The 144,179-nt window shown below is 42.9% G+C and overlaps 4 protein-coding genes, 1 non-coding gene and 2 pseudogenes across 8 annotated transcripts; 3 read left to right on the top strand and 4 right to left on the bottom strand.

Moving 5' to 3' along the window:
* Nucleotides 1-42,150: 42,150 nt before the first annotated feature.
* Nucleotides 42,151-42,222, bottom strand: LOC126030035 (uncharacterized; annotated as a pseudogene).
* Nucleotides 42,223-54,671: 12,449 nt separating this feature from the next.
* On the top strand, nt 54,672-94,744 carry GNE (glucosamine (UDP-N-acetyl)-2-epimerase/N-acetylmannosamine kinase). 2 transcript variants are annotated; one of them, XM_049773279.1, is made up of 12 exons: nt 54,672-54,761; nt 59,736-59,941; nt 63,582-64,042; nt 73,426-73,578; nt 75,659-75,871; nt 76,289-76,376; nt 78,286-78,496; nt 86,550-86,679; nt 87,014-87,235; nt 89,093-89,275; nt 93,032-93,148; nt 93,859-94,744. In XM_049773279.1, exons 2-12 carry the CDS (start codon nt 59,778-59,780, stop codon nt 94,092-94,094), a joined length of 2,178 nt encoding a protein of 725 aa, XP_049629236.1. In that variant the 5' UTR covers nt 54,672-54,761; nt 59,736-59,777; the 3' UTR covers nt 94,095-94,744. The 2 variants fall into 2 exon arrangements, with proteins under 2 accessions (XP_049629236.1, XP_049629228.1); XM_049773271.1 differs by having other exon boundaries at nt 54,703-54,771.
* LOC126012545 (ras-related protein R-Ras2-like) lies at nt 67,948-68,430 on the top strand (annotated as a pseudogene).
* On the top strand, nt 68,644-68,750 carry LOC125996137 (U6 spliceosomal RNA). Its single transcript, XR_007491219.1, has one exon. It is a non-coding gene; the product is annotated as a U6 spliceosomal RNA (small nuclear RNA).
* LOC126009936 (pre-mRNA-splicing factor SPF27-like) lies at nt 91,089-91,470 on the bottom strand. Its single transcript, XM_049774258.1, has one exon. The coding sequence runs from the start codon at nt 91,374-91,376 to the stop codon at nt 91,149-91,151; it is 228 nt and encodes a 75-aa protein (XP_049630215.1). The 5' UTR covers nt 91,377-91,470; the 3' UTR covers nt 91,089-91,148.
* Nucleotides 94,745-97,985: 3,241 nt separating the features above from the next.
* CLTA (clathrin light chain A) lies at nt 97,986-118,111 on the bottom strand. Of its 3 annotated transcripts, XM_049773962.1 has the most exons (7): nt 117,818-118,111; nt 110,722-110,759; nt 108,476-108,593; nt 104,680-104,791; nt 100,479-100,532; nt 99,329-99,364; nt 97,986-98,432 (listed from the first exon to the last, which is right to left on the bottom strand). In XM_049773962.1, the coding sequence occupies exons 1-7, from the start codon at nt 118,023-118,025 to the stop codon at nt 98,261-98,263; spliced, it is 738 nt and encodes a 245-aa protein (XP_049629919.1). In that variant the 5' UTR covers nt 118,026-118,111; the 3' UTR covers nt 97,986-98,260. The 3 variants fall into 3 exon arrangements, with proteins under 3 accessions (XP_049629919.1, XP_049629925.1, XP_049629934.1); XM_049773968.1 differs by lacking the exon at nt 99,329-99,364; XM_049773977.1 differs by lacking the exons at nt 99,329-99,364; nt 100,479-100,532.
* A 20,251-nt stretch (nt 118,112-138,362) lies between these two features.
* On the bottom strand, nt 138,363-140,129 carry CCIN (calicin). Its single transcript, XM_049773336.1, has one exon. It carries the CDS (start codon nt 140,127-140,129, stop codon nt 138,363-138,365), a length of 1,767 nt encoding a protein of 588 aa, XP_049629293.1.
* Nucleotides 140,130-144,179: the final 4,050 nt, after the last annotated feature.

Below are 144,179 nucleotides of genomic sequence, written 5' to 3'. Positions count from 1 at the left end.
TCTTAGCTTTGCTCAAAATTAGTCTCTCCTAAGCTGTCCACATATCTAGCTTTAGGCATCTTGTCCGTGTAGTGGCTTTAAGTCCAAACAATGTTTGGGGAAGGATAGAGGCCCCTGAAGAAAAGGAAGTAATTAATGGGCCTGAGCCCTTTGAAGAGGACTGAACCGGGGAGAGAAGCCACTCCCCTAGCACACTCATGTGCTTTGATCACAGCTCAGGCTCGAGTGACATAGAAAGTAGGCAGCTGGAGAGATAGTACAGTAGTCCACTGGGATTCAACCCCTGACATCCCAGATGGTCGCCCAAGCTCTGCCAGGAGTAGTCCTGAACACAATTGGGTATAATCCCCCCAAACAGAGGAACAATACAATAGCTCCCCCACTTTTTTACTTCCCTTCTTGTCATTGTGAAAGAACAAAGAGCAAAGAAAATTCTCTATCCCAGGGTCCTGGCTCTGGTACCCAGATCAGGGTCAGATCAGGGTCCTTACTCACCCATGAAAAGAGCTTTCTTTTTTTTCTTTCTTTCTTTTTTTTTTTTGGTTTTTGGGCCACACCCGGTGTTGCTCAGAGGTTACCCCTGGCTGTCTGCTCAGAAATAGCTCCTGGCAGGCACGGGGGACCATATGGGACACCGGGATTTGAACCAACCACCTTTGGTCCTGGATTGGCTGCTTGCAAGGCAAACGCCGCTGTGTTATCTCTCCGGGCCCAAAAAGAGCTTTCTTAACCAGGGTGGCAATTACCCTAAGTCTCAGTCCTGGGCTCCTGGGCCTCAGCATGGGTGCTCCAGGGCCTACAAGTGTGCCAGGATGCTCTGACATGAAAACTACGCTGAATATGCTTATCACAATGTGCATAACATAGAAGAATCTTGCTGACCCTCACTTGAATCCTGCTGAGATAAATAAAGAACTTTTCTCTGAGTGACTAACTGAAAAAAAGACCTTGATATCGAACCTGAAACTATGAGATAAACAGAAGAAAATGTAGGCATATTGAAGCTAAAGGCCTATCCTCAAGGATGAAACATCACTGGCTAAACAAGTAGATGCAAAGGTAAACAAACTCAACTACTTTTTTTTTGGAGGGGGTCACACCTGGCAGTGGCCACGCTCAGGAGTTACTCCTGGCTCTGCGCTCAAAAATCACTCCTGGGGGCTGGAGTGGTGACTCAGGCAGTAGGGCATTTGCTTTGCATGCAGTGACCTAGGACAGACCACGGTTCCATCCCTCGGCATCTCATATAGTCTCCCAAGCCAGGAATGATTTCTGAACGCATAGCCAGGAGTAACTCCTGAGTGTCACAGGGTATGGCCCCAAAAACAAACAAAAAGAAAGAGGAGGAGGAGGAAAAGAAGGAGGAGTAGGAGGAGGAGGAAAGAAAGAAAGAAAGAAAGAAAGAAAGAAAGAAAGAAAGAAAGAAAGAAAGAAAGAAAGAAAGAAAGAAGGAAGGAAGGAAGGAAGGAAGGAAGGAAGGAAGGAAGGAAGGAAGGAAGGAAGGAAGGAAGGAAGGAAGGAAGGAAGGAAGGAAGGAAAGAAAGAAAGAAAGAAAGAAAGAAAGAAAGAAAGAAAGAAAGAAAGAAAGAAAGAAAAAGAAAGAAAGAAAAAGAGAGAGATAGAGAAAGGAAGGAAGGAAGGAAGGAAGAAGGAAGGAAGGAAGGAAGGAAGGAAGGAAGGAAGGAAGGAAGGAAGGAAGGAAGGAAGGAAGGAAGGAAGGAAGGAAGAAGTGGCAGGCTCAGGGGACTATATGGGATGCCAGGAAGCAAACCATCATCATTCATCCTGGGTCAGCTGAGTGCAAGGCAAACTCCCCAATACTGTGCTATCTCTCTAGCCACACAATTACTTCTTAGTTTTATTTGTGAAGCCTGTTTTAGTTGTTTCTGTCTCTTCTTTTTTATTTCTTTTTTGTTTGTTTGTTTTGTTTTGTTTTGTTTTTGGGTCACACCCAGCAGTGCTCATGGGTTACTCCTGGCTCTACACTCAGAAATCACTCCTGGCAGACTCGGGGGACCATATAGGATGCCAGGATTCCAACCACCGTCCTTCTGCATGCAAGGCAAACGCCTTATTTCCATGCTATCTCTTCCGGCCCTTTCTTTTTTTATTTTTATTTAAATGTTTTATTTAAACACAATTTTAAATCAGTTACAAGGTTGTTCATAATATAGTTTTTTTCCCCACAGCTATAGATAAAGTTGTTCATGATTGAGTTATGGTCATCCAATGTATAACAACCTTCACCCAGTGCGCCTGCCACCTATATCCCTTTCACCCTGCCTGAGGTCCTCTTCCTTCCCACCCACTCAACTTAGCCTGTCCCTCCACTCTATATCTCTCCTTTTTTGACACTCTGGTTTGCACCATTGCTAATGAAGGGGTGCCATGTATGTCTCTATCTCCTTTTAGCAACTAGAGTTCTTGTCCAGAGTGATCAGTTCCAACTAACATTTTCATAGTAGACTCTTTACTCTAACTTCACTCTTGGCTGTTTGTGGCAAGCTTCCTATCATGAACTGGTCCTACTAATCCTCATCTCTATTTTTTCTGGATATATCATCCTTACACTTATTTTCCTTATATCCCACAGATGAGTGAGATAGAATAATATAATAGGATAATATTTATCCCTCTTCCTCAGACTCATTTCACTCAACATAATACTCTCCATGTCCATCCATATATAAGCAAATTTCATGACTTCATTTTTTCTAACTGCTGCATAAATTCATAGTGTAGATATACTATATTTTCTTTAGTTACTCATCTGTTGTCAGGCATCTGGGTAGCTTTCAGATTCTGGCTATTATAAATAGTGCTGTGATGAATGTCAGAGTACAGAGGGCATTTTTTGTATTGTGCTTTTGTGTTCCTAGGATATATCCCTAGGAGTGGTATTGCTGGATCATAAGGAAGCTCAATTTCCAGGTTTTTTTTTAAGGAATATCCATATTCTTTTCAATAAAGGCTGAACTAAACGTCATCCGCACCAGCAGTGAATCAGAGTCCCTTTCTCTTCGCATCTAGCCAGCACTAGTTCTTGTTCATTGTGTTGTGCATCAGTCTCTGTAGTGTGAGAGGATACCTCATCATTGTTTTGATTTGTATTTCTCTGATGATTAGTGACATGGAGCATTTTTTCATATGCTTTTGGCCATTTGTATTTCTTCTTTGAGGAAATGTCTGTTCATTTCTTCTCCCCATTTTTGGATGAGGTTAGATTTTTTTTTTTTAATGTTAAGTTCTGTCAGTACCTTATATGTCTTAGACATTAGCCCTTATTCAGATGGGTATTGCGTGAATAGTTTCTCCCATTCTGTGGGTAGCCTTTGTATTTCTGTGGGTAATCTAGTCACTGTTTCCTTTGAAGTGCAGAAGCTTCTCAGTTTAATGTAGTCCCATTTGTTTATCTCTGCTTCCACTTTCTTGGACAGTAATGTTTCCTCCTTGGAGATGCCTTTAGACTCAATGTCATGGAGTGTTTTGCCTATGTTTTCCTCTATGTACCTTATGGTTTCAGGTCTGATATCAAGATTTTTAATCCATTTTGATTTGACCTTTGTGCACAGCATTAAAGAGAGGTTTGAGTTCACTCTTTTGCATAGTGTTGACAAGATTTCCCAACTCCACTTGTTAAAGAGGTTTTCCTTGCTCCACTTTTCTTTCTTTCTTTCTTTCTTTTTCTTTCTCCTTCCTTCCTTCCTTCCTTCCTTCCTTCCTTCCTTCCTTCCTTCCTTCCTTCCTTCCTTCCTTCCTTCCTTCCTTCCTTCCTTCCTTCCTTCCTTCCTTCCTTCCTTCCTTCCTTTCTTTCTTTCTTTCTTTCTTTCTTTCTTTCTTTCTTTCTTCTTTTTTTCTTTTTTTGGTTTTTGGGCCACACCTGGCGATGCTCAGGGGTTACTCCTGGCTTTCTGCTCAGAAATAGCTCCTGGCAGGAATGGGGGACCATATGGGACACCGGGGATTCGAACCAACCACCTTAGGTCCTGGGTCAGCTGCTTGCAAGGCAAACACCACTGTGCTATCTCTCCGGCCCCCCACTTTGATTTCTTGCCCTTTATCAAATATTAACTTGTTGCATACCTGGGGGCCAGTTTCAGAATACTCAAATATATTCCATTGATCTGAGGGTCTGTCTTTGTTCCAATAGCATGCACTTATCTTCTTTTTTCCCAAGGATTTATCATTCCAAATGAATTTCCAGAGTATTTGATCCACTTCTTTGTAAAATGTCATGTGTATTCTTAGAAGTATTGCATTAAATCTGCACAATGCTTTGGGAAGTATCGCCATCTTAATTAGGTTAATCCTCCCAATCCATGAACAAGAATTGATTTCATTCCTCGTGTTTCCATTTCCTTGTGTCCTCTTTTATGTCTTAAAGTAGTGTTTTGTGGTTTTCTTTGTAAAAGTCTTTCACCTGTTTAGTTAAATTGATTTGAGGTACTTGATTTTCTGAGTCATAATTGTGAGTGGTATTTTTTAATTCTCTTTTTTCTTTTATTATTTGTATATAAAACCACCATGGATTCTCGTGTGTTAATTTTGTAGCCTGCCACTTTATTACACAAATCTATTTTTTCTAGAAGCTTTTTGGTAGACTTCTTTGGATTTTATAAATATAATATCATGTCATCTGCAAACAGTGAGAGCTTGACTTTTACCTTTCCTATCTGGATGAGTTCACATATCTCAGCTGGATTCAATCTGGCACTTTATTTTGGCTCAAACTCTGTCCACAAAATGGGACTACATTAAACTAAGAGGCTTCTGCACTTCAAGGGAAACAGTGACTAGGATATAAAGATGACCCATAGAATGGGAAAACTATTCACCCAATACCCATCTGATAAGAGGTTAATATCTAAGATATATATTGTGTTGTGTATGTAAATATTTTTGGGATTATTATGTTACTAACCCCACCCTGATCCGGTGATTGTCACCTGGCATTCTGCCCCCATCCTAGGGTGGTACCTGATTCTGCTTCCACCATTGGGTGGTATCTGATCCCACCATTGGGTGGTACCTGATTCTGGGGGATAAAAACAAGGGTCTGTGGAAGGCGAGGGGTGGTTGGCTGGAACTGAGGCTGAGACCTTGGACTTCAGTCTTGTCCACTGAATAAAGCTAATATTTCCACAAGCCTGACTGTCTGCGAGCTGTTTACCCGCCATTTCACCTCAGGACCGTCGGCTGGACAGGGTGGCAGACACGTGCTCCAAGCTGGAGGGGAAAGACCTCATCCTCCATCCCTCCATCAGTCAACCTCTTCAAGGGCTGACTTGCAATATAATGGCGCCCGAACAGGCTGAACCTGTACCCTCAATAACTGTAAGTGAAATACTTCATTGGAAATTTCCTCTGCTGACCATTAAATGGTTTTTGTGGTTAGTCATGTGGATTCTGCCACCTTTTTGCTTACGCATTGGTTCTCTAGTATACAAGTGGATTATTCCATTTTGTTTAAAACTAATTGGTTTTGATCTAAGGACAATCACTGCAGTTGGATGGTTGTGGTCTATATTTCAAATGAAAATTGCATTGTCTCCAGCCATCATAGTTTATGGAATTTCTGTGTTGGCTCATGTTATTACTGTGAGCATAGTTATTGGCTGGTACTTAGGAAATAGAAAGTGTAGAAATGGTGAGGCTAAAACCAGTATGGATAATAAGGAAATATTTCTGACAAAAATTCAGATCAAGGTGCGGGCTGACGAATCCAGCCCCACCATCAACAATATAGAAATTTTTGCTGGAAGAAAAACAACTCAGAAAGTTAAGCCTGATTCTAGTGAATCGCATGACAGTAGTGACTCAGACAATGATCAACCTCCAGTGCTAACTCCAGAAGGGAGGCCTCGTTCTATTCACAAAATTGAATCACACAACAGTGCAGATTCAGATGATGAACCACACGCACGGCCTCAGAGCTCTATTCAGAGTAATTTTGCTTAATCTGGCCTCATCCCCTTTACACGGAGTAAATGTTTCTAACTATGTACCCTATCAGATGGAAGAATTAGATCGGTTTAAAAAAGCAGGTAAAGAGTATGGCCCAAAAGCGCCATACAGTATGAAGTTACTAAGACTTTGGAGTCATAACTCATCTTGGACTTTGTATGATTTTAAAAGAATCACTGAAATATGCCTGTTGTCTAAACAGCAAACTGAATGGGAAACGTACTACTCAGAAGGTGTAAAAGCAAATTATATAGCCCGATGGTACAAAAAAGCAAGTGGCAGGTGTTAATCTATCGTATGAATTATTGATGACATAAAATAAATTTGCAAATATTCAGACACAAGCAGCTTTACCTAAATAAATCTTAAATTTAATTAGGGATATTGCATTGTCATCATGGGAAAAAATTGATTCTAACAGCACTGGTAGAGGAAACTTTTTAAAAATTACCCAAGGCCCTTATGAGTCATATGCAGGGTTTGTAGGTAAGATTAAAGATGCTCTGAAGTTACAAGTCGAAGATGAGGAGATGAGAAACTTTCTAGTAAAATCTTTGGCTTATTATAATGCAAATTCAGCCTGTAGATTAGTATTGAATACCTTAAATGAAAAGGCAGATGTGAAAGATTTCCTTTATGCCTGTCGGAATGTCTATGGGGAAACCCAACCCCCACCCCACTTAGACTCCCAGTTACCAAGGGAATGATGCCTTACTCCCCTCAAGGACAGGACACTTTCCGTAAACCAGGTCTTTGCTCCAAATTCAAAAGGGGTCGTCACAGGGCAAAAGATTGCAGATCCAGAAACCTCATTGATAATAACCTAAGTAGTGGTTTCAACACAATCCCCAGGAGGCAAATCACCTTCTACCATTGTGGAAAACGGGCATATCAAAAGAAATTGCCGTTTCCTTATAAATTCAACTCCTCAAGGACACACATACAAGATGAAGGGAAACGCCCACAGGGCCTCCCCCCAGGCCTTTCCATATCAGGGGCAAAGCTCACAGACAATAATCCTTCCAAGCCCAGCCCAAGAAAATTTATCACAATTAGGGAATTAATTCACTCCACATCAGGGAATGCCAGATTAGACATATTATGCCCAGAGGACATTACAATTTACCCAGGAGCATGCCCTTACATGTTAGAAACTGGCATTGTGGGCCCGCCACCCCCAGCTACTATGGGTTTGATTCTTGGCAGAAGTTCCCTCAACATAAAGGGTATATCAGTAATCACTGGTGTCATTGACTCAGATTCTATGGGAGAAATCATTGTAGTTATTACTGTACCAGTTACATGGACCTTTAAAAAAGGAGAAGCGATTGCCCAGATAGTAATAGTGCTTTATGTCAAATTTGGGACTTTAGATAAGACTAGAATTGGAGGTTTTGGAAGCACAGATCTGGGTGCTGCTCAAAACCCAATCGTGGCTCTGGTTATTAAATTTAAAGATGAACACCCAATGATCAAACTTCACTTGGAAGGGCAACCCTTTGACGGAATGATAGATACAGGTGCTCAGGTTACCATTATTTCTGATAAAGAATAGCCAGAAAAATTGGCCTCTTCAGGAAATCCCGTATTCGCTAGAAGGAATAGGAGGCCTGAGCTCCTGTCTATTGAGTACGAGGACTATGATATTTTACAGCCCAGAAAATCAAAAGGCAATAATCAGACCTCACGTGGGCCCATTTTCACCATCTCTGTGGGGCTGTGACCTACACAAACAGTGGAAAGCAGAATTCCACATCCCATTAGCTCCAGAAGAGCCCAAACCTTCTTTTGATTTAAAAACCCAAAATTTTTAGTAGGGGCCACTACCATAAAAACAGCAGCACCAATAAAAATAAAATGGAAATCTGACGAACCAATTTGGACAGATCAGTGGCCCCTTAAAATTGATAAATTAAAGGTGCTTACAGAATTAGTGGAGGAACAGCTAAGTTTAGGACATATTGAACCATCTTTTTCTCAATGGAATTCACCTATATTCACTATAAAAAAGAAATCCGGTAAATGGAGACTTTTGATGGATCTTAGAGCTGTAAATTTATCCATGATATCTATGGGCAAATTGCAGACTGGTTTACCATCACCTGTAGTTATTCCAAAGGAATGGCCACTAATTATAATTGATCTGAAAGACTGCTTTTACCATATTCCTATCCACCCAGATGATAAAAAAGTTTTGCATTCTCAGTTCCTTCTCTCAATAATACCCATCCCTGCAGACGTTTTCAATGGACTGTTCTCCCCAAAGGCATGCTGAATTCCCCAACAATGTGTCAGTTTTTTGTAGATAAGTTTTTGAGCCCTGCTCGTGAAAAATTTCCTCAAGCCATGATATTTCATTATACAGATGCTATCTTGCTCACAATGAACAATGAAACAGATTTACAGGACTTATACTCTTAAGTTATTGACGATTTACAAACATCAGGACTGAAAATACCTTTAGAAAAAATACAGATAATGCCACCGTATCAATATTTGGGTTTTATTTTGGACTGGACGTCAATACGTCCACAAAAAATTTCTTATCAAAAAAGAAAACATCAGAACACTTAATGATTTTCAGAGACTTTTAGGTGACGTAAATTGGCTCCGCCCTGTACTAGGAATCCCGAATGCAGAGTTACCTAATCTGTTTAAAACGTTGGAGGGTGACCCTGCTTTAGATAGACCGAGAAACTTAACAACAGCTGCCAAAAATGAATTGGACATCTTCTTGAGCAGATTACAAAAATCGTTTCTCTTAAGATTCATTCCAGAAGAAAAGGTATTTCTGTTAATTTTCCCTACTATAGAAACCCCCACAGAAGCCTTGATGCAACAGTCAGGACCTTTGGAATGGGTGTATTTACATAACAAACAGCCTTGCTCAGTTGTTCCCTACTTGCAACTGATTTCAGAGATTATTATCAAGGCAAGACTCAGATCTATATCTTTACTAGGTTTTGACACGGATATAATAGTTTTGCCAATACCCAAAAAGGAAATTGAGTCAATATTGCCTCTTAATGAATCTCTACAAAGGGCCCTCTCATATTTCACAGGAGAAATATCCTCCCATTATCCAGCAGGAAAAACTTGGGACTTTTTTTTTTAATTTTTTAATTTTTAATTATGAGAACACAGATGCAAAGAAAGAGGACAAGGTAAAGTTACAGTGGAAGGACAATCACCCATAACATAATTCTCAGAAGAAGTCCCCTTGCTGATACCTCAACTTTGAACTTTCAGCCAAAGAACATTAAGATAAGTAAAACAGAATCCATGTACAATTACTTTGTCCCTCAAGTCCCCAGATTGTAACACATTATAATATTTCTTAACAGCACACAAGGCAATCTAAAGCCATAAAACTTACATAACTCCTTAAACATTAGAGGCATAGTATTTTTTACATTTCCATGTACATGCATATTAGCTTAAGTTAACCTCAAATTTTAAGTGGTTTTTTTTTTAAGGATTAGAGTCAAAGGAGCACAGTAAAAACGGTATTAGAGTAGCAATTGTTGTTTGCATAGGCCCACCAAAATATGAGGGGCATGGAAAGGAATAACCTTGGCCTAAATACAAAGAGACCCGACCTCTGAAGTTTCCTGGCATAAGACCAACTCTAGGTTCCAGGCAAGTTAGATTGTCCAATCCAAGACATTGTCCGTAGTGCCAACACACTTTTCACACAGACTCTGTTGTTGGTATCATGTTTCTGTATTAAAGATCCTGGAATCTGCATATCCTACATTGAAGTCAGGATGTGGAGCGTCCTCTCATTTCAACTCACCATTAAAGGGCAATGCAGAAAGCCCTGTCCTGTAAGCTGGTCGTTGTTGTTAAGTCTTCTCAGTGTTAAGGAAAGTCTCTTTTGAGCAGGTCAATGCCTGAGCAGTGGTAGGGTCTTCCATGGTAGAAGATTGCTTCCAGGTGATGTTATAAAGAAACCTGGATGTTTCGTGGATGGCTTCCCTGGTTCAGGGGTGAATGAAAAATGCCCTTTCTTCTGAGGCCTGTGCAGGTCATTATGACAATGTTCAGGGTGTAAGGTCCCTTTGCACTACAAGATTTGTGTATTCCAATCTCTATTAGATAGGATCTTATTTGTATGTATAGTATTTTCCCATTTTAATGTGCCTGTGCAAAAAAGGAGCAATGCCACATGGCGTTACTGGTGCATATGGGGGCCATAAGAACAAGTCCAACAATCCCCATGACATGGTTCAATCATAAGGATTAAACTGGGGGACTCTTTCACCAAAATTCCTTGCTGACAGCTCATAAAGAGAAGATAAAAAGTGGTTAGAATCGTCATTGTATAAGAGAATATTTAGTCAGACTTATAGTTGTCAGAGAAAAAGCACAAAATATTCTAAAGAAATACGTGTCCATTTTATGTCTTTTGAAACAGTTTGGGGTTGTTACACACAATGCACGGCTTTGGTCTGTGACTAGGATTGTGCAATACTGAAGTTAAAAAGAGTAATGTGGGTTAGTGATGTTTGGGGGGGTGAGAGAGTTAAGGAGTAAAAATGAGCTTTGTAGGGGTGTGGGAAAGGGCAGAATACAAAATGGACATTTTGGGCCCGGAGAGATAGCACAGCAGCGTTTGCCTTGCAAGCAGCAGATCCAGAACCAAAGGTGGTTGGTTCGAATCCCAGTGTCCCATATGGTCCCCCGTGCCTGCCAGGAGCTATTTCTGAGCAGACAGCCAGGAGTAACCCCTGAGTATCACCGGGTGTGGCCCAAAAACAAAAACAAAACAAAACAAAAAAAAAACAAAACAAAAAAAAAAAGGATATTCTCTATACGCAAATCATAACAAAAAGGTAAGGAATACTCTTAATACATGCAGTGCACGGGGGGCTAGACGGTTTTCCATATGCAGAGTGGTCAGAAATTGCCAGTGACAAACAGCGCAACCGAGCAAATCTCAGCACACCTCAAGTTAGGACCAACCATTTCTGGCCACCTGGGCTGCCACCCCAGAAGGCCTGGAGGCTGGGGGCAGAAGAGGGGAAGGCTGGGAGCCTATCAAGGCTCCCAGCGCACCCAAGTTAGAGAGAAGGCCTTCCACAGGGGTCTCCCCCAACCCCATGCCGGCTAGAGCTAGCCTCCAGCTCAAGAGAGGATTGAGAGAGAGCCGGAAGCCAGGATCTGCCCGCCCTATACCCTGTGCCCTTCCCACCCTAGAGCTGAGGGAAAGGCTGGGAAAGCCTGGGACCCCATCCAGGAGGGACCCCTGACACCTACCTTGTCTGGCTGCCTGGGCTGCCACCCCAAAAGGCCTGGAGGCCGGGGGCAGAAGAGGGGAAGGCTGGGAGCCTATCAAGGCTCCTAGCGCACCCAAAAAACTTGGGACGTTTTTTAAGAAAACTCAGTTTGTTATTTCTTCAATTGTTCAGGATTCCCCTATTTCCAATGCCAAGGTTTTTTACATCGATAGATCCCAAAATGGAAAAGGAGGAATAACCAGAGACAACATTAATATGACCATAGATACCAAATATAAATCTGCACAAAAAGTTGAACTAGCAATGTTAATTTACCTATTACAAAATGTATCTGAAGCCATGAATAGTGTTTCTGATTCTTTGTATGTGGTAAATTTATGTCATATGATAGCCATTGCTTCCCTTAATGCTAATAACCTGATCATACAGAACTTACTTAAACGATTACAGCAGCTTCTTCAAAAACAAACTGAGCCCATCTTCATCACGCATATTACAGCCCACTCAGGTCTTCCAGGACCGATGGTTCAAGGAAATAAAACTGCTGACTTGCTAGCAATGCCTATATTTAAATCACCTGTAGAGGAACATTCAGCCCTACACACAAATGCTTGCCGTTTACATGTGAATTACCAAATTCCATGAAGGCAAGCTAGAGAAATTGTAGAAAACTGCAACATATGTGCACCGTTAACAAAAAAGACTCACATAGCAGGAGTAAACCCAAGAGGCTTACAGTCTAACGAACTTTGGCAAATGGATATAACTCGGGCTCCCTGTGTGTGACACCAGGCGGGGAAAATCCGCGAAAGTACACCGGCCCAGTGGGGCTCAGCTGTGAAAGACTGTGAGTGTGACCTGTCTATGTCTGTCTACTGTCCTCTTGCGTGAAACTCTTGCGAGTGGGGCAAAAAGAGCCTCCAGAAACCTCGCTCGCCCAGACGCCATTTTCAGGGAGGGACTTCAGAGCATAAAAGCCGGCTATCCTTTGCAAAAGCTGGCTCCCTGTGTGTGACACCAGGCGGGGAAAATCCGCGAAAGTACACCGGCCCAGTGGGGCTCAGCTGTGAAAGACTGTGAGTGTGACCTGTCTATGTCTGTCTACTGTCCTCTTGCGTGAAACTCTTGCGAGTGGGGCAAAAAGAGCCTCCAGAAACCTCGCTCGCCCAGACGCCATTTTCAGGGAGGGACTTCAGAGCATAAAAACCGGCTATCCTTTGCAAAAGCTGGCTCCCTGTGTGTGACACCAGGCGGGGAAAACCCGCGAAAGTACACCGGCCCAGTGGGGCTCAGCTGTGAAAGACTGTGAGTGTGACCTGTCTATGTCTGTCTACTGTCCTCTTGCGTGAAACTCTTGCGAGTGGGGCAAAAAGAGGCTCAGAGGAGCACGGCCGCTCCGCTTCGCTACGCGGCCGTGCACTCTTTCTAAGGAAAGAACTCCATTGCAACAAGAAGGAAAAATCACACTAAGAACGGCGCTATATCACAGAAGCAAACATTTCTCTCTGGACTGTCTTCTCTGTTACATGCTCGGGCCTAAGATTTGACCCAGTGTGAGGCTTCATCCACGGAGGACTCCCCTCCCTTAGAGGCAAGTCAGCCCATCCAGAAAGGGAGGAGCCAGAGGAGTGTGCTGCCTACATCATATAGACAATGAATACCACTACAACACGTAGAAAAACCCACAATACAAATGTGACAATGGGGAAACAGCGCAGGCCAGCATCAGACATAGAGAATGAAGATGACAATTCTGAGGACCAGATAATGACTGAACAACTAATCAACCTCTCAGATAAGGACTTTAGACTAGCAATATGGAAGGTGCTCAACAGACTCCAAGAAACCATGGATCGAGTTGAACAGAACACTAATAAGAACCAAGAAAATATGAAGGCAGAAATGACAAAACTCCAAACTGAAATAACATGTCAACTAACAGGCCTGAAAAACTCAGTAAACGAAGTGAATGACAAAATGGATAAGCTCTGGGACAGGGTATCAGAAGCTGAGAATAGACTTGGTGCTGTGGAAGATGAGATACATAACAATTCCATACAGCAGGAGAGATTGGACAAAAAACTTAAAGCAAATGAGCAGACAATGGAAAAATTAGTCAAAGAATGGGAACAGACGAAAATAGAAGTCTATGATAAGATCAACAGAAACAACTTAAGAATCATTGGAGTCCCAGAGACCCAGGAAGAAAATTTCCAGGAAGAATCAATGGTCAAGAACATCATTAAAGAGAAACTCCCAGAGCTAAAGAATATATGTGATCAAATCCTGCATGCCCGAAGAGTACCAACCAAAAGAGACCCCAGAAAAACCACCCCAAGACACATCCTAGTCACAATGACAAATCCCACAGATAGAGACAGAATTCTGAAAACAGCAAGATCAAAAGGGGAAATCATGTTCAAGCAAGCTTCCCTGAGATTTACAGCAGACCTGTCACCAGAAACGCTCAATGCCAGAAAGCAGTGGTGGGATATTGTGACAAGACTGAATGAAATGAATGCTTCACCCAGAATACTATACCCAGCAAAACTCACTTTCCGGTTTGATGGAAGAATACATGGTTTCACAGACAAAAAACAGCTCAGAAACTTCACAGACACAAAACCAGTCTTAAGAGAAAAACTGAAAGACCTAATCTAAGACAAGACTACCCAAAAGACACACCAAATTTTGAAATAAAGATGGCGTTAAATCCCAGGACAATTCTTTCTCTCAACGTCAATGGACTAAATGCACCAGTTAAGAGACACAGAGTGGCTAAATGGATCAAAAAACTCAATCCAACCTTCTGCTGCCTACAAGAAACGCACCTGAATAGTCAGAACAAACATAGACTCAAAATAAAAGGCTGGAGAAAAGTTATCCAAGCAAACAACACCCATAAAAAAGCTGGAGTGGCCATACTAATATCAGATAATGCAAACTTTATACTCAGGAAGGTTGTAAGGGACAAAGACGGACATTTTATATTAATCAAGGGGTACGTAGAGCAGGAAGAATTCACTCTCCTAAACATATATGCACCGAATGAGGGGCCAGCAAAATATTTAATACAACTGCTGACAAATCTGAAAAATAATATCAACAACAACACAATAATTGTGGGGGACCTAAACACGGCTTTGTCAACACTGGACAGGTCAACCAGACTGAAACCCAACAAGAATATACTAGACCTGAGGAGAGAAATGGAAGAAAGAGGCCTAGTGGATATATATAGGACACTCCATCCCCAGAAACCTGGATACACATTCTTCTCCAATGTACATGGGACATTCTCCAGGATAGACTACATGCTGGCACATAAAACATACCTCCATAAGATCAAGAGGATAGAAATTTTGCAGACTACCTTCGCTGACCACAAGGCTCTGAAATTATTTGTGAACTCCAAAGGGACTCAGAAGAAACACTTTAACACCTGGAAGTTAAACAGCCTCATGCTCAATAACCAGTGGGTCCGAGATGAAATCAAGGAGGAAATAAAAAGGTTCCTGGAAACAAATGACAATAAAGACACAAACTCTCAGAACTTATGGGACACAGCAAAAGCAGTACTGAGAGGAAAATTTATAGCTTTGCAAGCACACATCAGGAAGGAAGAAGGAGCTTACCTGAGTAGCTTAATGACACAGCTAATAGAACTAGAAAATGCTCAACAAAAGGACCCAAGAACAGGAAGACAGAAGGAAATAACAAAGCTGAGAGCAGAAATCAACGAAGTGGAAACTCAAAAAACAATCCGAAAGATCAACGAAAGCAGAAGTTGGTTCTTTGAAAAAATAAACAAGATTGATAGACCACTGGCAAACCTAACAAAGAAAGAGAGAGAGAGAAACTTGATAACTCGTATCAGGAATGAAAAAGGAGAGATCACTACTGATATGACAGAGATTCAAAGGGTAATCAGAAACTACTTTGAAAAACTCTACGCCACTAAAAATGAGAACCTGGAAGAAATGGATAAATTCTTGGACTCTTATAATCTTCCACGGTTGAAGGAAGAGGATGTAGCATATCTAAACACCCCCATCACCATTGATGAAATTAAAACAGTAATCAAATGTCTGCCGAAAAACAAAAGCCCAGGTCCAGATGGATTCACTAATGAATTCTATCAAACTTTCCAAGAGGAACTACTGCCAATCTTGGCAAGACTCTTTCATGAAATTGAACAAACAGAAACACTTCCAAATAGCTTTTATGAAGCCAACATCACCTTGATACCTAAACCAGACAGAGACGCTACCAAAAAAGAAAATTACAGACCAATATCACTGATGAATGCAGATGCAAAGATCCTCAACAAAATCCTGGCAAATAGGATTCAATGCCTCATTAAGAAGATCATCCACTACGATCAAGTAGGTTTCATCCCAGGAATGCAAGGCTGGTTTAACATCCGTAAATCTATCAACATAATACACAACATCAATAACAAGAAAAATAAAAACCACATGATCATATCAATAGATGCAGAGAAAGCATTTGATAAGGTCCAACACCCATTCTTGATCAAAACTCTCAGCAAGATGGGAATGGAGGGAACCTTTCTCAATATAGTGAAGGCCATCTACCACAAGCCAGTGGCAAATATTATCCTCAATGGAGAAAAACTGAAAGCCTTCCCTCTAAATTCTGGCACAAGACAAGGCTGTCCTCTCTCACCACTCCTATTCAACATAGCACTGGAAGTACTTGCTATAGCGATTAGGCAAGAAAAGGATATCAAGGGAATCCAGATAGGAAAGGAAGAAGTCAAGCTCTCACTGTTTGCAGATGACATGATACTCTACTTAGAAAACCCTAAAGACTCTATCAAAAAGCTTCTAGAAACAATAGACTCATATAGCAAGGTGGCAGGCTACAAAATTAACACACAAAAATCAATGGCCTTTCTATACACCAACAGTAATAAAGAAGAAATGGACATTAAGAAAACAACCCCATTCACAATAGTACCACACAAACTCAAATATCTTGGAATCAACTTGACTAAATATGTGAAGGACCTATACAAAGAAAACTATAAAACTCTGCTCCAAGAAATAAGAGAGGACACACGGAAATGGAAACACATACCCTGCTCATGGATTGGCAGGATTAACATCATCAAAATGTCAATACTCCCCAAGGCATTATACAGATTTAATGCCATCCCTCTAAAGATACCCATGACATTCTTCAAAGAAGTGGATCAGACACTTTTGAAATTCATTTGGAACAATAAACACCCTCGAATAGCTAAAGCAATCATTGGGAAAAAGAATATGGGAGGAATTACTTTTCCCAACTTTAAACTGTACTACAAAGCAACAGTTATCAAAACAGCATGGTATTGGAATAAAGATAGGTCCTCAGATCAGTGGAATAGGCTTGAATACTCAGAAAATGTTCCCCAGAGATACAACCATCTAATTTTTGATAAAGGAGCAGGAAATCCTAAATGGAGCAGGGAAAGCCTCTTCAACAAGTGGTGTTGGCACAATTGGATAGCCACTTGCAAAAAATTAAACTTAGACCCCCAGCTAACATCATGTACAAAGGTAAAATCCAAATGGATTAAAGACCTCGATATCAGCCCCAAAACCATAAGATATATAGAACAGCACATAGGCAAAACACTACAGGACATTACAGGCATCTTCAAGGAGGAAACTGCACTCTCCAAGCAAGTGAAAGCAGAGATTAACAGATGGGAATATATTAAGCTGAGAAGCTTCTGCACCTCAAAGGAAATAGTGCCCAGGATACAAGAGCCACCCACTGAGTGGGAGAAACTATTCACCCAATACCCATCAGATAAGGGGCTAATCTCCAAAATATACAAGGCACTGACAGAACTTTACAAGAAAAAAACATCTAACCCCATCAAAAAATGGGGAGAAGAAATGAACAGACACTTTGACAAAGAAGAAATACGCATGGCCAAAAGACACATGAAAAAATGTTCCACATCACTAATCATCAGGGAGATGCAAATCAAAACAACGATGAGATACCACCTCACACCCCAGAGAATGGCACACATCACAAAGAATGAGAATAAACAGTGTTGGCGGGGATGTGGAGAGAAAGGAACTCTTATCCACTGCTGGTGGGAATGCTGTCTAGTTCAACCTTTATGGAAAGCGATATGGAGATTCCTCCAAAAACTGGAAATCGAGCTCCCATACGATCCAGCTATACCACTCCTAGGAATATACCCTAGGAACACAAAAATACAATACAAAAACCCCTTCCTTACACCTATATTCATTGCAGCTCTATTTACCATAGCAAGACTCTGGAAACAACCAAGATGCCCTTCAACAGATGAATGGCTAAAGAAACTGTGGTACATATACACAATGGAATATTATGCAGCTGTCAGGAGAGATGAAGTCATGAAATTTTCCTATACATGGATGTACATGGAATCTATTATGCTGAGTGAAATAAGTCAGAGAGAGAGAGAAAAACGCAGAATGGTCTCACTCATCTATGGGTTTTAAGAAAAATGAAAGACACCCTTGTAATAATAATTTTCAGACACAAAAGAGAAAAGAGCTGGAAGTTCCAGCTCACCTCAGGAAGCTCACCACAAAGAGTGATGAGTTTAGTTAGAGAAATAACTACATTTTGAACTGTCCTAATATTGAGAATGTATGAGGGAAATGTAGAGCCTGTTTAGGGTACAGGCGGGGGTTGGGTGGGGAGGAGGGTGATTTGGGACTTGGGTGATGGGAATGTTGCACTGGTGATGGGTGGTGTTCCTTTTATGACTGAAACCCAAACACAATCATGTATGTAATCAAGGTGTTTAAATAAAAAAAAAATTAAAAAAAAAAATATAAAAAAAAAAAAAATAAAATTTAAAAAAAAAAAAATGGATATAACTCAAACAGATTTATTTCCAAGGAAACCTTATCTTCATGTTGTGGTGGACACTTATTCTTGTTTTATGTGGGCAATTCCCATGTCTTCTCAAAAATCTAAGGCTGTTTGTAGTTTTCTTTTACAATGTTTTTCTGTGATGGGTATTCCATATTCTATAAAAACTGATAATGGGCCAGCCTATGTTAGCAAAACTTATCAATTTTTTGGTAAAGAATGGCAGATAAGACATCTCAAAGGAATTTCTTACAATTGTAGGGGACAGGTCATTGTAGAAAGGACTCACAGAACCTTAAAAACTCAATTACAAAAAAGTAGAAAAAGAGGTTTACCACCAACGGATTTGCTATCTTTGACTCTTATCACACTAAGTTACTTAAACTTACCCCAAGGGGAAAGTTACACTGCAGCTGAAAGACATTTTAAAGAAGATATTCAGAGACAAGAAACAACCCATAAACCTATTTGGATCAAGGAGGATGAAAAATGGATAGCTGGATATCTTCTTCTAAGAGGAAAGGGTTATGCCCATGTTTCTACAAATGACAACCCTCCCAAGAAATTTTGGGTTCCATTACGCCTTGTTAGAAATCGGGCTAGCACAAATGATCAGGTTCAGAATATAAACTCCCCTTCAGAGCAAAAACAGAATACTCCAGACACTAACAGCAGTAATATTGCTGAGGTCTCTGGGGCAGGGAACAAGGATTTAGCTGTCACACACATTGAGTAAGACTGATGGTAGTGTTAAAACCTTACACTCCGAGATGCAAAAGGAAAGACAGGAACCTGTCTTAACTGGACTCCAAAATATAGGAAACTCTTGCTACATGAACTCAATATTGCAATGCTTGTATAATATTTCAGACTTGACTCAGTATTTTTATCAAGATCATTATAAAAAGGATATTAACAAAAATCCGATGGGGCCTGAAGGTAAATTAGCCAAAGAATTTGGTCGGCTCATCAAAACCATGGGAAATGGATTTCAAAGATATATTAACCCTGAAAGCATCAAAGTAACAATTGGTTTACTTAATGACCAGTTTCCTGGACACAATCAGCAGGATCCACACGAACTACTGATGTTTCTAATAGAGGGACTACATCAGGACTTGCTTACTGTAAATCTAATGACAGACAAAACTACACATCTTATGGAAAATGAAAATTATGAACAATTTAGTCCAGAACACCAAAAGGCTCACAAATCTATTATTTATGATATCTTTCAAGGACAATTCAAATCTATACTACAGTGTCTCACATGCCACCAAAAGTCTGAGGTTTATGAGACATTTGTTCATTTGTCTCCGGCTGTTACATCTGCAGATAAATGTACATTACAGGAATGCTTCTCTGAATTTTTTAAAGAAGAAGAGTTAAGGGATGACAACAAAGTTCTGTGCAACAGCTGCAAAACTAGAAGGGATTTTTCAAAGAAAACGTACTTATGGAAATTGCCACAAGTACTTATAATACACTTAAAACGTTTTGCTTTTGATGGCAAACAAATAAAAAAAATTGCACACTTATGTAGATTTTCCTTTAGAAGACCTCAATTTAGTAGAATTCACTTCAGAGAATAAAGCAAGATTAAGAAATACAACTTGTCAAATCATTATGGTAAAGTTCACTATGGACACTGTTCTTCATACTGTAAAATTGCTGCAAAACAACACTGGATCAATTTTGATGACAAGAAGATCAAAAAAGTCCCTAATACATTGGTGAAATCCACAGCAGCATACATCTTGTTTTATACTTCTTAAAGATCTACAATGAACACCAGATAATCATTTCACTTCCTTATCGGTTGCTATTAATGCTCTAGGATTCTTTCCACAGGCATGATCAATGAATATGGATTGAAAATCATGGACCCCCAATGTGTTTCCTTGTATGATGGATTTATGTCTTAATTTCATTATTGCTCTAGGTCTCAGTTAATCATGAAATCTTAAAATTTAATTTAGTCAAGTTTCACCTGAAAGAAAAATTTCTCATCATATTAATGTTGTTTTTCATTATATTGCAAGTCAGCCCCTGAAGAGGTTGACTGATGGAGGAATGGAGGATGAGGTCTTTCCCCTCCAGCTCGGAGCATGCGTCTGCCACCCTGTCTAGCTGACGGTTCTGAGGTGAAACGGCAGGTAAACAGCTCGCAGACAGTCAGGCTTGTGGAAATATTAGCTTTATTCGGTGGACAAGACTGAAGTCCAAGGTCTCAGCCTCAGTTCCAGCCAACCACCCCTCGCCTTCCACAGACCCTTGTTTTTATCCCCTAGAATCAGGTACCACCCAATGGTGGGATCAGATACCACCCAATGGTGGAAGCAGAATCTGGTATCACCCTAGGGTGGGAGCAGAATGCCAGGTCACACCCTAGGGTAGGGCACAATCACCAGATCAAGGTAGGGTCAGTAACATAATAATCCCCAAAATATTTACATATGCAACATATGGTACTGGTAGAACTTAACAAGAAAATACAAAACTAAACAAAAAAACATCTAACCCCATTCAAAAATGGGAAGAAGGAATGAACAGACATTTCTCAAAGAAGAAATACAGATGACCAAAAGTCATGTGAAAAAATGCTCCATATCATTAGTTATCAGGGAGAAGGGAGATGCAAGTCAAAACAACAATAAGGTACCATCTTACGCCACAAAGATTGGCACACATCACAAAGAACAAGAACAACCATTGCTGGCCTGGATGTGAGGAGAAAGGAACTCTTATTTACTGCTGGTGGGTATTTCAATTGGTCCAGCCTTTTTTCTTTTTTCTTTTCTTTTTTTTTTTTTTTTTTTTTTTTTTTTGGTTTTTGGTTTTTGGGCCATACCCGGCAACGTTCAGGGGTTACTCCTGACTCTCTGCCCAGAAATCACTCCTGGTAGGGTTGGGGACCATATGGGATGTCGGGAATCCAACCTGGGTCCATCTTGGCTTGGCCATATGCAAGGCAAATGCTCTAACACTGTGCTATTTCTCCGGACCCTGGCCTAGCCTTTTTGGAAAACAATATGAATATTTCTCAAAAACCCAAGAAATTAAATTTTCATGTAATCTGGCAATACTTCTCCCAGGGATATATCTTAGGGGCCCAGAAACACTATGCAGAAAAGACTTCTGCACTCCTATGTTTATTGTAGCTCTACTCACAATAACCAGAATTTGGAAGAAGAAAAAAAAAACACAAATGCCTAAGGACAGATGAGTGGATAAAGAATTCATGATACAGCTACACTGCTGAGTGTCTTAAAACAAATATAAAAACAGGAAAGATCAGCCATTTGGTCTTTTCATGCTTTCAATTGTTTTGGTAAGGTCCACCATTAACTTTATGGAGAACAATATGTTGTAGCCAAAGGCCACCTATTTAGCTCAAATTGTTTTGAGCTAAATCAAATATTACCTCAAATACCCTCATAACCCAGAAATGTGGCTCAGGGGGTAAAGTATATGCTTTACCTGGTACCACAAGACAAACAAAACTGAAACAAAGAGAAAAGTCTAAATGTTTGCACACCTATCAAGGAACTGTTGCCTAGACAGTTGCCACACAAAATGAGACATTATTCTTCCCTAAATATATATGCAGATCATATTCTTAGATTCTGTGTCTTTATCTGGAAAATGAGTCTCAGCAGATGCCACTAAGTATTTTGAGATGAGTAGATTATCCTGGATCATGTAAGTTAGACCTTTATCCAATATCAGACATCCTTAGTAGAGGCACAGAGATGGCCACATGACCAGAGAAAAGATACTGGAATGATATAAACATTAGTCAATTAAACCAAGGAATGCCCACAGCCACCAGAAGCTAGGAGAGCAAAACATTTTTTTCAGGATTCCAGAGTGAAAGTACAACATGTAGGGCGCTTGCCTTTTATGCTGCTGACCCCAGTTTAATTTCTTGCACCCTAGATGCTCCCCTGAGCTCCACCAGGAATGATTCCTGAGCAGAAAACCAGGAGTAAGCCCTGAGCACTGCTGGGTGTGGCCAAACAGCCAAAAAAGAAGAGTCTTTTTGAACGTTTCTGGTTGGAGTAGAAACCTGCCAATACCTCATTGGGTCTTTGGACCTCAAGAAATGTGAGAGTATACCCTGGTATATTCACCTGAAGCAGAACAGGTGGTGTTTTTTTCTGAGTTGGTGTCACATCTCTTTGTTCCTGGCTTCAGCTTTCTGCCTGCTTTGGCTCCAGGTCCTTCACATCCTATTGGGATCCTTTGCCTGGAATCTCCTCAGATTACAGTTTAGGCCCTGTGCTGTCAATGCCCCTAAATCTGATGACTGCTATCTCCTGCCCTCAAATATCAAAAGGAAAAGTAAAAAATTGGATCTTAAGTGTGAAACACATCGTTCTCTTTCAACATTCTCATCCTTTTCAAATATCTTACCTGTTCAAATATGACTCACAATTCTTTATGTGTCTACTATGTGCCTGATACTAGGTGCAAAAAAACAAAACAGCATGGCCAATTCTCAAAGAGTTTACAGATCACTTGAAGTGCCATTCAGGCCACGTACCAGACTGTGGTTCTCCAAGTGTGATCTGAGGATAATGGAGATGTCCCTGAAACAGTTTTGGGGCTATGTATGAAGCCCCAATTCTCTTCAGCTGGTGATAATCAGATGGCCTTGCCCTATTCCCAGAAGTAGCTAATTTATTCAATTTAGCAAATATCGAACTATTTCTCTATAAGGGAAGATACATAAATATTTCAATTTAGCAAATACTGAACTATTTCTCTGTAGGCGAAGATATATAAATATCTCATCCACCACCCACTTCCATTCAGGCCCCTATCTCAGCATTTTTGTAAAAATGATCAAGTCAAGATGCTGCCTTGATGGGGCTGGAGAGATAATGAAGCAGTAGGGCATTTGCCTTGCATGTGGCTAACCCAAGACGGACCTCGGTTTGATCCCCAGCGTACCATATGGCACCCCCAAGCCAGGAGCGATTTCTGAGCGCATAGCCAGGAGTAACCCCTGAGTGTCACTGGGCGTGGCCCCCAAATAAAACCAAAAGAAAAGATGCTGCCTTGCTGGACATGGATTCGGCAGAAGAGACCCAGCAGAGAAGGCCACAGAGATGGCCAGAGTGGCAGAATGGAGAGTGGGCAGCAAGCCTTTGTCTGTTGGGCTTTCCAGACACTGTTGTCCTTGCCCGGACACCTCATCCAGATGGCATTTCCTCAACTCAGGCGGTCATAGTGGCAGATGCCCACCATGCTGCCTACCAGCTCAAGGGAGGATGACATGGCCATCACCTGGGACTCAACTTATATAGCTGCTCCTGTTTCTGCTGTGGGGGAATACTGCTTTTCCTACTGCTGTTGGAGATGAAATGGTACAAGGTCTCTTCCACCGGCATGATGTTCCTGGGGGAGCCTGTGCTCTTCTGTGAAAGACACCTGAGGTGAGGGCTGGGGAGATGCACAATGGGTGAAGCTCTTGCCTTGCATGTGGCTGACCAGGGTTTGGTCCCTGACACTCCAGATGGGACCCCTAAGCATCAATAGGAGCCATCACCGAGTAGAGCCAGAAGTTAGTCATGAGCACCTCCAGGTGAGGGCTACCCCCAAAGCAAGACACCTGAGCAGGAGGATTGGAGGTCTGTCGGCCTGTGTAATCTGACCCGATTTCATGCAGCGTGCCATATTTGGCCCCAGGGCCACTTAGCTGCAACTTGGTGATCCACCACAACTCAAGTGATAGTCAACTGGCCCTTTCGGCTCTGTCTGTTCGTTTTAGTGTATAAGACAAGAAACTAGAGGAGTTGAGTAACTCAAGAGTGGCCTCTTTCTGTCCCCCTCTTCCCTCCTTTTGTTGCCAAGCCCAGGGCCTACCAGTGGGATGTGCTTGCTGTAGCGCTCACCTGAAATTGTAAATCTTTTTTTTTTGTTTGTTTTTTGTTTTTTGGGCCATACCCGGCGGTGCTCAGGGATTACTCCTGGCTGTCTGCTCAGAAATAGCTCCTGGCAGGCACGGGGGACCATATGGGACATCGGGATTCGAACCAGCCACCTTTGGTCCTGGATTGGCTGCTTGCAAACGCCACTGTGCTCTCTCTCCGGGCCCGAAATTGTAAATCTTGATCACACCCACAAGAGCTCTGTGTACCCAGGAACACACACCTTGGGGTGAGGCTGCTGGAGGACAATGCAGGGGTGTGTGCTAGGAATGCTCCTCACCCTTTTATGCCACCTGTCACTGCTCTGCCCCTTGCTGTGACTTTGCTCTTCAAACAGGCATATAGGCCTCCTCCAGGAACTTATGTGTGATCCTGGCTGGACATTCGAAGTTGTCAGAACATAAACAAGTTTTAGCCCTGAGAAGTGAGTTTAACAATATACTAAAGAGGGAGAGAAGAAGAGGCCTACTTCCCATTTGTATTGTTTATTATTTTTGTTTTATGGTCAAGGGCCGACACTCAGCTGTGTTCAGGACTTACTCCTGACTCTGTGCTCTTCCTGGCAGGGCTGAGTGCTGGGGACAAACTGGCTCCATTGTAGTTTCTCCCATGATCCTCAGGGTGTGTGTGTGTGTGTGTGTGTGTGTGTGTGTGTGTGTGTGTGTGTGGTTTATGCATATTTTAGGGACATAATTTCACTCCTTTTAAATATGTGTATTACCATATTTACCACTAAAGCACCAATATACTCATGTTGCTCTCCCTCCTCATCTATCCCCCACCCTGCATCACCTCAGTTCTGTAGTCAAAATTGATCTGAACCACCATCTGTCTTGGATCAGCTGCATGCAAGGCAAATGCCCTACCACTGTGCTATCTCTCTGGCCCCATCTGTTCTATTCTTTTTGTTGTTCTATCTTAATATCTCATATGTAAGTGAGATAATCTGGAATTGATCTGTTTTACTTAAATCGCTTAACATGATCCCCTCCAAATTCACAATTATTGCAAATGACAATATTTACCAGTAATTTTTTTATAGCTGCACAGTATATGAGGGAGATAGAGGGAAGAGGAAAGGGAGTATGCATTACATCTCTATTAAACAGTTACTGGGCATTTGAGTTGCTTCTAGTTCTTGCTACTGTAAACAGAGCTGCAATGAATATAGGTGTGTACACATCTTTTAAAATGAATGTTTGGTTTTCTCCCATAAAAAGCTAGGAGTGGGATTGCCACATAATATATGAAATCTATTTTTAACATTTTGAGGAAGTCTCTATATTGTTTTCTGCAAGGGATAGGCACATTTGCATTCCCACCAATGTGTATAAGGGTTTGAGTGAGGAAACAACAGTGATTCAACCAAAACCAAAATTAAAAATCCAAATTGGAATCAGGGTTTTGTCTAACCATATTTGAGAAATTTAAGCAACTACTTGTATTATCTTAAAGTGAGTTTTCAGTGGCCCAAGTCTTTTCTAATTGCAACACCTCTCAAACTTAGCTGCTGGTCACTTCCTGATCTATACATAAATAATTATTAACTGGAGTCTTTGTGCCTGGGAGGAGAACCATCCATGCATAACATCCTTGAACCACCCAAATGAATCCTAGAGACTATGTTGTTTTTGGAGTGCAGACAAGTTTCTTGAGCTTTCTGCGTGTAAAAAAGGGGAGGGCAGAGTCTTTGCAGCGAAGTTTCTATGAAGCAATGATCTTGCCATTGGGGCAGGAGAATATTTTGTTGTGCTTCAGTTTCTGGTATTGGATTTTTGTCTTGTTTTGTTTTGGGGCCATAACCAGCGGTGCTCAGGAGTTACTCCTGGATCTGCACTCAGGAGTTGCTCATGGTGGGCTTGGGAGACTGTAAGGGATTCTGGGGATCACACCCCCCCCCATAGTCAGTCATGTGCAAGGCAAGCACCCTACCAGCGGCACTATCTCTTTGCCTTCAGTTTCTAGGATTGTAAAAAGCCATCTTTAATCATGAGAACCAACATCTCTAGCTCCTCAATGTGATCCCTCCTCAACCCTTCTCCTGACCCCACATATTTAGTAATATACCCCCTAAGAACAATTGCCTCAGGAGTAGGTGGAAATATCCAGAAATTCAACTCAATGGGACCAGGGAGATAGCTCAGTAGTCAAGACCATGTGACTAACATGTACCAGAATACAGCATGGCCACCCAACACAGCTGTTTTCACATGGGCTATCGCCAGGTTGACTGAGAATCTCTAGGAATGTTCCCAGGAACCCTGAGCACTACATGGAAATATCCCACAAAAAAAAAAAAAAAAAAAAAAAAAAAAAAAGTTCTCCTGGAGCAGAGGCACAGCGGTAGGGCATTTTTCTCCCATAAATACTTAGGTGTGGAATTGTTACATATTTCTAGCATTTTGAGGGAGTCTCTATATTGTTTTCTGCAGGGGATAGGCACATTTGCATTCCCACCAATGTGTATGAGGGTTTGAGTGAGGAAACAACAGTGATTCAATCAAAATCAAAACCAAAATAAAAAATCCAGATTGGATTCAGGGTTATGTCTAACCATCATATTTGAAAAATTTAAGCAACTACTTGAATTATCAGCTACTGACCCAGGAGGAACCGCAGTTCTATCCCTCGGCGTCCCATATGGTTCCCCAAGCCAGGAGCGATTTCTGAGCACATAGCCAGGAGTAACCCCTGAGCATCACCAGGTGTGGCCCAAAAGAAACAAACAAAAAAGAGGTTTACCTCAAGCACCCCCTACAGCGCCATGTCTAAGGCCAACACACCATTTATTTGACTCATTAAAGACATCACACATTAATGGGGCAAGTGTGAAATTGTCCACCTTGTAAGACTTATTAAGAACTGAACACTTATGTTTCTCCACAAATTCTTATGCTGAAACCCTCTCCACCCTGCCTCCTGGGTGCTGGCTTGGCTGCGTGAGTTTTTTGAGGTGCAGAGGATTAGGTAAGGTGGAGCCCTCTTGGGAATAATTAACAACCCGATGGGTACAGACTGTGATCCACTAGCCATCTGATTGCAGGATACAGGAAGGGGAAAAGTTGGGCAAGAAAAATGGTTCAGGGCATCCCAGTTGTACCCCTAGCACCACATAACACCCAGCATCTCTGGGTGCATACCTGGAGGCCCCTAGCATGTCCAGGTGTGGCCCTGGTAAGGGGTTCTGGGCTGTTTCTGCAGGCCTAATCCTCAGGCCCTAGCACTAAACTGCTTAGGAGGCCCTTCCTCAGCTTGACAAAACACTGCAACAACTAACAATCTGCCACTGGGACAAGAGAGCCCTTAGAAACCTAATAGGTGGGCCTGGCAACCAGAATATAGCCTCCGGAATGGTAAGAAGCTAGTTTCTCTCTTTCATATTCATGCCACCAAATGCCATGGCAGATCCTTATACAGAACAAATCCTGGCACTCATCCAGGTGTCAAGTGGCAAGGTGGTGGTTCCACATTGAATCTCGAATTGAACCCCATGGCCGCTTCAGCTTGGAGAGGGAGGCAGACAGTTCCCTTCCTGAAACCAGTTTCTCATCACTCCTTCCACTCCCACCGTGCTCCCCACATCTCAGGGCCAAGAGGAAGTGGGTGGATCTATTTGGCAAGCATATTTATGCCTACTCCTGGCATTCAAGCTCTCTCTTTTTCTGAACTTACAATGGCCAATACTGTGGGAAAGCCAATAAATCCAGAGTTTTTATATTATTTTTGGGGGAGGGGTGTGGTTTTTGTTTTGCTTTGGTTTTTAGCCACACCTGGCTGGCTCTGGTTAGCATGTACTCCTGGCTCTAACTAAGTTCAGGGATCACTCCTGGTGGGGCTTGGATCAAACACTGGTCAAGGGCATATTCCAGCTATACCTCTATTGTTTTAGAATGGATTTAGCAAACAAAAATATCGATTTTTTTCTCAGGGTGGAGGGGAGGGCATTCCCAGAAGTGTCAGAGATGGAACCAAGGTCAGCTGCATGCAAAGCAAACACCTAAACCTCTTTAATGTCTCTCATCTTGCAATTGGGTTTTTCATAGAAATTGACAACATGTGGTCTTCAGACATGTAAGGAAAACAAAGGATAAAGGAAAAAATAGAGCAGTTTTCCAGAAGAGGCTGCCATAGGGTGCTGGGCTGATGCGGGAGTGGCAATAGCCTTGGGTGCTCTTCCTGTTTTCTTTATTTAAAGAACAAGGCAAGTAACCTATCTACTGTATTATCATTCTAGCCCTGATAGTTATAGGATATTTCATAGTATAGACAGTCTATATTCACTTAACCAATATTTGTGTATCTCCTTTTAAAACATAGGAATATCTGTAGAATAGATGACTTGAAGTAGAAATGATAAATTAGAGGGGCCATCACAATAGAATAGCGAGTTTGTCTTGCACGTGCCTGACTTGGATTCAATCCCACAATTCTATATGGTCCTCAAGTAATGCCAAGAGTGAATCCCTGAGTGTAGAGCCAGGAGTAAGTCCTGAGCACCACTGGATGTGACTCCCAAAACATCAACAACAACAAAAACAAACAAACAAAAGGCAAAGTATATACATTAAAAATTCCTTTTTTGGAGGGCTGAGAGATAGCACAGAGATAGGGCTTTTGCCTCACATGAAGCCAATCCAAGACTGACGGTGGTTCGATTCCTGGCATCCCATATGGTCCCCGTGCCTGCCAGGAGTGATTTCTGAGCTCAGAGCCAGGCGTGAACCCTGTCAGGAATTGAACTGGGGTCCATCCGGGAATAGATGTATGCAAGGCAAATGCCCTACCACTGTTCCATTGCTTTGGCCCCATTAAAAGTTTTTATAGATATTGGCAGACCAGACTGTTCTCAAAATATCAACAGAACAAAATACTGGGAGTTTTTCTTCTTGTTCTACCAATATTATCACCAGGAATTTTTTTATACTTTTACTTTAAAAAAATTTAATAGTTAATGGAATCAGAATGGTAGCATTTTGAACTGGACTCTTTTTTTTTTCTTTTTTTTTTTTTTTGGGTCACACCTGGCAGTGCTCAGGAGTTACTCCTGGCTCTTTGTTCAGAAATCACCCCTGGCAGGCACAGGGGACCATATGGGATGCCGGGATTCGAACCAACGACCTCTACAAGCAAGGCAAAGGCCTTACCTCCATGCTATCTCTCTGGCCCCTAGACTGGACTCTTGCCTTGCCATTGATGACCCAGATTAGATTCTCTGCACCTATATGGTCTTCTAAATCCTACCACAAGTGATCCATGAGCACCTTGGGTGTGGCTCAAAACCCAAAAATAATCTTAAAAAATTTAATACTAAAAAATAATTTCTTCTCCAGCCAGCTCCATAGAGCTGTTCTCAAGCAAGATGTTCTCAAGCAAATCATAAAGAAAACACACTCTCCTTGAAGCTGAAAACTGGCAATCCTGAAGGGAGAGGGTGGGCCAACTCTCTACACTGCTGAAGTCATGCCTGTTGCACCCATCACCCACAATTGCCATTTCACCTATGTCCTTGCTTCACCATTCCTCTACAACTCTCTGCAGAGACACCAGTCTGAACAAAATTCCAGGAAGGCTGGTATTTTGGGCTGATATCACAAGGAAGTTTATGGAGTGAGTGTGGGTGGGTAACCTTCCCTCCAAACCTTCTCATACTTTCAGAAGACCTAGCAACTGAAAACATGCCCCACAAAAGCCAGAGTAACAGCAATAATGCTCGAAATTCCTGGACAGCTCCATTTTTGTTTAATACTTTCATCCCTATACAAACACATCAATTTAAATGCCAAAATATATCTGAAGTCACTTATAGTTCTGAAACAAATAAACGATCAGCTAGCAACAAGAGCTTACTAAACCTTCTGACAATGACTTGATGACCTCATTGTAGATACAGTAATTTTCACAGGGCCAGAGTGATAGCACAGTGGCAGGGCATTTGCCTTGCATGTGGCAAACTGGGGATAAACACCGCTTTGATTCCCAGCATCCCATGCGGTCCCCCGAGCCTTCTGGGAGCGATTTCTGAGCACAGAGCCAGGAGTAACCCCTGAGCGCCACCGGGTATGACCCAAAAAACAAAAATATCAAAACCAATAATTTTCACAAATTTGCATGTCACTATACTTTTTTTCTTCTTTTATTTTTTCTTTTCAATAATTTTGTTCTCACTGGAAACAAATGCATTATAATCAATTATGTCAACTATTGTGATATATGCTCTGTAAATAAAGTAAATTTAAAAAATTTCCTCCTTTTATTACATTCTTCGATTGCTACTGAATTGACCATCCTTTCTCTTTTTAGATATTCATTGATTTATTTGTATTTTCTTTTCAAAAAGTGTTTTTTTTCTTTGCATTTTCTCTATTAACTTGCTTTCTAATCATATAAAAGGAATTCTAACTATTAAGCCTCTGTGGTATATGTTGCAAATATTTTCTATTGTCCTTTACTATAATGTCTTTTTACATGACATAACTATGAAAGTAAAATAAATGCAGCCTTGGATGGGAAAGGTAGCTGGAGTGAGTGCTTTGCATGTAAGAGCTCATAGTTCCCCGAGGAGAGGTCTAAAAATCTCCAACTCTCTCAAAGAGTAATCTTTTGTTTTTGTCTACCCCTGTGCTATCTCTCCAGTCCTAAAGCAGAAATGCTTTTTTATTTTTCTCTTGGTGTTTACTTATTCCCTCTGTACTACTTAAAAACAGTCTTCATGGATGGCCGGAGAGATAGCATAGCAATAGGGCATTTGCCTTGCATATGCAGTCGATCCAGGACTTATGGTAGTTGGAATCCCGGCATTGTATATGGTCTCCCATGGCTGCCAGGAGCAATTTCTGAGCCCGGAGCCAGGAATAACTCCTAAGCATTGCCGGGTGTGATCCCCCCAAAAAAACAAAATAATTCTTCAGAGTCCAGAGCCTTGCACTTGTCCAACCCAGGTTCAATTTTCAGCATCCCTCATGGCCCCCTGAGCACTGCCAGGAGTAATTCCTGAATGTAGAACCAAGAGAGACCCATAAGCATTGCGGGGTATGACCCTAAAACAAATAAAAACCAAAGCAAAACAAAACAGAATAATTCTTCAGGCTGGAGTGAGTTTATTCTTTTTCTAAACTTTTTTTGAGGGTGGGGGGTTGCAGTGCTCAGAGGTTACTCCTGGCTCTATATTCAGAAGTTGTTCCTGCAGGCTCAGAGGCGCATATGGGATGCCAAGTATTGAACCCGGGTCTGTCCTGGGTTGGTTACATGCAAGGCAAACGTCCTGCCACTGTGCTATTGCTCTGGCCCCAATTTTTCTCAACTTTTTTTAAAAGTATAAAAAACAGGTTTTAGGGGCCAGAGAGATAGCATAGAGGTAGGGCATTTGCCTTGCATGCAGAAGGATGGTAGTTCAGATCCTGGCATCCCATATGATCCCCCGAGCCTGCCAGGAGCGATTTCCGAGCATAGAGCCAGGAGGAACCCCTGAGCGCAAACAAACACCAGGTTTTATTTAGAGATACTGAGTAAGAGGAGGGAGAAAAAAAAAAGAGTTATATACTCAAGGGAGAGAATGCATTTCTTTAAAGGTGGAGAGAGCCCTTGCAGGCTTTGGTACCATATGAGATGCCAGGATCGTACCTGGTTTGCTGCTGCAAGGAAAACAGTGTTCTACCTACTGTGCTCTCATCCTATTATTCTGTTCTTTAGAAGACTTTAAGAAACTATTTTTCGGGCCCGGAGAGATAGCACAGCGGGGTTTGCCTTGCAAGCAGCCGATCCAGGACCAAAGATGGTTGGTTCGAATCCCGATGTCCCATATGGTCCCCCATGCCTGCCAGGAGCTATTTCTGAGCTGACAGCCAGAAGTAACCCCTGAGCACCGCCGGGTGTGGCCCAAAAACAAAAACAAAAAAAAAAGGAAACAATTTTTCATAGTCAAGTAACAATTTTGTGATATTCTTTCATTGGGACTGCGCTGGGGCTTATAGATTATTTGAAAAGAATCAACAGCTATACAATATTGAGTCTTTCCATTTAGGAATATAGATTATGTATTAAGATACATAGAATAAGGCAGGGGTCTCAAATTCGCGGCCTGCGGGCTGCTTGCGGCCCTCCATACAACATTTTGTGGCCCCGGCCAGCCTTCAAATATTGCAGTATTTGTGATTATTCGCTTACCGAATAATTGCAATAAAAATTGCATTAATAAGAAAAAATCGCATTAAACATTCGCATACCCCGAGCAGTTTCGTTCAGGGTATGCAAATGTTTAATGCGATTTTTTTACTTACTAATGCGATTTTTTATTGCGAATATTTGGTAAGCGAATAATTGCGAATACTTTGCGCCTAACGCAGATGTCATTTCCGCTGCTCCTGCCCGCTGTCCCTTGCATTATCGGAGGCCAAAGGGAGAGAAGTTTATTACAGAATTAGATTTTGTCTTACCTTCATCATGACTTCATCAAAGCCTGCAGTGAAGAAAAAGATTGATGACGAGCACAGACAATTTCAGGAAAAGTGGGAGAAGCAGTATTTCTTTGTTGAGCACAGGGGCATCCCCACATGTCTTATTTGCTCAGAGAAAGTTGCAGTGCACAAGGAATACAACTTGAAACGCCATTATTCCACTAAACATGCTGAGGAATGTGCAAAATATCAAGAAAATGAGAGAGCCAAGTGGGTTGCCAGTCTTAAAGTATGTCTAATGAGGCAACAAGATTTCTTCAAGAAAGCAACCAAAGAGAATGTTGCATCAGTCAAAGCTGGTTACATGGTTAGTGGATGATTGCTAAGGCAGGGAAACCATTCACAGAAGGAGAGTTTGTTAAAAAAAATGCATGTTACAAAAAAAAATGCATGTTACAGGCTGCAAGTATTATCTGTCCGGAAAAGAAAGGTCAGTTTAGCAAAATCAGCCTTTCTGCCAACACTGTGGCAGAGCGTATTTCTGGCATGTCAAGTGACATTTATCATCAACTGTTTGAGAAAGCCAAATATTTTGATGCATACTCAGTTGCTCTTGACAAGGGCACAGATATAACAGACACTGAGCAGCTCACAATTTATGTCCGTGGTGTTGATTGCAATTTTGAACTGACAGAGGAGCTGCTCACAATTATTCCAATGCATGGCCAGACCACACTAATGAGATATTTCGGCATCTGTGTGATGCCATTGAGAATGCAGGTTTGCCATGGAAGAGGTTTGTTGGAATAATAACCAATGGAGTGCCATCGATGACAGGGAGGAAAAATGGACTGGTGGCACTTGTTCAAAAAAAAAAAAAAACTTGAAGAGGAGGGTGTAGAGAAGGCCATTGCTCTTCACTGCATTATTCAACAATAGGCCCTTTGCAGTAAATGCCTGCTGTGTGACAATGTGATGTCTGTTGTTGTGAAATGCATCAACCAAATCAGATCCAGGGGCTTCAAGCACAGGAAGTTCCGTGCTTTTTGAGAGGAAATGGAGTCATAATATGGAGATGTGCTCTATTTCACCGAGGTACATTGGCTCAGCAGGAGAAATGTCCTGAAAAGATTTTTTTGAGTTGAGAGAAGAAGTGAAAGCCTTCATGGAGAACAATGGGAATGCTGGTTCTGAATTGAGTGATCACAAATGACTCATGGACTTAGCTTTTCTTGTTGACATCACACATAAGCTGAATGTACTAAACAAGATGTTACAAGGCCCCGGGTAGCTTATCAGTGCTGCCTATGACAACGTGAGAGCATTCTCCACAAAACTTGTGTTATGGAAATCCCAGCTCTCTCAGACAAATCTTTGCCATTTCCCAGCATGCAAGGAACTTGTGGATGCAGGCATACCATCCAGTGGGGAGAAATATGTTGATGCTATTTTTAAGCTAGAGAAGGAATTTGATCACAGATTTGCAGACTTCAGAAAGCACAGGCCCACTTTCCAAATTTTTGTGGACCCCTTTTCCTTTGATGTGCAAGATGCCCCTCCTGTGCTTCAAATGGAGCTCATTGACCTGCAATGCAACTCTGATCTCAAAGCCAAGTTCAGGGAGATTAGTGGAAAAGCAGACATGCATAGGCAATTTTTGAGAGAATTGCCCCCCAGCTTCCCTGAGCTTTCCTGAATGTTCAAGCGCACCATGTGCCTTTTTGGGAGCACATATTTGTGTGAAAAGTTATTCTCCACATTGAACTTCAATAAGTCAAAGTACAGGTCTAGACTTAATGATGATCATCTTCAAGCCATACTGAAGGTCTCAACTGCTTCCTCTCTAAAGCCAAATATGGTTCAGATTTGTGAGAAGAAGCGCTGTCAAGTCTCTGGCAGCAAGGAATAGGCAAAAGATGCCATGTTCAGAAGAACTGTTCATGATCTTCACTCAATGTTCTATTCATGTTCAGAAGAAATAATTAAAACTGTTAATAATGATGTTTGAGGACTTTTTTTTTGTGAAATCCCTTATGCAGCTCTGCCTCACCCCGACTTTGCCTCCTGCGGCCCCCAGGTAAATTGAGTTTAAGATCCCTGGACTAAGGTATTAGTCCTCTTGTGAAGTTTAGCATTTTCTTCCTATTGTCTTGCATTGGGGTGGGGGGGAGTGGAGTGGTAGTGCTCAGGAGTTCAGGCTCTGGGCTCAGAAATCGCTCCTGGCAGACATATGTCTTGCAAATTTTTAGCTTAGTTCCTGTGCAATCTGTTGTTTTTGAAATTCTTGTAAATTAAGACTTTTTTTCTCCTATTATAATTTCTTATTATCTCTGGGGATTTTGCATTCAGTTATTTTAGCACGTGATTCTTTCAGGATATTTAGGTAGACAATCATGTCAACTGCCAATATTAATGTCTTTAAGTTTTTACTATGTGAAAAATCACCCTTCGTGTATTGTTCTTCTTTCGGTGTGTGTTTGGGAAAGAGGGAGTTCTCAAACCGTGTTCAGAATTTCTGGGAGTTCCGAAAATGGTTCTCCACCAATGAAACAAGTGATTCAATGAAGGGCTAAGGATGAGCAGTATTTCAGGCCCTGTGGTGTCAAAGATACCAAAACCATCCTGGGCGTACAGAGCTGTACCTGGCCAAGAATAAAACCTGGATCACACTCATATTAGCATGCACTTAGCCACTGGACTATCTCCAGGCCCTTGTGTTTTCCAGCAACATCATTTATGGGGACAACATCAGGGGAAAATTTCTGTTTCACCACCACACATATGCTTGCTCGAGCCACATCTCTCCTAAGTTTTTTCCTTTGTGAGATAAAAGACGGTTATGAATATTTTCCATGGTAGAGGGGCTTTTGTTTGGTTTTTGTTAGAAATGGGATGTATGTGTGTAGGAAATACTTTTTTTCAGAATCAAGCTTGCATCATTTTTCTCTTTATGATAGGAGCTTTATTTTTTGTTTGTTTGTTTTTTGGGTCACACCCAGCAGCACTCAGGGGTTACTCCTGGCTCTATGCTCAGAAATCGCCCCTGGCAGGCACAGGGGACCATATGGGATGCAGGGATTCGAACCACTGTCCTTCTGCATGAAAGGCAAATGCCTTACCTTCATGCTATCTCTCCGGCCCTGATAGGAGCTTTTTGTAGAAATAATTTTTATTGTGACCAAAGTGATTTGCAAATCTTTCACAGTAATATTTAAGGTACATGGTGACAATGAATCAGGGGCATTCCCACCACCAGTGTTGTCCTCCCTCCACCCCTGTTCCCAGCATGCATCCCATATCTCCCTCATGAAAGGAGCTTTTATATAAAAATATTTTCTTAGCACAGGGTCACTTGCATCGCTACCTGATATTTTCTTTACTTTATGGGCTTCTCTCTAGGGTTGCCTAAGTGAAGCATTTTAATTCATTAAGAATCAAGTCAACAAAAGCCGAACCATCTTCTCTCTTAGGTGGCCTAAGTGAAACTATTTTGCTTCACTAAGAATCAAACCACAAAGAGTGGGGAGTGCAGTTAGAGAAATAACTATCCTAACAACTATCATAACAACAGTGAGTCAGAATAATAGAATGCCTGTCATGAAGACAAGCACGGGGTGGGGAAGGAGGGAAATGGGTGGCATTGGTGGCAGGAATGCTGCACTGGTGAAGGGGGATGCATTTTTATGATTGAAAACCAACCACAAACATGTTTGTAATTATGGAGCTTAAATAAAGATTATTTTTGTTTTTTGGGGGGTCACACCCAGTGGCCCACAGGAGTCACTCCTGGCTCTGCGCTCAGAAATCACTCCTGGGCTGGTCCGATGGCGATGGTTTATCAGAACTTATTAACGTTAGTATCACAAAAGTTGGTATCTAACCCCCTTCCCCCCACTGCTCAATTTGACTGGCTTAAAAAAAAAAAACAAAAACAAATCACTCTTGGCAGGCTTGGGGGACCAAATGGGATGCCAGAAATCAAACTGCCTTTTGTCCTGGGTTGGTCGCGTGCAAGGCTATTTCTCCAGCCCCAAATAATGATATTATTAAAAAATAAATAAAAAGTAAATTAAAAAAAATCAAACCAACAAAAACGAAACCATCTTTCTAGTCAAGGCACAACTGTTATTGGGTTAGTTGGTATGTTGGGTTACTGATCCTACCCTAATCAATAATTGTGCCCTACCTTAGGGTGTGACCTGGCATTCTGCTCCCACCCTATTGTGGTACCTGATTCTTGTGTATAAAAGCAAGGGTATGTGGAAGACTGGGGCTTTTGGGGGGCTGATTCTGGGGTTTTTTGCTTCAGCCATATCCACTGAGTAAAGCTGATATCTCCTGAAGCCTGACTGCCTGTGAGTTTCTTTTTCTTTTTTCTTTTTGTTTTGTTTTGTTTTGTTTTTTGGGTCACACCTGGCAGTGCCCAGGGGTTACTCCTGGTTCTGTGCTCAGAAATCGCCCCTGGCAGGCACGGGGGACCATATGGGTGAGTTTTCTACCCATAGCTTTCACCTCAGAACCGCTGGCTGAACGGGGTGGCAGATACGTGGTCCAAGCTGGAGGAGGAAGACCTCATCCTCCATCCTCCCATCATCCAGCCCCATCCAGGACTGACTTGCAACAGGTATATTGTTTTCTTACATTGCTGAGTTGTGTTTACTGATATTTTATTTATGGTTCACTAAATCAATTTTGTTTCCTTTTTAAAATTTAAAATCAGCTATTGTTTATTTTATTTTTAAATAATAATTTATTTATTTAAGCACCATGGTTACAAACATGTTCATAATTGGTTCTCAGCCATAAAAGACAGACACCCCTTTTTCAGTGCCACTTTCCCATTACCAATGTCCCCCATTTACCTCCTCCCCACTTTCTGCCTGTCTTCCAGATAGGCATTGTATTTCTCTCTCTATCATTGTCATGGTAGTTGTTAGCATAGCTGTTTCTTTAACTGCACTCACAACTTTTTGTAGTAAGCTTCATATTTTGGGCTGGTTCTTTCAGCCCTCATCTCTATTGTCTCTGGGTATTACTATATTGTCCTTTCTTTTTCTTTTCTTTTCTTTCTTTTTTTTTTGTTTTTTGTTTGTTTGTTTTGTTTTGTTTTGTTTTTGGGCCACACCTGGCGGCACTCAGGGGTTACTCTTGGCTATCTGCTCAGAAATAGCTCCTGGCAGACACGGGGGACCACATGGGATGCCGGGATTTGAACCAACCATCTTAGGTCCTGGATCGGCTGCTTGCAAGGCAAACACCGCTGTGCTATCTCTCCAGCCCCCTGTCTTTTATTTTTCTTAAACCCCACAGACTAGTGAGACTATTATAAATCAATTTGATTTCTTTGGCTTATGCTAGCATGTGCAACTTCACTAAATGTGCTTGCCTAAGTGAGTCTATATGCTTCTCCTCCTGTCCTTTATTTTGGAAAGTAGCAGTACAAAGTGTTCTCTCCTTGAGTGTGTTTTACTGTACTTTACTATGATGATTTTTTTTAGCATTCCTTAAGCAGAATATAAAGTTATGTGGTAGATAAAGTGATGCCACTGGCATACACAAATGAGCATGTACCAATAAAATGAAATCAAGTCAATCGATTAGCTTATGTTACATGTCACCAACCTGCCTATGGGAGGGATATTCTGAGCACCCATAGTACAATATAATAAATTTTTCACTTAACAAAGTGCTTTTTTGGGAAAAGTGAGATAGCACAGCAGTAGGGCGTTTGCTTTGCAAGCAGCCAACCCAGGACGAACATTGCATTGGTTCGAATGCCGGCATCCCATATGGTCCCCTGTGCCTGCCAGGAGCGATGATTTCTGAGCTCAGAGCCAGGAGTAATCCCTGAATGCCGCCGGGTGTGACCCAAAAGACTCCAAAAAGGGGGGGGGGGGCGCTGGAGCGGCGGTGCAAGCGGCAGGGCATTTGTCTTGCATGCGCTGGCCTCGGATAGACCTCGGTTCGATCCCCTGCATCCCATTTGGTCCCCCAAAGCCAGGAGAGATTTCTGAGCTCATAGCCAAGAGTAACCCCTGAGTGTCACCCGGTATGGCCCAAAAACAAAAAACAAAACAAAAAAAAAAAGCTTTTGTTTGTTTTGAGACTACACCTAATTGTGCTCAGGATTCTACACTCAGGAGTCACTCCTGGAGGGATTGGGGGACCATATGGGGTGCCTATGATTGAAACCCACTGTACTATCACTCTGACACCTAAGTTTTTCATTGTAAAATAGCTTAGATAAAATAAAGCAGGCAGATATTTCCTTTTGTCTCATAAAATTCTAGCGTCCCTAGAGATAGAACAGTGATTAGGGTACTTTCTTTGCACATACCTGACTAGGATTTGATCTTCAGCACCCCATATGGTCCCCCAAGCTACTCTAGCAGTGATCCCTGAGCGCAGAGCAAGGAATAATTACTGATCAGGTATGGTCCCACCCCTTTCCTATATATAAAGTCCCCAACACTAACAATTGTAAATATGTTGAGTCTGTGACTATTAAGGAACCTAAGTTTTCGAGTTTAATACCTTGATTACACTTGTTTACTTTAAAGCAACACAATGATATTTTGAATATGCTTATAGGTAGACACTATAAAAAACGACTATTGAAATTTCAACTGGAGATTTTGCTGGTGTGGGGGATTGGGGTTACATCCAGTAATACTCGGGGGTTACTCCTGGCTCTGGACTCAGGAATGATTCCAGGGGATTCAGGAAACCATAGATCATATGGAAACGAAAGGGAAATGCCCTACCCCTCTGTGCTATCAATCAGGTCTCCAATAAGAGGGTGTTTGTTTTGACTTTTGAGTGACTCTAAAGAAAATAAGTTTCTTAGAGGAAAATGAAATAATCAGGTTTAGAATCATGCATCAAAGAACAGAAGTTATTTTCAGACACTGTCAGCACTACTTTGAAGTACAGGAAGAAGTCAGCGCCTTTTATTTATTTATTTTTTCTTTCCTTTTCTTCTCAGAGGCGGGGCTAAACACTGACTACTCAGTGGCAGTTAAAACAAGCGAAGGAACCGCTGCTCTGCTCATTTACACCAACTTCAGCTGCGGAGCTTGTGCTTCAGAATGGAAAACAATGTGCACCCTGGCTTTGAAGGACCTCACGTAAGCAACTTAGCCATTAATAATAGAGCTTTGTCAGTGATGTTGCAAATTTTTTTTTTTTAGAAAAGGAGGGAATTATGGAGAAAGAGGAAAGTGCTGGCTTTTCCCTGAATTTCCTTTCTTCTTTTTTTTTAAGTAACAGCTAACTCAGGTTAGTGAGTCAGACTGCTGTTGGTGTTGGCTTCTCAGGGGCTGTGCTGAATGAAACTCATGGTCTCTGTATTTCTAAACTGGAAGGTGAAAATAATCTTCAGATTCCTAATGCTTTCAGGAATAATGTTAGTTTGCTTTTATTGTTTAAATCTTCTGCATCACAAGGGCATTTTACTTAAAAACATATGCAATATTGGCAGCAACCATTTAATTTTTGCCTTCTATTTTGAAACATGATTTTAAAAAGCAATCTAATTCTCCTTTTCTCTCCCCTCTCTATTTCTCTCTGCCTCATACCACCACCACCACCCCCCTCTTTTCTTTAGAAGGGTCGAGCACATCTGGCTGTGTATTTCTGTTCAGGAGTGACCTCTGGTGGTATTTTGAGGACTATATGTGTAGCCAGGTATTCATGGGGATACAAGGCAAGCGCCTTACCTCCTATACAACTTCTGGTCCTGACCTGTATGAGGAAGGCAATGTATTTACTCTAAGTTAATTTAGTATCAAAACCAATTAAATATATATGGCTTTTGTTTTGGGGCCGCACCTGGCTGTGCTCAGGCATCACTCCTGGCTCTACACTCAGAAATCACTCCTGGCAGGCTCTGGGGACCATTTGGGATGCCAGGGATTCAACGTGGGTTGACCACGTGCAAGGCAAATACCCTTTCCCACTATGCTATGGCTCCAGACCCAAAATTGTTATTTTTTAATATATAAATATAACAGACAATTTTCTGTAGCACAATGTAGATTATTTAACTTCATATATTTATTGAGGCATATGTAAATTCAGGTGTGTAGGAAATTCAGGTGTAGGAAAGCATATTTTACTTTGATAATTAAAAAATTATATATATTAAGGATAGTACAAAAGATAGTCAAGCAGGTAAGATACTTGCCTTGCATGAGGCAACTTGGGCTTGATCCTTGCCACTCACTATATATGGTCCCATGAACACTACTAGGAGAATTTCTGAGCAAAGAGCCAGGTGTAATCCTTGAATACAGCTGGGTGTGGCACAAAAGTCAAAACAAACAAAAAATTTATATATATATATACATATATATATATATAGTTTAAATTTCTGGACAGGGGAGATAATTTAGTGGTCAGGGACTCATACTTTAAACATGGTCCTATCAGTACTCCTTGATATGGTCTTGGAGAACCCTATACCTTGCTGAATTACTCTGCTGGCCCTAGAACCACCAGGCCAAGCTTTACTAGACTGAAGTATTGAATTGTCCTGCCTGGTTGGCTTAATATTGCTGGGTGTGATCCCTGAATCTTCCTGAGCACTCTTAGCAGCCTCACCTTCTCCAAAAGATCTACAGTTAATAATTGACTTATAAGATCTTTACAATAAAATGATGTCATCCTTGCAATTACTTTCACCACAGTTCATTTCTAGATATATCAGGAACACTTAATCTCACTTTGCTCTCTTTTTTTTTTTTTTTTTTTTTGGTTTTTGGGCCACACCCTGTAACGCTCAGGGGTTACTCCTGGCTATGTGCTCAGAAGTTGCTCCTGGCTTGGGGGACCATATGGGACACCGGGGGATCGAACCGCGGTCCGTCCAAGGCTAGCGCAGGCAAGGCAGGCACCTTACCTTTAGCACCACTGCCTGGCCCCTCACTTTGCTCTCTTGAATGAGAATTTATTGTTTTAGTTTTTCTAATTTCTTAATTAAATGATCATGAGATATAGTTAAAAGGTTGTTAATATGAAATTCCAATACCCATCCCTTCACCAGTGCATATTTCCCACCACCAGTTTCCCTAGTTATCCGCTTATCATCCCACCACCACCCCACCCCTTGTCAGCCTCTATGGCAGAAACTTCTCTCTCTCTCTCTCTCTCTCTCTCTCTCTCTCTCTCTCTCTCTCTCTCTCTCTCTCTCCTCTCTCTCTACTTTTCAGGCACCAGGGTTTGCAATGATTGCAATATTACTGATGGGGTATCATGTATAACACTTTACTTCCTTTCAATACCCAGTTCTTTTCCAGAGTGACAATTTCCAATTATTGCTGTCATAGTAGTCCCTTCTTGTCTCTTTTGGGGGGGGGGAGTTGGGTCACACCTAGAGGTGCTCAAGGGTTACTCCTGACTCTGTGCTCAGAAATCGCTCCTGGCAGGCTCGGGGGAACCATATGGGATGCCAGAAATCTAACCAAGGTCTATCCAGGGTTGGTCATGTGCAAGGCAAATGCCCCACTACTGTGCTATCTCTCCAGCTGCCCCCTTCTCTGTCTTAACTGCACTTCTCACTCATAATTTCTATTGTCTTTGGGTATCATTCTCTACTATGTGTTTTTTCTATATCCTGTAGATGAGTACAATCATTATATTTCTGCCCCTTTTCCTGGACTCATTTCACTCAGCATAATATTCTTCATATCTATCCATGTATAAGCACATTTCAAGATTTTATTTAAAAATATGGAATGCTTGATGAATTTGCAAGTTATCTTGTGCAGGGGCCATGCTAATCTCTGTATCATTCTCTCTCCCCCCCCCCTCAGTGCTCAGGGTTTACTACTGGCTCTGCACTCAGAAAGCACTCCTGGCAGGCTCAGGGGACCATATGGATGCCAGGGATTGAACCTGGGTCAGTCCAGGTCAGCTGTGTGCAAGGCAAATGCCCTATCTGCTGTGTTATTGTTCTCATTATAATTTTAGTATATGTGTTGCCAAAGTAAGCATTTATTATCATTTTTCAGTAGCACATACACTTTGATTTAAATACAGAGTTAGGGCTGGAGAGAAGCCTCAAAGGACTGAATCTGTGCTTTGCATATTGAAGTCCCAGGCTCAATCACTGATATTACAAGTTTCTCCAGCACTGCTGGGAGCAAACCCAGAGCATGAAGCCCAAAAATAACTTCTGACCACTCCCTAGTTGTGGCCTCCAAACAAAAAACTAACTAATTCATGTAACTATATTTTTTGCTTTTCTTTCATTTTTTTTCTTTTGGTTTTGGGGTCATACCTGATGAGGCTCAGGGATTATCCCTGGCTTTGAATTCAGGAACTGATTCCTTCTAACGAGGCTTGGGAAATTTATGGGATACCAAGTTTCAAACATGGGTTGGCCACATGCAAGACAAATGCCCTAGGACCTGCCTGTTATAGAGTTTCTCAGCCCAATCATGATTATCTTATAAGTGCTTTAAAAATGATCATTTCATTCAACCCAGATTAATGTTTAATGGCTCTCTAATAGCATCTACTCTGATTTATTCTCTGGTCTTTCAGTTTACTTCTCAGGTACTTCCCACTTACCAATGCCCAATGCCCTTTTTTTTTTTTTTTGTTTTGTTTTTTGTTTTTTTTGTTTTTGGGTTACACCCGGCAGCACTCAGGGGTTACTCTACGCTCAGAAATCGCCCCTGGCAGGCTCAGGGGACCATATGGGATGCCGGGATTCAAACCACCGTCCTTCTGCATGAAAGGCAAATGCCAGAATTCAATGACCTTCTGCATGGAAGGCAAATGCCTTACCTCCATGCTATCTCTCCAGCCCCACACTGAAATAACTTAAAAAGAAAGTCAAATACAGAATACAAGGGAGACATTCCATTTTCTAGTAGGGGTTAGAAGTGAATAGGAAAATGGGAGGGATCCTGGAACTTCAAGAAGTAGAAAGTGCCAAGAATGAGGGACTGGGACCAGAGATATTACAGTGGGTAGGTGACTTGCCTTGAACATGGTCAACCCTAATCCCTGGCATCCCATATGGTCCCCTGAGCCTGGCCAGAAGTGATCCCTGATCACGGAGCCAGTGATTAAACTCTGAGCACAATTGGGTGTTCAAAAACAATCAAAAAAGAATGAGAGGGCTGGAACAATAGCACAGTGATAAGGCATTTGGTGGTTCGATTCTTGGCATCCCAAATGGTCCCCCAAGCCTGGACCTGCCAAAGCATCTTCTGAGTACAGAGCCAGGAGTAACCCCTGAGCACCGCTGGTTGTGACTCAAAACAAAAACAAAAACAAAAAACAAACAAAAAAACAAAAAAACCAACCCTGGAATGAGAGACTTGAACCAGAGAGAGATGGTTAGAAGGGCTGGACTCATACTTCGCATGTGAAAGCCCTGAGTTCTGTTCCAGACACTGAATCCTCTGGGACTATCCACCCAGCCCCAGCACATGAAAGGACTGCCAGTGGTAGCCCCAAAACAAAACAAGCAAACAAAGAATGAGGGATTGACCCAAAAATTGTAAAGACAGGGGCTGGAGTACAGTGGGTCACTTTCTTTGCGTATGGCTGACCTGGATTTGATCCTTAGCATCTCATTTGGTTCCCCAACACCACCAGGAGTAATCCCTGAGCACAAAACAGAGAGTAAGCCCTGAATACTGCTAGGAGTAGCCCAAAATCAAGACAAAAGTGTCAAGACAGAGTTAATCAGAGAAAAAGCTGAAGGCAGAAAAGGCTAGCTCCATGGACCCCTAGGAGAGTAACCCTAGTGGTGACCATTAAATGGAAGACCTTGTTTGTTTGTTTTTTATTAAAGAACTAATATGCTATGAAATTAAACTAAATACTATATTTTTTCTAATTACCTAGAGAAACTCTATTTATAAAAAATTTATAAAACAATTGAATTAGTCCAAAGGAAAAGTTTCCCAGTCTGGGAGTCAGGAGAAAGTCTGAAACAGGAAGGACAAAAAAATGTCATTAAGGGCTGAAGTAAGCTTCTTCCCTTGAGTGCAGCTGACATAGATTGAGTTCCTGGCATAAACAGGAGCAACCCATAAGCACAGAGCCAGGAATAACCCCTGAGCACCATATCTTTGTCCAGGTCTTTCATTCCATGAAAATGTTCTGTAACTGCATTGCTATCAAAATTGGAGCTCATTATCTTCTCACCTCTTCCAGCCATCTCAATTCTACTTCCTCTTTATTTCAAATACAGATTCATTCCATTAAGAGCTATTAAAAATAGTCAGGACAGCAAAGTGGCCAGTTATAAAATCAATATTAAAAAATCTGTAGTCTCCCTAAATGTAAATAATGAATAATAAAAGAAATTAAGGGACTGAAGAGATAGCACAGCGGTAGGGCGTTTGCCTTGCAAACAGCCAACCCAAGATCAATGGTAGTTTGAATCCCGGCATCCCACATGGTCCCCCGTGACTACCAGGAGCGATTTCTGAGCAGAGAGCCAGGAGCAACCCCTGAGTGCCGCCGGGTGTGGCTCAAAATCAAAAATCAAAAAACAAACAAAAAAATTAAGAGGGAAGCTTGTGGGGCCGGAGCAGTGGCTCAAGGGGTAGAGCATCTGCCTGCCGTGTGTTAGCCTAGGACAGACCTCGGACAGACCTCGGTTCAATCCCAGGCGTCCCATATGGTACCCCAAGCCAGGAGCGATTTCTGAGTGCCTAGTCAGGAATAACCCCTGAGCGTCACCAGGTGTGTCCCAAAAAGCAAAAAATAAATAAATAAATAAAGGAAGCATGATTTATATACATTTAACAAAGGTAGCAAAAGATATGTATCACATAAAATGATCACACTCATCTACAGGATATAAAAAAGCCCCATAGTATGAGAATAATACCCAATAAAAATGGAAATGATGAGTAGGAAGTACAGTTAAAACAAAGAAGGGATTGGGGCCAGAGTGGTAGCACAGTGATAGGGCCTTACACGTGGGTGATCCAGGACAGACCCAGGTCAATCCCTGGCATCCCATGTGGTCCCCCAAGCCTGCCAGGAGCAATTTCTGAGCACCGCAAGGTATGGCCCCTCAAAATAAACAAAACAAAACAAAAAAAAACACCAAAAAAAAAAAAAAGATCGGATCACTATGACAATGATGGAGAGAGAAAGAAGAAAAGTGCCTGCCTTAGAGGTAGACTGGGGGAATATAAGGGAAACTAAAGAAATTGGTGGTAGTAAATGAACATTGGGGAAGGAATGAGTGTTGGAACATTATATGAATAAAACACAACTATTATCAACTTTTTAACTCTATCTCATAGTGATTTAATGTAAAATTATTTATCTTTTTATTATCGACATTGTGGTTTTTAGGGGCATGTTCTCAGATGCCAGGCTTCCTGGAAGAAGATGTGGGGCAAGGAGCCCTACACTGACTCTAAAAAGTGATATCACTCCCCAAACTGCCTACCTGAAGTTTTGTCAGATTAGTGTCCCTGAAGGGAATCATAGAGGAGTTATGAGGCAGGGTGGTCAGGAAAATGGTGATTCTGGGTGATGGAAGCAGCAAGCATGTCTTTGGCAGAGTGGGGCCTTGGCCTGCCTTCTCCACCTGAGATGGCCAGTGTACCTGTGATCTTTCAGACTTGGTTTATGTTTCACTTGAGAAAAGAGTGAGTCTAAGGAGTTGGCCAGATTCAAACATGGAGACTCTGGATTTCTCCCCAATGTAAAAACTTTTTTTAAATGACAAGACACTTTTTTTTTTTTTTTTTTTTGGTTTTCGGGCCACACCCGGCGGTGCTCAGGGGTTACTCCTGGCTGTCTGCTCAGAAATAGCTCCTGGCAGGCACGGGGGGGGGGGGGACCATATGGGACACCGGGATTCGAACCAACCACCTTTGGTCCTGGATCGGCTGCTTGCAAGGCAAACACTGCCGTGCTATCTCTCCGGGCCCGACAAGACACTTTAAAAGTCATTGAACAAAACATTAAAAGATGGAAAGATATTCTATACATATGAATGGGGAGAACACAGTCAAAATGTTCATCCTACCAATATAATATATTGACTATATGAAATCCAAATCAACATTTTTCTGTGGACTTTTGAGTCACACTTGATGGTACTCAGAGACTATTTCTGGTTCTATATTCAGAAGTGACCTCTGGAAGTGCACGGGCTTTCCAATGACACATTCTATAAAAGGAAATGGAGAGCCAGAGTGACAGTACAGTGCATAGGATACTTGCCTTGCATGCAGCTGACCCAGGTTCAATCCTTAGCACATAGTTATGGGGTCAGAGTAATAGCACAAGGGGTAAAGTACTTGCTTGCATATGGCTAACCTGGATTTGATCTCTGGTATCCCATATATTCCCCCCAGCAATGTTAGGAGTGATCCCTGAGTACAGAGCCAGGAGTAACCCCTGAGCATGGCTGGATGTGCCCCCCCTCCAAAAACAAATAAATGAACACAAAAGTATGAAACTGATCAAGAGGAGTCAGAGGGGCCAGAGCAATTGCACAGCAGGTTGGGCATTTGCCTTGCACATTGTCGACTAGAGTTCAATCCCTGGCATCCCATATGGTCCCCCATACCTGCCAGGAGCAATTTCTTAGTGTCATTGGGTGTGACCCAACCCCACCCAAATGGTTTGAAAGGTTGAGTTAGATCATTCCTGAGTAGAGACACAAGGACATAACATAAGAAATTATTCAGGGACTAGAGTGATAGTACAGTGGGTAGGACATTTGTTTTGAACACAGTCAACCTTGGTTCCATCCCCAACATCTCATCTGATCCACCAAGCCTGAAATGAGTAATTCTTGAGTGCAGAGCCAGAATTAACCCCTAAATATTACCTGGTGTGCTCCATCCTCCAAAAAAAGAAAGTTTGTTGGAGCCAGAGAGATAGCATGGAGGTAGAGCATTTGCCTTGCATGCAGAAGGATGGTGGTTCAAATCCTGGCATCCCATCTGGTCCCCCGAGCCTGCCAGGAGCCATTTCTGAGTGTAGAGCCAGGAGTAACCTGTGAGCGCTGCTGGGGATGAGCAAGAAAAGAAAGAAAGAAAGAAAGAAAGAAAGAAGAAAGAAAGAAAGAAAGAAAGAAAGAAAGAAAGAAAGAAAGAAAGAAAGAAAGAAAGAAAGAAAGAAAGAAAGAAAGAAAGAAAGAAAGAAAGAAAGAAAGAAAGAAAGAAAGAAAGAAAGAAAGAAAGAAAGAAAGAAAGAAAGAAAGAAAGAAAGAAAGAAAGAAAGAAAGAAAGAAAGAAAGAAAGAAAGAAAGAAAGAAAGGTTGTTCTTGGGCTTAAGAGATCATACAAAATAAAAAGCAGGTAGAGAGTTTGCTTTGAATGTAGTTGACCCAAGTTTGATTCCGACACCAGGAGGGATCCCTGAGTGCAGAGCAAGGAGTAAGCCCTGAATACAGCAGGTGTAGCCCCAAACAAAAAGCAGATTGTTCATGTGTAGGCTTTAGAGATGGTAGATGTGATAGGCCTTAAACATTCATATAGGGACTCAACAACCAAAGGAACATCCCTGGAAACTGCACCACCATCTTTGTTTCATGCTGTTCACCAAATGTGGGTATTTCCTTGCCTCACCGAATTCTTAACATCTTGGCTGAATCTTCAACTTCTGCTGAGAAATCAGGAAAGATTTATTGCTGCTATTGAATACTGTTGATATTAGTTTAAACTATAAAGTCCTTTTAAGTCTGAAAGATTATACTTCCCACATAACTCTCTGATGAGCAATTATTCTTGAACATAATTTTGTTGATTCAATTTTATACAGTAAGTCAAAGGTGAACCAGTTTTTAGCACTTTTCCAGTTTTTCTACAATAGTTGTGCCAATTATACTTTTGGTTTTGATCTTAGGCCACACCGGGCAGAGTTCAGAGCTTATTTTTGGCTCTGCACTCAGGGATCAATCATGGTGGGGCTCAGAGGACAATATGCGTTACTGGGGATCAAATGTAGGTCAGCTGTGTGTAAGATAAGCTCCTTATCTGCTGTACTATCTCTGATTCTGATCTTTACATGCTTAAAAAAATTCAGTATCTTCTCCTCAACCCCTTAATTTTGTGGTATTGCACAAATGCTTGGCTGTGGTGTCCAAACACTACACAGATGACCTTGGTGCTTACAGGTTGGTACATTTGGCCTCTTCATCTACCTACATTTTGAGCTACTTTAAATTCAGTACTACTTTAAGCAGTGCTTACGCAGTGTTCATGGGGCCACACTCTTTAAAAATGGCACATGTGTTCTGGTTAACCTTATCAATTCAAATGAACAATTCTTAGTTCTGGGCAGGCACTTGTACAATGTAGGCTAGAGTGGCTTATGCAGCGATAGATTATTTTGTAATAGGCATTTTACCTGATTATATACTACTTCACTTCCATTAAAAATATTGGTTGAGGGCTGGAGAGATAGCATAGAGGTAGGGCATTTGCCTTGCATGCAGAAGGATGGTGGTTCAAATCCCGGCATCCCATATGGTCCCTCTAGCCTGCCTGGAGTAATTTCTGGGCATAGAGCCAGGAGTAACTCCTGAGCACTGCCAGGTGTGATCCCCCCTCAAAAAAAAAAAAAAAAGGACAGTGTTTTGAATCCTGGCATCCCATATGGTCCCCTGAGCCTGCCAGGAGCAATTTCTGAGTATAGAGTCAGGAGTAACTCCTGAGTGCTGCCAGGTGTGACCCAAAAACAAACAAACAAAAAATATTGGTTGAGATGTAGGGTGGAACAAGGAGAACTACTTAAGAAAGACTACTTGGGCCAAAGAGATAGCACAGTGGTATGGCGTTTGCTTTGCAAGAGGCCAACCTAGGAGGGACAGTGGTTCAAATCCCGGCATCCAATATGGCCCCAATGTCTGCCAGGAGCAATTTCTGAGCACAGAACCAGGAGTAAACCCCTGAGCGCTACCGGTATGGGCCAAACTCCCCCCCCCCCCAAAAAAAAAAGAAAGAAAAGAAAAGAAAAGGAAGAAAGAAAGAAAGAAAGAAAGAAAGAAAGAAAGAAAGAAAGGCTACTCATTAAACAGAAATCAGAAATATTTGGTATAATATTTAAACAGAAATCAGAAATATTTGGTATAATATTTTTTTGTTTTATTTTTTGGGTCATACCCGGTGGCGCTCAGGGGTTACTCCTGGCTCTGCATTCAGAAATCACTCCTGGCAGGCACGGTTGTCATATGGGATGCCAGAAATCAAACCCAGGTCTGTCCTGGGTCTGCTGCGTGCAAGACAAATGCCCTACTGCTATGCTACCTCTCCAGCCCAATTTGGTATAATATTATCAGTTGTTCATTCTTAGTGTTTTTTGGTGATTTCTTCATATTATCAGGTAAAGGATGGAATGACAAGTCCAGGGCACCTTCTACCCTCCCTCAAAAACCAAATATGGCACATACCACAATACTCTCATCTCATAATTTACCCTCAAGGTAAATATTCTATCTAGTTTTCCAGGAAGCCACTACCAACTGGAGTTGAGAATTGAAATGACAGTGTTTATGGTTGTGTTGTTAATATCTTCTGATTATGGGAAAAGGAGCACCTACAGAGAAAGAAATTTTAAGGATGCACATGTATCGAAATCAGAGAGTTGCTGAGGATTCAAGCCAAATCAGGAATTGCATTCTTTTTTTTTTTTTTTGGATTTGGATTTTTTTAAAATTTTTTTAAATTAAATTTAATTTTTTGGTTTTTGTGTCACACCGGGCAGCGCTCAGGGGTTCCTCCTGGCTCTATGCTCAGAAATCGCTCCTGGCAGGCTCAGGGGACCATATGGGATGCTGGGATTTGAACCAATGTCCTTCTGCATGCAAAGCAAACACACTACTTCCATGCTATCTCTCCAGCCCAGGAATTGAATTCTATTCCTATGTTTGATCAATTTTACCTCTCCTACCAAATCTATATCTCAGTTTGTAATATGCCCAATTTTTTTCTTTTTCTTTTTCTTTTTTTTTTTTGGCTACACCTGTAAGTGCTCAGGGATTACTTTTAGCTCTGTGTTTAGTAATTTCTCCTGGCAATGCTGAGGGACCATATGGGATGCCAGAGATCAAACCCAGATTGGTTGCATGCAAGGCAAGTGCCCTACACATTTGTACTACCTCTCCAGTCCTATGCATGCTCCATTTTCCACTTACTTTCAACTAATCAATTTTCTCATAGTCCAAATGCTCCAGAGAACCAATCTAAAGAACTTAGTTGCTAAAGATTGTGTTTTTTTATGACTCACAGATAGGCTGTTTTTAGACAGGGAACATAGAATGCTGCTACAAGTGTGGTATTTCTTCAAATATGATCATCTCATGAAAATTTAAAAATTGAAACAGGCTAATTTTGTGCAAGTTTGATTATACTTGGGTTAAGTACAATTGAATCACAAACTATTTACAAAAGTAATTTGGGCCAATGAGACAGAAAGATAAATTGGAGCACATACTTTGCTCTAAGAGTTCTGGGTTCAGGGGCCGGAGAGATAGCATGGAGGTAAGGCATTTGCCTTTCATGCAGGAGGTCATCAGTTCGAATCCCGGCACCCCATATGGTCCCCGTGCCTGCCAGGAGCAATTTCTGAGCCTGGAGCCAGGAATAACCCCTGAGCACTGCCGGGTGTGACCCAAAAACCACAAAAAAAAAAAAAAAAGAGTTCTGGGTTCAGTCCCTGACACTTCATTATTGCTCAATCATTACTAGGAGCAGCTTCCAGCATTGCCAAGTGTGGCTCAAAGATCAAAAACTATGTTTTTTCAAACTGACATTATTTTGGGAGAAGTCTCTGCCAAACTAGCATATTAAGAAAAAGTAATACATACTATATATCTTAATTTTTAAAAATCATCTGTTAGGACCTCTCAATATGTTGAGAGAGCTGGAGAGAGAACATGAGGATTAAGGCACTTAGTTTCCATGCACCTGATGCAGGTTCAGTCCCTAGTATTACTCCTGAAAGTAGTAATTCCTGAGCATAGAACCAGGAATAAGCCCTGAACAGTTAGGTGAGGCCCACAAAATCATTATGACAACCTTCAGGTTGATTATGGTCATTGATTTTTTTTTGATAAATTGCTCCAATATTCTACTCTCCTACATCTTTCTAAATAACTCACAGAAACTTTTTTTTTCCAATTTTTGGTTTTATGGTCCTCACCTAACTTTCCCTTCTGTGTTTGTTAAATAGTTAATTATAGAATCTATATCTTTTTAAAATTTTTTTATTTTATTGAAACAATTGTGATTCACAGAATCCTTCATAGTTGAACTTGAGTTATATAAAGTGTCAGGGCCCTTCCCACCACGAGTGTTGACCTCCCTCCACCAATGGACCCAAAGTGCATCCTATACTACCATCCTTTGCCCTCTACCCTGCCAGTATAGCAGGTCTCTTTAAGTTTAGATTGTTAAAGTTTAGATCCCTTGATTCTATTATCATTGACTTTGGCTTGGATATTTAGTTCTGTCCTTATTTATTTACCCACCAATGCATCTGAGACCTCTTGGCCTTTCTTTGATCCTTTCTTCTTAGTTTTATAGAAAAACGTGGGAGTATGTGGTAAAATAAAATAATCTGTGTCCCAAGGTTCTATAAAAAAGGTGGGAGCCCCAATTAAAAAAATAAAAGATGGAGCCAGAGTGGTAGGGTGTTTGCCTTGCACACGGCTGACCCAGGATGGACCTGGGTTTGATCCCCTGTGTTGGTCCTTCAAGCCAGGAGCAATTTCTGAGCACATAGCCAGATGTAACCCATGAGCATTACTGGGTGTGGCCCAAAAACAAAACAAACAAAACAAAAAATAATAAAAAATTAAAAAATTCAATAGAAAAAAAGGTGTGTGTGGCAGGGATTTGTTGTTGTTGAATGTTTGCATAGGCATAGAAAAATATGGGGGAAATAGAAAGGAAAAACTTTTGGCCTAAAAACAGAGAGATATGGAGCTGGAGTGATAACACAATGGTAGGGCATTTGCTTTGCATACAGATGACCCAGGACGGACCTGGGTTCAATCCCCGACATCCACTATGGTCCCCCAAGCCTGCTAGGAGTGATTTCTGAGCTAGAGCCATGAGTAACCCCTGAGCACTGCCATATGTGACTGAAAAACCAAAACATAAAACAAAAAAATTCAGGGAGACCTTACCCTGAAGCATTCTGGCATAAGACCAACTACAGGCTCCAGGCATTCTAAGTTGCCTAACCCGAAAGTCCCAATAAAAGTTCTTCACAGTTATGATGATCGTGGTCAGGTTTCTGTAGTTAGAGATCCTATGTTGAAGTCAGGGTGACACAGAGTGTCTCTGGTTTCATCTTACTGTTCAGTGGCAATGTAGGGAACCCTGCCCTGAAAGCAAGTTGTTGCTGTTACCAAGTCGCCAGGGTGTCATATGAATCCATTCTGGAGCAAATCGATGCCAGGGTAACATTAATGCTGTCCCTGGTGAAAGACCATTCTCTGGTACTTGTGTAGAAAACCATGTTGGCTCCATAGATGGGCTATAAGGTTCAGGGATGAATGACCAATGCCCGAACTTCTGAAGCCTAAGCCTAATCAGTGTGACAAATATTGAGGGTTTAAGGCCCCACTGCAATATAAAATTTATGTGTTCCTCTCACTATTAGATAAGAACTTGTTTCCACATGTAAGCTTTTCTCATTTTAATGTGTCTATACAAAAAGGAACAATGCCAAGTGGTACTACTGGTGCATGTGGAGATAAAAATAACAAGCCAAACAATCACAATATCCTGAATCTAACATGAACTCAGAGCACAAGAAAGATTTATCTACTAGGATTTTCTACTACATAGATAAAAAAAAAAAAAAGGTGGGAAAACGTCCCCTACATAAGAAGACACAGACAATAAGAACTAGACCTATTAAGGAAATGCATCTAAAGAAATATTCTAAGGAGATATACATATCCCTTTAAGTCTTTTGAAATAGTTGAGGGTGGATGTGGGGTAGGGAATCCAGAGCGAGAGCTTCAGCATGTGATATGGTCTGTGAAGTCTGAAAAATGGCTCCCAGCAATCCCATTTCAAGAAATGTCCTCGAGCTGGGGGCTTCTCAGAAAACAAATCTGATAGCAAGTAACAGTCTGTATTGAAGGGAGAATGGGAAAAAGGGACCGCAGAGAGCAAATCAGCAGCAGTGGCAGTGGCATCTTCTAAGGCTGAGGGAAGGCAAGCTAGGAATCTGTCTTCTTGGTTTGGGAACTGGTTGGCAGCTCGCTGGGGTGGAGGGAACGTTCTGGTTCCTTAGGAGTTAAGAACTAAGGGTAAGAAGGGTTAAATGGGGGGAAAATAACAGATCTGGGATGAGAGGGTGAAGGTCTAGAAAAGGATTTGTAAAGTGTTAAGTGGAGGAGAATATATATAATATTATACATATAACATATAGAATAAACAACATAGACAGACATGATGTATATTACAGACAAATAATAGTCAGACATTGAGGTGGTCAACACATACATTCATGCTCACACATAGACACTGGGGTTTGATCCATGCGGTCAACAGTTGAAAAAGCTGACCCAGGTGGAATGGGTCAGAACGCTTAAAAAAATGTAAAGCTGGCAAGTCGGATGGAAAGGTTTTCCATTTTCTAAGCCAACCATCATTGGTGAGGTAAACTTTAAGCCATAAGGTAGAGAGCACTGTAAGAGGAGTCAGAATCATCTAGACTAGAGGATCTTAAGGATCTAAATTCCTTTCCAAAGAGCAAACTACAAAATTATGGCATAATGGTAAACTACCTACAATTGAAAACAGGTTACAGCGTTCTTCGTATCGAACTGTCATTGGGAATCACCCTGGCCTTGGGCCTAAGAGTTCTCTACCAGAACCTTCATAGACAGATTCAATAAATTGGGAGTTTAACTTTGGGGTCACGGTCGACGAAATGGCTGAAGGTACACGAGATGCAAGAAACTGCATGGTGGGGTGCCAGCCAACACAATTCCCCAGTGGGAAGAGATGCTGAAGGAAGACGGAGGTTTGCAGACCGGCCGCCGGCGGGACCCGAAAGGCCACGACAACGGAACCCGCTCGGTTGGCCCCGCCCCCGGGCTGCTCCAAAAAAAAAAACCTCTTGGGGAGGAGGCGGGGCCCGGACGGACGCAGCCAATAACAGGGCTCCTCTGGGGTGACGTCACGCGAGCTCGTCCAATCGGCGCTCGGGGTGGAGGCGCTGGGGCTTACGCAGGTCGGAGCGGGCGACGAGTCTGCCGCCGGCGGGAGTGGAGGGGGCGGGCTCGATTTGCCGGAGCTGCGTTCGGCTGGGCGCGCGAGGCGCGGCGGCGAGGCTCGAACCCGTGTCTGCTGAGAATCACCTCGCGTCCGCCGGTGAGTGGAGGCGAGAAGCACCGTGCCCGGAACGAGGGCGGCCTGGGGGAGAGCATCCTTGCTGCCCTCGGCCTGAGGCCTCTGCAGGCCTCGCCCCGTCTGCCCAGGCCTCGCCCCAGGGTCCTTCTTGGGCCCCGTTACGAGCTCCCAGCTCCGCCCCGCGGCCGGTGGAGCAGGTGCCCAGGCTCGCGGCGGGCGTTCCCCGCAGGAAGTTGGGGCGCGGGTGCTGTACAGGATGGCCCAGCTGGCTTTCCTCCTCGAGGACAACTGCTGTCCAGCAAGGAAATGCGCTTGGCATCGTGGGTGCCCAGGCCTCGGAGGTGTGCAGGGCTGCTCCGGGGTGTCGCCAGGAGCTGTCCTTAGGGCTCGGTCTCAGCCCCAGCCATCTCAGTGTGGTTCGGTTTGGGGGTGGTGGTGGTGATGGTGGGTGGTTGCTGAGCGTTTATTTTTTCCCCCCACTCTCGAGTCCGTTTGCAAAATTCGTAGAGCACTCCACTGGCCCTCCAATGGACAAGGGTTGGGGGCAGCTTGGTGGTCGAGATCTCGGAGATCTGGAAGCAGCTGGATGCTGATTAGAGATCAGAGCATGAAGTTTTCTTTCCTTACCCCCACGAGTCGCACCCCCGCTGCACCAGGGAAGAGTAACAGGTCGTGTTCATCTTGTTCCCCGGGGCCTGGCATGACCCGGCACGGGGGAGGTTTTCGTTCTTGCGCGTGCATACTTAGGAGAGAGCCAGTTGTGCAGCTCTGGCACTTCTGAGTTCTGTTTTGGGCCTGTGATTTCTGCATGTACCCCAGAGCCCAGGTGGAGCTAGACTAAGGAAATTGGAGGGTGGAGAAGAGCATATTTGAGGATGAAAGAAATTTGAAGAAACATAACATGATAGGAATTAAACCAATGATTTTGAAATGAACCCGCACCTCTCAGGTTCTTTTTTTGGGGGGCCACACCCGGCGGTGCTCAACACTTACTCCTGGCCTTGCAGTCAGGGATCACTGTTGGTGGTGCTCAGGGGAGCAAATAGGGTGCCAGGGACTGAACCTGACAGCCTCGTGCAAAGTAAATGCCCCACTTGCTGTCTTATCTCTGGTCCCGCCTGTCAGGTTCTTAACATGCTGAACTTCATGCCGGAGGGCTTAGTGTTTTCTGTTTTCCTCTGCTTCAGGCTTTTTCTTTTCTTTTTATTTTACAGTTGAGAGGGACATACTTTTTTTTTTAAAAAGTGTCAATCACCTTTTGTTAATATTTATAGTAATCTTCTGAGAGAATTCATCTTGAAGAATTGGAATTTTCAGACGTTGCTAATGATACATACTTGGGAGGCACATAATAATATTAGTGGCTGGGGCCGGAGAGATAGTACAGCGGCGTTTGCCTTGCAAGCAGCCGATCCGGGACCTAAGGTGGTTGGTTCGAATCCCGGCATCCCATGTGGTTCCCCGTGCCTGCCAGGAGCTATTTCTGAGCACACAGCCAGGAGTAACCCCTGAGCATCGCCGGGTGTGGCCCAAAAACCAAAAAAAAAAAAAAAAAAAAAAAAAAAAAAAATTAGTGGCCCTTAATACTATTGTGGACTTAAGGAGTGCAGTGGATGCTTTGTATATGAGTCCCCTGGGTGTGATCTGGGCTAAGTGCCCATCCTCAAAATAAAATAAAAGCAAGTTATGCAGCAACAATTTGTAGAATGTAACGACTGCATAATATACACTGTAGGCATTGATTAAAAAATATATGGTGGCTGGAGAGAGTACAGCAGGTAATGACCTTGTCACCTGGGTTGGATCCCTGATGCCCTATGTAGCCCTATGCTACACAGGAGACACTCCAGAGCACAGAGCCAGGAGTAAGCACTATTTAACACTAGTATGGTCCCCAAACAAAACTAAAATATGTAAGAAACAAATTCTGAATTTAGTTATTATGGATAGCTTAATGATAAAGGATAGATAAGAAACTAATAATTCTTAGCCATCAGAGAAAACTACAGGGCTGAAAACAGATACGGAGACTTTTTGTGACTTCTATTTTAAATCATGGAAATGTAATACTAATCAAGAAGTTAGTTAAAGTTCTTTAACAAAATAATTCTCTCTTTTATAAAGCATTTTACCAGTACTTACTTTTCAAGACTTTAAAATACCTTAAAATAACTTTGATAATTGCTGTAGTAACATTGTATTTTTCATAGTTTATATAGCTAGTTTACAGGTAATTCTGGTAGAATAACCTTTGAGTTACCTGAGTATTTCAGTATTGTCATAAAATAAATACAAATGGGCCAACTATGGATAAATGATTTACTTTGTTTCACCCAGAAATCCAGTATCACCACAGTTTATTCAGCTTATATTCATTAGTGATAAGGGGAGAAAGATAAAATAGATAAGAAGAAAACAACAACCATTTTTAAGGGATGATATTTGTCTTGATAATTAAATAGTGCAATCTTAGATCCTATGAATCAAGCTCTCTTGAGAATTTTGATTTGGGCCCGGAGAGATAGCACAGCGGCATTTGCCTTGCAAGCAGCCGATCCAGGACCAAAGGTGGTTGGTTCGAATCCCAGTGTCCCATATGGTCCCCCATGCCTGCCAGGAGCTATTTCTGAGCAGACAGCCAGGAGTAACCCCTGAGCACCGCCGGGTGTGACCCAAAAACCAAAAAAAAAAAAAAAAAAAGAGAGAGAGAGAGAGAAAAGAGAGAATTTTGTTTTCATTATTTTTGTTTTGTGGGCCACACCTGAGGTGGTCAGGGTTTACTCTGCGCTTAGGGATCATTCCTGGTAGGATCAGGAGACCATATGGAGTGCTAGGGATCACACCCAGATTAGCTGTGTGCAAGGCAAACACTTTACCCACTTTGCTATTGTTCTGTACCATCTTTTCATTATCTTCCACTGACGAGAGATTCAGTTTTTGCTGGAGAGATTTGCATGAAGGTAATTTGATGTGATGATAGACTGCTTTAAGGAGTTCTGGATAAAGGGAAAGGAAATTTTAGTTAGAATACTTTACTCTAGAAAAACAGAAGTCATGGAGACTTGCTAATAGAATTGTAGGTGTTTCCTTATGATTGTGTGAGGGTAATTATAAGGTGTGGGAGAAATGGTTGTAGGGCTGGTCTCAGATCAACAATTGGACTTTATCCATAGTTGATATGTGCTTTTCAGTGCGTTACAGTTAGATTTATGGACTTTGGAAGTATACCTCTGAAAGTCTCTGGGAGGCAAGGCAAGACTAAAGAGCCAAACCCATTTGACAGCTGATGTAACAGTGTAGATGTAAGAGGAGGGATTGAATCAGGGATATCCCAGTGGGGATGACAAGGAGCTAGATTTGAATGATACTCATTGGGGCTGGACTAGCTCAATAGTAGGGCACCTACCTTCTAGGCAGGAGAATGGAAGTTTGATTCCCAGCACTGCCTCACATGCTGAACATTATTCTGGGGGTACCACGGGCTGACCTCTGATGGGTACTGTCACCAGCTTTTGAGCCAGCACACAAAGGGAAGAGGGTGGGGAGATAAATTCTAACCTAAAAAAAGACATTTATTAATGTCTTTCAAAAATATTAAGTAGGTGAGGCTGGGGAGATAGGTAGGGCAAAGAGCTGGATTACATGCTTTGTTCAATCCTGATTTCCAGTCACTGAGCCAGGAGTAACCCCGGACCACCACTGAATGTGGACCACCACTGAATGTGAACACCCCAAAACAAAGCAAATATATAAATGAAGCAGTTAATAATTTTTGTTTTTGGGCCATACCTGGTGGCACTCAGGGGTTACACCTAGCTATGTGCTCAGAAATCACTCCTGGCAGTGCTTGGGGGATCATGTGGGATGCCGGGGATCAAACTTGGGTCAGCCGTGTGCAAGGCAAACACTCTATCTGCTGTGCTATTGCCATTTGCCCCCATAGGAGGCAAATACAGGATTTAGGACATAGATGATGAGGAATAGAGCAAACAAGGATATCAAGGCATTTGGATGAATGGAAGCTCAAGTGTACAAGGAAGAAGTATTATATTTGGAAAAGAAAAAATTTGTTTGGAATAGTGACTGTAAGATAACTTTATGGGACAGGATATCTCTGGTAGCATTTTCAGAGGACAATGTTTGGACCACTCATGGCTGTGCTTCTCAGGTCTTACTCCTGGCTCTACATTCAGGATCACTCTTGGTAAGGATTGGGCCTAGGGTTGAGGGTTGGTGACCATCTTGGTATGAGAACCTAATCTGGTTTGACTGCTTGCAAGACAAGCTCCCTTTCTGCTGTACTATCTTTCTGGTTCTACAATGTGAAGTGATAGTTGAAGCAGAAATGATAGCGCAATAGGTAGGCCAACCTGGGTTCAATTCCCAGCATCCCATGCAGCCCATACGTTTCCCCCAAGCCTACCAGGAATGATTCCTGAGTGCAGAGTCATGAGTAACCACTGAGCATCACTGGGTGTGGCCTAAAAAAGAAAAAGTTACAGGCTACTGGAATTTCACAAGTCTGGATAGACCAATAGGTGTGCTACACGGAAGTGGAGGTGGAGTAAAGATTAAAGACTCACTATCCTGGCCAGGATTGTGGTTTAGTGGTAGAGTAGTTGCTATATCTAGATGAGGCCCTGGGTTCATTTCCTGGTACTAGAAAATACAACAGACAAATGTTGGATATGGGGCTGAAGAGATAGCATGGAGGTAAGGCGTTTGCCTTTCATGCAGGAGGTCATCGGTTTGAATTCTGGCGTCCCATATGGTCCCCCGTGCCTGCCAGGAGCAATTTCTGAGCCTGGAGCCAGGAATAACCCCTGAGCACTGCCGGGTGTGACCCAAAAACCACAAAATAAATAAATAAATAAATAAAATAAAATAAAATAAATAAAAAAATAAATGTTGAATAAGAACTAAAGCTGCAGAATTATATTTTTATGTTGGAGCTATCATTCTGATTATAAATCATTTTTATTTTTGTAATCTTAGGGACTCTACTGTACGAACTATTTAAAACGAATAAAGCAAGTCATGGAGAAGAATGAGATTAACCGGAAACTTCGGGTTTGTGTTGCTACTTGCAACCGTGCTGATTATTCTAAACTTGCCCCAATCATGTTTGGCATTAAAACGGAGCCTGAGTTCTTTGAACTTGATGTGGTGGTACTTGGCTCTCATCTGATAGATGACTACGGGTAAGATCAAAGCACTTCCTATCATCTTTGCAACAAGATGTACATAGTTTTCATGTGGTGTTGAAGGAGTAGCTTAGTGTTTGTGAGTCTTTGGTTTTGTAGTTATAAAAAGGAGTGAAAAAACATCTATACTGTAGATTTTTGTGAGGACTTGAGATAATGCTATAAAGTATCACTCTGCTGATTAACAGGTACCTAATAAAGAGTAGCTATTATTTCTGATGTTCAAATAATATTCAGGAAGTGCCACTTACCATATTGGGTGACTCTAATAGCCTATTATTAGATGTAGCCTGTTCTGTGAATTCTGGTAATTCTTCATCAAAACTGGAATATAGTAAACAGTATATATATAGTAGTAGAAGTGGAATAAGATGTTAAAAGACTAGAAGATTTTGAAGTGTTATTATTAATAATAATAAATATTATTTATTATAATATAATAATAAATATATAAATATATAAAATTATAAAATAAATATTTATCTATTATTGCTACCATTTATTTGGGTGACACTAGGTTTTAATTTATATAAATTTGAAATATGAAAAGAACAAATTTGAAATATGAAAGATGGAAATATTTTTAGTGCACAGTATTAAACCAAAGATAAATATTCATTTTGTTATATAGGATAAAATGATGTTTAGTGCACCCTTGTAGCATGAAAAATTAACACAGTGTGCTAAGTTCGAAATACTTTAGATATAAAGGAAGATTGTTCAAATAAAACTGTCTTTTTCAGAATGTTCTTTAAAAACTAAACAATAGGCCAGTGTGGTGGTGCTAGAAGTAAGGTGTCTGCCTTGCCTGCGCTAGCCTAGGATGGACCACGGTTCTATCCCCCAGCGTCTCATATGGTCCCCCAAACCAGGAGTGACTTCTGAGTGCATAGCCAGGAGTAACCCCTGAGTGTCACCGGGTGTGGACCAAAAACCAAAAAAAACAAAAACAAAACTAAACAATAACAAACAAAACTGGCCTTCAAAAATGAAGTTAGTGGGCCTGGAGAGATAGCACAGCGGCGTTTGCCTTACAAGCAGCCGATCCAGGACCAAAGGTGGTTGGTTCGAATCCCGGTGTCCCATATGGTCCCCCGTGCCTGCCAGGAGCTATTTCTGAGCAGACAGCCAGGAGTAACCCCTGAGCACCGCCGGGTGTGGCCCAAAAACCAAAAATAAATAAATAAATAAATAAATAAAGTTAGTAATTTTTCTTATAATATTCTTTAGAAAATGCTTTGAGAAGAAATTTGTAGATAGCTCAAATATTCAAACACTGAACTAGAAATTATTATGTTGTGCAATTAGGAGAAAGAAAAGTATCAGATGATCAGTTACACATGATAATATGAACAAATTAAGCAAGGCAATAGACAGTGTCCAACAGACACAGATCCTTTGACTCTGACCACATAATGGAGGTTATTTAAAGGAATGGAGGAGGGGCCGGAGAGATAGTACAGCGGTAGGGCATTTGCCTTAGACGCTGAAGGACCGTGGTTCGAATCCCGGCATCCCATATAGTCCCCCGAGCTTGCCAGGAGCTATTTCTGAGCATAGAGCCAGGAGAAACCCCTGAGTGCTGCCGAGTGTGACCCAAAAACCAAAAAAAAAGAAAAAACAAGGAATGGAGGGAAAGGACTGCAAGGGTCTTAAATACTTTGGTGGAGAGATATAAACATATTGGATATGGCTGGTGTATATAGTGTAGCACCTCTAAGACATATAAATACTGTATAACAATACAAATATTAAAAAAATCAAACCTTAAAAGTGTGAAAATGGGGCTCGTGGGAAAATACTAATCAGGTTACAATGCCTGCCTTGTACCCCCAGCTTGCTATCTGGCACTGCGTATCTTGGTTCTTTAGCACAGAACCAGGAGTAAGTCCAGAGCACTGACCAGGGTGGCCCGAAGTCCCTGCTTCCCCCAAATGTGAAATAATGAGGGCCCGGAGAGATAGCACAGCGGCGTTTGCCTTGCAAGCAGCCGATCCAGGACCAAAGGTGGTTGGTTCGAATCCCGGTGTCCCATATGGTCCCCTGTGCCTGCCAGGAGCAATTTCTGAGCAGAGAGCCAGGAGTAACCCCTGAGCACTGCCGGGTGTGGCCCCCCCCCAAAAAAAAAATGAACTGGGAGAGATAGTAAAAGGATTAGGGCTCTTGCCTTGCACACCACCAACCTGTGTTCAATGCAGGCACTGCATATAATAACCTGAGCCCCACCAGGTTTGACCCCTGAACTATAGAGCCAGGAATAAGCCCTGAGCACAACTGGTGCTAACCCCAAACAAGAACAAAACAAAAGTTTTTTGTAAACTTGAAATAGATAATCCCCCAGTCTGAAAGATTATATGTAAAAAACCTATAGTTAAACAAACTAATGCTTTTTTTCTTAAGACTAGGAATAAGGTAAGTGATAGAAATATCACTTCTCATTTGATTTTACTATGTAACAAAGTAATAAAGTACAAAACCTTATTTACAGACCTCATCGTACCTTGTGTAAGGAAACACAAAGGAATATAAAATAGCATCAATATTTAATTTAAAATTAAACTAGAGAGACAAACTAGAGAGACAATACAGTGTATAAGGCCTTGCATGTGGCTAACCTTGTTTCAATCCCCATCATCCCATATGGTCCCCCAGCACTGTCAGGAATAATTCCTTAGTGCTATGAACACTAATTATGGCCCGCAAACAAAAACAACATTTATTCAAGCACCAAAGTTTACAAAGTTATTGATAGTTGGATTTTTGTACAATGGGTAAAGGCTCTTGCCTTGCCTATGGTTGACCAACTTTGATCCCTGGCATACTATATGGTTCCCTAAACACAGTCAGGAATGATCCCTGAGGACAGAACCAGGAGTAAATCCTGAACACTGCTGGATGTGGCCGAAATATCCACACAGTTTTATGATTGCTATAATATTTGATCTTTTTTTTTTTAATTAAAAAATTTCTCAGAGGCCAGAGTGATAGTGTAGTGGGTAGAGTGTTTACCTTGCATGTAGCAAACCTGGTTTTACATTCTGGCATCTCACAGGTCACCAAACCCACCAGGGGTCATTCCTGAGTGTAGAGCCAGGAGTAACCTCTGAACACTGAGGGTTGTGGCACCCAAACAAAAAATCAAAGATGTTTCTTCCTTTAGGAATTCATTGAAGGAGGTACAGTGAGACTTACAAATTGCTGGTTGTTTTATAATGTCATCTGAGTGGCAGGTCAAAGAGAATTCAAATAGAAAATCAAATCCAATTATGTACATTTGTGGTGTGTGCTTTTAGGTTTTTGCATATACGTTGTACTCCAATTTACTTGATTTTAATAAGTAAATTTAAAAAAATTGCTTCTTTTATATTGATGTTAGATTGCCTTTTTAAAGGTTTTATATATATGTTTTGTTTTTTGTTTGTTTTGGGCCACACCCGGCATTGCTCAGGGGTTACTCTGAGGCTTTGCACTGAGGAATGATTCCTGGTGGACTTGGAGGATCATATAGGATGCTAGAAATTGAACCCAGATCAGCTGCATACAAGGCAAATGCCCTACCCTCTGTACTATTGCTCTGGCCCTTTCTCAGGTGTATTTAAGAGATACTTCTACCTCTCTCTCTCATGTCCTGCTTTAGAAACACATATCGCATGATTGAGCAGGATGACTTTGACATTAACACTCGGTTGCACACTATTGTCCGAGGGGAAGATGAAGCGGCCATGGTGGAATCAGTGGGCCTGGCCCTCGTGAAGCTGCCAGATGTCCTAAACCGCCTGAAGCCAGATATCATGATTGTTCATGGAGACCGGTTTGATGCCCTGGCTCTTGCTACATCTGCTGCCTTAATGAACATCCGAATCCTTCACATCGAAGGTGGGGAAGTCAGCGGGACCATTGATGACTCTATCCGACATGCCATAACGAAGCTGGCTCACTATCATGTGTGCTGCACCCGAAGTGCAGAGCGGCACCTCATTTCCATGTGTGAGGACCATGACCGCATCCTGTTGGCGGGCTGCCCTTCCTACGACAAACTTCTTTCTGCCAAGAACACCAAGAACAAAGACTACATGAGCATTATCCAGACGTGGCTAGGTATGCTGCAGACTTCCTTCATCCTGGGGGATGGTGGTGGGGTTTCTCCCAGAACATGCTGGACATGTTTTTGTCTTTCTGGAAACACCTGTAGATAGAATGACCCATTAAATAAGGATTTGTTTTTTAATTTAGGCACCATAAAATTATAAAGTTATTTATGATTGGGTTTCAGGCAGTGTTTCATTGGAAACTAGTCCCTTCACCTGCTTCTACTTCCCTCCCTCAGGACACCTCCACCCATCCCCACTTTTGCCAGGGATCAAACCCGGGTCTGTCCGGGGTTGGACACATGCAAGCCTTACTGCTGTGTGCTGTGCTACCACTCGGGCACCAAAGGACTCTATTTTTTTGTTTTGTTTTGTTTTGTTTTGTTTTGTTTTTGGGTCACACCTGGTGGTACTCAGGGATTACTCCTGGCTCTGTGCTCAGAAATTGCTCCCAGCAGGCACGGGGGACCTTATGGATTCAAACCACTGTCCATCTTAAATTGGCTGCTTGCAAGGCAAATGTCCTACCACTATGCTATTTCTCCACCCCAGGACTATTTTATTTTATTTTATTTTTTTATTTTTGGATCACACCCAGGGTACGTCCTGTGTTGGCTGCATGCAAGGCAAATGCTATCACTCCAGCCCGAGGACTCTCGTTTTTGTTTTTTGTTTTTTTTATTTGGTTTTTGGGTCACACCCGGCAGTGCTCAGGGGTTCCTCCTGGCACTATGCTCAGAAATTGCTCCTGGCAGGCTTGGGGGACCATATGGGATGCGGGGATTCTAACCACCATCCTTCTGCATGTAAGGCAAATGTCTTACTTCCATGCTATCTCGCTGGCCCCATTTTTTAAGATAGTTTATTGGCATTGAAGAAATAAATTGATTTGGAGATTATGTAACAAAGGTATATCATTAAACTCAGATAAGATTAGATAGGGGAGGAATTGGTCTTTCCTTATCTCTAAGTTAAATCTTCTATATATCTTATCCTGTGGCAGACTTGTAGTTCTCAGGGAACCTGTCTAGATAATGTCTCTTTAGTCTCTACTCTGTGTTTGTTTGTTTTTGGTTTTTGGGCCATACCTGGCAGCTTTCAGGGGTTACTCCTGGCTCTGTGCTCAGAAATCTCTCCTGGCTTGGGGGACCCTATATGATGCCTGGGATCGAATCGGCATCCTCCTGGGTCAGCTTTGTGCAAGGCAAATGCCTTAGCACTGTGCTTCCACTTTGGCCCCAGTCTCTGCTCTTTGTTATTCTTTTAAGTAAACATTCTTGCATTCTGTTTTGATCATATGCATATGTATTCAGAAAAAATATATTTCTAGAAAACGTAACAAGTACAAAAGAATATTCATTATTAAGTAGCTAGCAGCAAGATAATACTTGTAGGCCATAAGGTTTTATTTGGAACATCTTATACAGTCCTTTAGGAAAAGGAGGATGACAGTAGCAAAACCTAGATTATTTTTTAACCAAAATTTTTTTGGGGGAAGGTGGCACTGGGGATATAAAGCAGGGGGGGGGCAGAGAAATTGTCATGTATGAGGCCTTGTGTTAAAAATCCTATCTTCTGGGGGCCAGAGAGATAGCACAGCGGTAAGGTGTTTGCTTTAGACGCAGAAGGATGGTGGTTCAAATCCTGGCATCCCATATGGTCCTCCGAGCCTGCCAGGAGCAATTTCTGAGCATAGAGCCAGGAGTAACCCCTGAGCACTACTGGGTATGACCCCCCCCAAAAAAAAATATTCTATCTTCTGGGGCCAGCGAGATAGCATGGAGTAAGGCATTTGCCTTGCATGCAGAAGGACAGTAGTTCGAATTTAAGCATCCCATATGATCCCCAGAGCCTGCCAGGAACGATTTCTGAGTGTAGAGCCAGGAGGAACCCCTGAGCACTGCCAGGTATGACCCGAAAACCAAAAATAATAATAATAATAATAATAAAATCCTATCTTCTGACTCTCCCCACCCCACCCCCCAAATCCCAACTAAATTAGTTGAGCTAACAGAGGGACAATAATATTGTAAAGCCTATACTTGCTGCTTTTGGGGGCGGACACACCTGTGGTCAGGGCTTACTCCTGGCTCTGCACTCAGATAACACTATGGCGGATTCAAAGGACCATATGTGGACCTTGAGCCTGGATCAGCTGCATGCAATGCAAGCATCCTTCCTGCTGTACTATATCCCTATGGTTCCTGTATTTGCTTCTGAATCGGCAACTTCCGATGCTATCATTCTGCTTAAAGGAAAAAGTAGGATCTAGGTTACTCAGAATGCAAAACCTTGTCACTAGGATATGAATAAATAACAATTTTAATAAAAATCATAGCAGATGTTAAATTACTGCCAATAAGAGACATGTAGCAATTCATATTGGATTTTACAACAAAACAAACAATGCTACCTCAATGGAAAGACTTGTATTTGGAGAAGCTGAGGCTGCGAAACTCTGGAGACAAAGGCAGTGTGAAACGGCACATTGGGAAGTAGCTTTGGGCTTTTCACAGTTTTTGTCAGTGGGGCACACACCCTACTGTGCTTGGAGGCCATGTAGTTCTGGGATCATACTCAGGGTCTCACATGTAGGCATGTCTCTAACTCCTGGGCTTTGTGATTTTGCTGGTATGGGTACCTTCAGCTTATTTTTTCTTCCCTTCCCTTCCCCCCTTGCCCTTTTTCACATCAAAGGGCTAACAAGGTCTGAGGGAGGCTTAAGGGTGTCAGATCACACAGACATGTGAATGCCTAGCTGGCATGCTTCTGAACCACAAAAGATTGTCTATTCTACCCCCACCCACTGGTTTAAAGGATACCATTCTTTGCTCTTTTGCTTTTCTTCCAAGACACTCTCAAATGACTCATTACAGGATCTTGTTACCAAGTGGAGTCCTGTTGAGTTCTGCACTATCTGGTTATTTCCCATATACTCCAAATGTTTGCATCACAGTTAACTAGAGCAGAGGGAAGAATAAAAAGCTTTCATGAGGTAAACAGCAGGAATTTTTCTTCCTCTTCCTCTTCACTTAACATTAAGTTGTAAAGAATGGCTCTCTGCATGGGACCACAGGCACTCCTTCAGAACGGTCCTTACACTAAAAGAAAAATTGCTACTCTAAAATAAAAAACTAGGGCTAGAGAAATAGCACAGCTGTTAAGGTTTGCCTTGACATGCCCAACCTGGGTTCAATCCCGGGTACCCTGTATGGTCTCCACATCCAATCAGAAGTGATTCCTGAATCACTCCTGAAGTCAGGAGTAAGCCCTCAGTACTGCTGGTTGTGACCTTCTAACTCAGGGGTCCTCAAACTTTTTAAACAGGGGGCCAGTTCACTGTCCTTCAGACTATTGGAGGGCCAGATTATAGTAAAAACAAAAATTATGAACAAATTTCTATGCGCACTTTCATATATCTTATTTAGAAGTGAAGAAACAAAATGGGATAAATACAATATGTGGCCCGCGGGCCGTAGTTTGAAGACCCCTGTTCTAACTCCTCCCCATCCCCATACTTCCACAAAAGATAAAACTAAGTGGGCTAGAATGATAGTACAGTGAGTAGGGCACTTGTATATATATATATGGTCGCCTAGATTTGATGCCCAGCACCACATATGGTCATCCTGAGCCCAAAAAGGAGTGATCCCAGGAAGCCAGCACTGCTCAACAAACCGGGTCCTACTATACCAGCCAGCTCCCAGCGCCCCGGACCCCCCACCCCAGCCCCATCGCTCACCCACATGCAACCCACGGACCCTCCCCTCTCTGTGTCGCACACACACAAGTTCATCCAGTCCTATTTTGTCACACACACACACCACACACACACACACACACACACACCACACACACACACACACACACACACACACCACACACACACACACACACACACACCCCACACACACACACCAGTTCATCCAGTCCTATTTTGTGACAGATTATGATCCAACCATTGAAGATGAGCTGCCCTGCTAGATATTCTAGATACAGCAGGACAAGAGTTTGGAGTAATGAGAGAACAGTATATGAGAACTGGCGAGGGCTTCCTGTTGGTCTTTTCAGTCACAGATAGAGGCAGTTTTGAAGAAATATATAAATTTCAAAGACAGATTCTTAGAATAAAGGATCATGATGAGTTTCCAATGATTTTAATTGGTCATAAAGCCAATCTGGATCATCAAAGACAGGTCACACAGAATGATGGACAGCAGTGAGCATGACAGCTTAAAGTAACATATATGGAGCATCAGCAAAAATCAGAATGAATGTAGATCAAGCTTTCCATGAACTTGTCCGGGTTATAAGGAAGTTTCAAGAGCAGGAATGTCCTCCTTCACCAGAACTGACTCAGAAAAAGTCAAGAAAGACTGCCATTGTGTCGTTTGCTAAGAATCTTTTCAAGTTTTAGCTACCAACTGCCAGGAAAAGCCTCATCTTCTCTCCTATGGTTTACATCATGTTGGTACCTTTGTAGCCTTAGATAAATGAATACTTTGGTAGCCTTAGACCAAGAGGCTGGTTAATCCTCTTGTGAAGCTAATCCTGAGGCCATTTCAAGATAGATTTAAAGGAAACACTAAGGCTGCTTAAAAGATTATTTGGGTGCTTGCTTCGGCAGCACATATACTAAAATTGGAACGATACAGAGAAGATTAGCATGGCCCCTGCGCAAGGATGACACGCAAATTCGTGAAGTGTTCCATATTTAAAAAAAAAAAAGATTATTTGGTTCCTTTAAAATATATATCTCTATACACAGACACTTTTTTTTAACTTCTGGAATCAACTTCTGTTACTTTACATAGAATTAATTATAGGAAGTTTTTTTCAAATGTGAATTTTTGCCTAGCTCTAAAAAATTTTGTTGTCAACTTTAGTTTATCTTGAATACACTAAAATTCAATCCATAAAAGTGAGACATCTCAGACCTTTACTGATGCTATACAGTCTTTGGCCAAAATACCAAAATGCGGGCCCAGAGAGATAGCACAGCGGTGTTTGCCTTGCAAGCAGCTGATCCAGGACCAAAGATGGTTGGTTCGAATCCTGATGTCCCATATGGTCCCCCGTGCCTGCCAGGAGCTATTTCTGAGCAGACAGCCAGGAGTCACCCCTGAGCACTGCCGGGTGTGGCCCAAAAACCAAAAAAAAAAAAAAAAAAAAACCCAAAACAAAATGCCTATTATTTTTAACTTTAAAATTATTTATAAAGCCTTTATTATTATTATTCTTACTCTTTTTTTTTTTTGGTTTTTGGGCCACACTCATTTGACGCTCAGGGGTTATTCCTGGCTATGCGCTCAGAAATCACTCCTGGCTTGGGGGAGATCATATGGGATGCCGGGGTGGGGGGGGATCAAACTGCGGTCTGCCCTACGCTAGTGCTTGAAAGGCAGACACCTTACCTCTAGCGCCACCTTCCCGACCCCTATTATTTCTACTCTTAAAGATGATAATCTCTATGTGGCCAAATATTTGTTCTCAGTCTGAACTTAGGCATTACAGTGTTCTTGGTTTTTGTTTTTGTTTTTGTTTTTTTTTTGAGGGGGAGGCTTTTGGGCCACACGTGGATGTGCACTCAGAAATCGCTCCTGGCAGGCTTGGGGGAACCATATGGGTCTGTCCTGGGTAGGCTGCTTGCAAGGCAAATGTCGTGCTGCTATGCTATCACTCCTGCCCCTGATTTTTATTTTTAATTTTTTTAAATAATATTTTTTATTTAAACACCTTGGTTACAAACATGATTGTGTTTCAGTCATATAAGAGGACACCCCCCATCACCAGTGCAACATTCCCACCACCAATGTCCCAAATATCCCTCTTCCCCACCCCGCCCCACCTGTACTCTAGACAGGCTTTCTATTTCCCTCATACATTCTCATTGTTAAGATAGTTCGCAATGTAGTTATTTCTCTAACTAAACTCATCACTCTTTGTGGTGAGGTTCATGAGGTGGGCTGTAACTTCCAGCCCTCCTCTCTTTTGTCTCTGAAAATTGTTGCAAGAATATCTTTCACTTTTCTTAAAACCCATAGATGAGTGAGACTATTCTGTGTCTTTCTCTCTCTCTGACTTATTTCACTCAGCATTAATAGATTCCATGTACATCCTGGTTTTTAATTTAACTCTTTTCACAACCATGTTGAAAGTAAAACAAGTAATTTCTGTCTGTCTTCCTTTTCAAGTATTTCTAGGTAAGGGATTAAAAAGAAGAAACTAAAATGTTTTTTTTTTTTCATTTGTAATATAAAATATGGAATTGATCTTCCAGGATCAGAGATGATTAATGTTTTTGCTATATACTTTTATACATTTTTGGGGAGTCATACCCGGCAGCACTCAGGGATTACTCCTGGCTCCATGCTCAGAAATCACACGTGGCAGACTCGGGGGACCATATGGGATGCCGGGATTCGAACCAATGACCTTCTGCATGAAAGGCAAACACCTTATCTCCATGCTATCTTTCCGGCCCCTATACATTATTTTCTTATCAAACTAGTTAACAAGTATTTTTATATGTTTGTAAGCAAATATGCTTTCACAGCATACCTTGTATATGTAAAGATAAATATTTAATTCTCGCTTCACTTTTAACTGACCAAAAAAAAAAGTGAAAACTACAAAAACTGTGGTAGAATTTTTCCTTGCTGTTCTGATCCTTGTTGTAGCCATCTTTGGCCAGACATTTATCTACTCAAGAAGCCTTGTACAACAGGATGGGATTCAGAAATCATTTTCAGCCCTTCCCTCTTCCCTACTAGATATTGACTTATATCAAATAATAAGTGTAAAAGTTTAATTGGCAATTAGTGTAACTGTGGATGGCCTCTGATTTCATTTTTAAATTCTGTGGATTGTGTTTAAACAATTCAAAAGTATGTTCAAGGGTTTTGACTTTATTGTGTGTGTACAACAGTTCCATGAAGTTTATAAAAGTGAATCCTGTATAGCTTCAGGAGCTAAAATTAAAATTGAGTTGCTATCACAAAAAAAAAGGAGTAATCCCTTAGCTCCTGGTGCTCATTCACATCTGGGGGGAATTGCATATGAATACAGCAGCTGACACAATTCTTCCATTGGTCCATCACAGATTATTTGATTCACATAGCCAGATGTATTAAGTGGGATCCACTCAGCATGTTCACAGTATTGGTGTTATTTACAGTGGAAACACCTTTTTATTGCTACTCCTCCTGTTTTTAATTATCTTTAAGACAGTTTTATTCCTAGGGCCAGAATGACAGTATAGTATAGTGGGTAGGGTTGTTACCTAGCACACAGCTGACCAAGGTTTGATCCCCAACATCCCATATCGTTCCCTGAGCCCTTCCAGGACTAATTCCTGATGTGCAAAGCCAGGAGTAACCCCTGAGCATCACTGGGTGTGGCCACACACACCCCCACTCTTTCACTCTTTATTTCTGCCCCTCTCACTCCTCGGTGGCTCACTCTCACTCTTCAGTGCATTGGCTGAGAGTATGTTAACTCACCTTTCTGGATTATTATTTCTTTTGGGGGCCACACCCTGTGATGGTCAGGGGTTACTTCTGGTTATGTGCTCAGAAATTGCTCCTGGCTTGAGGGACCATATCAGACTCCGGGGGATCAAACCAAGGTCTGTCCTAGGTTAGCGTGTGCAAGGCAAATGCCCTACTGCTTGCGCCATCACTCGGGCCCCAGGATTTGCATTTTTTAATGCTCTGAAATACTTTAGATTTTAAAATGTTGAATGCTAGTGTCTTATTGTCACTATTTTTTTAATTTAAAATTTTCCCTCTTTTATTCTTGTTCCTGTGGTGATGATAGGGGTTCACCTGCTTAAGTCGTGATATTTGCAGGGAGTGTCATATGCTGGCAGACATGACTGCTGGGGTCACAGTCAGTAGTTCTTGTACTCTTGTAAATTCTGGCAGTGCTCTGTCACACTTGTAGAAGCTCACACTTGTAGAAAGTCTTGGTTCTGACCTGGCTGTGGCACATGTTGAGATGTGGCACCCGACCCCTTATCTGTGTGCTGGGTATCACATGCTCTATTGCAGCATTGAAGTCTCAGGTAGCAGAGCCATCGTGGCCTGGTGCTTAGGGAGAGCATGAGGGATCATTGGAGATCACTTGTATACTTTAGCCACTGAGGCATCTCCTGCCTCTTCCCCATATGACTTTAAATAGTATACATACTTGGAACCCAGGGAATGACTTGACAACTGAAAGTGCCTGTCTAGGAGCTGGAGTACTTGGACCTTTTCAGTGAGCAGGGTGCTTACTTTGCATGTGGCTGACTCAGGTTCAATCCCTGGCATACCATGAGCCTGCTAGCTGTGACCCATACATGTAATGCCAGGTGTAAGTACTGCTGGAGATGGCCCCCCCCAAAAAACAAACAAAACCCACACAAAAGTACTTACCTTGCAAACTTGAGACTGCAAATCTAGTACCCCGTCTCTCTGGACCTGCTACCTTAACCCTGGTAGCTCTGCAGCCAGATGTGCAAAAGATGCTACTAAGAAGGTGTGTGAGGCTGAGAGGATTAGTAATGACAGCTAGCACTGGAGCATGTGCAAATACCAGAGGGACCCTGATGGGCAACCACACTGGTTTGGCCTCAGGCATGTGAGTGCAAGTGCAACTAAGAAGCGTAGCCCCCAGCCAGCACCAGAACTGGTCAAGGCCTTAATTGCATCAACTGAGGGAAGGGAAGGGGGAATAAAATGTCAAGCTTTTGATTGTGGTTTTTGGAAAATAGTTACAAGTGTTCAAAGAGTCCTTGGATTTGTAGCCTGTAATTTATCAGGATTTGGATTCCCCTTCTTAGACTGTGACAAATTTTGTCCCTGAGAATTTTTTTAAAAAAGTGCTTAGGACTCTTCTTTTGGGTATTGGAGTCTTCTCTTTCATGGTTCCTTTTTTTTTTTTTTCCTTCGGTTTTTGGATGACATCCGGAGATGCTCAGGGGTTACTCCTAGCTCTTCGCTTAGAAATTGCTCCTGGCAGGCTCAGGACATATGGGATGCTGGGAATCAAACCAGGTCCGTCAGGGGTTGGCTACATGCAAGACAAACACCCTACTGCTGTGCTATCGCCTTGGGCCCACCTTCACAGTTCTTTTTTTTTTTTTTTTTCAAGGTGCATTTTATTTTATTTCTAAACCCACCACCACCATCAACTTCAAAAGGCACATCAGGTTAAAGTGGGCCTGCTGTTGGGGAGTGGGGTGGGGATGGAAATGGCTCAAGCACTCCAAAGTTGTCCTTGGTGGGGATCTGATCCTGCCTAGTGGGGAAAGGTGGGACCCCTGAATTCACTGTTTCTCCTTGGGTTCCTGATTTTCTCCTTCACAGTTCTTAACTAATGAAGTAATGTGATTTGATTTTCTTTGAACAGGTGAAGATGTGAAACCCAAAGATTACATTGTTGCACTACAACATCCTGTGACCACCGACATTAAACATTCCTTAAAAATGTTCGAATTAACATTGGATGCACTAAAGTCCTTTGACAAGCGGACCTTAGTTCTCTATCCAAATGTTGATGCAGGTAATGTAACTTGGTTATGCACTCAGGAATCATTCCAGGTGGACTTGGGGAAGCATAGGGCTGCTGGAGATAGAACCCTGGTTGGCCATATGCAAGGTAAATGTCCTACCTGCTGTTCTAGGGCCCTGGCCTATAGTCTATCTTTTTTAGCTTTTTTTGTCTGCCCTTCTTTTCTTGCTCATCATTTTGAAGACCAGCCCATTCTGAAATGCATTTAGTTAGTTTGTTTGTTTTTTGGTTTTTGGGCCACACCCATTTGATGCCCAGGGGTTACTCCTGGCTATGCGCTCAGAAATCGCTCCAGGCTTGGGGGGACCATATGGGATGCCGGGGGATCAAATTGGGTCTATCCTACGCTAGCGCTTGCAAGGCAGACACCTTACCTCTAGCGCCACCTCTCCGGCTCCTGCATTTAGTTTTAAAATGACTACAAATTTGGTGGTAAATTAAAGAGCTTGTAGGGTTTTTTTTTTGGAGAGAGGTCCATAGTAGTCTAGTTGAAAATAAGATTTGGGGGGGGGGGGTGGTGGAGGTATTTGAGGCTTCAATGGCAGTACTCAGGGTTTACTCCTGGTGGTGTATGAGGTACTTATGAAGATCTTATGAGGATCTTATGAGGTACTGAAAATTGAACCCAGCTTAGATTAGCCATGGGCAAGGCAAGCCCTACCAGGCATACTGTTTGCCCGGCTTCTTATTTTGTTTTTTGTTTGAGCCACATCATGGGGTTTCCTTGCATGAAATTTGATTTGATCCCATCACTGCATATATCCCTGAGCACAACAGGGTATATTTGTGTGCCCTCCTCTCCTTATAAATCTTACTTTGTTTTCTAGTCTTTATTTTTTGTAAACATTTATAATGTCATTATTTTCCTATTCAGTATTCATTGTCAGTGATACTGTTATTTGTAATTTACTTTTCTAATTACATATCATGAGAATTAGAGATATTTTCTCCCTATGAAATGAAAGGTTTGCAGATTAAACCTTGGCATCATGGGGTTTTTGGTAAAGTATACATAAAGAACAAAAGTGAAATAACGAGATATCGTATTATTATGCAGATTCATACCCAGTTCCCCAGTATAGGATTCTTTGGAAAACATGATTAGTGCCTGTGATTTAGGCTTCAGCCAGAGAGAAGCCTTAGATTAAATCCAAATTTCAAATAGTAGCACCATGTAATTTCCTGTGTACTACAGTAACAATAGGTGATGGCAGGAGTAGTAATAAGATTTGCTCCATGATGTTAAGTCCCTGCAGCCAGTACCTGCCTTGCCATATAGAGTTGGAAAGAACAGTATGCATGCCTGGCTTCTCTTAAATCTGCAGCTCCTGGACTTGGGTAAGCATGATTTGATCACCAAACTACCTCTTAAATAACCAACCAGACTAGAATTTTGTTTCCATTGGTAGATAGTAGCTAGAAGATGAGTAGAGAAGCAAGCATGGAGGCATGAGATGTTGCTTCCCTATGTATCTTTTTCAAATCATGCAGTTCAAGTACAATATCAGCCACAATATCTAAATCTGATTAGTGGCAGTGCTACCCAATGAGCTGATGTTTATTTAAATGTATGCATGACTGAGCAGAGACCCTCTTACCAGCTTAGTATGCCAAAGTCTTCCATTCAGAGAATCTCCCATAATGAGAGACTGTTGGCTTGCCTTGAGCAAGCCATTGATGTTTGAAGACTTTTTCTGGGGCATTAAAAGGTATTTGTTTTGCCCAGCATTGTTTGAAAGTCTCAACTGCTACTATTTAAAATTGTGAGATACAACAGGGAGTGTGGCTTCATGGTAGAGGATGTGCTTTCTATCTATGAGGCCTTCAGTTCAATTCCTTTCTCCACCAAAATAAATAAAAATAATTAAATAAATTCCTAGAGGAGTTGAAGCAGACATTGTAGATATTATTCATAGAATGATCAGTTATTTCCTATTTTTCATAGATATTAGTATGTTTTTATAGGGAAGTTTCCTTACATGTTGCTATAACTTGCCAGTTAAAATGGTTTCTGTAGCTCATAAGCCATTTAACCGTTGGTTCTTTTTATATATATTTTTTATACCAACAGGGAGCAAAGAGATGGTTCGAGTAATTCGGAAGATGGGCATTGAACGTCATGACAATTTTCGAGCTGTGAAACATGTCCCATTTGACCAGTTTATACAGCTGGTTGCCCATGCTGGTTGTATGATTGGGAATAGCAGCTGTGGGGTACGGGAGGCTGGAGCCTTTGGAACACCTGTGATCAATCTAGGAACTCGTCAGATTGGAAGAGAGACAGGTACTTACTTACATTTCACACTTAAACCAACTGAGGTTACACACACAGACATTCTCTAAGGTATGCATGTATTATTGCTGGTATACACATTTATCTACCAAAATGCATATGAATGTAAAAATGTTAACATTTCTCCAGTAGACTTACTCTGAAGTCTTCTGGATTTCATGGTTAATTATGAACACAACATTCTGCTAATTGCTTTATGCTTTGCTTAGTTGGGCTTAACATCATTGCATGGGGATGGAGAAAGAGAGAGAGAGAGCTTAGTAGTAATGGTGCCTGTCTTGGGCATGATTGACCTGAATTTGTTCCCTAGCACCCCATCTGGCCTGAGCCTTACCACGTGGTTGCCTCAAAACAAAACAACAGCAGCAACAACAAATCATTGTAATATATTGATGTTTTTTTTCCTAGGGGAGAACGTCCTTCATGTCCGGGATGCTGATACACAGGACAAAATCTTGCATGCACTGAAGCTTCAGTTTGGCAATCAGTACCCCTGGTGAGTAGTGACTGTTTTTAAAGATGATTTTAAGGGCTATTTGCTTCGGATACCATTTCAAGCTGCATGATCCCTGTTTAATCATCCTAACACCTATATCCCTAGGGAACTCTAGCTGCTGGTGACACACTGCTTGCCATTACCAGGCTTCCCATAAAGAATGACTCTTATTTGCTTCAGTAAAGTGAGATAGTACTTCTTCTTGGATATACATCATTAGCCTACTTTGAATGTCTCTAACTATCAGAAATCATAACTGTTTTTTGTTTTGTTTTGTTTTTTTGGTTTTCGAGTCACACTTGGCAGCACTCAGGGGTTACTCCTGCCTATATGCTCAGAAATCGCTCCTGGCAGGCTCCGGGGACCATATAGGATGCAGGAATTCAAACCACTGTCCTTTTGCATGCAAGGCAAATGCCTTACCTCCATGCTATTTCTCGGCCCCCATAACTGGTTTTCTTAAAGAAAAATAAAGAGTCTAATAGGGCCAACTCTGGTTTTTCAGCTGTTGGCCTCTGGCTGTGGGAGCTCAGGGCAGGACTAGGTTGTTTGGACCTCTGGCTGCTCCTTTTTGGCACTGAGATGCTGAAGAAAGTTGGTGTCAAGAGTAAAGCTAGGGGCCGGGAAGGTGGCGCTAGAGGTAAGGTGTCTGCCTTGCAAGCGCTAGCGTAGGACGGACCATGGTTCGATCCCCCGGCGTCCCATATGGTCCCCCCAAGCCAGGGGCGATTTCTGAGCGCATAGCCAGGAGTAACCCCTGAGCATCAAACTGTGTGGCCCAAAAACCAAAAAAAAAAAAAAAAAAAAAAAAAAGAGTAAAGCTAGTGGAGTGACTGAGCTGGATGTCATGAGCATAGCTGCCTAGGTCTGTGGAAGGAAAGGCGATCGCTGCTCTCTGTGGTTCTTCCCTGCTCTTAGAGACTGATGTAGTGAAAATCTCCTGAAAAACTGACAAAACTTTTTACCTCCACAAGATGAAATTTGGGAGAAAAAAAATTTTAACCAGGTTGAAAAAAGAATAAAAGCAGTAAGTTAAACAAATTAAGTCTAGTTCAACATTTTAAAATGCCTTCCTTTTGATTTTTGAATTTATGAGCTTGTCTGTGTTTGAATGACATTTTTCCCCCTGGATAACTTTTCCCCCACAAACATAAACAATTAAAAAGAACAACAGCGGGCCCAGAGAGATAGCACAGTGGCGTTTCCTTGCAAGCAGCCGATCCAGGACCAAAGGTGGTTGGTTCGAATCCCAGTGTCCCATATGGTCCCCCGTGCCTGCCAGGAGCTATTTCTGAGCAGACAGCCAGGAGTCACCCCTGAGCACTGCTGGGTGTGGCCCAAAAACAAAAACAAAACAAAACAAAAAGAACAACAGCAATAAAATCACTTCCCTAAACTCTGAAGACTTTAAAAAATTGGTTTAACAAAGATTTTTTTCCCTTGGTAACACAGACATTTTGTTAATGTCTATATATCTAAGACTGGTAATAGATGCCTCTAATCAACGGTGGAATTCAACTTTGCAACAGTGATATTCAGGTATTTAGCTAAGACATTCCTGAAGACTTTCAGACGTTATTTTAAAAAGCAGGTCAGGGGGCCGGCGAGGTGGTGCTAGAGGTAAGGTGTCTGCCTTGCAAGCGCTAGCCAAGGAAGGACCACGGTTCGATCCCCCAGCGTCCCATAATGTCCCCCCAAGCCAGGGGCAATTTCTGAGCACTTAGCCAGGAATAACCCCTGTGCATCAAACGGGTGTGGCCCAAAAAAACAAACAAACAAAAAAAAACAAAGAAGCAGGTCAGGTTATTACTTGCAGTACCAGCTCCCACTGACATCTTTTGTGTCCTCAATATCATTTCACATGGTGAGGAGAAAGAAGTGTTTTTAATAGAGTTTTTGGATTTTACAGTTCAAAGATATATGGGGATGGAAATGCCGTTCCAAGAATTTTGAAGTTTCTCAAATCAATTGATCTTCAAGAACCACTGCAAAAGAAGTTCTGCTTTCCTCCTGTGAAGGAGAGTATCTCTCAAGATATTGACCATATTCTTGAAACTCTAAGTGCTTTGGCTGTGGATCTTGGTGGGACAAACCTCCGAGTTGCCATAGTCAGCATGAAGGTAAAACAACTGGTTTGTATCCCAGATGAGTAACTAGTTTTTTTTAAAAAGTCTTTTTCGAGGGACTAGAAACACATATGAGAAGTTATAATCATGTCCAGAGTATTGTTAGTATTGTTCTGTTTTGTTTTCTTGGTGCTGGGGATTGAACTCAGAGCTGCAAATACACAAGGCAAGTGTTATGCCATTTAGCCACATCCCTGGCTCTAGACATTGAGTTTTGGATTCATTTCAGAGTCTGCTTTATCATTTTATTAGTCATGGTGCTTGTCTATAAAAGTTTAATGTACAGGGGGCCAGAGAGATAGCACAGCATTAGGGCATTTGCCTGGCACATGGCCGACCCAGGACGGACCTGAGTTCAATTCCCTGTATCCCATATGGTCCCTCGAGCCTGCCAACAGTGATTTCTGAGCACAGAGCCAGGAGTAATCCCTGAGTGCCACCGGGTATGACCCTCCCCAAAATAATAAAAATATAATGTGCAGGAATCCAAGATAATAGACATGACAACTTCATGTGACACCTTCAGGAGTAGAGAGGGTGCTTGTCCCCCAGGAGCTTGCAGTTTCATTACCTGAGTGTGGAGGATGATGAGGGAGGCTCTACACAGGGCATAAGGGCCCTTCTCCTTGAGAACAGTCACCTCCAGCCTCTGCTCTTGTGGCCCAGCTGTGGTTGGCCAGAGGCCAGTCTTTAACCTTTTCTGCTCATGACTCTTTCTGACCTGGTTTCCTTACCCTCACCCCCTCCTTGGCCATTTTTGTGATTTTTTTCTACTGGCCTCTTTGGAATATCCTGGTGATATCCCGATGGAATATCCTGTTGAGAAACACTGGTCTAGAACATGATTTTAGGTGAATACAGCAGACCTTTTAGTCTCTGAATCAAATCATCACCATGTTGAGAATGCCTTTCAAGTAAAAATAACAAACATCTTTGTTAAAATGATTTCCAGTGACTTAACAAGGAAGAGTAAACCTGCCAGAGAGAAAATAACATTTGGGGGGGGGGTGGTCCCACCCAGCAATGCTCAGAGCCAGGAGACTTCTGGCTCAGTGTTGTAGAGTGGGAACAGATAGGGCTCCTACATGCAGAACATGGACTTTTGACTTCTGTGATATCTTCTGGCCCTTCAGAAAAGTCTATATTTACATTACAGGAGATATATAAAGTTTTAGTAATAAATCCATGGCGATAGCAAGAATTTTAAACACAATGTTGCTTAGGTCAGCTAGAGAAAAGTAAAACAAAACCATGATTTTCCCAAGAGAAACCAAAAGCTCTTCTTTAAAAATACAAACAAACACTCACAAAGCCAGTGTCAACAACTCATGAAATTGTGAGACCCAAACTTTAACAATTAAAACTTAAAATGGGCCTGTTATGCTGGTAGGCTGGGGGCAGAGGTGGTAGCATGGGACACACTCTGGAAACACTGGTGGAAGAAGATCGACACTGGTGGTGAGATTGATACATTATATGACTGAAACTCAACTATGAAGGACTTTGTAAAACACAATGGTTTCAATAAAAATTAAAAAAAAAAATCAAAAATCACACAAACATGAGGCTCCAACAGTAGCAAAGCAAGTATGGTGCTTGCCTTGCACATGGCTACCTGGGTTTGATTCCCATATCCATCTAGACCCCTGAGCCTGTCAGGAGTCATTCCCGAGGGCAGAGCCAGAAGTAACCTGAGCACTGCCAGGTATAGCACAACTGCATCCCCTCACCCACACACACACACACACACACACACACACACACACACACACACACACACACACACACACACAAAACCCTAAAATTGGGCAGGGCCAGAGTTTTTTCCTAGCAGTGCTCAGGGACTTGGGGGTAACTTCTGGCCATATTTGGCCCATCTATATAGGCTGGACAGTAACAGTTAATTTGTGGGCCTGGATGGTCACCAGAGCCACATCTAGTGGTGTGATGCTCAGGGGATAATTTGAGGCTTTTACAAAGCCATGAGATAGTTCTTGAGATAGCTCCTTGGCCAATGAATACTTTTTTCCTTCTTTGGGGGGCAATATTTGGCAGTATTTTTATTGAGGTACCATGCTTTATAATACTGTTATCCATCATACATCACTTTAGTATTACACCGATTACTGGAGAGCCTTCTTCCCTACTCCATGCACTTCTCAAAGGCCTCTCCCAGCTACCCCTTTCCAGGTGAGCTCAGTTCTGTGGAGAAAATCTCTAGTTGTGAGGACTTTAGCTATTTGTTCCTCCAGCTGTGTTAATATATTTTAAGTTAACATGAAATAGATACATCATATAAATGTACAGTTTACTAAGAGTAAAGAAAAGAGAATTAAAAAAATTTAGGGGCCGGAGTGATGGCACAGTGGTAAGGCGGTTGCCTTGCATGAGGCTGACCTAGGATGGACCTCAATTCGATTCCCCAGCATCCCAGATGGTCCCCCGAGCCAGGAGCGATTTCTGAGCGAATAGCCAGGAGTAATCCCTGAGCATCACCAGGTGTGGCCCAAAAACCAAAATAAAATAATTTAAGGGAGAGCCCAGAGAGATAGCACAACACTAGGGTGTTTGCCTTGCACACAACCGATCCAGGATGGATGGTGGTTCAAATTCCTGCATCCCATATGGTCTCTCATTCCTGCTAGGAGCGATTCCTGAGCATAGAGCCAGGAGTAACCCTTGAGTGCTGTTGGGTGTAACCCAAAAACCAGAAAAAAAATTTTAAGGGAAGCTGCATAGACTTCTTTGTAAGTTCTTTTTCTTATCTTGCTCCTTTTAGTTTTTGTCTATCTTTGGTGTATTGTCATTCTGATTACAACGTACCTTGAAATTTTTCTGTTTGAATCTAATTTTGCTGGAACAGTCCACTGGCTTTTTGGATCTTGGTGCTTATATTCAACTCTTGAAAATTCTTAGCTATGATTCTTTTTTTTCCTTTTTTTTTTTTTTTTTACAAAATCAGGTTCTAACAAAGGTCGAACGTTCAAAAAGGTGGAGCAAATTGAACTTTTTAAAAGCAAGAGCTTTCTGTATGTTTTATTCTCTGCATGTGGGAAGTTGACCCATGAGCTTAGTCATGTAGTCTACAATGAGATTAAAATAATATATAATGGATGCTTAACACGCATGCATCAGGATTCGAGCTTCTTGTTGTCATTTTGTTATTTTTATGCATAAAATCTTCATTTGTGTAGGGAAAAATAGTTTCATTTTATAGTTGCAGGCAGTTAAGCACTGAAAAGTATTTTCTGAATGTCACTATCCAGGAAGCTATCCAACTCCTGAATCTTCCTATCGTACCTTAATTTTCAGCTGGGAAATGTTGTAGGGCTCATTCCAGGTAAATCATAGGAATTTCTGGTTTCCTCTCTGTTAAGTTATTGCTGTCTCCTTGCTTTTTGATAAAGTACTCAGTGGAGCTCACTTCAAAGCTCTTCTCCCTATTACTTAGTTTTTTGTTTTTAATTGAAACTCAACTACAAACGTTTATAATCACGATGCTTAAAAAAAGACACTATTATTAGAAAAGAAATTAAAAATGAGGGCCCGGAGAGATAGCACAGCGGCGTTTGCCTTGCAAGCAGCCGATCCAGGACCAAAGGTGGTTGGTTCGAATCCCGGTGTCCCATATGGTCCCCCAGGAGCTATTTCTGAGCAGACAGCCTGGAGTAACCCCTGAGCACCGCCGGGTGTGGCCCAAAAACCAAAAAAAAAAAAAAAAAGAAAAAAAAATTAAAAATGAATCTTAAGTCCATTTCTTTTTTTCTTCTCTTCATTTTCTTCTTCCTTTCTCTTCTTCCTCCTCTTCTACTTCCTTTTTCTCCTCCTCTTCATTTTTTCTTCCTCTTCTTCCCATTCTTCCTCTTTTCTTGTCTTCTTTTCCTTCTCTTCTTCCTCTTCTTTTTCTTCTTCCTCCTCTTCTTTTTTCTTTATTTTCTTTTTTATTTCTTTTTGGTTTTTGGGTCACACCCAGCAGTGTTCAGGGGTTCCTCCTGGCTCTATGCTCAGAAATCGCTCCTGGCAGGCTCAGGGGACCATATGGGATGCTGGGATTCGAACCACCATCCTTCTGCATGCAAGGCAAATGCCCTAACCCTCCATGCCATCTCTCCGGCCCCCTTTTTTCTTTTTATTCTTCTTCCCCTTCTTCCTCTTCTTCCTCCTCTTCTTTCTCCTTTTCCTCTTCTCACTCTCCCTCCAACACTTCTTAATATTCTCTTCTTGGGTCTCTGAGACGCCAATGATTCCTATGTTGTTTCTGTTGAGTTTATCAAAGACTTCTTTTTTTTTTTTTTTTTTTTTTTTTTTGGTTTTTGGGCCACACCCTGTGACGCTCAGGGGTTACTCCTGGCTATGCGCTCAGAAGTTGCTCCTGGCTTCTTGGGGGACCATATGGGACGCTGGGGGATCGAACCGCGGTCCGTCCTAGGCTAGCGCAGGCAAGGCAGGCACCTTACCTCCAGCGCCACCGCCCGGCCCCTATCAAAGACTTCTATTTTCATCTGTTCACATTCTTTGTTCACATTCTTTATTCATGTCTGATCATTTGCTTTAAGGTTCTTTTCCAGTCTCTTCTGCTGTATGAGGATGTTCTGATCTCATCCTCTGGCTTGCTAACCCCATCCTCAGCTGCTGTTGCTCCTTTGGAGAGGTTTTTCATTATGGTGTTCATTTCATCTACCAATGTTTTTCAGACCTCTTATTTTGGTTGTAAGTTCTGCCATTATGGTCTGTTCATATCTGTCTATGCTTGCTTTGAGTTCTTTGAGCATTCTCCATATTTTATTTTTAATTTTTTTTTATTTTTAATTATGAGAACAAGGATGCAAAGAAAGAGTACAAGGTAAAGTTACAGTGGAAGGACAATCACCCATAACATAATTCTCAGAAGTCCCCTTGCTGATATCTTAACTTTGAAATTTCAGCCAAAGAACCAAAGAACGTTAAGATAAATAAGACAGAATCCATGTACAATTACTTTGTCCCTCAGTCCCCAGATTGTAACACATTATAATATTTCTTAACAGCATACAAGGCAATCTAAAGCCATAAGACTTACATAACTCCTTAAACATTACAGGCATAGTATTTTTTTACATTTCCATATACATGCATATTAGCTTAAGTTAACCTCAAATTTTAAGTGGGTTCTTTTTAAGGATTAGAGTCAAAGCACAGTACAGTCTCCATATTAATACTCTAAACTCCTTATCTGAGAGGCTAACTAGGTAGTTGGTACTTTTCATGTCATCTTCATTCTCTATGAGTGGTATTGTCCTGCATTGTTTCCCCATTGCAACACGTGTATAGTGGTTTTTACTATGTGCTGTGTGGGGGTTCGTGGGTTAGAAAATGCTTGCAGCCGCTGAGCGAAGTGGAGCAGCAGCACTTCTCTGGCTCCACCTTATTGGGTGTGGCCCTTATTGGGTTTGGGTCCTGGAGATTGTGTTTGATGGCGTCTTCTTGGCTGTCTTTTGCAGGAAAGCAGACAGGGAACAAGGCAGCAGTTCTTTATAATGATTCTCTGGATTTGGGCCTTGGAGATTGTGTTTTCAATGGCATCTTCTTGGCTATCTTGTACAGGAAGGCAGCTTAGCTATGATTTTTTTTGTTTTTTGGATCACATCCGGCAGTATTCAGAGGGTTCTCCTAGGTCTACGCTCAGAATTGCTCCTGGCAGACTCGGGGGACCATATGGGATGCCGGGATTCGAACCACCGTTCTTTTGCATGCAAGGCAAATGCCCTACATCTATGCTATCTCTCTGGTCCTGAGCTGTGATGCTTTTTTTTTTTCCGGGCCACACCCATTTGATGTTCAGGGGTTACTCCTGGCTAAGTGCTCAGAAATTGCCCCTGGCTTGGGGGGACTATATGGGACGCTGGGGGATCGAACCATGGTCCTTCCTTGGCTAGCGCTTGCAAGGCGCTTACCTTACCTCTAGCGCCACCTCGCCGGCCCCTTAGCTATGATTCTTAACTAGTGACTTTTCATCAAATTTGCCTTCCTGTTCCTTGGGGACACCGATGATTCTTATACAATTTACCTTGAACTCATCCCATAGTCCTCTGGAGTTACTACATTAATTTTCTTCCATGACTTTTTTCAATTATCTGTTGTTCTCTAGAATTCTCCTGCATCTCATCTTGGAATGCCTTGATCTTTTCCTCAGTCTCTGACTCTGCTGCTCAGACAGACATTCAGTTGCAACTTTTTGTGTTTGTTTTTACTATCACCAACCATTTTCTTCACTTATGTCATTTCTGACTGTAGTTTTCTCATTTCCTCTATTGTGCTTTGCTGACTGCTTGTGCCATTTTAACTCATTAAACATTCTCATCATGGTGTCCTTAAAGTCATTCTTGAGTTTATAGGGCTGCTTACTTCTGGTTGAGCCTTCTGTGGTTATTTAACTCACTGTGCTACACATCTTTCCCATTGTGTTTGCTGTGCTTCTGCCGTGCTGAGGGTGAATCTTTGTAGTTCATGTTTTTTGGAGACCATGCGGGATTAGGTTGGATGTCACTCTTTCCTTTCTCTGCTGATTGTTTCCCAGTGATAGGAAGTATAAGTATGAACCATATAAGTGAGTCATGATGAGGTGAGTTGGAGCTATTTGACAAGATGTGGATGGAAGGGGCTTGCTGAAAAGATAGGGAATTGAGAGTCAGGAGTTGAGACTACTGGGATCAGCTAGAAGGTTCAGGAGATGCAGAGGTGGCCAGTTGAGAAGATGACAGAGAAGTGAAACTTAACTTCTTTAAGCAAACAGAAAACATCCCCCCAGTAGCATCTTATACTACTAAGGCCCCCTGGACCATCCAGCACCCTTCAGAGGATAGTATCATCCTCTTTGGAAAACATTGCTCCAGAGACATTCCTATTAAAATCAAGAGGAGGAGCTGGAGAGATGTAATGTGTTTGCCTGGTGCTGCATAGGATCCCCAGAGTCCTGCCAAGAGCAGTCCTTTAGTGCAGAGCCAGGAGTAATCCCTGAGTGCAGTCAGGTTTTGACTGTTTACAAAATAAACAATAAATGAAAATAAATATCAAGAGGAAAAGAATCTTGAATTTCAACACTATTTAACATTACCCTGGAATTATGAAGGAAATAAACAAGGAATAAACAATAAAAGTGAAAATCGTTGAGCCTGGGGATATCTGACAGAACACCCTCCTTTTAAGCAGGAGGTTATCTTCTCTACTTAGCTGCCCACATGCCAAGTGTAGTTCTGGCAGCACTGCCCTTTGGAATCTCAGGCAAACCACAAGCAAGTGTTGGACCCCCGGCAAAGTATCCCAGACAAGGAAGTGTGTACAAACCTCCAGTTACTGCAGCAAAGGAACAAATAGTTATAAGAGTACACCAGAAAACCACATACACACAAAGAAAATTATAAAATTCTATTATAAAATGGGCTCAGCACATGCTTCCAATTCAGAAGATCTGGATTGATCTCCAGCAGGGTCCCCAACTCTCCGCTCACCTCCACCCCCAATAATTAAATGACTTGGGTAGAAATGATTAGATCTTCTTAAAAGTTTGAATCAAAGACTAACAGAACTCTAGTTAGTTTTCAGTTTTCAAGAATACATACTTAGCGAGCAATACTGTGAAATTTACCTAATAAACAAGTAAGAAAATAAATTGAAAACCAAGATAAGTAGAAGCAGCTGTCATCATGGTATCATACCTTTATTGGCTTCAGTTACTGGAAATAAAGCTTTGCCATTTGCATTATTCATATTGTTGCTCCATTATTTAAACAAGAATATTGTGTTAACTTGGAAAGGTAGAAATATGAACTTTTAATTAACTAGATTCAAACTAGCCAGCATCACCTAACATTATTAGAGGGAGCCCATCTGGTTCATGTTGACCACTCATTTCCTAGGACACAACTTGGTTTATCCACTAGGGCTGCCCAAGAAAGCCATTACCTCCTTTTACCCGGCCTTCCTTACCCCAGTGTCTGGAGTAGGAACAGATTCACCGGTGCTCCATAGCCACTACAGTGAAACTGACCTTGTTTTGTTTTTCCTATAGGGTGACATAGTTAAGAAGTATACCCAGTTTAATCCTAAAACCTATGAAGAGAGGATTAAATTAATCCTGCAGATGTGTGTTGAAGCTGCGGCAGACGCTGTAAAATTGAACTGCAGAATTTTGGGCGTAGGTAAGAATGTGAATTACGTATCCATAAAATGTTCATTTTCAGTACAACCACTGACTTCTGATGTTTAAAAGTCAAGTCAGTATATGCCAAATCCTGTCTTGGGCTCCCAAGAATGGAAATTCTAGGACACTGAATAAGTTTTTGAGAAATGCTTCACTTACACTTTAAATCTATGTATTTAATACAAAACTGTGACATTCCCTTGCAGTCTTTGGTGTAATGTTTGTTTTAGAAGACTTTGAGAGAATGAATTTCGGCTTTAAGCCCAGAAAATTAGCATATTTTCATGAGATTGCTAATCAGTTGTTTTCCTTGTGTTTGTGGTGGAGCTCAGGCATTTCCACTGGTGGTCGTGTAAATCCTCTGGAAGGCATTGTGCTGCATTCTACCAAACTGATTCAAGAATGGAACTCTGTGGACCTCAGGACCCCACTGTCTGACACTTTGCATCTCCCTGTGTGGGTGGACAACGATGGTAACTGTGCTGCCCTGGCAGAAAGAAAATTTGGCCAAGGAAAAGGCGTGGAAAACTTTGTGACACTGATTACAGGCACAGGTAAGAGATGTGAGGAAGTAACATCAGGCACTAGATTGTAATGTTGAGGTACATCTTCCACACTCAAGATAGCAACATCACTTTCTGCTAGAATAGAGCCCAGTTGTGGGACCGTATGAGAACTTGGTGCATGGTTCTGGGTTTGATGCCCAGCACTGCAAACAAACACAGCAAATGAGAATGAGGGCTGCTTTTTGGGCTCTTGCAGGTGTCCTGCCTCGGACATGGGTGTTGAACTACAGAAAATTGTTAGAACTCTTCAAAGTTCTTATTACCTGAAGTAACTTGTTTTCTGCCTTTTCCTCAGTCTTTTTCAGCCCACTATTAACTATTGTCCAAGGCACCAGTGATTATCAGTGATAATCCTATATCAGTGATTATCCTATAAATATATTTTGCATTTAAATGTTTTTGACAAATGCCCTATCTAACCACTAAAGCCTAAGGCAGGTTCTGAGGTAGCTGTCGTGGAAATGAGTGAGCTCATCCTCTAGAACCTCCACCAAGCAGATCCTCCCTACCACCCATACTTGGAGAGTATAGTTTGACCTGTTCCTCCCAGTATTGCTGTGTATCCTGGGAATGTGGGCTATTATTCAAGGTCACTATCAAGCTGGGATGTAAATGGTGATACCCACAGATGCCAGAAATACTCTTACTAAGATTAAGCTGAGTGTTTTTCCTGAATTAAGTATTTTCTGGTTTGTTGGGAACTTTTGAGTTTCCAGAATTAAAAAAAAAAAAGTGGCATTGTGATAGTAATAGCTGGAAAGAATCACTCTGGAAAAGAACTGGGAATTGAAAAGTAAAGTGATACCCTTCCATAACCGTATTGCAAACCATGCTGCCTAAAAAAAGGAGGGAGAAGAGAGACTAGAGAAAGAGAGAATGAGAGAGCGCCATAGAGACTGGGGAAATTGGTAGAGGGAAAGTGGGCTGTGAACACTTGTGACGGGATGGGTTTTATAACATTGTATGACCAATTCTGTCTCATCGTAATTTAATTTAAAAAGATAATAGTAGGGGTCGGAGATAGCATGGAGGTAAGGTGTTTGCCTTTCATGCAGAAGGTCATTGGTTCGAATCCCAGCATCCCATATGGTCCCCCGTGCCTGCCAGGAGCAATTTCTGAGCATGGAGCCAGGATTAACCCCTGAGCACTGCCAGGTGTGACCCAAAAACCACAAAAAAAAAAAAAAAAAAAAAAGATAATAGTAGGAGCCAGTGAGATAGCACAGTGGTAGGGCGTTTTACCTTGCACGCGGCCAACAAAATATGGACGCTGTTTCAATTCCCACCATCCCATATGGTCCCCCAACCCTGCCAGGAGCAATTTCTGAGTGCAGAGCCAGGAGTAACCCCTGAACACCATCAGGTGTGAATCCCCTCCAAAAAAAAGATTACAGTAATAACAAAAGTAAAAAAGAAAAAAGCCTAAAGATCCAAGCAGATGCAACACAGTATTCAGAACAGCTATTAAAAGCATTTCTGGGGTCCGGAGAGATAGCACAGCGGTAGGACGTTTGCCTTGCATGCAGACAGATGGTGGTTCAAATCCCGGCCTCCCATATGGTCCCCTGAGCCTGGCAGGAGCAATTTCTGAGCACAGAGACAGGAGTAAATTCTGAGTGCTGCTGGTGTGACCCAAAATCAAAAAAAAAAAAAAAAAAAAAAAAAAAATTCTATCCAGAATGATTCCAAATAGTTTTGGTAGTTGGAAATTTTCAGTCATTTAGGCAAGTACATATTAAACAAACCCTCATATTCTAAAGCTCTGCTGACTAGGTAAGGCCTTGTCAAATCAGTTTTCAGTTCCCAAGAAAAACCCTTCTCAGTACTTGTTGTCTGTCACTTCAGGCATTGGTGGTGGAATCATCCATCAGCATGAATTGATCCACGGAAGCTCCTTCTGTGCTGCAGAACTTGGCCACCTTGTTGTGTCTCTGGACGGACCCGATTGTTCCTGTGGAAGCCATGGGTGCATTGAAGCATATGCATCTGGACTGGCCTTGCAGAGGGAAGCAAAAAAACTACATGATGGTTGGTTTTTACATTATATAGCCATGTGGTATTACATAGTCGTCATATGCAAGTACTTCACAGTAGAGATACCAAAGATGAACCCTAAGGCCAAAGCCTTTCCAAGTCCTAGAGGAAAAGCAGGCCTTCCTCATACTGCAGATGGAAAGAGTCCTGGGTTCTGACCCGGATTAGCATTATTCCCCCCCCCACCCCCCCAAGAGCTGGAGATGGACAGAGTTCTTAGCTCCAGGAGCCAAGGGACATGTTCTTGCGTTTCCAATTCTCAACCTCTAGCATAGTCTGGGTACTCTGTCACATTTTCTGTTTTTTATTTATTTATTTATTTATTTATTTATTTTACTTGGGGTCCTAGTGGTTTATAACACTGTATGTTTTAGGCATAGTTTATCATCTTGGTAAACTATAAATCCTACCATCAGAGATCCAGCCCAACTCCCTCTTCCTTCCTAACTGCCTCCATCTTTTGCCAAGAGTCTAAGAGGTGAGGCCAGAGGGAGAATACACTGGGCAGGGTATTTTGCTTATATGTGGCCAACCTGGGTTTGATCCCTCGCACTGCCTATGATCCCCTGAGTCAGGCCAGAAGAATCCCTGAATGCAGAACCAAGATACAAGCCCTAAGCACTGTCAGGTGTGGCCCCCAAACAAATAGAAGTCTAAAGAGTTTTATTTATGTTTTGTCTACTTGCTTTGTTTCTTTATATTCCACTTAGGAGTGAAACTGGTAAGCATTTTTCTTTCTCCTTCTGACTTCACTGACATCATCCCTTCAGGTTCTATTCATGTTGTGCAGATGCAAAGTTTCATCCTTTCTTTACGGCTGAGTTTTACATTACATTGTAGATATCATCTTTATCTAATTATATGATAGATGGTGTTTGAGGTGTCTAGTTCTTGGCTATGTTAAATGCTGCTTCACTGAATAAAGGGGTGCATGTATCTTTTTGGGAGAGGCATACCCCCTGAAGGCCCAGGTATTGAGGCCATGTTGCTTTAAAGTTAGTGTTTTTATATTTGGTATATACATTCCTAGATATATATCTAGGAATGGAATTGCTGGATCATAAAAGAATATATATAACACATGTATTTTTACATATACATATATCTTTTATATATTACTGTATCATAAAGTAATAGTCTACATATATTATGATTTATATAAAATTTATATTATGATTTATATAAAATTTATCTTTATATATAAGCGATATATACATACATAACAAATTATGTATACATCTGTATGTATATATATTGGGGTTTGACCACAACTAGAACTGGCTTGGGGGCCAGTTATATGAGGTATGGAGGATCAAACCAGGGTAGGCAGCATGCAAAGCAAATACCTTACTTCCTGTAACTAAGCCAACCCTATTTTTAATGAGACACTTCCATAATATTAAATATTCCTCATAATACTCAATATTATGTGGAACTTCCATAAAACTTAACTGTTTTACATTCCCACCATGTCGAGTTCTTTTTTTTTTTTAAGTTGAAGTTTTTATATTTGCTATTGTAAAACCGGAAAATAACAGTTCACATCACAGCCCGGATCTTTCCTTGATCTTCTAGGAGAGCTGGAACGTGGATTTCTTTCAAGTCAAATTCACTTGTCTTCTCAGAAATCTTCCCGGATGTTTTTTTGCTGCCAGTTTAAATCTTGAATATGTTTCCTTAACTTCTGGAGCTCCTTCTGTGCATGTTCAATCATATGAACTAGATTTTCATTATACACTTCCCAGGCATTACATCCATGTTGCGACATTAGTTTGAGATTCTCAATGCGAACCACCTGGACGTTTTTCTGTCCTGAAGAAGGGGCTGGAAGTTCATATCGTTTCATACTGAGTAATTCAATTGGTTGTCAGGCAGCCAACCTTTCAAATTCATTTCTCATTATATCAGTTTCGAAAGCAGAATAATCCGGAGCAGTCAGGTAGCTCAGGTAGTTCTTGGTGGGTCGGTAACGGCGAGTTTCCTCCTCCACCAGCGCCGCAGACACCTCACACACGCCAGGTGTCTCGTAGCCTGGGTCGAAGTAGGGCAGCGCGTCCACCACCAGCTCCCTGGCCACCAGCCCGGTGCCCACCATGTTTCATGTCAGGAGTTCTTTTTCTGTATGTCTTTGCCAACACTTTTACCTAGATCTTTGATCTTTTAGGTACAGGCCATTCACAGGGTGTGAGATGCTCTTCTCCTTGTTTTCATGTGCATTTTCCTGATGTCACTTAGAACATCTTTTCATGTGTCTGTGGCTATCTTTGGAGAAATGCCTATTTACTCTGCTGATTTTTAAATTGGATTGTATTTTTTGTACTTTATATATTTTTAATATTCACCTCTTTTATATAAGGTTTGCAAGTATCTTCTCTCATTTAGTAGGCTGGCTTCCTTTTCATGAGGTTTATTTTGCACTGGCAGTTTTTTAGTCTGATGTTTCTGATTCATTTCTACTCCATTTTATTGGTCTCTTCTCTTTGGAGATGAATCCACAAAGATATATCATTATGCTTAAGGTGCTTACCATCTTTTTTTGTCTTTATAATTTATAGTATGATTCTAAATTCAGTCTCTAATCCATTCTGAATGAGTTTTAGTATATGGATTGGTAGTGGTATAGTTCTCACAACAAATTTTAATGGAAAATACACATTGGTAAGCCTGTGAATTTTATTTTTTGCCATGCTCAGCAGTGCTCAGGGGTTGTTACTCCTGGCTCTGAGCTCTGAAATTACTTCTAGCAGAACTCAGGACCATGTGGCATGCCAGGGGATTGAACCCACGTTAGCCCGGTATGAGGCAAATGCCCTACCTGCAGTGCTATTGCTCCACCCCCAACATGTGAATTTTTTAATTTGTGAGATATCTATTTGCATTTAAGCTGTTTTCTGGATATGTTATGAAAGTCAAGTGATACCTAGTCTAATGCATGAGAAGTTATTATCATTATAATGTAGTGTGTCCACTGCAATGAAAATGATGATGGAAGTATAGAGATACATAGAAGGATGTCAACATTCCCTTCCTGCCTGCTCCAGAGGGATGGGAGTGAAAGGGTATCTGAAAACAGAAAGAATTAGTATGGCATACTTGAATGAAATGGGGGCATTTTTCATGCATGGCAAATAACCTTTATAGGCACAGAAAGGACAAAGGGTTAAGTGTAGCAAGAGGTAAGTTAAAACCTGCAACAGATAAATGGATAAGCCACTGACAGCCTTAAGAGCAAGATATCTCTGAATTTTAGATTCTTCAGCAAGCTTTGTTTTTGTTTTCCAAGGAGAAAGGGAGATGAATGGAGAGGGCATCTAGGTGGGAATTTTAGAGTGACTACCAAATTTTTCAGCCTAGGAGTCTGGTTCTAGGAATGTAAGAATAAATTTTGGCGCAAAATAATGCTAAGGACATCCATCCACTTGGGATGTCCCAAGTAGAAAGGTGGGAGAAAGCTGGTACTGGGGTCTGATGTTCAGGGGAAATAGCTGGGACAGAGAGAGGGAACTGAGAATGACTTGCTTTCGGGTGGATAGTCATACCTGGGAGTGGCTCCAGACGATGTCTGACAGGCAGTCAAGGACTCCAGGGAATGTGGGTATAGTGTGTATATTTTGTGAATTTTGAAGCTTCGCAATGTGGAAAGAGTATATTATCTTCCCAAATAGTCTTGCTACCTATAGTGTAATGCAGGCTTCCCACCAGACACCCACCATCACTAATGCTTGCGTCTCCTTCCCTCTGCTCCCACAGAAGATCTGCTCTTGGTTGAAGGGATGTCAGTGCCAAAAGACGAGGCTGTGGGTGCACCCCATCTCATTCAGGCTGCAAAACTTGGCAACACAAAGGCCCAGAACATCTTGAGAACGGGTAAGTCTGTGGCTCTGGAAGGCTCTACCACAGGGGATAGGATGGCAGATGCCTGGGCTCCCCAGGTCCAGCTTCCTTCAGATCTATGCTTTGGAAAGGCTGTTCAGTGGTACTGAGAAGGAAACCACATTAATGTAGTTGACAGTATTAGTTTTTTAGGCAGGTCCTTTGTATTTAATAGTTGTGAGAAAAAGAAAAAAAACAACCTGTTCATTTTACAACAAATTCAGAGAAATAACAGGAAGTATACCAGTTTGAATCTGATCATATACCAAAAAGATCATTTCCTTCCAGTTTAACATAGTTGAGGATCATATCTAATTTTCTGCTTAGTTTTTTTCACTTTGAAGTATCACATTATCCTTTTCTTTTTTTCAGTGTGTGTGGGAGGTGGGTAGGGGGGCACACCTTGGCAATGCTCAGGTTACTCCTGGTTCTGCATTCAGAAATCACTCCTGGTGGTGCTCATGGGATGCTGGAGATTGAACCTGGGCACCTCACCTGCTATATTATCACTCTAGCCAGATACTATTTTATATTAAGAATAAATGATGATGGGGGGACACGATAAAAAAAAAAAAGAAGAAATGATGAACATTCTTTCCTGCTTTCTATTTTGTAGTCTGAGTGGACTTAACTGGCTGCTGGCTTTCTTCCCCACCTTGGCACATCAATTAGATTCCCTCCTTAACAATTTTTTTCCCCTGTAGCTGGAACGGCTTTGGGTCTTGGAATTGTGAACATCCTCCACACTATGAACCCTTCCCTGGTGATCCTCTCTGGAGTCCTCGCCAGTCACTATATTCAAATCGTCAAAGATGTCATCCGCCAACGAGCCCTATCCTCAGCTCAGGATGTAGATGTGGTAGTTTCGGATCTGGTTGACCCTGCCCTGCTTGGTGCTGCCAGCATGGTTCTGGACTACACCACCCGCAGGATCTGTTAGGCCTTGCCCGAGTGCCTACAGACCAAGACTCGAGGTCTCCTTCACGGATTCAGGATGACTTGTAGACAAATGTATCTTAGAAAGCAGATTTGGTATTTGGCAAGTGACTCTGCTTTTTGTCTCCTGAGGTTCCCTTTCCCAGACCAATATGCTCTTCTGAGGTCATTTCGGCTCAACTCATGTAAGTACCAGTCACACATTTCTGTGCCAAAATGAGCTTCACAGTAGGCAAGGAAGCTTCAGGACTCTGCTGACTCTGAACCACGGAGACCAGTGGTCTTGCTTGGGGTGTAAGCTCCATACGGGAGATCGGATTAATAATCCTTCCTTCTCCATCCTGTGCTTATGTGGCAGATCAAAATTTGATCAGGAAAGAGAATGAAATCTCACCATGAAATGCTTTTTTTTTAAGAAGTTTTATTGCAGGATTTTTAAAATTGTGTAATTTTGATAAACTTTGAAATATGTATCTTAACTGTGAAACCATGACCACAATCAAGACTTGGACATTTGTCACCTTGATGTCACGTGTTGAATGATGTTATTTACTACTCTAGCAGAACCTGTGAGCAAATGAGAGTAGGAACTGAGTTACAGGAGTGGCCTTAGTGACCTTGTCCTTACTGTGTCTTATGGACACAGAAACCAGCCATTTGATTAGTCTAAAGATTAGCCATCCCAAAAGGTTCTGCTGTTGACAGTAGCCTCCCCTTCAATAGCTTTTTCCTCTGGATGGGGTCTATGTTTGGCATATTCGTGGAGGTGGTGTTTGTTTGCAACCTAGAGTTCAGACCTGAGACAATTCTGGCTAAATATGACTGTGTTCACTGGTCTCAAGATATCCTTGCTATCAGTTATAATCAAGAAATACTAATGAAGAGTACCAGTTAATAAGTGCCTCTTGTGTGCCAGACTCTCTACTAGGTGCATCATGTACATTATTCTGAATTCTCACAACCGTGAAGGAGGTGTTTAAAGTCACATTTTATAGAACTCTAAGCTAAGGAAATTTAGTATGTGAAATGATATGCCTAAAACGTTGTGGCTAGTAAATCTTGGCAACAGGGTTTGATTTCAGGTTCGTCTTTTTTCTGTTTAGGCACACCTCTCATTTCAAAAACTTGGTAAAAACTTACATTCTCATATACTCCAGACTACTAAAAGCTTTAACAAGCATCTCAATTGCAATTTGATTGCTCTACAACCCTCCTCCGTGATTAATTTTATCCAATCCTTCTCTAGGCTATGGACATTTGGCTAATAGTGTTTGGATTGGTGACAAGGATTTTATGGGGACTATCAGATGGCTAATTAGGAAAAGCTCAAGATTTCATAATATTACCTATCTCAGTGTTAGCATTGTGTAATTAAGTAAAGGAATCAATATGGCATATAAACTATGGTTCTTGTGATGGGTAAATAAAAAAAGAAAGAGAAATTTGCTGAGTCCTAGAATATGGCCAATTCCCAAGTCCTAGTTACTGTTAATATTCCATCATGTTGATAGGAAGAAAGTTTACCTGCTTTGGGAACTAGAGGGTTTGCTGTGAAGAGCATCACAGCCCCTTAGTGAAAAACAAAAGCTATTACTGCTCTCCATACCAGATAGCTGTGTGCCCCAGGTATTTGGAAGCATGATACTGAATCTAAAACCAAATCTTAGTTTTATTAAATTTATGAAAATGTTAATATATTCCAACATAATTATTACATATAATTAAGTAATCATGTTAATTTATTTTCATGTAAATGTTTTTATGTAACTTTTCAGACAAATGTTAAAAAAATACATTTCCTTGCCAAAATCCTAACACTTTTGTATTTTTGGTGTGTTTTATTTTGGGGTCAGTAGACCCAGCAGTAATTAATACATATTCCTGGTAGGATTTCAGGTGGATATTGAACCCAGGTCAGCTACATCCAAGGCAAATGCCCTCCCTACTATACTGTGGCTCTGGCACCTATTTTGTTTTCCTTTCTTGAACATTTGCTGCATCAGTGAGCAGTGGAGATGCACACTTGGTTATAATGGAATGCTGGCTCTAGTCACACAATTACATTGTAGTGCTCACATATACTTGCGGTGGTGCACCAGAATTTGCCACTTTTCTTTGGTATTGGGGAATGAACTAAGGTCTTTTGCATGTACCAGAGATCACACAATTTTTGTGGCAGCAGAGATGATCAGGATGGAACTCATGCCTCATGCCTGCTGGGCAAGCACATTCCCACTGAGTCACGGCACTAGAACTGTTTTGTTATTGGCTTAAAAAAAATTCCCCTTCTAGAACAGAATTAGATTGGTGATTGAACAACTTCTGAAGGTCATATAACTTCTTTACTGTGGTCTGCTATTGATTTTCCTCCCCTGTCCCACATAAACCTCGATCACCAGAAAATAGTTATATGATGCCTCAAAATTTGACATTAAAAGGCAAAGTGGCCAGGCTAGGCCAGATGGGGATGTGGCTTGATGGCACAGTACCTCCTTGCATGTGAGCCCCTGGCTTCAATCCTTAGCACTGCAAAATCAAAACAGACCCCAAGTCATTTTAAACTAACTGTTGAAAACTTGAGTCCCTAAACCAACCCTCCACCTCTTCAAGCCCCTTGATAGGTCAAGTTAGCAGAACAATGACCAGTTACTATTGATCTCTCACAGACACTCCACAACTTTGAGGCTCAACCCGTTTTCACTGCTATGGCTACTGAAGGTCAGGAGTTTAGGAAATGTTCCTACTGTTAGTGGGACAGGCTGCTTTGCTCTGTGGTTGGATTTTCAATGTCAGCCCTGTGGTCAGATTAAAGAATTATTCATTCACTTAAGAATCTTAGCAATGGGGCCGGTGAGGTGGCGGTAGAGGTAAAGTGTCTGCCTTGCAAGCACTAGCCAAGGAAGGACCATGGTTCCATCCCCCGGCATCCCATATGGTCCCCCCAAGCCAGGGGCAATTTCTGAGCGCTTAGCCAGGAGTAACCCCTGAGCATCAAACAGGTGTGGCCCCCCCCCCCCAAAAAAAAACAACAAAAAAAAGAATTTTAGCGAGATGGGGGAAGGGAGTTTTCCCTCCTTCACAATAATTACCACCACAGGAGATGTTAGACTTCTTGGTAGAGGACAGCGAGCAGCGAGGCCTCCCTTCTGAATTTTTATCAACCTTTGGAAATAACAACTATAAAGCAGACAACTGAAATATTGCTTCTTTAGTTCCTTGAACCATATAATCTGGAGATTATCAAGTCCTGAAACATAGCGTATGTTGCTACCTGAATGGAGGTGTCTCCTAGAGGCTGCCTACAAAGAGCAGTTTGGGATGAAAATGTTTTTATGCCATGGTTAATAAACCATCAATTAGTACATGTAGTTTGGAGACATGAAGTCCTACTGTCCAGTAGTGGCTGAGAGGATACATGTGGATCTGACAACAGAAACCCGACTAAGTCAGCAGTAGGGAAAGCACAGATTCCCAAAGTTTGCTGTGAGATGCTGATTAATGGGACTTGCCACATGTTATACCGTCCTGACCAGGCTCACTGTCCAAATATAGGAGCAGGTCTAACATTCTGCATATCCCAGACAGAAACCTGCTGCAATACTGTGTCAGAGCTGCTGAAGAGAGAACAAGCAAGCACCCTCTGGGAGAAAAATGTCAAGGTTGGTGAAGGAGTTCATCGCTCTGCTGGGCAGCAAGTGGTCATCTTTCAGTGATGGGACTCTTTCCAAATGAAAAGGTCCATTGAATCCCTCTACAGACATTAGTGGGATTGTGGCTATTTCAATTCAAGGCTGGGGCTGTGCCACCTCAGGCCTAGGAAGAAAGAAAAGGCAATTCCCTGTCACTTGCAACCTTGGATCAAAGTGCACCACATCTGGGAGGTCAAGAACGAAACTTTGTGTTATTGCTTGAAACAGAAATTTATTTTCAGAATAATGCACAAAAAGCACAGGCTGAGGCCACCGCTGGGAGGCGTCCCCTCATCCCTCTGCCGCCTCCCCTCCTCTCTGAATGCCGGGGAGGACACAGGAAGGAAACATGCAATCACAAACAATGATCAACTCTACAGACAAAAGGTTTGGTCCAAAAGAACTCAACATAATTAACCCAATTACTGTGAAGAGCTTCACTGAGTAGGATTAAGATATTGCAGATGTTTCCATGGGCTCTTCAGTGCACCAGGGGGGCCTGCTTGAGGGAGATGAGCACAGAGCGCATGCGGGAGACGTCTTTGGCCTGCTTACTGGACTTGGGGTTAAAGTCACACAGCCGGGCCACCCGTTCCCACTCAGTGCCTGGGGACGACTCATCAATGTCGTTTACAAAGGCTTCTTCTGCTGCCCTGGAAGCAATAACAAAGCATGTTGGTTTAAGGCAGAACCACTCTGAGCTCCCTGGAGACTGCCTGGTAACAGAAGTACTGCCTCTTCATGCCTGACCTAATGGCATCTGATTTTTCCAAGGGGGTAAACAAACAGCCTCTGGCCCAGGGCATGGCATGCCTGGGGTGCTGTGTAAAATGTTGGAATACAGGTGTTTGGTTCAGGGCTCACTCTCTCTTCGGATACAGAACATTAAAAAAAAAAAAAAAAAACCCAGTCCTGAGCCAGCCAGCCACATGCTGCCTTCACTAACAAGAGCAAACAGCTGGCTGGTCAAGAACTACACGGCCCTCTGTGTTGGGCAGTGCTAAGTTTCAAGTAAATTTAGAGATTTCTAAAATGCCCATGAGAGCCTCTGGGTTTACTCCTAAGGCTGGAGAGAGAAGGCAGATCAGAAGGAATTCAAGACAAAGCTCCCATGCGAACAGGCACTAGAGACAAAAGCCATTCTGGAAAGGGGGGGTGTGAAGACATTCTCCAGTGCAGCCTCAAGTTGGCCATTTTCCCTCCAGCCAGGTGCCTTGGACCACATGAGGACCCACTCTGGCATGGGTGGGCGTCCCAGTCTGTGTGTGGCTCTTTTGGCAGGCCACTGTGCCTGTGCCAACATTCCTTCACATCCAGGTCAGCCCACCCCCACCTGGGAACTAGTGGGAGGAGGAGGAAAGACAACGCTATTCATCTACTCCAACAAGCATCACGGGCAAAGCAAAAGCAATGGAGATGACTGGTCTGTAGGGACAGGGGTGCACTCTCACAGGGATGGCCGTGGCGAACACCGCTGAAGCCCAGAGCACTACAACACTGCGACTTCATGGCACACACAGTTAGGGGCAGTGAGAAAGGTTTACTTAACTGTTCTAGGCTGTAGCAAGGATGGTTTATGTTTGTGCTTAAAGGTGAAAAGAAGAAAAGAAACAAGGAGAGAAAGTTTAGGTCAGATATAGAAAATGAGGATGAGCTCAATGCAGATGGCCGGTCAGCTAGACATGCCCTTGCCACTCACTCTACACTCAGGGACGTGCAGCTGGCTTTGCTGGGCCATCCTCGTCCTGCCCAGCAAACCCAGACTCAACTTTCCAGTCTCCATTTCTACTCCAGAGAGAATGTGCAAAAATCCAATCCAATACCACCTGTAAGTCCAGCATTTCACCAGTCTCAAGGCAAATCCTTTGGGGGGGAGGATGTGCCAGGAAACCCCGGCCCTAATGGAATTAGGTATCAGGGCCACAGGCCCTAGAGGCACGATATACCTCAAACTGGAGCCCACCCCTACCACCCACAAGTTCTTCTCTTCGCCCATCATCTCCCTTGATCAAAGACTATAATCTACATGCTTATGAAACAGCAAGAACTGTTTTCAAGTCTGTAGCAATTGTGCTTTGCTGACAGGAATCTTTCAACAACAACCAAAAATCTTCCCAAAGTTTTCTCTGAAGGCAGGTCCAAGCAGCCCATGCTGGGCTGTGCTGGGCTGTCCTGATGTCAGAACTGGGGGCCCCTTTGGGACAGGGGAGGGAACAATGGATCCAAAGCCGCTAAACAATCTCCAACACGAATGCTAAAGAGACACGAATCACGAACACGTACTGAGACAATCCTGTATTTTGAGCTCTTCTGCCCACTTGGAGCCAGTCAACCCCATGTAGGGGGACGAACAAAGGGGAGGAAGTGCTGTCTTCACCTGCTCTTAAGCAACATTCCCACCTCCCTCTTCCCTCAGGCACCCCAACCCTGAACCACTGACCAACCCTGAATGGCTGCCCTGTGAAGGGAGTCTCTTCCTTCCCTCTAAAACCCAGGATGGGATGGAATAATGGTGGTCTGAGTTGCAGGGTGTCATGACTTTGCAAGACAGCCAATGGATCACACCCCCCAGCTCATCTACTCACAGGCATAGTGCCAGAATGCCCACTTGAAGTTATTTATAGAGCAAAGCAACTTGTAAAATAAAGGGAGAATAAACTAGAATCAAAACAAGGAAAGGAATTAGTTTTGCAACATACACATAACCAATCACGTCAGCGAAGGGTTGTTTGTAGAAAGCTTCATCTGCCACCCTAGACAGCAAGAGGTCCCAAAGGCAGGCAAGCGGGCAGGAAAAAAGAGAGAACATTGAAAAGCAGAAACATCTGAACCCACGGTAGAGGTATGGTGTGCTGGGGAGCTGCCCCGATGCAGCTGTGATTCTGTGCTGGGGATCAGGGGGCTGGTTTCCTATGAGCCAGCACTATGGAGTCTTCCAGTGTGATCACTACCATCCCACCCCCACAATCACCACCATTTCGTAAGATCCCACTTCTGGGCTGTGCCCTTCTGTGATTCTCAGCCCAACGACCCAGGACGCTGAGTGTTCCTAGAGGCTTATGATGAAGCAGCTGGCTCCATGTTAGCATTAAGATGCCTGAGGGACCACATTCATAACCTCCTAGGACTTTTCACTGATGGCTCTGTCTCCCCACACCAGCGTGAACAGGAAGCCAGGTCACCTGTCAGAGGTCCTAGTACCAATCTTTCTGGGATCACCTGACTACTTCTTCCCCACACTGGCTGAGCAGGATCATTTGCAAATGGTGGGACATATCCAGTCATTTTGAAAGCCCCATTACTTGGCGGAAGAGCAGCTTGAGGGTCTGGTGTGGAAAGCCTAGCACTGGGCCGGTCCGAGCCCCGTCTTAAGCCAGCTAACTAGCTCTAATGGGTGCCATGAAGCCAGGCACTCTGCTAGCGCTCTCACAGTAGTACCGTGAATAAGGAGGAGTCTACAATGCAGGAGACAGGCAGACTCTGAATCTGTTGTCCCAGGAGAGTCCCTGGACCCTGACAGTCCACTGTGGAAAGGCAGGGAACATCCCTCTCCCCAGGTTTTCACCATGTGTTTTGGGTATTTTTTCTCAAAGACAATCATATCTGCTCATGAACCTAAGCTCCCTATTGACCTGGAGGGAAATCCGTAACTTTCTGTTTACTTTTAAATTCACACATCTCGATTTTGTGGAGATTTAAACAAAGTGAAAAGAACTCCTGATTCTAACTCAAAGTGAGTCAGCAAGAAAACAGAGCTATAGCTGGTCCAGGGTTGTGTGTTATTGTTAAGCTGTTTAACATTGTCTCCTGCTCACATCCAAATTTGACTAACTGGGGAAAAAAGAAAACAGAGCTGTACAGTGGGCAGGAGTGGGAGGGAAAGCCAAGGTGGACCTGCTTGTAAACCCATCATCCCTTGAGGGAACACAAAGTGCAAAACCTTATCAATTTCAACGTGGGCCGGCCCCTACTGGAAGAAAATGAAGATTTAATGACTGGTCCAGGCATTACTAACATAGCAAAAGCTCAAGCGTCAGGCTCCTTTACTCCCCTGTAAGTCCCAAGACTAAAGAGTCAGTGCTCGGGACAAAACGATAATCATACACATCCAACCTGGGCCACAGCCTGAAGGCAGGAACAGTCAGGCTCAATGGGCTCAGGATGGCTTGAGTGAGGGAGCAGCAGCCTCAGGCATGCAACAGGACACTCACTGGCTCAGAATGCATGTGCAAAGTCAACATGCCATCCCTAGGAATCGGGTTCTAACAGTGTTCATGAGCCTTGGAAGAGGTCACCACAAAAGTTACCTGTTACTGGGAGAGTGTTTCTGTGATGGTCTAGAAAGGAATGAGGAATGCTGGTGATTAATAGCATTGCACAGGGAAGAAGCCAGTCTCCACAGTTAAAAAGTGGTCACTGGAGAGAGATCACGTATCACTTCAGAGCTTGGGGCAGTGAGTGCCATTTAGGACTTACTAGAGACATAGAAGGAATGTGTTATGTGAGACTGACACTGTACAGGCCACACAGGAAAAACCTGTGTGCTAACTGTAGCCAGTCCTGTCCAGAGGCACTCTGGACTTGGGGCTGATGGGGGACATCTGGAAACTAAGAGGCTAAAGGAACATGCCTGAAGACAGGCCCTTGCTATCCTCTCTGTCTCCTCTTTCAAACTTCTTTGCTTTTCTGCCTTTTCTCTGCAGTCCCTAAAAATAACCAATTGCTACAAATATCACTGAGGGGCAAAGGCACATGCTTCCAATGAGCACCTTGATTTGTCTTAAGTCAAGGGAAAGATGAGCCACTACATACAGGCAAGGTTCTTTAAATTTCAGTGCCAGGAATTAAGCATTTGTCTTACATCCCAATAGGTCCAGTTCTAGTTATGTATGATCCCCCAGGATAGCCAGGGATATGCCTGACAGTCAGAAACTAGCCCCTGAACACCAAGTGGAGTGGCCCAAGCTGCCCACACCCCAATAAAATAAAGTTCAGTGCTAACAAGGTAGGGCAGAGCAGCAGCAGCGAAGGGAGCTCTGGGGGAGGGCCTACATGACCAGGATTTGCCCCCCAAGGCAGTTTCCTAACAGCACCCCCCCCCCAGTTTCTAAAGACTCTTGGAAATGAGAGTAAAAACTACTTGTCTGCCCAAAAACCTGGGGGGGCCCTCTAAGTGTGCCTCTTATTTTTCTGCTCTTGAGGTCAGCCCCTTGTTACAGTTTTTTTTCCCTAGAAATCAAATAGCCCTAGACACTAAGTGCTGGGGAACTATCACCCCCACTCCCATGTGTGTGGTTCCACTATGCTACTATCTAACCCAGCATTCTATATAGTTCCATGTAACCAGGAGTTCCATGTAACCAGAGTCCAAATCTGTGGGGTTCCTAAAACTAGGGATTATTATTCTTTTTGTTTGTTTGTTTGTTTGTTTTTTTTTTTGGTTTTGGGGTCACACCCGGTGGTGCTCAGGGGTTACTCCTAGCTATCTGCTCAGAAATAGCTCCTGGCAGGCTTGGGGGACCACATGGGACACCGGGATTCGAACCAACCACTTTTGGTCCTGGATTGGCTGCTTGCAAGGCAAACGCCGCTGTGCTATCTTATTATTCTAAGGACAACCCACTGTTTCCAGAAAGACCTCACATTCCTTATGAAGAGGATACAGTTCAGCAAAAATGGTCAGAACAATTGCCAGCATTGGAAAGCCAATTGCCAACATGATCTTTCCTGAAGCCGGAGCATCTGCCCACTGTGTGAACCCCAGGGCCTATGAACAGGAAGTACCAGTCCAGCTATTCAAAGTATTTCTGAGCAGATACAGGGGCTGACACCCCACTAGAGAAACAGCACCAGGCCTCATGTGGTGTTTGCATTAGCTTATCTTGCCTTTTCTGAATGAGCACAAAGGATCTCCCAGTGCTTCAGATGTTGGGAGCTCTGTACCTGCATCGGCCCAACCCTCACACAGAGCAGGCAGGGCACATCACATGTTTACAGAATGTGACTTGGTCCCCAGCAGGTGCACCTTCACATGGCACCCCGCTCTGGATCACCAAGACAGCCTGGTACCCCACAGGAAGGCGGTTTAAGAGTAGCTCAAATGGCAGCTAAGAGAAGCAAGGTAGGCCTAAGGGGGCAAGCAGAGAACCCCATGTGCATAGTCACCCACAATGGCACCCACTTCTGGCAAAGAACAGGTGCTTCAACTCTACCAGCACCATCAGGAGTAGCTCTGGGTCCATCGCACTCAGCAGGGACTAAGCAGCATCATTACTGCCTCCCCTCAGAGGAGCACTGTCCCTTCTGAGCAATGAGGAAGGGCACGGCTATGATGGGAAAACATGTTTTCTTCCCACAATATTTCCCTTTCCAAGAGTAAATTTTGAAAAGTGTGTAAGATAATTTTAAATAAGGTGTGTGTGTGTGTGTGTGTGTGTGTGTTTTAAAGTCAACTCAAAGTCCCTTTGACACAGATAAGCACTCTGAGAAACTCCCTTCTGAAGTCACTTCAACAAACAGCCTGGAGTGTCTAATTACAAAGCACACTTCCCTACTAATGAGCCCCTTCAGGAAGCAGCTTGCAGAGCTGTATTTAGAGGCTGCACCAGGGTCAGGTCTATAATCATTCCTAACAGGGGTCCTGGAAGACTCCAGCAATCTGCCTTCCCCACAGAGCTGCATTTATATACACGGTCTCTATACATACCTTACCTCTGCCCCGTGCTGTGTAAGATGTATGAACCCAACTCTTAGTTAAAGAGCAGAACTCACTACAACTGAGAGGGTTGAACAAGCTGAATTGGACATTAAGTGTTGAGCACTCCTTTGCAAATCGCTGGCTGGCAGAAATGGAATCAGATGCCATCATGGAGTCCAGTGTGCGCATCACCCAGGACTGACCTGTTGTTTGCTTTTGTTTTCTGTAGCTGTTCGTCCTGCCTCGCATACCACTCTTCTAGCTCCTTTACTGCCTTTTCTTTCCACTCTGCTTCTTGCTTCCGAGAGTTGGCATCTTTGGAGGGAGAAAAGAGACAAACAAAACAAATGAGACAAAACAGAAACTGAAGTTCTTTCCACCGGTTTATTTTGGTCTTCTGAAAGACATACTGCTTGCAGGCAACAAATGTGTTGCAGAACAGTGAAGAAAACAAAGACTTATTTCACTATTTATACAACCGATTGCAGTGTAATGACTCCTAATCTAGTGCCTCACCAAACAATCTCAGTCCACTGAAACCTAAATGGACCACCAGTTTTGCGGGGTATATGTTTGAGCTGGAAAAGGAGGGGAAGAACGGAGATGTGGAAATACCAATAGGGGGAACCTCTGTGGGTACCAATTTGAGAAAAATCAATTAGATAATCTTTCTTTGAGGGAAAGGAGGTACCTGGCAGTGCTCTGTGACCATTCCTGGATCTGTGCTCAGAAGTAATCCTCAAAGAGCTCAAGGGATCCTATGTAATGCCAGGATCCAACTGGGATCAGCAAAATGTAAGGTAAAACCCTCTCTAACTCTCTCCCTGGTCTAGATGATTCTCTAATGATACTGTCAATACAATTAATTTAGAATTGGGTACTCAAACTAGGTAATCCTTTAACTCCTACAAACTCCTCTTCCACACCTCAGGTTGGATAATACTTTTTTTTGAAGATGTGACATGGCATTCTTAACTAAATATGGTAGATGTTCTTCTAGGAAAAAATTAAAACAGTCTCGGAGACTTGAGAATCAAGAGGTATAGTCAAGAGAGGTCGGGGCCAGAGCGATAGCACAGCAGTAGGTTATTTGCCTTGCACACGGCCAACCCCAGACAGACCCTGCTTCGATTCCCAACATCCCATTGGGTCCCCTGAGCCTGCCAGGAGCGATTTCTGAGTGCAGAGCCAGGAGTAGCCTCTGAGCGCAACCAGTTGTGACCCCCAATCCCCAACCCACTAAGAGGTTGAGTTGCATACAGCACTGTCTTATTCTATTGGGAATTCAAAGGCAGCCTGTAGAGAGCTTAGACAGAATAAGGAAACTCTAATGTACATATTAGGAATGAACAGAATTCAGAACTTGATCATTGAAATATAAACCTAATTTAAATATAAATCGTGACCATCTGCACAGACTAAGTTACTGCATAAACAGTCCCTTGAATCGTCTCCTTGTTTTTAAAGCTTTGTATAGTGACACTGGTGAAAAGGACTGAGGCTTCTAAATGCTCAGTTTGAAAGGACAGAGTGAAAGCTTTAGTGGAATGGCGTGGTCTGGGGGGAGGGCAGAGGAAAGGATGAAGGGTTCCTGCAGAAGCAGGGCACAAGACAGCTGTCCTTCCTCCTCTGGCCGCCCTCCTCACTGTCCACAGAAAAAATTATTTGAGAATATGGGGACAGTGCTAAGTTAAAAATCACTGACACTAAATCTCAAATTTTAGCATCTTGAGCTTTCATACAGTTTTGCAAGTAAGTTATTAAGTAATTAATAAATAAATAAGGTGAAACCGGGCCCGGAGAGATAGCACAGCGGTGTTTGCCTTGCAAGCAGCCAATCCAGGACCAAAGGTGGTTGGTTCAAATCCCGGTGTCCCATATGGTCCCCCGTGCCTGCCAGGAGCTATTTCTGATCAGACAGCCAGGAGTAACCCCTGACCATCGCCGGGTGTGGCCCAAAAACCAAAAAAAAAAAAAAAAAAAAAAGGTGAAACCAAAGAAACACCTAGTTTACAGACCAACTTAATTCCACTGGAAGGCAAGGCCAAAGCCTGGGCTGCCTTCAAGAAAACATCCTGGATTAAGAGAACAGTATTTTAAGCAACATGACCAAAGTGCCAAATCTGAGAATGGGAATAGAAAATCAATTTTCCCAGACATCAGTGTCTTCACCATAGAGCAAAAATTTATTCTAGTAGCACAAAGACCAGCATGGCCTCACTTCCAAGTAATATCAGAAGAGATTTACAGAGAAGAAGAAATCAAGCACATAATGACCTGTGTAAAGCTGGGCCATCCAGTATAACAGCTACTAATCGCAAGTGGCTATATTAAAATTAAAGCTTTTAATTCTGTTCTCGGTCATTGTAATTCAGGTACTAAACAATCACAAATAGTTAGGAGCTACCACATAGCGCAGGGAATAAAGATTATTTCTATCAAAGACATCACTAAAAACCAAAACCAAGAGCCAATGCCTCATTTCTAAGAGAAAATTTAATTAAAAATTTATTTTTCTTCATGGAGCTGGAGTATGGCTCAGTGGTTGAGTGCAGGTCTCACATGTGTAAGACCCGAGGTAGACTCCTAGTACTACAGAGCCTCCTACCCCAAACAGCCAGAGGTAGTCTTCGTCGGCCACAAGTAGTGTCCCCTCTAGAAAAAATTTAAAAAAAATTTTTTTTCAACAAGAAAACAATCACTATGGGACAGTCCTATAAAGGTTCAAAAGGGGTTATGTCCTCTCTTCACTTACACTGGGCTGGAGATAAACTAAGACTTGGTAGCAACTGGCTATATTAGATCCTTTCCTGTTTCCTAGTCAATGACCCCATCAGACACTGACATAAAAGAAATAAGGAATTATGTCCTTACTAATTCAGCGGTTCTCAAGACACGTGGGTTTTATTTCTAGACATATAGTACTTAGAAACAAAGCACGGGATGTCTGTACCTTAAGCCAAAAAGACTCCCGTGAGCATACAAAATATACGCTGACTGACACACACACGGCTCAATTACATGAAGATGGGCCAGGCTTGATATGGAATCTAGGACTTTATACATTCCCTTTTCTCAACAATCCTGCATTTGAACTTTTAGTAAAGAGGAACAATATCTCGTGGACGGCACCCCTACTGTCTGCCACACCTCTCCAACCCAAAGCACACAGGCAACAGTCTCCCTGTGTGCCCGACACCAAGACTCCATTGGTGTCTGTTCACTAAAGGTCAGGTTTGAAGGCACTGATCTTGGGGATGGTCTTCACAGTGAGATGGGGACAATGCTATGAATTTCAAGAGCAGACTGATATTGAAATTCTGGTTCTATCACTTGTAAGCTATGTGATTCAAGACTGACTAACCGTCGACCCTCATCTTCCTCACCCACAAAAATATTTAAGACTTACTTTACTGGGATATTAGGGTAAGAAAAGTAAATTGCACCTATTTCCACAAACATTACAATCTCCTTAACTACCGCATTTTGAAGTTATTAAATGTTGCCTTAAATTCAACCTTCAAAGGATAAAAGGAGGTGCCCCAGATATATATATAGTACTTCAGAGTTTACAAAACATTCTTCTAAGTATCAGCTCAGACTACCCTGGAGGTCAGTAATAACAATCTTGGGCCACAGATAAATAAAACCCATAGTTTTAGTACACAAGTGCCCACAGCCAGGTGTGAATTAAGGCTGGGTTGAATAAGGATTGGTCCAGACCCACACATTCACATAAGTCCAGGGCTCTCTCCACAGCACCACTTTGGTCTTTCACAGAAGAAAGAAAACACTTGACCTTTCTGGACTACATTATTTCTCACACAACGATCTATGATTAGGCATTTCTACATGAGGAGATCTTTGGACTGAGAAATTATCCTCCCCAGTACTAGAAAAGAATGTTACAGCTAATTCAAGTTAAAAGTGAGTACAAGTGGAGTCAGGTCAATGCTTCCACTGACAAGAGACACCAGGGACAGAAAGGGATTTCCTTACCCAGGGCCTCCAAGCGTTCCGTCTGCTCTTCTCTCCATTTACGGATACTTTCAGGCTCTGATTGCAATCGATCCACTTGTGAAATAGCTGCATAACTGTCTGTTGGACCATTACTCTCCTTAACACAAAACACAATTGTGCTCTATCAGTACCAAAAACTCTTTCCTAAAATGCACTTTATGTGAGTCAGAAGCCCCTGGTTATGTATAATCTACGAGGGAGGCAGAATAATAAAAAAATGTGTTATGAGTAGAGGACAGGGAAAGTTGGGGTGGGTTGGAAATGACCTTACTAGAACACTGCTGTGTTACTTGTCTCACTTGACAAAGATTATGTGCCATATCAAATAACATAGCAGAGCAAGGTCTAGAAACTGACTTCCCAATGCAGGAAATAGGTCACTAAATACCATCTAATCAGATTAAAGTGAATTTTAGGAAAGAAAAGAGTCCAAAAGATATAGTTACTACAGACACAACAAAGAAAATAAAAGGTAAGCAATTATGAGTCACAAGCTGAGGGTGAGGCTTAGGGGAGGATAAGAGGTCAGAAAGATTTGGAAGCTAATAAGCAAACTGAAAAATGATTTTATCTTTATAGAGTAAATTACCTGTTAAACTAGTGAATAATATTGGGTTAACCTAATTAGACTATGAACAAAAATACAAAAAGAATTATGTTTTATGTATTAGCACTTCCCATATTTAGGCACATGAAAAGTCATCTCCCAAATATATTGCAAGAGAAGTTTTATTCCCATTTCACAGTATGGAAATCAAACTGAGGCACAGAGAAATGCTATGGCCAAATGCATTGCTAGGAAGAGGAAAAGTCAAGATCTGGACCCAGTTCTGTCTCATTCTAAAAGCCACACTCAAAATCTGGGAAGGGAAACTAGGGTCCAGGTCATCACCTATTTTTAAAATTTATGTTACAGAGACCTTATGACCCACAATACTTAAAAGGTATAGTATCTGGCTTTACAAAAAATATTTGCCCACCTCTGGTTTAGATTAACCAAGACTTAAGTCTTAAATTCAGGCATAAACAAAGCAATCACAGCATATTCGCCCAGGTGATAGGGCAATTTACAGTTGGTGTGGAGGGAACAGCAGGACTTGTGACTGGGAAAAGGGGAGAAACCTCTACCTAGCTCTAAATATAGCATGTACATGGCTATAGTCATTTTGTCAATGTGAGAAATAAATGAACATGAAACTACTACTCACAGAGCAATAGTCCTAGAAAAATTGACTCAAAGTCCAAGATCGAGGACACCTAGCCTATCCCAGAGTTTTCAATTATATAAAGCAGCAAGTTCTCATGTTGTGCAAATACAAGCCAAACTGCAATCAAAAGCTGTAATGCAGAGGGGAAGAAGTCTTCATGAACACTAGTAACTCGCTCCTTCCCATACACCCTAACTCACCACATACTACCTATAACGTTTTCCCCCACAGCTTCATTTTTGTTTTTTTTTCTAGTCTTGTTTTGGGGCCACACCCAGCATTGCTCAGGGGGCTCGGCTAAGTCCTGGCTCTATGTTCAAGGATCACCCCTGCCGGCCTTGGGGCACCATATGGGATTCTGGAGTCAAACCTGGTTGGGTGTGAGCAAGGTAAAACACCCTACCTGTTGTACTATCTTTCCACAACCCCAACCATTTTTTTTCAATGAAAATTTTGTTGATTTACCAACAATAACCTGTTACTTTGCAGTGGTCCTCAAACTATGGCCCGTGGGCCACATGTTGTATTTGTATCTGTTTTATTTCTTCATTGCAAGATAAATGCAGTGTGCATAAGAATCTGTTCATAAGTTTTGTTTTTACTATAGTCAGACCCTCCAATGGTCTGAGGGACAGTGAACTGGCCCCCTGTTTAAAAAGTTTGAGGACCCCTGCTTTAGAGAAACAAATTCAACCTTTGTGCCCTGTTTATTAGTCTATAAAACAGGCATAATAAGAGTACAGGTCCTTTGAGTGGTGAGAATTAAATAAATACAAATAACAGTGCAGTCACAACATTTTTTAATTAGCGACTATTAGCCACAGATTTCTTGGCAAGGCCAATAAAACTGCCAAGGAATGTTCAGTCAATGTACCTTTTTCCAAATCCTTCCACTTTGGCTGTTAACATACCAGCTAGTAATATATCCAGGAAAGTGAAGAAACCCCTACTCAAGTTCCCTAAAATCACAGGAAAAAATGATTGGATCACTATGCCCGAACATAAAGTATTCTGTACCTGGTAATATTCGCCATTCATCACTCCATCAACAGCATCTGCAAGGCATAAAATGGATTCAGTCATCAATTAGAACTGGCCAAATGCTAGAACAGTAGGTAAGGTGCTGCTTTACACACTACTAACCCCACCCAGTTCAATGCCTGACACCACATATTGTCTCCCAGCACGGCCATGAATGCTTATTCCTGAGCAGAGCCAGGAATAAGCCTGAAGCACTTCTGGGTGTAGTTCCCAAAAAATAAATATACAAATTAACTTCCCAATGTAGAACTGATTAGTCAAGACTCGTAAATCACTAGCCATTTGCTTCCATTTATGTATTACTAGTAGCAAAGAAAAGCCACATTTCTCAGACCATCAATTAAAAAAAAACTGAATTTGTATCATATTTTACATTTTTCTAGCTTTTCTCTCTAGATATGTATTAATTATTCATCTTCTGATACTATGTATATTTCCCAGTCTTTCCATATGGATTATATTTAACACCAAAAGAGGTTTACCTTATACAGACACTATCAATTTTTCAGTTATGATTTCTGGATCTGCTTTGATATGAAAAAAACCTTCCCTATTCTGAAATAATCACTTTTCTCTTGTACTTAAAACACACACACACAACTCTTTAGGGTCAGAGAGTACAAGGGTTAAGGTGCATGCTTGAATGCAGCCATCCGTGGTTCAATGCCTCCCACTCCCCATACTACATAGAGTCACCTTCCTTAGAAAGGTTGGCAATAGTCCTGGAGTTTCCTCACCCTGGTAGCATAACCCCAGTTGACTGATAAAGAGTCTAACAATGCCAGAAGTGGTCCCACTACCATGAGCTGTTGGAGAAAGCTCTCCCAATGCCCCCAAAAAACTTTCTTGAGCCCATCTGGACTTATTTTTGTGAGGAGCAAAAAGAGTGAGATACTTGAGCCTACAGTGGCTATTCTGGCCAGTTTACACTTTAGTTAATATATTACAGGTAGAACACCATAGGTTAATCTCTTCCAGCCCAGGGCTATTCCCTACAGGAAAGACTTTAATCGTGAGTCCATCCACAAAGCTAGAAATAATTCTCCTCCCCATCTTCTGTTAAGTTACAGGTGGTCTGTCCTTTATATCTGAAAACTCACTTCATCTGTAACAACTGAACAGTACCTTGAACTCTTTCTAGTTACTATACTACTATAATGGCTATCAAATGGCCAAAACAAAGGGTCATCTCTTGACTACAGGAATCTATTAATTTATGAAGAAAGTAAGCTAAGCCCACCAACATTCCGGGAAGAAACTTTCCAAGGCATCACAAGAATCCAGAGTTAGAATAAACTTCCAGACATTAATCTTTAGTTAGAAAACCCACTTTAATTCCTCTACCATTTACCTTTGGGTCACACCCAGCAATGCAATGCTCAGAGGTTACTCCTAGCTTTGCACTTGGAAATCACTTATGGCTGTGTTCAGGGGACCATATGGGATGCCAGGGTCTGGCACATTCAAGGCAATGCCCTTCCCTCTCCAGTGGTCCACAAACTAAGGGCCGCAGGCCACATATTGTACTTGTTCCTGTTTTGTTTCTTCACTTTCAAAATAAGATATATGCAGTGTGCATAGGAATTTGTTCATAGTTTTTGTTTTCACTATAGTCTTGCCCTCCAAAGGTCTGAGGGACAGTGAACTAGCCCCTGTTTAAAGTTTGAGGACCACTGCTCTATACTCTAAGGCAGTGATGGCTAACCTTTTTGAGCCCGAGTGCTCAAACTGCTGCACAATGCCCAGTCCTCCCAATGGCCAGTCCGGCCCTGTTGCCAGGTGAGCTGCAAAGCAGATACCGACACACTCTCCTCCCACCGCGCCGAATATCTTAATTGCGGACCTTTCTGTGTGCCAGCTGCAAGGCCTCGTGTGCCACTACTGGCATGCGTGCCACAGGTTCGCCATTGAGGCTCTAAGACAAACATGCAAGGCAAATACCCTACCAGCTGTGCTCTCTCTCCAGCTCTTAATTCCTCTATCATTTGGATCAAGCAATCCTGGGTTGACTAGATGGGTCATTAGTTTGCAACTTTAGAAACACCACCCTGAGCCAGACAGTACAGCAGGGTAGGGTGTTTGCCTTTCACGCAGCCGACCCAGGTTCAATCTCTGACATCCCATACAGTCCCCCAAGCAAACTAGAAGTAATCCAAGCACCACTGGGTGTATTCCAAAAATTACAACCAAAAAAGAAACACCACTTAGTTCCCATGATGATCAGTTCTCACTTAAGATAAAGAGGTCAGACCACAGAGTTTCCAGAGTTATTAGATTTGAAAGACCAGAGTTAAGTACAGGGTCTAAGAAAATGTTCAGCAAAACAGTATACCTAAGGGTCCCCTGAACTCTCCCCTCTCTCTGATTTTTAGACCATACCCAGAGGTGCTCAGGAATTACCCCCCAGCAACTAGGAGTACCATATGGGATGCTAGGGACTGCATCCTGGTTGGGTGCATGCAAGGCAAATGCCCTACACGTTGGGATATCACTCCAGACCCCACTCTGATTCTTTATGAAAGGACTGGTCAGAAACAGCCTCCCTAGCTCTCCTGCAGTCTGTCTTATAACTTTAAAATCACTTTACTTTTTCCTTTCACCTTTTCTGAGTTAATTAGCACAAGTACCCTTAATTATGTCAACCCTGACCCTCAGGTGATTTATGTGAAAACTCTGGCTGATAAAAGTGGCAGGGGAAAGCAACAAAAAAAGCATGGCTGACTCAGATCCAAGAAGCTGCTCGAGAATCCGTGGCCGAAACAAACCTGCAGCTGAGAAAACGTGCGCACACGCGCGCGCGCGCACACACACACACACACACACACACACACACACACACACACGCGCGCGCGCGGGATCCAACCCTCTCTCCTTCTGCCTTACACACACACACACACACACACACACACACACACACACACACTCCAACCCTCTCTCCTTCTGCCTTAGCCCCAGAACTGAGCCTTTTTAGCACTTCTAGACTGATCATTTTCCTTCCTCAATAGTTCCTAGACCACTTTACCCAAATGGTTTCCCCTCAGTCTCAAAATTTGTTTCTTTGCCAGAATTTCTAACATTCCAAATCTCATCCTCCAAGGGAGTTCAAGTGAGTAGGATCAGTGATTCCCAGAATGGACAATGACACCCACGGGTGAGCGTATGGGGGGCATCACTCAACAATGGGGTAGAGAGGGGACCAGTAGTTGCAGGTGCAATTAGGGAGTATTTTTCACCTGTCCTTTAAAAGGTCGGAGGAGGGTAAGCTACTGAGTGATTTCTTTCTGAAGGGGTTGGTAAAAGTTACCTTTGGGCACCTCAGGCTTAGGTTTTGTTTCTATTTCCTCAATCTGTTAAAGCTTCTGGCATCCACATCTCTGCTAAAAAGCACATTAGAAAGCACTGCCTCGGGGCCGGACGGTGGCGCTGGAGGTAAGGTGCCTGCCTTGCCTGCGCTAGCCTAGGACGGACCGAGGTTCGATCCCCCGGCGTCCCATATGGTCCCCCAAGAAGCCAGGAGCAACTTCTGAGCGCATAGCCAGGAGTAACCCCTGAGCATCACAGGGTGTGGCCCAAAAACTAAAAAAAAAAAAAAAAAAAAAAAAGAAAGCACTGCCTCGTAGAATCTGTATCTTCAGAGACCAGGAAGACGGTCCAGAACTGTCTCTAACACCACATGATAGCCCAGCACTGCCAGCTATGACACTACTCCATCACTAAGAAAACTTTTAAGATACTGTGATGCCTGCCTTTCTCTCTCCACCCCCCCCCGCCAAGGAATAATGATAGCCAGGTACTATATATTGTGACAATGCACTGTAAAAATGATTTATCAAGGGGAAATGGGGCCTGTTCAGGGCAGTATCGCTGCATTAAGACATCAGGTACTGTGTATAAATTCCTTCAAGCCCTCTGTCGCCTGTATCCACACTTCTACAGAGAAACTGAGGCCAGGAAAAATGGTGGCTCTGGCAGTTACATAAGTTGTGTGAGAACAAAGTTAAGCTCACATTCAAGAAGTCTAGGATAACACAAATTTTACCCTCTAGAGCAGTGGTCCTCAAACTAAGGCCCGCAGGCCACATATTATATTTGTTCCCACTTGGTTTCTTCACTTCAAAATAAAATATATGCAGTGTCGGGGCCCGGAGAGATAGCACAGCGGCATTTGCCTTGCAAGCAGCCAATCCAGGACCAAAGGTGGTTGGTTCGAATCCCGGTGTCCCATATGGTCCCCCGTGCCTGCCAGGAGCTATTTCTAAGCAGACAGCCAGGAGTAACCCCTGAGCACCACCGGGTGTGCCCCCCCCAAAAAAATATATATATATATATGCAGTGTGCATAGGAATTTGTTCATAGTTTTTGTTTTCACTATAGTCCAGCCCTTTAACAGTCTGAGGGACAGCGAACTGGGCCCCTGTTTAAAAAGTTTGAGGACTGGGCTGGGAAAGTGGCACTAGAGGTAAGGTGTCTGCCTTGCAAGCGCTAGCGTAAGACAGACTTCGGTTCAATCCCCCCAAGCCAGGAGAGATTTCTGAGCGCATAGCCAGGAGTAACCCCTGAGTGTCAAACGGGTGTGGCCCAAAAACCAAAAAAAAAAAAAAAAAAAGTTTGAGGACCACTGCCTGGAGTCTCTGAATTTTAAAAAAAGAGGGCCAGGGATGCAGCTCAGTGGTAGAACAGTTACTCTGCATATGTGAGGCACTAGGTTTCATCCCACCACAACACACACACACACACACACACACACACACACAATTGTAACTTTTTTTTAAATTAAAGGGAGGAAAGGTAAAGAGGCAATGTGTCTATCTACAAAAGAGATTCTCTTGCTGGCAGAAAGCAGCTCAGTGCTATTTAGTCAGCCTGGATGGCAGGGGAAACCTAGATTTCTCCCTAATCCCCGAAGAAAGTAAAGTGCTGACCCCAGCAACACTTTCTGTCTGACTGCTGTAACATTACCAACCTCAGCTGTACTGGCAGTGATCTGGCTCTCAGTCACTAAATGCTTAGTTCACTAAGAAAGTCCTTCCCAGGAACTAAGTCAGCAATCTCCCCTTCCTTCCCTTTGCTGGACGTCTGATGTGGCCTGTATGTCCAGCTCTTTTCTTATGTTTTCTCCCTGTCCAACAGCCTATCATCAAGACTTACACAAAGCCCCTGGGCCTGACTTCTTTGTTTTTTCTTTTGTTCCTTCCTCTACTAAGTACCAGGTTCCCTACTGGGCACTGGGGACACAAGGGCAAGCAAAACTGACACTGTATTAATCAATGTTAATTGTCTCAATGGGTCCTTGATCCTCCCAACTATGTCCTACCTGCCCCTCTAAAATAACCTCCTCTTAGAGCCAGAGCAAAGACTCCTGGCACTCAGTCTATGCAATGTGGGAGGCCCAGGTTGCATTCCCAGCATCTTAGTTTCTGAGCACTGCCAGGAGTGGCTCCAGAGCACAAAGCCGAAAGCAACGCCTTGGCTACCAGGTGTAGTCTCAAATAAATAAATAAATAAATAAATAAATAAATAAATAAACCTGCTAAATGATAGCCTCTTCTCTCACTACACCCCTGCTAAATCATTTCAACAGAATACGCAAACAGTCTTAAAAGAGTGCGTAGCCTTGGGAGGACTCAGTTATTTACCTGCTCTTTTTTTCTTAAGTCATTTATATAACTGCTTTTCCCTTCTGTTATAATCGAGAAAAGTAAACTAAGAATATAAAAGGTAAATGTGATTATTCCTAGACAGATATCAAAGACCCTCCGACCAGACAAAACCAAGGCCCACAAATCAGTTGACCTTTAATCACTTCAGACTAAATCCCAAGCCACAGCCCAGTTAAGCAACATTCTTTCAATCCCACTTTATGAACTCATGTCATGTTCTTCATGGGGGGGAGGGGATGGGCTAGTTTGCTTAAAAAGCAGCACAGGGCAGCTAAAAAAAAAAAAAAAAAAAAAAAACCCTAAGAAGCTGAGAACCAACAGGACTCCTCGGCACCCACCTCCCAACCCCCTTCTCCTGCCAAAAGGCTCTGTGCACTGGCACAAAAAATTTTCCAGATTCTCCTTTGAGCACGGCCGCTCCGATGTTCCTGTCTCATCTGCAGTGCACCGTACCGAGGGAGGGCCCGGCCCGGCTCGGCTCGGCTCAGCTCGGCTCGGCTCTCCTGGGAGCTCCCTGCATCTCCTGAAGCCTTGGTGTGGGCCAGCACAACTCATCACATTTGCACTGCATTGCCCTCACCTCCTTAGGTGAAACCTCCCTCACCCCGCACACAGCAAAAAAGAAATGAAAAGGCTACGTTTCCTTTTATAGGGCTAACAGCACCTTCTTACATCCCTGGGAAGACAGATAGTTCTTTACCATTCATTAATCCACACTGCTGGGCAGTTGAGCAGAGAGGTCAAAGCAGCAGGGGTGGGGGGTGGGGGTGTCTCTGGGTGATCACTTCTCCTTCCACTCCCAGCCTGTGGGTCCTAATTAGACCTAGAAACCCCCACCCCAAGCCCCAAATCATGTACAGCACCCCGACTGCAGAGGAGGTGGCACTGGGCACCGCTAGCTACGGTGGCACTGGGCCCACTGCGCCGAGACCACTTCCACTCCACTCGCTCCTCCTCCCTCGCCGGGTCCCACCGTGTCGGGGTCGCTCCAGGGCTAGATCCGGAGAAGTGGGGGGGGGGGTCTCACTACGATCGGGACTCGGAGTGATCCTCCCTCTCCCCCTCCCTACCCACTCAGTGCCCGGGATCTGTCAGTCGGGGGCCCTGCCAGGCCAGGCCAGGCCAGGCCAGGCCAGACCGCTCAGCAGCACTGCGGCCGTGCTTGCAAGGCCAGGCTCCGCTGGAGGCGAAAGTTCCCGAGCGCCTCCGAAGCTCCTGCGCCGAGCTGTCACCTCCGGGCTCGGCTGCCCGGACCCTCGCAGCCCTGGGACGGCGCGATGCTCGCTCGCTCGCCCGCCGCTGGAGGTGGCAAGGGCGCAGGGAGCTCGCCTCGCGCTCGCCCACCCACCCACCCGCTCGGGGCCCGGCTCCGCCACCTCCCGCTCCCCCCGCAGCGCCGGCCGCACTCTCACCCGGACCCCCCGGCGGCTCGCCGTGCGGCTGGGAGCCCGGAGTGCCTCCGTCCAGGATGGCGAAGGCCTCGTCGTTCTCGATGCCCGCGATCTCGCTCTCCTGCTGCGCCAAGAAGGCCGCGGCCGGGTCCTCGTCGCCCGCGCCGGCCACCCCGTTCCCCAGCGCGGGGCCGCCGGCCGGGGCGCCGAACGGATCCACCTCAGCCATCGAGAGCGGTTCAACGGCCACGGACAGCCAAGCCACCGACCCCACCCCCGGGCCCGGCGCACGGTGAGCGGCCGCTCGGGAAGCGACGGCGGGCGGAGGACGAGCGGGAGGAGGGACGGAGGAGGAAGGAGGGAGAAGGCGGAAGCGGAAACCCTGCCCGAGGAGCCCGTTGGTCCGGGCCGGGCCCGAGAGCCGGAAGAGGCGGCGACCAATCACAAGGCCGGAGCGGCGCCAGCGCCAGCCAATCAGCGAGCGGCAGGAGCCCCCCCCCCCTTCCGCCCCGAGGAAAACTCGTGACTCGCGTCTCGCCAGCTGAGAGCGCCGCGAGCGCTTCGGCCTCCGCGGAGGGGGAGAGGGGAAGGAGGAAGGAAGAGCCCAGGAGGCGGCCGAGCTGGGGAGGCCGGACACGCCGAGCTCGTCGCCTAATCCGATTGGTTGATGGCGAACGTTTGGGCTTTTTTGAACCTCAGTTTTTGCCTTTGTAAAATGGGAACAAGGACAGTGTTTTATTCTCCTCCCTGGACTGTGAGGAACTGTATTCTTTAGCAGCCATCAATAGTTGTACACATATAATGAATGATAAATTATTGATATATATAGTAAAAAGTTTGCCAATGAATTCATCCAACTTGGGTCATCTTGTTAGTAGAATGGCAGTAGGTCGTGCCACCCGCCTTAAATGTAATTGGATTCAAATCTATTCTGGTGTTTTCCCCCCTGGCTCCAACCCGTAGTACTTTTTATTAAAAGGTACCTAGGATAGGACTATAGAGATAGTACAGCAGGAAGGATTTTGTTATTGTTTTGGGGCCACATCCAGGGGTTACTCCTGGCTCTGCATTCAGAAACTACTCCTGGCAGGTGTGGGGGGACTATATGGGATGCCGGGGATCTAACCCAGCTTGACTCCGTGCAAGGCGAATATGTCCCTAGGTCACAGGAGGGTCCCCCAGGTAAATTGAGTTTGAGACCCCTTAGGGGGAAGATCTAGACCCCGTCCTGCAAAGATAACAATCATACTGGGAACTTTTCCTTGGTGCTCTAGCACTCAGGACTCTGAAAGCCACAGTCAGGACTATAGTCAGGACTAGATTTCACTCCTTCAGTTGGTAAGAGAGGAAAGGCTCTCTGGGAGAAAGAATTCAAGGATGTAAGACAAAGTTACAGAGAAAGCAAAAGGACTTATTAAACAACATACCAGAAGTATGGGTGATGCCACTCCTAACAGGAAGTGGGCTTGCTCTGTTTCGGGGGTCTGACTGTTGGTGTTTAGTCAACTTAGGCAGAAAATATTCAAAAAGTGGTTGGGCTGCACTGGGCAGTGCTAGGATCACTTAAGTGTCCTGAGATTAATGACTTGCTCATTAAGTATTAGAAGTATCATTACCTTGCATATGTATCATTATCCTCTCAGTGCACATGTGAGTTTTTCCTTAGTTAAGGAAAGAGGTGAAATCAGGGTCAGGGGTCTCTGTTGAGCAAGTAGGGGTAACCAGTTGGAAACTAGTTCTTCTGAGTTCCTTTATTATCAGAAGGATATCACTAACTAAAAGAATGACAAGAATGTAAGTTCTAGGCGTTTCCATTCTCTTTGTACTTTTCGACACTGCCACTGCCGCTGCTTCTTTAATAGAAATGATAATGGAGGGGCTGGAGAGATAGCATGGAGATAAGGCATTTGCCTTGCATGCAGAAGGTCAGTAGTTTGAATCCCGGCATCCCATATTGTTCCCTGAGCCTGCCAGGAGCGATTTCTGAACATAGAGCCAGGAGAGTAACCCTGAGCACTGCTGGGTGTGATTCAAAAAATAAAAAAAAAAAATAAAAAAAAGAAATAAAGAAAGAAATAAATAAACAAAGAAAGAAAGAAAGAAAGAAAGGAAGCAAGTAAGGAAGGAAGGAAGGAAGGAAGGAAGCAAGGAAGGAAGGAAGGAAAGAAAGAAAGGAAAGAAAGAAAGAAAGAAAGAAAGAAAGAAAGAAAGAAAGAAAGAAAGAAAGAAAGAAAGAAAGAAAGAAAGAAAGAAAGAAAGGAAAGAAAGGAAAGAAGAAGAAAGAAAGAAAGAAAGAAAGAAAGAAAGAAAGAAAGAAAGAAAGAAAGAAAGAAAGAAAGAAAAGAAAGAAAGAAAGAAAGAAAGAAAAGAAAGAAAGAAAGAAAGAAGGAAGGAAGAAAGAAAGAAGGAAGGAAGGAAGGAAGGAAGGAAGGAAGGAAGGAAGGAAGGAAGGAAGGAAGGAAGGAAGGAAGAGAAGAGAAGAGAAGAGAAGAAAGGAAGGAAGGAAGGAAGGAAGGAAGGAAGGAAGGAAGGAAGGAAAGAAAGAAAGAAAGAAAGAAAGAAAGAAAGAAAAGAAAGAAGAAAGAAAAGAAAGAAAGAAAAGAAAGAAAGAAAGAAAGAAAGAAAAGAAAGAAAGAAGGGAAGGAAGGAAGGAAGGAAGGAAGGAAGGAAGGAAGGAAGGAAGGAAGGAAGGAAGGAAAGAAAGAAAGAAAGAAAGAAGAAAGAAAGAAAGAAGAAAGAAAGAAAGAAAGAAAGAAAGAAAGAAAAGAAAGAAAGAAAGAAAGAAAGAAAGAAAGAAAGAAAGAAAGAAAGAAAGAAAGAAAGAAGAAATGATAATGGAGTAAGTCCAGTGCTGGGGAGATAGATCAGAGGCAGTACACATACCTGGCATGTGTGAGGTCCTTTGTTTGATCCCTGAAACTGAGAAACCAAACAAGTTCCTGGTCATTTAGAGGAGACTGATGCAATGGCCAACAGATGGATCTTTCTCTCATTAAAAAAAAAAGTTAAGGGCCCGGAGAGATAGCACAGAGGCGTTTGCCTTGCAAGCAGCTGATCCAGGACCAAAGGTGGTTGGTTCGAATCCCGGAGTCCCATATGGTCCCCCGTGCCTGCCAGGAGCAATTTCTGAGCCTGGAGCCAGGAATAACCCCTGAGCACTGCCGGGTGGGACCCAAAAACCACAAAAAAAAAAAAAAAGTTAAAAATTAAAAACTGGAAACAAACCAGCTGAATATCAAAGATGCCCTCAGAGGTAGCCAGCAAAAAAAAGTTTTTTAATGTAATATATGTATTTACATTTATTATTATCATTATCATCATCATTATAATTGCTTTAATTCACAGCAGACATTGCTTGGGGCTCATTCCTGGCTTGTGTTCAGCAATCCCCTATGGCTTATGGGATCATAAGCAAGAGTCCTACTCTAACCCCTGTATCTACAGTTTTTTAAACTAGCAGAATCTGTACATATTTTTGAGATTAAAACACACACACACACACACACACAAAGGCTAAAGTGATAGTACAGCAGAAGAATGCTTGTCTTACATGTGGCCTTGCTAGTTTCAATCCCTGATATCACTTACTCTGCCAAGAGTAATTCCTGAGTGCAGAGCAAGGTGTAAACAAGCCCTGAACTATTGGCTCTAAAAAGCAAAGCAAAGCAAAACAAAACAACAACAACAAAATCAGGCTGAAAAATTAGCTCAATGTATATGTTAATATAAGTGTATACTTTGTTTTCTAGAAGCCCTAGAGAACCCTGAACACTGCCCATGTGCCCCCAAAACTAATAAGAAGAGTACTGGTAAAACAAACAAAAACTTATTTCACTCAGCATAATAGATTCCGTGTACATCCATGTATAGGAAAATTTCATGACTTCATCTCTCCTGACAGCTGCATAATATTCCATTGTGTATATGTACCACAGTAAGTCAGAGAGAGAGAGAAAAACGCAGAATGGTCTCACACATTTATGGGTTTTAAGAAAAATGAAAGACATTCTTGCAATAATAACTTTCAGACACAAAAGAGAAAAGAGCTGGAAGTTCCAGCTCACTTCAGGAAGCTCATCACAAAGAGTGATGAGTTTAGTTGGATAAATAACTACATTTTGAACTGTCCTAATAATGAGAATGTATGAGGGAGGTTGAGAGCCTGTTTGGAGTGCAGGCGGGGGTCGGGTGGGGAGGAGGGAGACTTGGGACATTGGTGATGGGAATGTTGCACTGGTGATGGGTGGTGTAAAAGAAAAAAAAAAAAAAAGAAAACTCATCACAAGTAATTGTAATTTTATAATGGCTAAAATAAATTAAAAAATTTAAAAATTAAAAAAAAAAAAAACAAACAAAAACATTCATTCAATAATCACCATGAACTACAAATTAGATTTTAAAAAATAGGGCCAGCCATGTATATGGAAAAAAAGAGACTCACATTCACTACTAGTGGAAATGTTGACTGGTCTAGCCTTTTTGGAAAACAATATGAACATTCTTCAAAAAACTAGAACTTGAGTTCCCATATGACCCAGCAATACTGCTCTGGAAATATACCTAAAGGGTCCAAAAACACAATGCCCAAAAGCCTTCTACACTCCTATGTTCATTGCAGCTCAATGCACAATAGCCAGACTCTGAAAGCAACCCCAGTGCCTGAGAACAGATGAGTGGATAAAGAAATTATGGTATATCTACACAATGGAATACTATGCAGTCCTTAGGAAAATTTGAAGTCATGAAATTTGCTTGTACATGGATTGATATGAAGAGCATTGAGTCAGGGGAAAAGCAATAGATATAAAATAATAGCATTCATTTGTGGGATATTAAAAAAAGGTAATATGGTCATAATGTCCAAAGACAATATAGATGAGAGCCAGGAGGATCAGTCCATGATAGAAAGCTCACCACCAAGAGTGGGAGAGTGCAGTTCGGAAAGAGAAGGGACCACTATGACAATGATAGTTGGAAATGATCACTCTGGAAAAGAATTGGGATCTGAAGAAAAGGTAAAGTGATGTACATGACACCTCTTCTGTAACAGTACTGCCAATCAGAGTGTCTACAAGGAAAAGAGAAAGAGAGAGAGAGAAGAAAAATGTCATAGAGCAGGCAGCAGGGAGGACAGGAGAGAGGACAGGAAGGAAACTGGGGACATTGGTGATTGGTGGTGGGCAATGTACACTGATGATGGTATGAATGTTGGATATTTTATGACTAAAACTCAATCATGAATAGTTTTGTGTATCTCACAGTGATTCAATTTTATTTTTTAAAAAAAGTAAGCATGGATGGGGGGAGTGATAGTGTAGCCAGTAGAGTGTTTGCCTTGTATGCAGTCCACCGACGTTCAATCCAATCCTCAGCATTCTATATGGACTCTGATCTAATCAGGAGTGAGTCCTGAGCACAGAGCCAGGAATAACCGCTGAGCACTGCTGGCTGTGGCCCCCAAACAAACAAACTACAAAAAATAGGGTCTATGGGACCAGAGCAATAACACAGTGGGTAGGTCATTTGCTTTGCATGCCTCTGACCCAGGTCAATCTCAGCATCTCATATGATACCCCCGAGCCTGCTAGGAGTAATTTCTGAGTGCAGAGCCAGGTATAACCCTTAAGCACCAGGGATTAATCCTGGCTCTATACTCAGGAATTACTTCTGGTGGACTCAGGGGACCATATGGAATTTGGGGATCAAATGCAGGATGGCCATGTGCAAGGCAAGTGTCCTACCTGCTGTACGATTGCTGCAGACATATAATGGGCTAAGGTACTTGTCTTGCATGCAGTCAGACCCTGTTCAACCCCTAGCAACACATGGTCCACCAAGCATTTTTTGTTTTGTTTTGTTTTTTGGGTCACACCCGGCAGTGCTCAGGAGTCACTCCTGGCTCCAGGCTCAGAAATTGCTCCTGGCAGGCACGGGGGACCATATGGGGCGCCGGGATTCGAACCGATGACCTCCTGCATGAAAGGCAAACGCCTTACCTCCATGCTATCTCTCCGGCCCCACATTTTTTTAATATCTTTATTTAAGCATCTAAATTATAGACATGATTGTAGTTGGGTTTCAGTCATATAAAGAACACCCCCCTTCACCAGTGCAACATACCCATTACCAATGCCCCCCCATTTCTCCCTTCCCCCCTCACCAAGCATTTTTGAGAACAACTCTGGAGCACAGAGCTGGGAATAACTCCTGAATACAGCTGGGTGTGGCCTTAAAAACTTTAAAATAATGTTTATTTAGAAATTTTATAAAATTGCTAAATACTAAAAGAAAAAAATTATCTTTTCTCCCCTAAATTTGGTAATGCTAGGAGCATGTGGTACCTGAGATAGAACACATGCTTTGTGTGTATTCTTCTCCACCGGGCTAGCCCCAGCATCCAGCATCTTATCTCATTGTCAATCCCTGCTTGACATGTAAGAGCCAAAGACTGACAAGACCATGGATTGAAGATCCTTGCCCTGTGATACTTGTCCTATGATCCTCAGCCACCTACACAGTACCCACCAAGAGAGTCAGGCCACCTGACCTTTGACCTTGACCTCCTTTCCATGCTGACATTTGCTGAGTTGAGGGAGTTTTGTGGAGCTTGGTCATCACTTCTCACCAAGTGCTCTCCTCTATATCTGGGTCTCTCGGGGGAGCAAACTGCATTCTGCCTTCTTCCAGTGCCACCCCCAAGATCTGGGTGGTGAAAGAAAATGCCCATGAACACTCTTGGAGGTATTTGAGGAATCATATGGGATGCTGGGGATTGAATCAGAGTCAATAAATGCAAGGCAAGCAACTTATCCCTGCACTAAATTTCCAGCCTGCCCCGAACCCTAAACTTTCTTGCTCAAGCTTCTTCTCTTTTTGTAGCTATGACCACCATCATGTTGAAGAGAGGCAAGAAATTCTCTGCTTTCTGCAGTCTCTTTTCCTGGGATTAATTTAGCAGCATTTTATTCTCAGAGACTAGCAGGGCTTGGCTTTGCTAGCCAGAAAATGTTCTAGAAATTGAAAACATGTTGTCTTTTAAGGAATCATATAAAGCAGATCACTTAGTAATAATTTATGAAGTGAAGCATACCATGCTTAAATTTTTTTCTAAAATATATATTTATATATGCCTCCTGTATATTTTGCAATTGACATAATTTTTCATAAAAATTACAAGGGCTATAATTTCTAATGATGCATTGTTTTATTTATGGTTTTATCTTATGCTTTAAAACGTATTGTTTCCCTCTAAATATATGCAATGGAGGGCCAGAGATGTAGTATAGTGGGTAGGACACTTACCTTGCACACTAGCATCTCATATGGTCTTCTGGTCCCCCAAGGCTCTCCAGGAGTGATCTCTGAGTGTAGAGACAGGCATAATCCTTGAATATAGCCAGATGTAGCCCAATCCCACCCCCTCAAAGAAATCCATAAATACCATGTATTCAATGATATCCAAATGCTATAGGTTCACTTAATCACAGACGCTTTGTGATGTGTGCCATTCTCTGTTGCTGAGATGATATCTCGTTGTTTTGATTTGTATCTTCCTGGTGGTTAATAATGTGGAACATGTTTTTTTGTTTTGTTTTTGTTGGGGGTGTGTCACACCCGGGGGTGCTCCTGGCTCTGAGCTCAGAAATTGCCCCTGGCAGGCTCGAGGGACCATTTGGGATGCTGGGGAATTGAACCACCATCTCCTGGGTTTTCTGTGTGCAAGGCAAATGCCTCTCCTTAGAGGTTGGAGAGATAATATAACGGGTATGGAGTTTGCCTTGCATGCAGTATACCCATGTTTGATTCCCACCCTCAAGAAGTGATCCCTGAATAGAGCCAGAAATAAGCCCTAAGCACTGCTGGGTGTGGCTCCAAAGCCAAAAAAAAAAAAAAATGTCCTTCATTCTATTAGATTTCTGTTGTTTTTGTTTCTTTATTTCTATGCAATCTCTCCGGCCCCATGTGAAACATTTTTTCATGTCCCTTTTAGCTGTCTGTATTTCTACTTTGAGGGAATTTCTATTCATCTCTTCTCCCCATTTTTGATGGAATTGGCTCTTTTTTCTTAATAAGCTCTACTACTACCTTTTATATTTTAGATATTGGGTTTGACTTTTTGTACCACATGATTCCTTGACCATGTGGAACTACACCACATGTCACTCTACCCCAGTGCTTCTCAATTATTTTCTGTCATGCCCCCTTAGGAAGAAGAAAACATTTTTTGCGCCTACCCCGCGCGACTGTAAATAGTATCTTTATTTAAAAAAAAAAAACTTTAACCTACAAAACAAAAATATATAAAATAATTTGAGCTGATTTTTTAATCAGAGGTGATGTCTGGATTAATGGCTACAATGAGCACGTTTTGCAGAGCATAGCTTTTTGAAGCGGGGTTTGAAGCAGGACACAACAACTCTCAGCTGCAGAGACATAAACAGGGGGCTTAGCTAGTTATGACAGTGTTTGCCAGGGTCAAATGCGCTCCCCTTTACAGAGCTTCGTGCCTCACTATTTGAGAAGCACTGCTTTACCCAAACACTGAGCCAGATTAGCCCAAAGCACTGCCCCAAAATAAAACAAACTAAAAATGCATGACAAAGCTTTTCATTAAAGAAAGTTGAGATTCGCTTCTTTCTGCGGAGGCAGCCCAGAAGACACACCAAGGAACATAATCTCTCCAGGACCCACATCCGGACCCACACCCGGTAAAATGTCCCCACCCAACCAATGTGGGTCTGGTTCCTGCCCTGTGATTGGGCACCCAGAGCCATTATAAAGGACTGCTGCCTTGCTCCCGGCCTAGAGTCGGTCCTGTGCCAGGAAATTTAAGGGGTAGGGTCTCCTTGTATTTAGGCCATAATTTTTCTTTCCATGTCCCTTATATTTTGGTGGGCCTATGCAAACAAATGCCACTCTAACACCATTTTTTACTATGTTCCCTTGACTCCAATCCTTAAGAAAAACAACCCACTAAAACTTTTGAGGTTAACTTAAACTAGTAAGCATGTGCATGGAACTAGATAAATGTACTTTGCCCTCAATGTTTAAGGAGTTACATAAGTCTAATGTCTTTAGATTATATTGTGTGCTGCTAAGAAATAGTATGTACTACAATTGGGGATTTGAGGGACAAAGTAATTGTATTGTACATGGGTTCAGTTTTGTTTTTCTTAATGTTCTTTGGCTGAAAGTTCAAGTCTGGGATATCATCGATGGGGCTACCGAGAATTTTGTTTATGGGTGATTGTGCTTCCACTGTAACTTTACCCTGTCCTCTTTCTTTGCATCTTTGTTGTCATAATTAAAATAAAAACAAACAAACAAAAAGAGGGGCTAGCGAGGTGGCACTAGAGGTAAGGTGTCTGCCTTGCAAGCACTAGTGTAGGATGGACCGCAGTTCGATCCCCCAGCGTTCCATATGGTCCCCCTCAAGCCAGGGGCAATTTCTTTTTTTTTTTTGGTTTTTGGGTCACACCCTGCGGTGCTCAGGGGTTACTCCTGGCTGTCTGCTCAGACATAGCTTCTGGCAGGCACGGGGGACCATATGGGGCACCGGGATTCGAACCAACCACCTTTGGTCCTGGAGCGGCTGCTTGCAAGGCAAACACTGCTGTGCTATCTCTCCGGGCCCGCCAGGGGCAATTTCTGAGCGCTTAGCCATGAGTAACCCCTGAGCATCAAAAGGGTGTGGCCCGAAAAACAAACAAACAAAAAAACAAAAGAGGAAAAAAAAGTTGAGATTCTTCCTTTTGCTCTATGAATACAGATATATTTCCAAATTTTTCATTTTTATTACTTTATTTAAACACCGTAGTTTACTAAGATGTTCAAAATACAATTGTTTCTGGCATTCAATGTTCCGAAATCAATCCCACTTCCAATGTAACATTCCCTCCACCATTGTTCCTAGTTTACAACCCACCCCCAGACCCACCCCATGGCAGGTACAAAATAATTTATTTTATATTGCTTGTTATAACTAAATGGCTAATGAAATGATCAAAAGATACTCCAGTAAAAGAAAAATCGTGATATCTCATAATGGAGTAATTAGGTCATTGTCTGAAAGTTTACTAAGATGTTTGTTGCTAGTTCAGCTTTCAGAGTTGTTTTGCTTATTGAGATTAGTTGGCTCCTATTTACTTTCTCATCTAATTTGGTGTGCTCCTACTGGGGGGAATTTGGAGGTGTCGTACAGACATGTATGTGGCCATGTGTTCCATATTCCAAGAATTTCAAATTCTCTTTCAGAATTTTTTTTTTTTTTTTTGGTTTTTGGGCCACACCCGGCGGTGCTCAGGGGTTACTCCTGGCTGTCTGCACAGAAATAGCTCCTGGCAGGCACGGGGGACCATATGGGACACCAGGATTCGAACCAACCACCTTTGGTCTTGGATCAGCTGTTTGCAAGGCAAACACCACTGTGCTATCTCTCCAGGCCCTCAGAATTTTTTTTAGGAGGGTTTGCTTTGGGGCCATACCCAGCAGTGCTCAATGCTAACATCATACCTGCTGTACTATGCTTTAGCCCTACTCTTAAAATTGTGTGTTCATAAGACTTTTTCTTTTCTTTGAGTGTATGTATGTGGCTTCACACATGCAAAATACGCTTAACCACTGATATATAACCCATTTTACAGGTGTACACCAGGCTGTGGTCAGGATCACTCCTGGTGGGGCTCAGCACTATATGAGGCGCTGGGGATCAAACCAGGGTTGGATGCATGCAAGGCAAGCACCCTGCCAGCTGTACTGTTTTTTCTTATCTATCTCCTTTTTTGTTTGTTTTTGGCTTTGGGGCTACATCCGGCATTGCTCAGGGGTTGCTCTGCACTCAGAAATTACTCCTGGCAGTGCTCAGGGGACCATATGGATACCAGAGATTGAACATGGGTTGGTCATGTGCTAGGCAAATACCCTACCCACTGAACTAATGTTTCAGAATCTACATCTTTGTTTTATTGGTAGACTTTAATACTTTAGTGACAAGTTTTCATGAATGTAAATATAACTGACATATTGTGTAATGTTTTACATGTGGCAGGCATGCATTCTACCACTGGCATATATAGTCTCAGCCTATAATTTTGTGATAGTGATGGGTGGTGTGCTAGGGACTTCACACATTCAAGGAAAGTACTCTGTTGCTGAGCCACTATCCCCCTATAACTGAAGTTCAAAAAATATCCCTTGACCATAAAGCTCAGAATGTAAATTCATTGTTGAATGAACATCATAAATATTATTAGTAAGCATTTAATTCAAGCAAAACTATACCATAAAGACATAATTATTAAAATAGAAAGATTTGGGGCCGGAGAGATAGCATGGAGGTAAGGCGTTTGCCTTTCATGCAGAAGGTCATCGGTTCGAATCCCGGCATCCCATGTGGTCCCCCGTGCCTGCCAGGAGCAATTTCTGAGCATGGAGCCAGGAGTAACCCCTGAGCACTGCCGGGTGTGACCCAAAAACCACAAAAAAAAAGAAAAGAAAAGAAAGATTTTTATCTTTTCTTCTTAAATACCTCAATGGACTTATATTTCCCTTGTCATGCATAGCACCCTAAAACATTCAACACTTTCACTTTTCCTGAGAGTCTATAATGAAATAGTGTTGAAGCTACTGGCTCATAGAAAAAAACAATGATGCCAAATAATCACAAGGTCACTCAGATAAAAGTTGTCAGAACATTCCTGAGTTTCTAACCACACAATCCTCCCCAAATAGTTGCCCCTGGCACATAAATTAACATCCTCCAGAGAAAATTGTCTGAAAATGAAAGAATGGCTAAGAGAGATGAGATGGACCTGAGAAATAGTGCAACACTTGGAGCAACAGGCTTGCACTTGATACATATGCTCATGTGGCAATGATACATTTGCAGGCTGGCAGTGTTACTGAATCTGGGAGCTCTGCTGGCTGTGATCCCAGGAGGCTCGGTGGGGGGGGGGGTGGTGATTTTCTCTTCTACCACATCCAGGTATTTGTAAGCTCCACCAAAAGAAGTGTAATGCCCCAGTGAGGACCATAATGAGAAAGTTGTGCAATTATTACCTACAGGAAATGAGACTCCTGTAATCACACACGTGAGCACCTCATCATATTTTTGAAGCATCATCATAATTCATGATCCCTAACCAGGAGTATGAGCCCTGGTGAACAGGAGAGCTAGCACCATGACTGAAGGTGCGCTACCTCAGGGAGCAGCACAGCCCGTGTGCAATTGCCTGATGTGTGACCCCAACCCTCCAGCAAGCAAAACATACTTGAGTACTACAGCACAGCACCCTTATCACTGCAAAATCATACATCATTGATTTGCCTCACTAGCAGTGCTCGGGGGTGTGGTGGGGTCACTATCAGCAATAACCTGGCTCTGTGGGCCTGATTTTTGTTGTTTAGTTTTGTTATGGGTCATACCTAGCAATACTGAGGCTTACTCCTAGCTCTGCATTCAGGAGTCAATCCTGGAAAGTTTGGGGGACCATATCATATGGGGTGCTGGAGACTGAACCTGGATTGACTACACGCAAGGCAAGTGACCTACATGTTATACTATCTATTGAGCTCATGTAGACTTGATTTGGGACCAGCACTGCAGTGGTGGGAATTGAAATGAGGGCCTTGTGCATACAAGGCCTGAACTCCAAATTTTTAATTATCTTCACAGCTTCATTGAATAACATGGGGCTGGAGAGATAGCATGGAGGTAGAGTGTTTGCCTTTCATGCAGAAGGACGGTGGTTCAAATCCTGATATCCCATATGGTCCCCTGAGCTTGCCAGGAGCGATTTCTGAGCATAGAGTCAGGAGTAACCCCTGACCGCTGCTGGGTATGACCCAATAACCAAAAAAAGAAAAAGAAACTGTAGCCAGGGAAATAGCTCAACAAACTGAAGTGTATGCAAGATCCTTGAGTTCAATGTTTGTACCCATGGATTTACTTGCCCTTGCCCCCAGCACCATCAGGAGATATCTCCTAGTACTGTACCAGAATGGTCTCTAAGGACTACTAGGTGTTCCCCACTGTCAAAAAAATCTGCATAGATACACAATTTATCCATTATACAACTAGTGGCTTTCAATATATTTAGAATGCATTACCCCTATTAATTTTAGACAGACCACTTCTATTTCTCCCAAAAGACACTTTACACCTTTGGTTACCACTTATTTTTCCTTTTTTGTTTTGTTTTGTTTTGTTTGTTTGGGGGCCACCCAGCAGTGCTCAGGGGTTATTCTTTTTGTTTGTTTGTTTATTTGTTTTTTGTTTTGGGCCACACCTGGCAGTGCTCAGGGCTTACTCCTAGCTATCTGCTCAGAAATAGCTCCTGGCAGGCTTGGAGGACCATATGGGACGCTGGGATTTGAACCAACCACTTTAGGTCCTGGATCGGCTGCTTGCAAAGCAAACACCGGCTGTGCTATCTCTCTGGCCCTCAGGGGTTATTCTTAGCTCTGTGCTCAGAAATTACTCCTGGGAGCTAGAGAGGTAGCATAGAGGTAGTGCGTTTGCTTTGCATGCAGAAGGACGGTGGTTCAAATCCCGGCATCCCATATGGTCCCCCCCCCCCCAAGCCTGCCAGGAGTGATTTCTGAGCATAGAGCCAGGAGTAACCCCTGAGTGCTGCCTGGTTTGACCCAAAACTCAAAAACCAAAACCAAAAAAAAACTTTACTCCTGGCAGGCCTGGGTGATCATATGGGATGCAACAGCAACAACCTGCTTTCAGGGCAGGTGTCTCCTCATCTAATGGTGAAATGAAACTAGAGGACGCTCCACATCAACCTGACTCAATGAAGAAAATGCGCAGAAACCAGAATCTTTAACTTGACACCAACAACAGCTAATGTGAGAAAAAGTTTCACCGGGACCAGAGAGAATAACTCAGGGGTTGGGCAGCCTGGTATGCCTGGAGCCCAGAGTCAGTCTTATGCCAGAAAACTTTAGGAGTGAGGCCTTCTTGTAATTAGGCCAAGGCTTTTTTTCCCCCCGTTTTCCCCATATTTTGCTGGGCCTATGCAAACAATGGCGATTGCCACTCTCACACTGTTACTACTGTATTTTTTAAACACATCCTTTAAGAAAAAAAGAAACAAAAATAGCTTACTAAACTTAAAAAAAATAATAACTGTAGTAAAATGCCTGTCTTGAATACAGGCAGGGGATGGGAAGGAGGGAGGGGGGGCATTGGTGGTGGGAATGTTACACTGGTGAAGGGGGGGTGTTCTGTTTATGACTGAAACTCAACTACAATCATGTTTGTAATCATGGTGCTTAAATAAAGCACTTATATTAAAAAAAGAAACTAATAGCTTATTAAGTTGTCACTGGCTACTTTCCATTAGCATACTATTTCAAGATTCATTCTATGGGATCTATGAATCACTGTCCTTCATTTTAGGACAGCATAATGTTCCCTTTTTTGGATGGCTCACACTTATTTAACAATTTGACAGTTGGTACATATTTGTATTGTTTCCTCTTTTTGGCTATTGTGTATAATTCTGCATAAACAATTCTGTACAAGTTTTCAATGTATATACGTTTTCATTTCTCTTAGTATATATACTTGGGAATAAACTTACTAAATAGATATGTACATACATATGAGAATATGTATTATAGAATGTGTTAACTCCATGTTTAATCCTTTGAAGAACTTGCAGTTTTCAAGTGGTTGCATTATTTTATATATCCATCAACATTGTATGTGGGTTCTAATTTTTCCACATCTTTATACAAACTGACATTTGTATATATTACATAAATATAATATAATGTATACATATGTAATATGTATGTGCATATAAACAAATATATACATATGTATATAATATATTACATATTGTTATATATGATATAATATATACATATATATTACTGTAGTCACCCTGTGAGTATAAAGAGGTTTGATCAGATTTCTCTGACGACTTATTTTTTTGTGCTTACTGGTCATTTGTGTATCTCTTTTGAAGAAATACCTATGCAGATCTTTTGCTCATCTTTCCTCTTCTTTTTTTCTTTTTTTTGGGGGGGGACGGGGTCACACCTGGCAGTGCTCAGGGGTTACTCCTGGCTCTGCACTCAGAAATCATTCCTGGCAGGCTTGGGGGACCATATGGGATGCTGGGATTCAAATCACTATCTGTCCTGGAGTGGCTGCTTGCAAGGCAAACACCCTACCACTATACTATCTCTCCAGCCCCCACCCTTTCTTGTATGTGTGTCTTTATTGTTGTATAGCAAGATTTCCCCATATTATAATACAAATTCCTTGTCAGATGTGCTTTAAAAATATTTTCTCTCTTTGTGTGTCTTCTTATTTATTTTGGGGGGGGGCACACTCTATGTTCTTTAAGGCTTACCTTGGCTCTGTGCTCAGGCATCACTCCTGATGGGGCTCAGGGTGCCTATATGCAGTGCTGGGAATTGAATTCAATGGACAATCACTTGGCTCTTTTGGGGGTTGCATTTTGGGTTTTGAGTCACACCCAGTAGCACTCAGGGGTTACTCCTGGCTCTATGCTCAGAAATCACTCCTGGCAGGCTTGGGGACCATATGGGATGCCGGGATTCAAACCACTGTCCTTCTGCATGCAAGGCAAATGCCTTACCTCCATGCTATCTCTCCAGCCCCCTGGCTCTTTTCTTTACCTTTTTAAATAAACATGTTTTAAAAACTAAAACAAAACAAAAACTTGTTTGAGAAAACTTTGAAGCAGCTACTATAAAAATGTTTTAATACAACACCTTTATGGTAATTGAAAAATTGAAAATATAAATAATAACAATGTGTGAAAATGAGGAGTGGGGAGAGACACATTTTGAACTCACTAGGAGGACTAGAACAGAATGGACTTGACTGAGTTATATGAAAGTCAGCAAATGTGAGGCAAGAGTGATAGCACAGTGGGTAGGGTGTTTTGCATTGCACAGCCAGGCTGGGTTCAATCCTCAGCATTTCATCTGATCTCCTGAGCATTACCAGAAGTAATTCTTTTCTTTTTCTTTTTTTTTTTTTTTTTTTGCAGAAGTAATTCTTGAGCACAGAGACAGGAGTAATCTCTGAGTGCTGCCAGTTTTGTTTTTTTTTTTCCACAAAACAAAAATAATCAGTGAATGTGAAGAATAGGGGGAAGAAACAGTAGGCCTCAGATCAGGCTAGTTTTACAGGTGGCAAAAAAAAAAAAAAAAAAAAAAAAAAAAAGCAAGCCTTGAAGCTGCCCAAGATGCAAGCCAAAGAGATTGATGAGAAAGCTAAGGCATTCAGTAGAAACATGCAATGCAAGAAACAGGGAGGCATGGGCAACTGGCAGATCCCCTTGATTGGTCACAGATTAAAATGAATAAATTAGACCAAGGGTCAGAGCAATAGTATAGCAGGTAGGGCACTTACCTTGCCTGTGGCTGATCTGGGTTCAATCCTCAGCACCTCATATAGTCCGAGCCCACAAGGAATAATTCCTGACTTTAGAGTCAAAAGCAAGCCATGAGCACTGCTATGTTTGGTTCAAGAACAACAACAAAATTAGGCCAAGGGCAGGAGACAGTACTGGGGCCAGGCTACTTGCCTTGCCTTGCACATGAATAATCTGTGTTCAATGTCTGGTTCCCCATTCCCTGCCAGGAATGATGCTATATATAATAACATATATTTGATATATAATATAGATGGAAAGTAAAAGTTTAGAAAAGAGGGCCCAGAGAGATAGCACAGCGGCGTTTGCCTCGCAAGCAGCCGATTCAGGGCCAAAGGTGGTTGGTTCGAATCCCGGTGTCCCATATGGTCCCCCGTGCCTGCCAGGAGCTATTTCTGAGCAGACGGCCAGGAGTGATCCCTCAGCACCGCCGGGTGTGACCCAAAAACCAAAAAAAAAATAAAAAAATAAAAAAAGTTTAGAAAAGATATACCATGTTAAATTTTTTAGTATATTACTTGTTGCAATGTAAAATTGCACAGCTGATTGCCAAAGAGCTTAGCATTATTAATGCAAATAGCAATGCCATATATACATGCTAGATAAATTAAAGCACATGTGCACAAGATTTAATAACAAGAATAGTATAATATGTAACTGCCTTTGCTAGAAACAGCCCAAATGTCCACCAATGAAAAACTGCATACATAAATAGGTATCTTAATAAGATACTATATAGAAATTAAATGGAAAAAATCAATACCTACATATAACATGAGCATATCAGACAAATAAAACATTTTTTGTTGTCGATTTTTGGGCCACACCTGACCCAAAAGGTTTTATTCTTAGTTCGGAAGTCAGGGCTCACTCCTGAAGGGGCTCAGAAAATCATATCAGGTGCTGCAAAAAGGTTGAAAACTATTGCTCTAGTTGTATTCTCAGGTGGACCAACTTTAGGAATAAATGAGGATTTGAGGTGAGGCATCCCTGTAATACTCAGACCACTCCTGGCAGTGCTCAGAGGACCATATGTGGTACTGGGATTGAATCTAGGTGGGCCCCCTGCAATATAATAAAAGCCTATACTATTGCTCCAACCCCCTAAACTAATGGATGATCTGAAAACCAATTTCTTAAAACTCTCCATGTCTAGGGACACAAGAAGTAAAGTAGTTGCTTTGCATGCAGCTGCTTCTGCCATGACTCTAATCCCTGAGAACTATCAGGGTCACTCCTAAGCAGGATAGGAATAGCCCCTGAGCACTGTAGGATGTGGCCCAATTTCCAAAATACACTATCCAACACACCATACACACACATACAAGTGTGTAATTATTTTAGAAAGAGTCCATGAAGGGGATGGAGTGAAAGCATAGCAGTAGGGCATTTGCCTTGCACTCAGCCAACCCTGGACAGACTTTGGTTCAATTCCCAGCATCCCATATGTCCCCCGAGCCTACTAGGGCCGACTTCTGAGCACAGAGCCAGGAGTAACCATTGAACACTGCCAAGTGATCCAAAATCCAAAAACAAAAAACAAGAGCCCATGAAATCTAGTTTGAAAAATGAAACCTGGCTGCAGTTTATTAATCTTTCAAGACCATAATCTCAGCTAAAGTTGGTGAAGTTTCCAGAAGAACAGATACCAACTACTTGATTTCTCCTTTCAGCTGTGGAAATCTCTCCAAGCTCACCACATTTTTCTGATTTTTTTTGGATTAAAATATTGTGGTTAGCCTTTTTTTTTTTGGGGGGGGGTATCACACCAGGCAGCGCTCAGGGGTTACTCCTGGCTCTATGCTCAGTAATTGCTCCTGGCAGACTTGGGGAACCATATGGGATGCCGGGATTCGAACCACCAACCTTCTGCATGAAAGGCAAATGCCCTACCTCCATGCTATCTCTCCGGTCCCATTTTTCTGATTTATTTATTTATTTATTTATTTATTTATTTATTTTGTGAAGGACATACACAGTGATGCACAGGGGTTCCTCCTGTCACAGGAATTATTCCTGACAGTGTTTACTCCTGCCAATGTAAAGCATGTACTCAGCCTGTTTAGTTATGTCTTCCAACCCCCTCGTGGTCTAATTTTAATAAGAAGGATTTAGAGAGGAAGAAAAGAGGGAGCAAATAAATGAAGGACTATGTGGTTAATATGTCAAATTATAGTTGACCATGCCAAAGATTCCCATTTTATTTGGATCTTTTTTTTTTTTTTTTGCCAAACCTGGTGGTGCCCAGGGCTTACTCCTGGTTCTGTGCTCAAGGATTAGTACTGGCAGTGTTCGGGGTCCATATCCAGTTCTGGGGAGCAAACTTGGGTGGACCACATGCAAAATAAGTGTCTTATTGTTCCAGCCTATCTTTTGCTTTTTTAACATGGGTACTAGGAATATTCCAATTGCCTATGTAATTGTACTGTATTTCAACTGCACAGCACTGCTTAGATAGTCCCTAATGGGAACATTTTTATCTCTCCAACAACTGGAACTGGCACCTTGGCACAGAAAAGTTTTAGTGAACAGTTGTGGGGTGTGTGTGTGTGTGTGTGTGTGTGTGTGTGTGTGTGTGTGTGTGTGAAAGAGAGAACACTGATAGAGGAGATAAATTCAGGTGTGAATGAGGATTGTATATGGTTTTATAGAAATTGTCCTAAATTGTTGAGGTTTATGTGTGAGCACACAAATGAATAACAAGGAAACAGGTTATAACAAAGAAACAAGGAAATAATAACTGAAGAAAGCTCATCCAGATTTTGAGGTACAGAATCTCAAAGAGCTTCTTGTGGAATCTGGGGCTGTAGCAGTGGCGCAGGCACTAGGGTGTTTGCCTTGCATGCAGCTGACCCAGGACAGACCGCAGTTTGATCCCCCAGATTCCCATATGGTCCCCCAAGCCAGGAGCGATTTCTAAGCATATAGCCAGGAGTAACCCCTGAGTATCACCGGGTGTGACCCAAAAACCAAAACCAAAACAAACAAAACAAAACAAAACAAAAAACAAAGAGCTTCTTATGGAATCTAATTTAATATTGGACCCTTGATCATTTAACTCCACCCCCAATTTTTAAAGGCTTCTGTCAGAATACTTTAATATATATCAGGGATCATCCTTGACATTTTGTATATATGAACTCATTTAAATTTCACTTCTTCCCTTTGTGGTACACTCTTTGGTTATTTCACTTTATCAATCAAGAAATGAAGCACTGAGACTAAAGTCACTTGCTCAGGATTACTCTGCAGTGATGGAATTGGTATTTGAAATATCTGGCCCTAGTATACATGCCCTACTACTATTACTATTCACCTCTCTTATCCTCTCAGCTTACCTCCCAGTTTCTTTCTAAAAGATACACAAATCCCTTCTCTCCCTTTACTCACATCTTTTAATAACAGATCTTTTTTCCTCTGATCTCATATTCCTGGAAAAAGTTCTTAATGAACACTACTGAAACCCCAACTACTCTATAGATATAAACATGCCACAGATGCATGATCAGTAAAGCAGCCAAGAAATGCACATCCCCAATTTCTATGCACCCTACCTGATTCTTGCTAAAATGACCTTTTCCTCTCCCTAGACCAGAAGGCTCTTCTCCTGGGTTGAGATTGCTCCCAACCCTACTTTGCATTTCAGGGCAGACTCTAGGAGACATATGAAGGAATCTGAGCTTTAACAACTCATTCTCCAAATAATTTTGGGTTTTAGACCATACCAAACAGTGTTTGGGTTTTACTCCTGGTTCTGTGCTCAGGGATCACTGTTGGAGGGATCCCAGGGTACCCTATTGAATCTGGTCAGCTGCATGCAAGGCAAACACCCTACCTGCTATACTATCACTCCAACCCAAGTCTTTACAACTCTAAGTAAAAATTCCCCGATTGGCCTAGCAGGTGCCTGAAAGGGGGTGCCAGAGGTCTAGAAAGGGCTCTCCAGAAACCATGGTCAGGTCTGAGGAAGATGTCTCTAGCCAGCCCACCATTTGCACTTTGTTTTCTGGGGACAGTCCTAACCTTCAGGATCAAGCATACTAGAAGTGTAAGAAGGAACCAAAAGGCCATCGTCCTCTCTTTCTCTCTCATTAAATTGTGAATAATAATGCATTTACTAATTCTCCCACTTAAAAAGTTGTTTAAATCCTTTGAAGAATCTTGCAAGGCAGCTTGGCTAGACAGCAGGCAGGACAGTCCAGTGCCTCAGGTGGGGGGGCCAGGATCTTCCACTCGTTTGCCTTTTGGTCTAGCAAGTAGGCATTGGGATTGATGGTGTAGTCTTTGGTTTGGACATCACAGGCTGTGGTGACACCCCCACATACAAAGACCTTGTTGTCTCCAATGGAACATATAGCATGGGACACATCTAAGGGGCAGTTGTTGGGCAACAGAGGCACTGAGGTGGTGGTCTTGTTGGCCTTTACCTTCTGCAGGTTGATCTCTACACTCTGGCGGTGACTGTGGACACAAAGGATACTGTCCTGACAGAAAGACAGCAGGGGCCGGTGATTGAACTCAATGGGGAAGGTTATACACTGGACCACATCCCCAGTGTTGGTGTCAAAACAATCCACCACTCCCACTCGGGAGATGTAGCCCTTCACCAAGCACCTCCCAGTGACAATGTACAGGTTCCGATCATCCTTGGTGATCACAGCTGTGCCATCCATTGGGATGCTCATCTTCCCTGCCAGGCTCCAGGCCTCTTTGCGCTCATCATAGCGATAGATACTGGAGACATACCGCCTCGGGGCGACACTCCCACCCACTGAATACACGGTGCCTCCGCAGGTCACCATGGTATGGAAGACCAGCCCAGTTGGCAAGTCAGGCAGCTTGGTCCAGGAATTGTCATCCATGTCATATCGCCAAGCTGTCTTCAGTCCTGATATCTGCTCAGTGGTGCCACCAGAGATATAGATGTAGCGACCTGCAGAGGTGGCACTGAGGGCTGCTGCACGGTAGGGCATCTCTGAGAGCTTTAGCCACAGGTTCTCCTGGATGATATAGGCAAACACTCCATCATTGAACTTGCCGTGGGCTTTCTGGCCCCCGAGGATGACCACAGAATCGAGCAGGGCCCCTTTCCGTTGGTAGTTCAGCAGGCTGCACGGCCTCTCCTGTTTGCGATCCATCAGGACGCTCTCAATCAGGGTTGTATGGGCTGAGCTGTTCTCCATCCCCATCAGTTTACTGCTGGCGAACATCAGTGTCTTGTTGGAGACAGCGTTTAGGTTGATGTAATTGAAGAATTTCTTGAAGTATTTCTCCCGCTCATCCTTCCGAAAGTATACCCAGTTGATGAGTGCATTAAGCGCTTGGTCCTCATTGAGCACGTGCAAGTTTTCATCTCTCAGCAGGCGGCCAAAGATGATGGGAGGACAGCGCATGAAGTGCACGGAACCTTCCGGACTGGCCCAGTAGTGGAAGTTGTCACGAATGCCAGAATAGGCCAGATCTGATACTTCTTTGAGTTCAAACAATTCGGCTAAGAAGAGATAGCGCAAGCAATTGGCACGGCGGATTGATTTAATCAGGAAATCGTTGCAGTGAATCCGAAGGCGTGGAGTGTTGAAATACTGGGCTCCTCTCAGGAGCTCCTCTACATTCTGCTCTGAGATCACCACCTTGCCGCTGTAGAAGTAATCCAGAAGATGTTCCACTGTGGCCGGGCTCAGGTAGTTGGGGTCGATGGTGATGAAGAGCTCATCAGTGGTCTTCATGTCATTGTTAGAAATGAGGCTCTTCACCAGAGGCGAGACAGCAGCCAGCACATTGCGGTGTGCAAAGAAGACATGGTGGTCCACAGTCAGGGCCATGTCCCAGTACTCTTTGCGTTTTCTCTGCTTGTTCAGGTTCTGCAGCACGAAGCTGTTGTAGTTTTTCTCAGTGAATTCCAATTTCATGGCGCTTCTTGCTGTCTGAGGCAGAAGATCAGCAGCAGGTACTAGAGAACGGACGTTCTCAGGACTGTTGTTTCAGATTGATGGTTGTTTTACAGAGTAGTTGGTGGGGGAGGGGAGAGATGCGGGCAGGTGAGAGTGATGTCATAGAGAGGATGAGGTCATCATAATGCAGACTTCTCCCTCTAACTCCCCACCCTCAGGACCTTCTCAGAGGCACCGGACCTTGTTCAAGTCAAAAAGGCTTCGTGATTACTGGATCTTCAGGTTGGAGGGAACGTGAGAGAATTTGTAAGTCCCATGAGAAGCAAGAGTTTTCAAGTTTTAGAAAATCAGGGTGACTTGTGGAATGGCAGAGCCCATTTGGAGGATGAGGATTACGGGTGTGTGTGTGCGTGTGCGTGTGTGTGTGTGTGTGTGTGTGTGAGAGAGAGAGGGGGGGGGGAGAGAGAGAGAGAGAGAGAGATGAGTTAAGAGGAGGCAGGAGGAAGAAAAGGGAGTTCTAGAGGAATCGTTCTAGTGTAGCGAGGCCTAGAAAAGAGAGGGCATTCACCCAAGGTCAGCGAGCCAAGTCTGGGACCAGTCTTTCTATGACCTGGGATTTTTCCCATCTTTTTGGGAGCCACTGAGCACTCAGCCTTCCCCATTCTGAGTCTCAGAAACAGTCTTTGCAGAGGCCATCAGTTTCTGTCCTTTGGCTTCTCATTTCGGGCTTTATACACTTTTTTTTGGGGGGGGGTCTTTTGGGTTTTTGGACCACAACCCGTGGTCCAAAAAGGTTATTCCTGGAGTTGCTTAGGGACTATAGGGATGCCCAGGATAGAATTGCGCATGGTCAGACATGTGCAAGGCAAGTGCCGTACCCATATCTCTGGCCTCACATCATTCTTCTTTAGAGTGAACTTGGTGTAGGGTGTAATCATGCACTTTAACACTATTCTAACAACCCAAACTATCATAACAAAACATTAAAAATAATTAAGAGATGACCAGTTCCGTGACTTCTGACGCCTGCCTGGAGACTTTTAGTTCTGCTTCACAGTTCCAAGTCTCTAGTAGTAAAATGCGGACAGTTGGGGCAGGGTCGCTCTGTCCATGGTGGACTCAACAGTTTTGCTCAGGTGACAATGACCCGAGCGCCTTCAGCAAACGTCCCCGCAATGCTGAGAGGCATTGCTTTAAGAAAGCTACACCGCAGGTTGTCATAGAGCCAGAGCTGGTTCCCACCTCTGAGGTCCTGGGGCCGTCCCATCTGTGCGGTCAGGCCAACTTCTTCACCGAGGGCGGCCACACGGAGACGCTGGAGAGTCACCGCTGGGGCTTCCAGGTCCGGCCACTGGGAAGAGGCCCGGGACCCAGCTTCCGCCGGACTTGTAATGCAGACTGCAAAGGCTGCAGCGCCTCGCGTGCTCTGAGCCCCATTACATAGGAAGGATTCCTGCTATCACCGCGCACACGTTTTAGCGATGGGGATGATGGGTTGGCGGGTAGAGCCCTCGGATCGGGGGCTTGCAAACTCTGCAGCCAGGACGTACGGTTTTGGTTTTGGGGTGAATGTCACTGCTGCCTGTGGCTGCAGGGAAAAGAGGTCAGGGCTGGTTCTTGTAGAGCAGTGGCTAGCCCGAGGCCCCACGGACCAGCCTTTGAGGGGGTCTACGAAGGGGAAGAGCCTCCAAATTCATGCCCAGGCGAGATAAGAGAGCCTGGGCGGGGGTGGGGTGCCTTGCCCCTGAGCCTCTCCAGCCAAGGCCCCACCCCACGCCTAATTTGATGTCGACCTTACCGCTTCTTCCAGCAAGTAGTGTCCCAGGGATCTTTGAGAGTTGAAATTTTCTTTTCTTTCTTGTTTTTTTTTTTTTTGTTTTGTTTTTTGTTTTTTTTTTTTTTTTTTTTTGTTTTTGGGCCACACCCGGCGGTGCTCAGGGGTTACTCCTGGCTGTCTGCTCAGAAGTAGCTCCTGGCAGGCACGGGGGACCATATGGGACACTGGGATTCGAACCAACCACCTTTGGTCCTGGATCGGCTGCTTGCAAGGCAAACGTCGCTGTGCTATCTCTCCGGGCCCTTCTTTTTTTGGGTCACACCCAGCAGTGCTCAGGGGTCACTCCTGGCTCTATGCTCAGAAATCGCCCCTGGAAGGCACAGGGGACCATATGAGATGCCTGGACTCAAACCACCGTCCTTCTGCAAACACCTTACCTCCATGTTATCTCTCGGGCCCCGAGAGTTGAAATTTTCTAACTCTTGTCCTCTGTGGCTTACTCCATCCTTTTTTTTCTTCTGAATTTGGTAATTCAAGAATTGTTTCGGGGCCGGGCGGTGGCGCTAAAGGTAAGGTGCCTGCCTTGCCTGCGCTAGCCTTGGACGGACCGCGGTTCGATCCCCCGGTGTCCCATATGGTCCCCCAAGCCAGGAGCAACTTCTGAGCGCATAGCCAGGAGTAACCCCTGAGCGTCAACAGGGTGTGGCCCAAAAACCAAAAAAAAAAAAAAAAAAAAAAAAAAAAAGAATTGTTTCAAGATCCCAGGGCTGCAGAGATAGCTGAGCACACACTTTCTTTGCCTGCAGTGGCATTGGGGTTCCCCACCCAAGCAAGAAGTAGCTGCTCAGCTCTGGCTGGTTGGGTGTGACTCAAAAGCAGCCGGAGATAAGTGTGCAGGTGGTAAGGCACAGTGATGCCTGAGCAGATAATAGGAAACCCCATTTCTTGGCACAGCCTGAAAGCAGGGCTGAGTACTAATCCCCACACGCCTAGCTTTCTGCCTTTTACAGTGACTTAGGTGAGTCGTCCTTCTCAACCCCCCACACCCCCACTTAAAAGCTGCCTAGCCCTGATCTCCTGAGGTGAGTGGGTTGTGCACCAGAAACTTGGCTTTCTCCCTGTCTGCTGCTGGGAGAGAGTGACAGACCTCGCCTTCCCAAAGAGGTGTTTCCTCAAAGAATATTGGGGAAGGGGGACAGGCCCTGCTACTCCCACACTTCCACTTTCAGGGGTTGCTCCTTCTGCTTGTTTCGGGCCCAAAGATAATTAGCTGCCTCTCGCCAATTGAGGAAGTTAGGTCTAGGGGTGTCATGAAAGCCTAAGAACAGACCAGACTGTGGCATGGAGGAAAGATGCAATTAGGAATTGAAGATACTTTTTGGGGAAGGAGTTGGACCACACCCGGTGAAGCTCAGGGGTTACTTCTAGCTATTCGCTCAGAAATCACTCCTGGCTTCAGTGACCATGAGACTCTGGGGATTGAACTGAGGTCCATCCAGGATAAGCTGTGTGAAATGCAAATGCCCTACTGCTGTGCTATCGTTTCAGTCCCAAGACACTTTTTTTAAAGGTATGTGTGGCAATGGGGGTGAATACACCCGGCAGCACTCAGGGTTTACTTCTGGCTCTGTACTTAGGAACTACTCCTGGCAGGACTTGAGGACCATATGGGTGCTGGGCATCAAATCTCGGTTGGCCAGATGCAAGAGCCATACTGGCTGTACTATTGCTCTGGCCCTCCTAGCTATATGCTCAGAAATCACTTCCTGGCAAGCTCGGGGGACCATATGGGATGCCGGGATTCAAACCACCGTCCTTCTGCATGGAAGGCAAACACCTTACCTCCATGCTATCTCGCTGGCCCCTGAAGACAGTTCTTTTTTTTTTGGGGGGGGGTCACACCTGGCAGCGCTCAGGGGTTACTCCTGGCTCTATGCTCAGAAATCGCTCCTGGCAGGCTCAGGGGGCCATATGGGATGCCGGGATTCGAACCACCGACCTTCTGCATGAAAGGGAAATGCCTTACCTCCATGCTATCTCGCCAGCCCCTGGAGACAGTTCTTGACAGCACCTTCCTTTCCTATCTTGTCCTCAGCTCTTGTTAAAATTGAACAAGTTCTTGTGTCCACCTGCTCTGCCAGCTTTGTGGTTGGGTTTTCAGCCTGGAAAGTTCTTTTCCACAGAAGAAATACCACTTGCCAGAGAGACTGGCTATGTGTACCTGGTAATATTTGTGTGTATGTATTTAGTGGAGGTGTTTCTCAGACTCACAGGAATTTCTTTGGTGAGTT

The sequence above is a fragment of the Suncus etruscus genome, chromosome 1, assembly GCF_024139225.1.
Source record: "Suncus etruscus isolate mSunEtr1 chromosome 1, mSunEtr1.pri.cur, whole genome shotgun sequence".
Classification (NCBI taxonomy): Eukaryota; Metazoa; Chordata; class Mammalia; order Eulipotyphla; family Soricidae; genus Suncus; species Suncus etruscus.
This window is presented reverse-complemented; position numbering and strand designations above follow the sequence as displayed.

Coding starts and splice junctions, on each gene's coding strand:
- GNE (XM_049773279.1), top strand. CDS start 59,778: ATGGAGAAGAATGAGATTAACCGGAAACTTCGGGTTTGTGTTGCTACT. Junction 64,043..73,425: donor CATTATCCAGACGTGGCTAG/GTATGCTGCAGA, acceptor TTCTTTGAACAG/GTGAAGATGTGAAACCCAAA. Junction 86,680..87,013: donor CTGCAGAATTTTGGGCGTAG/GTAAGAATGTGA, acceptor GGTGGAGCTCAG/GCATTTCCACTGGTGGTCGT.
- LOC126009936 (XM_049774258.1), bottom strand. CDS start 91,376: ATGGTGGGCACCGGGCTGGTGGCCAGGGAGCTGGTGGTGGACGCGCTG.
- CLTA (XM_049773962.1), bottom strand. CDS start 118,025: ATGGCTGAGGTGGATCCGTTCGGCGCCCCGGCCGGCGGCCCCGCGCTG. Junction 100,533..104,679: donor AAAACAAAAGCAAACAACAG/GTCAGTCCTGGG, acceptor CTTGCTGTCTAG/GGTGGCAGATGAAGCTTTCT. Junction 99,365..100,478: donor GCTGACGTGATTGGTTATGT/GTATGTTGCAAA, acceptor TTCACCTTTAAG/CACAAACATAAACCATCCTT.
- CCIN (XM_049773336.1), bottom strand. CDS start 140,129: ATGAAATTGGAATTCACTGAGAAAAACTACAACAGCTTCGTGCTGCAG.